Source organism: Mchenga conophoros, linkage group LG3 (genome assembly GCF_057382185.1).
Source record: "Mchenga conophoros isolate Kocher_MC1m ecotype Shallow Benthic linkage group LG3, M_conophoros_male_GT1.1, whole genome shotgun sequence".
Taxonomy (NCBI): domain Eukaryota; kingdom Metazoa; phylum Chordata; class Actinopteri; order Cichliformes; family Cichlidae; genus Mchenga; species Mchenga conophoros.
Window position 1 is genome coordinate 32,868,538 of NC_140528.1, and position 115,005 is coordinate 32,983,542.

General features: G+C 42.7%; 7 protein-coding genes and 1 pseudogene across 7 annotated transcripts; 7 read left to right on the plus strand and 1 right to left on the minus strand.

The window, feature by feature from the left end:
* The window catches only part of LOC146578231 (E3 ubiquitin-protein ligase TRIM21-like), a 1,680-nt pseudogene extending 1,650 nt beyond the window's left edge, over nt 1-30 (plus strand).
* A 1,244-nt stretch (nt 31-1,274) lies between these two features.
* On the minus strand, nt 1,275-8,700 carry LOC146578232 (CST complex subunit CTC1-like). Its single transcript, XM_085267783.1, has 6 exons — nt 8,567-8,700; nt 8,331-8,493; nt 8,073-8,128; nt 7,810-7,966; nt 6,917-7,103; nt 1,275-1,516 (listed from the first exon to the last, which is right to left on the minus strand). The coding sequence occupies exons 1-6, from the start codon at nt 8,698-8,700 to the stop codon at nt 1,275-1,277; spliced, it is 939 nt and encodes a 312-aa protein (XP_085123909.1).
* A 22,851-nt stretch (nt 8,701-31,551) lies between these two features.
* LOC146578233 (E3 ubiquitin-protein ligase TRIM21-like) lies at nt 31,552-36,037 on the plus strand. The gene is made up of 2 exons (XM_085268593.1): nt 31,552-31,634; nt 34,184-36,037. The coding sequence occupies exon 2, from the start codon at nt 34,193-34,195 to the stop codon at nt 35,888-35,890; it is 1,698 nt and encodes a 565-aa protein (XP_085124719.1). The 5' UTR covers nt 31,552-31,634; nt 34,184-34,192; the 3' UTR covers nt 35,891-36,037.
* Nucleotides 36,038-53,505: 17,468 nt separating this feature from the next.
* Nucleotides 53,506-58,365, plus strand: LOC146578234 (uncharacterized). The gene is made up of 7 exons (XM_085267784.1): nt 53,506-53,536; nt 54,597-54,638; nt 54,718-54,984; nt 55,065-55,322; nt 55,388-55,564; nt 56,139-56,264; nt 58,112-58,365. Exons 1-7 carry the CDS (start codon nt 53,506-53,508, stop codon nt 58,363-58,365), a joined length of 1,155 nt encoding a protein of 384 aa, XP_085123910.1.
* Nucleotides 58,366-63,544: 5,179 nt separating this feature from the next.
* On the plus strand, nt 63,545-65,685 carry LOC146578235 (uncharacterized). The gene is made up of 5 exons (XM_085267785.1): nt 63,545-63,575; nt 64,734-64,775; nt 64,855-65,121; nt 65,202-65,441; nt 65,531-65,685. The coding sequence occupies exons 1-5, from the start codon at nt 63,545-63,547 to the stop codon at nt 65,683-65,685; spliced, it is 735 nt and encodes a 244-aa protein (XP_085123911.1).
* Nucleotides 65,686-70,867: 5,182 nt separating this feature from the next.
* On the plus strand, nt 70,868-72,553 carry LOC146578236 (E3 ubiquitin-protein ligase TRIM21-like). The gene has a single exon (XM_085268558.1). It carries the CDS (start codon nt 70,868-70,870, stop codon nt 72,536-72,538), a length of 1,671 nt encoding a protein of 556 aa, XP_085124684.1. The 3' UTR covers nt 72,539-72,553.
* A 14,429-nt stretch (nt 72,554-86,982) lies between these two features.
* LOC146578237 (uncharacterized) lies at nt 86,983-90,302 on the plus strand. The gene is made up of 7 exons (XM_085268615.1): nt 86,983-87,013; nt 88,084-88,125; nt 88,205-88,471; nt 88,552-88,809; nt 88,875-89,051; nt 89,626-89,751; nt 90,017-90,302. The coding sequence occupies exons 1-7, from the start codon at nt 86,983-86,985 to the stop codon at nt 90,019-90,021; spliced, it is 906 nt and encodes a 301-aa protein (XP_085124741.1). The 3' UTR covers nt 90,022-90,302.
* A 15,430-nt stretch (nt 90,303-105,732) lies between these two features.
* On the plus strand, nt 105,733-107,416 carry LOC146578238 (E3 ubiquitin-protein ligase TRIM21-like). The gene has a single exon (XM_085268577.1). The coding sequence runs from the start codon at nt 105,733-105,735 to the stop codon at nt 107,380-107,382; it is 1,650 nt and encodes a 549-aa protein (XP_085124703.1). The 3' UTR covers nt 107,383-107,416.
* The last annotated feature ends 7,589 nt before the right edge of the window (nt 107,417-115,005 follow it).

Below are 115,005 nucleotides of genomic sequence, written 5' to 3' on the forward strand. Positions count from 1 at the left end.
GATCAACGACTGATTTAATTGGATGAATGATTGATTTTTCTTGAAGGGAACAAATGAACATATTGAGTGTAAATCCTCTACAGTCTCCATGTTTCTATAGAATCTGATCATCAGGACTCTGATTCACACTTTGATTCTCATGGAGTTTGATTTGAACAGAAGAAAAGTTGAATCAGGAAATGTTCCCACTGATGGAGACTCGAGCTGAAGAGCAAATATCAGAGAACAAATGTCCAAAAGCTTCATTTCCAATAAAGTTTGTTCAATGCTTTGAGTGAATCCAGACTCATGTGTGGCTGTTATACGGAGCATCAGAGTCCAGCTGAGTTATGTTGGATACAAACTGCTTATTTTGGCTCTGTGAGGAGTTTTGTTCACTGAAAACTGATGAGACGGATAATATTCAAAGAACTCTGTAGAGATTCATGCATCCATGTTCTCCACCTGCAGGTGTGGAGGAGAAAGGTGGAGCACAGACTGCTGCATCCTTCCAGTCACATCATTTTGATGATTATATTTGCATGTTGTGATGATTTGGGTTAAAGACAAACAGAGTTGAACGGCTGCAGTCACAGCATGAAGACGATGCTGAAGCTGAGCTGTCAGTGAACATGTTTCACTGTGATTTGATTTGAAGAATAGAAAGTGTGTGTGGCTGCTGACAGCTGCAGTCTCTGCTAGTCTGCATAACACACACACAACTTTCCCCCTGAGGCAACGATGCAGCAACAACACAAAGAACAGCTGCAGACACACACACACACACACACACACTGTTAAAGAACACTTTACTGTTTAAGGCAGAATTCCTCAGTAACAATGATTTGAGGTCTCTACAAGTGTCTACTGTGGTTTTAGCTCAACATGTGTCCTTCATGTCACAAACAAGATGGCTGCTAGGGTGCAGACACACAGCTTGGCAGGTCCTGTGCGTTTGCCTAAAAAACCATCTAAAAACCCCTGGATCTTGACATCAACTTGTCTTTTTGTTTTTATGCATTTTTATCTTCTGTGGAGTTCGACATGTCCAAGAAAGCTGGATAATTATACCACTTTCCCAGCCAAATGGAGCCAACATCTTTTGTTCACAAGATTCTTGGATTTTGGTCATGCTAGACCACCCCCAGGTAAACATGAACAATCAAATATACCACGTCTGTCGCTGGAGATTCTGAAACTTGTTCTGATGCTACTTTTGGCTGGTGATATAGAACTAAATCCTGGACCAAATTCAAACATCAGTGATTTGGACTGGCTACAACTAATTAGCCTAGTTAGCCTAGGCCTGCCTCGGCCTCCATTTCAGCAGCCTGGGCCTCCACCTCAGCTGCCTGGGCCTCCACCTCAGCTGCCTGGGCCTCCATTTCAGCTGCCCGGGCCTCCATTGCAGCTAGCTGGGCTTTCACCTCAGTTGCTCGGGCCTCCACCTCGGCTGCCTGGGCCTCCACCTCAGCTAGCTGGGCTTCCACCTCGGCTGCCTGGGCCTCCACCTTGGCTGCCTGGGCTTCCACCTCAGCTGCTCGGACCTCGACCTAGGCTGTCTGGGCCTCCACCTCGGCTGTCAGGGCCTCCACCTCGGCTGCCTGGGCCCCCAACGGAGCTGCCTGGGCCCCCAACAGAGCTGCCTGGGCCCCCAACGGAGCTGCCTGGGCCCCCACCTGCTGTACCCAAACTACAGTCTCCGGTAAAGGGTTTCTCATCATTAAATGCTCATAGTATTGTCAACAAAAGGACAAGAAATCCTGCTATTAAAATTTACAGAGGAACAAAGATCTGCAAGACATTTAATCAGGCTAAAGTAATCTGGGACACTAAAAATAAACCAAAGGGGCTTCTATGTGGACACATTAACATTCGCAGTATGTTACCAAAGCATGAGCAACTGGAACATATTCTAAGCAATTCCAATATTTCTATTTTGGGTATCTCTGAATCTTGGCTCACAAGTTCTTCTCCGGAGTCTGCGGTTGTCTTTCCAGAGTACACAGTATTCAGAAGGGATAGAATTGGAACAAGAGGAGGAGGAATACTTGTGTATGTAAAAAAACACCTGGATTGCTCTTTACTTAGTTCACCAATAGATGTCGAAATAGAACATATTTCTGTTAAAATCACTCTTTCCCCAGAAATGTCATTTACGTTGATCTGTTTATATCGCCCTCCTTCAGCAAAGAATATTTTTTATGAACAACTACAGGTATTACTTAAATATCATGCTATAAATAATAAGTCTAATGAAATAATTGTAATGGGAGATTTTAATGTCAACTGGGACTGTGAAAAGGGCAGAAAAACACTCAAGGACATAATGGAGACTTTGAACTTTACTCAACACATTGAACAACCCACAAGAATAACAAGACACTCTAAAACTAAAATAGATCTGGTTTTCTTTTTTTTTTTTTTTCTTTTTTTTAAATGACATCAGAAACAGCAGTATGCGACATTACGTGATGGCAGAGCTTCAGTTCATCCTTTGTCATTCAAAAAAATAGATCTGGTTTTCAGTAATAAGCCCGAGCGAATTATTAAATCTTATAATTTTATCACTGGTATTTCAGACCACAATTTTATATTATTTTCTAGAAAACTTATAAAATAATGGGTTAAGAATGACTTTCAAAGTTCATCTAATAGGAGATCCTTTTATGAATTCATACCAAGAAGTCAGCGACAAAATGTAGCAGAAGCATTAGCATCAGTTAACTGGGAGCCTTTATTGTGTAGTGATGATCCACAATTCTGCAGCAGTCACTTCACTGACATTGTCAAGGATGTTATATCAACATACTCCATTAGAGGTCGACAAAAAATAAAGACAACATCTAATTTGCCCTGGTTAAACAAAGAGTGCAAGAATTTAATGAAAACAAGAGATCAATTACTAAAGCAGTTCCTGAAAACAGGTCTACCTCTGGATAGACAGAGATTTACTTCAATGCGGAATAAAGTAACAAGAAGTTTGAGACAGGCCAAAGCAAAAATTTTTATAAATATAATTGAAAGAGCCAAAGGTAATGGTAAAATTATCTGGCAACACTTAAATAAATTACTTGGCCCTCATTCAAACAAAAGTAAAAACACAATTGAACTTTATGTAAATAACTCTATTGTTAGAGAGCCTCTATCTATTGCCAGTAACTTAAACACTTTCTTTATTTCATCTGTTAAGGAGATCAGTCAGAGCTTTGACTCAGTCGTATGCTCTGATAATGTGAATGATGTTGGTCAAAATTTGTTCACCATCACTCATATTTCAGACACTGAAGTTGCTAAACCAATTACAGGTTTAAAACAATCAAAAGCACTTGATGTATATGGTATTAACACAAACTTCCTAAAGGAACATATGGATTTGCTTGTACGTCCAACAACTCATGTTTTGAATATGTCTTTCAAACACTCCATTGTTCCAACAGATTGGAAAATTGCTGTAGTTACACCAATTTTCAAAGCAGGTGTGAAGACTGACATGGCTAATTATCGCCCCATAAGCATACTTCCGGTCGTATCTAAAATAGCTGAGAAGTGGATGGTTAAACTCCTCACTGCTCACCTAGAAAACACCCAACCCTCATTACATCCATTGCAGTTTGGCTTTCGGGCACATCACTCCACAGATACTGCCCTGTGTATGTTAGTGGAGAACTTGAAGAGCTTGCTGGACAAGAGTCCCTGTGTTGGAGCTGTATTTTTAGATCTGTGGAAGGCTTTTGACTCTGTAAACCATCAGATATTGTTGTCCAGATTGACTCGGTTTAATATCTCCAGTCAGGCTCTTCAGTGGTTTGCCTCATATCTCTCACACAGGAAACAGTGTGTGGTGTTGGATGGGGTTAAATCTCCATATTTAGACTGTGATACAGGGGTTCCTCAAGGATCTGTTCTTGGGCCCTTATTGTTCTCTCTTTTTATCAATAACTTACCCGAAGTCTGTCCAAATATATTTACTCAAATGTATGCAGATGATGCAGTTATATATACGCAAGCAAATAGTGTCCAGCAGGTGGCAAAAGATCTTACAGCTGCTTTAGCATTAATGCATAGCTGGCTGGAGGACTCATGCCTAATGTTGAACACCTCAAAAACTGTTGGTATGTATTTTTCAAAACGCCCCTTAAACTTGAAGCAGTCAAACATATTCCTGGATGGAGTAGAGCTTGAATTAGCTCCAGAATTTAAATATCTTGGGGTCATTCTAGACCCAACATTATCCTTCAAGAGTCACATAAATAAAGTGTCCCAGGTACTTAAATTTAATAATCGAAATTTTAATCATATACGTAATAATTTAAATATGAATGTTGCAAAAACTTATTTTTACTCAATGATCATCTCTCATATGGACTATTGTTTGACGTCCTGGTCACTTGCTTGTCCAACAACACTTATAACTATTGAAAACATTTATAAAAGAAGTTTAAAACTACTTGATAAAAAACCGACTTCCCACCACCACTGTCATGTGTTAAAAAAACATAAATTACTGAACTTCAATAATTTAGTGAAACTTAAAAGAGTGTGTTTAATATATAAAGTCTTACACTCCCTTGCTCCACCACCACTAAAGCAGTTCATTAGGCATAAAGAAAGCTCAGACAGGACCACTCGAGCTACAATCCGAGGAGACTTGTTTATACCCCACAGACGGACAGCATTTGGGCAGAACGTCCTCTCTGTCCAGGGAGGCCATCTGTGGAACAGTCTTCCTCAACCCATAAGAGAATGCTCGACATTCAACTTGTTTAAGGCAAAGGTTAAAAACTGGTTATGGACAAATCAAGTGTGTGATCATGTATGAGTTGTATAGTTTTAATGTTTTATTTGGGAACAGAATGGTGTGTATGTGTAAGTTTGGTGATGGAGTTTTTATTATGAATGAATGATGAATTATTATGTCTATTTTTATGCTTAAGGACAACAGATGGAAATTAGCCCTTGGCTATAATCTGGTATGTTTACATTCATGTAATTTTTTCTTTACATTTATGTTCATTAACATGCACTGTCCTAAATAAATAGAAAAAAAAAAAAAAACCCATACTGAAACATGTTTTTCTTTCTGCCGTACAAACTATTTGATCACAACATCTTTGCTTTTTTCCTCCAATCGTTTATTCTGATTATTTTATTTAGTTTAACTTTGAAAAGCTTAAAATTGAACTCTTAACCTGATTTAAACGTTTAATTTCTCATTAACTCAGACTTTTAATTTATTTCCTTGTTTAATGTATTATTTCTTTATCCTTGTTTAAGTTTTGCCGATCCTTTCTGTGTAACCTGTTTAATCTGACCTTTGACCCTTTAATTTTAACTTAACAGTACTCTTGTTTTGACCTTTGACCTCTTTATTCCTTATAACCAAAGAAACCCTTTTATCTGATATTTTCACCTTATTGATTGATTATATATATCTATTATATTTTCTCACCTTACCTTATTTTGACCTTTGACCTATGTCCTTGTTAGCCTTGATCTTCCTTCATCAAACGTGAAATTTCTTTCACCTTTGAACTTAAAGCTTAAATCAAACCTTTGTTAAAAAGCTTCTTACCAACTTGTAATTCCAACTTTCTGCATTAAACACGTATCTTATCATATAAACACTGGATCACTGAGAGAACTTTAGGCAGAACCAAATGAAGCAGCTGACCTCGTCAAACTCACAGCGACAGTAACTGACAGTGAATTATTTTAATCTTCTTCATTGTATTTGTTAGAAACATTTATTTTCCTTTAATTGGACTTTGGTTAAGTTCAATCCGATGTATTAACCGACCTTTGAGGTGAAGTGCAGCTGCGAAGAACGCTACGGCAGGCAATGAGGTGCGTTTAATGTCGCTCTGTTAATTTGAGCGTCCATAAATTGAATGTCTTATTTTTCTTACTTTATTATTGCTCATTTATTGGAGAATTTGGCCATTTAATTAAGGTAGATTTTATGTTGTTGGTGGTAAAGATCTGGATGGATATTTTACTTTATTCTGTGTTTCTATTTTTCAGTTTTACTTTTCAAGACTTGGTGAATTGCCTTTTTCTACTTTTTGTTTAGTTTTGTTAAAATTAGCAGCAGTGAGAAGTGTTGTTGTCGGTCTTGAATATATTTGATGTAGCCCATACTGTTAAGGTAAGTGTCATGTTTTTAGTTGTTAGTCTGATGAAGAATCTTTTATTTTTCTCCAAAAGTTGATTGTGTTTATCTGGACATAGTGTTTTTCAGGTCCAGCTGAATGCAGGTTTCCCCAGTCTTATACGTGTCAGGAGCATCAGCACAGCTGAAATGCATTTTTCCTAAGCACCGCGTCTCTGTGGCTTTTAAACCCCAAAACACGCTAAAACAAAAATGGCTCCACCCCAAGGATGGGGTCCCCCGGTGTAGTTTCCACTGTGACAGACTGTAGGCTTCCTCAGAGTGAGGCTGAGAGCGGCAGGCCCAGCTGGAGTCTGACCCGTGTCACACAGTGGAGGTCAAACCTTCTGTGCCACAAACACCAGATTAACCAGTTTCACTCATCATCCTTCTACTGTCAGATTTTACTGGTGCAGGTTTGATGAATCACCATCTGAGAACGTCTCTGATGTGGGCGCCACCCACAGGGATCACTTCCTGTAGAAGGGTCACATGACCTGTTATAGGCCCCTTTGTGATGATGACAGCGACGCCCCTTTCGTGTGAGGTTAAACCCAGAGAGCTTCGTGTGACCTCTGACCCTGATCACCAGCGTTAGGGTCAGTGAAGGTGAGATACCATGTGACAGGAGGAACAATAAAGTTTTATTTGTACGAACACGTAGAACAGATGAAGTCAGAACGAAGCAGGTGGAGCTCAGTCAGGGTGGAGGTGCAGACAGGTGAGCTGAAGGGGAGGAGCCAGTCTGGTCAGGAACTGTCTGTCTCCTCGAGTGAACCTCCTCACCTCTGAAACACACACGACTCTGAAGGTTGCAGTCAGGGTTGGTCAGGGTGGTGAGGGTGGGGTTACCTTCTGGTCTCTGGTTGGTGTGTTTCCTGCAGGTGAGGCTGAGCGGCCGAATCATGACATCGCTGCTGCACAGACACAACAGGAAGTGGAGGAGGAAGTCGTCAGCGTCCCCGTCACACACCTGAGACAGACACAGAGGTTATGTCTCTGCAGACTCACGGCTCGGCCCTGTGGAAACGTCCTGCAGGATGCCTGTTTCTCTCTGTGGTGGCCCCCCCACAGTGTCCCCACCGTGCTTCACTGTGTGGACGCTGTTCTTTGGGTTGTAGCTGCATCTTCTTCTCGTTTCACCTCCTCTGACCACAGGACGTTTCAGTCTGCAGGTCTTCGTCCTCAGCAGTGTGGCTGAAGGTGTCTGCAGACGTGGAGCTCTGTGAGCTCACAGTGCGTCCCTGTGCAGCCTGTAGAGTCTTTGAAGTCTTTGCTCTGACAGGCTTGTTCTGTGCTGGGCGGCTCTTTGACTTTCTTCAGGTTTCCCTTCCTGGCACTCTGATAACCTCAGATATCCACAACGTGAATCCTCACAAACATCTTTTTTTCTCTCTTTTCACTCAAACCTTCTGACGTTTTCACACCGACTGTAAATATGAAGAAAACCCTCAGTTTGACGCCACGCCCCCAAACCAGTTCAGCAGTAAAGTGTGAGCAGACGGAGCTGTTACCAGGATGTAAACAGGATGTGCCCTTTCACAGTTAAAGCCTCAGGAATAAAAACATGACCCGATCTTAAATTTTTAAAGATAAAATAAAGTTTAAAGACGACGATGAGCATGTGACTCACCTGTGACTCACCTGTGACAGGTAAATATATACACCTGGCTACTGACCTGGCTCTGCCCACGAGGGAAGACTCTGATGTGACCTCTGACCCTGAGTGCTCTCTGAAGCCCCTCCCACTGAGCATCAGCCAATCCCAGCAGAGCAGGAACCAGAGCAGCTGAGAACCAGATGTCAGCCTCACCTGTCCCGTCATCGATCACCAGCCTGATCGAAGAGCAGAGCCACATGGTTTGATCATGTGACTGTCACCTGACTCATCCAGGTGATTAACACGTATCAGCAGGTGAGCTCAACAGGAAGCTGCTCTTACTTTGCTTTGGACTGAAACACTGACGAGGTCGAGTGACACTGAGAGCTGCTGCAGCCCTGAGAGAGAGAGAGCAACAGGTAAACACACACACCTGAAATCGTGAGCAGTTTCCTCCAAAACGACACTTTACTTACTGCACCAACACTAACACACCACCAACACGCTAACAACACATGAAGCACTCTGAGTACTTTCACTGCACCCGAGAAACTGCAACTGAGCACATCCTGTACACACTGTGTGTATTTTATGCAGTACCTGTGTGTACACGCTGCCACACAGCGAGCAGCTCCACTGCAGTTGCAGGAACAGGAAACACACCACGTGACCTTTGACCTGTCCCACAGCGCACCTCTGCTTGCTGCTCAGAGCCCACTCACCCAGGTGCATGATGGGAGCAGGAGGAGGAGGCTGGGCCGAGCTGATAGAAACCAAACAAACAAATAAACAACAGCACGACAAACACGTGAACCAGACTTTACCTGTAAACTTACCTGGTGTCTCCCAGGGAGACCACAGTTATGGAGCTGACAGGTAAGTACGTGCAGTACACACTTCCTGTCCTGAAACACACACACAGGTAAACCGCACAGGTACGTAACCATCGGCGTGACTTTGTATTGAACATTGGGGGGTCAAGATCTCTGTCTAAATAAATAAATCTGGGTACATTTCCAGATGATTAAACAACTATTTTGCTGGTAACACCTGAAACCAGTAAAGAAAACCAGCAGCCTATTGATGCAAGATAATCCATAACTTTATTGGGGCTGACATTGTTGGAAATGAGTCCAAATAAAGAGTCCAAACATTTATAAGCCTGTCTATGTGTGTCTCACCTGGACAGCCTCCTCTGGACACCAGACAACAGCAGAGTGTTACCCGGCAACAGGCCAGGTGGGTAGGGGGTGTGGCTTAAGTCCAGGTACACCTGCAGACTCCTCCCAGCTTGGTCACAAAGAGTGAGACGCACACCTGCACACACACATTCAGCTAACAGTCAGACCAGGGGTCCGTTCTTCGTACCTCGCTACGTAAATTAGCTGGATTAGATTGTTGACGATTTCACGTGATCCTGGATCGTTCGGTTCTCCGAAGCTCATCCGGGACTTGCTGTCATAGCAACAGATCCATAAGCGTAAACCTGCTCGGGAGCAGGCTTACTTTATGTAAACAAGATCACAGCCACTCAGGTATGTCCGCTTCATGTATACGAAAGCAACTGTGCAATATACTCACTCAAATGAGCAATCCTATTTATCCATATTGTATATTCTGTATCTATATATGTGTATATGTGGTGTATTTATGCTTATATCCTTACTCTCATTCCCCTTAATGTATCTGTAACATGCAACTTCCTTCGGTGCTTTGCTACTGGAAACTGAATTTCCTGGAGGAACCCACCCGAGGGATTAATAAAGTTTCATCTAATCTAATCTAATCTAATCGGGTTTTCTTCCTGCAGCCCTCATGTTTACTCAAGGTTTAGTTCTGTCTTCATGCTGATTTTCTTGTTCAGTCGTGTCTCATGTTGCAGTTTGTCAATCCTGTCCCTGTGCTCTGTGTTCCCTCTGTTCAGTATCAAGTCTGTGCCTCATGTGTTTCCTGTTTTATTTTGATAGTCCCTGTCCTGTGTGCAGTGTGCTTGGTTTTGCTTCCCTTCTGTCATTAGGCCTGATTTGTCCCAGATGTGTTACCACCTATTCCCCATCTTCTCGTAGTTCTGCTTGTGTATTTAAGCCCTGTGTTTCTCTGTTAGTTGTTGTGTTGTACCCTCACTGTACTGTGTTTTGTTTTCTATGTGCTTCTGGTAATGTTCTGGTTCACTCTTTCCTGGTTTGATTTTCTAGTTTCCCGGGTTTCTAGTTTGGGCTTAAGTTTTGAGTTTCTAGTTTTGTTTTCTTCTATTTCTATTTGAATGTTCTCCAGCAATAAAGCTGCCACTTTAGTTAATCATTCTGTCTCTGGGTCCTGCGTTTGGGTCCTACATCCTGCCTGCCACCTCAACACCTTTAATTTTACAGCTTCTTAGTTATTATAAAGTGCTGCAACTCATAATGTTTTCTAAGATAGTAAAACCAGATTTAAACCGACTACTTCTACAAAGATGGAGCTAAAGTGATGATATACATTTATAGTTTGGACTTGGACACATACAGTCTGTTTTTCCTTATAACTACATGTGAGTTCAATTAACATTTTGTAGGAAAAGGGAATTTGTTTTTTAAAAGGATTATAGATTCGGAGCTGAATTACCCAACGGAACATCTCATTCACTGACGTTTGCTGGAGAAGCTGCTCTGCCTCTTTGTGATGGAGCAGCAGCGTGACATACTGAAGACTGTTAACGGGGAAGTGCTGAAGCTGAAGGCGTCTCTCTGCTGCTCAGACTGACGTTCAGTCGTCATCCAGACAACATGAAGACTGCACCGGTCTCTCTGCTCCTCGGTGAGTCAAACACTAAAATCACCGATTTATTTATCACAGCTCCAACAAACAATATGGCAGGAAAACAACCTTTCAGCAGTTACAAGCTTGCAGCTACTGACTTTAAAGTTCATGTAAAAATTCTGAAAAGTTTCGTCAAGGCGAGAGGAACAGTTCATTCTCCTTCTTATGTCTTTCTGGTTTCATTTGATTGGTGGCTGTGAAGTTGGGCAGGAACCAAGAAGTGATGTTAATGTTGAATAATGGAGCTCACAGTTCTAACTGAAATGTATGAAGAGTGATAGAAAATGGTTTCAAACATGCATGATGAAAGTTTTTCGGTTTAAATCGATCTCATCATCACTGCAAACATCTCAGAGGTTCAGACTCTCAGCAGTTTAACCTGGAGTCCTGCAGGAAAGTCACCATATAGTCTGGACTAAGTCAGCGATTAAACTTTCTGCCCAGCTAAGTGTCAGTAACATGAAGACCAAAAGAACAAAAGAGACTTGACCTCTTTTCATCAAACATCTCTTCAGTCAGGAAACCACAGCCTCTGACTGCATGAAGCACAGGGTCCTCTGACTGCGTCCCCTCTTTTATCTAGTCTTCACTTCCTCTATTCACAGCCAATTTTCCATTAAGAGGACTGAGTGTATTCAAACAACCACAGACGGTTTTGACTGTTAAAGTTCCCATTCCCATTGACATGATGACCTTTAAACAGCAGCAGTGTGGGAGTGAAACAGGCCGCAAATCTGAAAATAAAAACTGTGCTTTTGAAGGGTGGCTTCTTAGTCCCACACTTTCTTCTCTGCACATGAATGAAAGCTCATCCATGCACAGTTCCTTCTCCATTGTTTACAATGCTGTGCACTGTGATGTTTACCGTTGATTGCCATCTGATCAAAAAATGTATAGAAAACAGGAAAAGACAGGCTAACCTGCGTTGCTGTCTCGGTGGTATTTTATAACTTCCTGTTCCTGTTACAGTGCACGGTGGTGTTTGTGTAGTTTAATCTGCGTGGCTCACAGATCTGGCAAAAATACAGACCTTCCATAATTAAGTAGAAGAACAAATACTACTGTTCAAAAATACTCCAGTAAAAGATGAAGTACTGATTCAACTTATTAACTCAAGTTAAAGTAAAAAAAAAAGTACAGACTATGAAATGTACTCAAAGTAAGAAAGTACAAAGTAGTAGCAGTAAAACCCTGGCTGATTGTGACCCACACCCATTACCACACCTTGGCTCATGTGATTAGGTAGAGGATCATCAGGGGGTCCATTGTCCCTCTCAGTGGGAAACTCCCACAGAGCTTAAATGTGGGTCTCTTCACCGTTTGATCCTAGAACTGAAGAAGCTTCTCAGATGAGAGGTGAAACGTCTTCAAGCAACTTAAAGAAGTCCAGACGCTTTTCTTTCCAAGCTCCTTAGGTTGTGGCAGATACTTCAGGAGATTAAAAAGTTTCCTGAGAGAAAAAAAAAACTGTGCAGCCTCAGTCTTTCTTTAAATGACCTCTGACCTCCTGTTTCAGGTGTGTGTGTGCTGCTGCTGTCTGCACTGACTGTTTGTGCAGGTGAGTAGATGAAGTGCTCCATGGTCCAGGACAAACACTGAGTGTAAACACTGATATAAACTGTCCGTCTGTCCTCCAGTCTCTCTGAGCGTCAGTCCAAACCTCAGACTAACAGCAGACTGTTATACCACCTCTACATCACTCTGTGGGTCTTTTCCTCAGATAAAGAAGTGATTTTGGAGATCCCTGCACTGCACCACTTCCCCTGCCGGTGGCGGACTCCCTCAGGTGTCGGTGCGTTGGTGTTTCTTTGTATCTGGGGGTGGGCGTCCGGGTACACACCGGCTCACTCCTTGGCGGCCGCTTATTGGGGCTCGCTCGGGCCATTTCGGAGGTGGGGTGCCCCCGGCCTCTCAGCCTGGGGCTCGGTCACTCAGGCACAGCTGGCTGCCGGCGGAGCTCACGGGCGCGTCACTGCAACTCCCCCTGGCTTCTGCTCCGCGGCTGCTGAGTGAGCCCTCATCTGGGACTCTCCTTAGCTCTTACTGGGACAGTGGCGCAGCTGCCCCTCTGTGGGTCTTCCTTGGTCTCTTGTGTTCTGGGGGCCTCTGGATGTCTGGAGTTTTGATCTCCTCCATACCTGCTTGATACCATAAAGGACAGGGCTGTGGCTCCCCACACTCCCTAGCAGATCATTACATGGAGAAACCTTTGGAATACAAGCATGCTGATCCACACAGGTATGCACACAGGTGTACGCATGGGTATTCACAGATGCGGACTACAGCTTTCTTGGCTGCTGCCTCAAAGCACATTGTGCGCTGTCTATCTTGCGTGCTGCACAATATCGTTTATTATTTAGTAACTATTGATATCTACTGCTAGCTAGTTTATTGTGATGGTGCTTTTTTTTTTTCTTATTATGTTGCTCTTTGTTGTTTGCTGTCTCCTCTGTTTTTTTTTCTCCATACAGGTGACCCAGGAGTTTTGTTTTTTTTGTTTGTTTGTTTTTTTTTTCTCTCTTCCCCCCCTTCTCACCGTCTCTTCTCCCCTTTGGTTTTCTTTCTTTCTCTCCCTCTCTTTCTTTCATTCTTTCCCCCTGTCCTATCCCACAGTCATGTCTGTCCCGTTTACAACTGAAAATCAGTCAGTGTTCTACTGATGAGTTTGGATCATCTCCTCAGAGCTTTCTGAGGGTCAGAGGTCAGAACACTGACATCACTTCCTGTTTAAAGCAAACCTGCTGAGCTTATAATAAATTCAATGACCCAGTTTTATCATCTCTCCTGCAGATGTCTATGACACCACCACCATTTCACCAAGTGCCACCAAACCACCACCAACAACAATTACCAATCTCAATTCCCCTCCTTCTACATCGTCCTCCTCCATCATCTCACCTGTAGCTGCTCTGGGTTCTCTGGGTCTTCTAGATCTTATTCTGGTTGCAGCTTTGCTGTTTTGGAACAAAAAAATAGGTATAAAGTGTGTCAAACCCCCCAGAGCTCATTAGATTAAACATTTTACATGGAAAAATAAATTTTCCTTAATAATTATGTGATTATATACTATAATTCAATTATAAATGGTCCCCATTCACATTGTTTAGCAGAGAACTTATCTTACATGAAAAATATAGAGACACTTTTATTGATAAAGTATAAGACCCGATCCTTGGGGTGGAACAATTTTTGGCGCAGCGTGTTTTGGGGTTTAAATTCCACAGAGACCCAGTGTTTAGAAAAAATGCATCTCAGCTCCTCCGATACTCCTGTCACAACAGTATCACTACAGGTTTTGACAAAAGTCCAGCTGGAATTAGTGATGGGATTTCCGGCTCTTTTTAGAGAACCGGCTCTTCGGGCTCCCAAGCGGCTCTTCAGGTTGTTTTGTTGCTTTAATTAAAAACGGTCCGGGGCTCCAGGGTCCGGGGGGAAGCAGGGATTAATCCCATACATGCTCTCAGTGGGTTCCAAACACACACACACTCTCTCGGGTCCAGGGCAGATCTATATACACACAGAGAGAGACGTCCAGGTTAGGGATAGTCTCAAACTCACAGATACAGGTTCAGGTCCGCCGTCATAAATAGTGCTCCAAATCAGCTGGGATCGGCTGCAGGTGTGACGGTGAGCACAGGTGCGTGGGCCAGGGGCGGGGCCCGTAATGAGCACTAACCCCAGCAGAGGAGAGAGAGCGCAAAGGAAACAAAACAAACAAAACATGTTGCCAAAACCAGAGTGAGCCAGCGAGGCACGAGGACCACGACACAAAGCACGTGCAAACTCCAAAACACATTTCTAGCTTTAACTGAACTTCAAAGCAGAGCAGATCACTTAAATTACACAATTGAAAGCATGAAAGCATGTGTGTATTGTTTGTGTATTTATACACAAGCACTCATATATATTAAAAAATAAGTTCATTTACCTGTTACTACCACACACCAAATCCGGTTGTTGGTACTTGCTGGATTGTGTAGCCTCTAGGTAACAAAAGCTCAACACTGCCCCCTAGCATCCTGGAGCACTTCTGTTGTGTTTCGTACGTGCTTTGTCTGTAGGGACCACCGTAAATATACTTTTATTTATTCACTCCACATAAAATGTAATAAATAAATCATATAATACAAAAACCAACTAATCACATTTCAACTTTTAACTATTTAAATTTTCAGCTTTTTCCTTTTACAAATTTAAAGTGAAACAACACAAAACACTGCAAACCATAACACAATTAAATATAAATTATAATATGAAAACAAAAAGAAGATGCATATTCTCTGTCATATGGACCTGCATGAATAAACTTTCTGAATCCTTTTTCATCTGCAACTGAAAATAGTTGTGGATGATTACTATACCTTTCTAATGTGACGTTGTTGCCCCTGGCTCTCTCTCTCTCCCTCCCGCTCTGTTCCTGTGCTACTGAGTGTCACTACCGCCCCTCCCCCCTCTGCTCAGTGAAGCGGAAAAAAGTGCGAGAGAGAGAGTGAGAGAGAGAAAAAAAACCCACGGCTCGCGATAAGGAGCCGGCTCGTGTCGTTCACGTCAAAGAGTCGGCTCTGAGAGTTTCCTTCGCGACCCACACATCACTAGCTGGGATAACCACATTTACTCAGGGCCTTCTTGATGTGATGTTCCTCCTGGCCGCTGTGTCTGTGGGGATGGTGTTCGCTCTGTGTTGTAGCGTCCTGATGACTCCCAGTTTGTGCTCCATGCTGGCAGACGTCTTCGGTTTAGAATCTTTTATTATTTGTCTCTTGTTTAAATCCTCGTCTTTCTCATTCCTGCAGAAAGGACGCTGTCATCAAGTCTGAGTCAAGTCACCTATCAGGATATGAACTTCAGACAATCAGCCAATAAAATTACAGATACACACTCACATGTTGTTTTCTCCAGTCCGAGGACACTGCAGGTACACATTCAGCTGTTATCCAACAAGTTATTGCTTCACAAAATATGATTATGACCCTTTGTCCACTGTGGGTCCTTGTGATAATTTCTCTGCTCCTCTATTCGTCTTGTCTTTCCATCTCCTGGATTCTCTTTTAACCATCTACTCATTCTCGTTCTCTTGTGCATCAGGGCTGAGTTATTGATGGAGTTTCCCAGATCAAATTTAAAGGAGGATGGGAAGAAGAGGATTTTCTCTCTGCCAGTCCCGTCAGCTCCCTGCTAAGATTTAGAGCTTGTCCTGTTTTTCAGTATGAAGGCCCTGCTCATCTGTTTTTCTTGCCATTGCTTAAAAAGTGTACATTCTGCATCCAAATGTCCAGCTGCCTTCAACTTTGATGTTTGTCTTGGCCAAAAATAAGCCTTCAGTTTATTCCTTTGTTTAAATAAAAATCTCTTGCTGATAAACTGAACCCTGGCTGTGGCGTCAGAGTAGCGCTATATAAGTGCTACATAAGAACCAGTCCTTCTACCATTTACTAAAAGCAGGCTTTTGCCAGGGCTGCAAAGGGATTTGTAAAGAATGAGTTTTTAGTGTACTATGCTTCAGGCAGTTGTTGCATGGAAGTGGCTGTTACTGAAAGTCCAGCACAGACCTGTAGTGACAGCCAGTGACTGGCATTTTGAAATGATAATAATAGCATAATGATTTAAAATTCCAGGTTCCTAATGAAGGTCTTGCAGATAAACAGTAACACATTCTATAATTTATTATTAATAAATAATAAACAGGTGGAGCCGGTAGCTCAGCATGTTTGATTTGGCAGTTTTGCACTAGATGAGCTTCCTGAGGCAACTCAAACGGGATCTGTGTTTGCAGGTGGAACTGAACAACAACCTCTCCATTGGAGCCAATAATAAAAACATGAATAACAATAAGCTTTATTTGGGGCTCTGATCTGAGGATGTAACATCATTTGTAATGTGGGTCTCAACAAGCTCAAGGAACGCTTTAAAAGTAGCCATTAATATGGTAAAATCACAGGTAGCCAGTGTAGCGCTGTTTTTTAAATATGCTGAAAGTGTGGCAGCAGAGTTTTGAACGAGCTGGACTCTTGACTGAGTAAAGTCTGCACTACGTGAGGAGACTGGAGGAGATGAAAGCATGGAAAACTGTGAGATCAACAGATTCATCTTTTTCTGGTGAAATGTCTGGAAGTTTCTTTGGTTTGTGTACAAGAAAGTGAAACAATTTTCTTGAATTCTTAAACATTTTTACATGATATTAGTAGGCGGCTCCTTTACTAAACAGCTCCAACTGTTTGATTTGTTTGAATTTTACAGGACAGCTTTTCCCGTGTTACTCATTCATTATGGAGCTACTGTAGTTAACATGTAATGCTTCTCTAAAACCCTGTGACACAATCTTCTTTAACATTAGTGCGCATTAACCCCACATCTTCCCTGTTTTATTGCTGATGTTGGCCTGACAGTATTGGGGTAACAATGTCTCCTCTGTTTAGGAGAGGGCAGCTGGGTCACATCCTCACTGACATCACCTGTATTTGCACTACAGTCATTCCCTTCACTGACCTTTGCTCTCCTTCTCTTTTCCATCAGGTTGTGTAAAACTGAAACAGGCATTAAATGTTTACTACAAATGATGCTTTACACAGAAATGCATTGTTAGCTGTTTTTACACACCAGCCTGTGTGAAGCTTTAGTCTGAGCATGGGGTCAAAGGTCAGGACAGAAATGCAGCACTGTAACACATATACATATGTAGAACATCAGACATTTGACTGATTTGTGTTGTGACAGCTAGTTTTTTCTTTATACAAATAAATCATCATCACACACAGAAGAAATGTACAGACCGTACATTTATTAGCTAATATCAGTGGATACAAGAAAAATGGTATGAAGACAAACACTAGCAGCCTTAGCGTTTCTGTTCTGAATCTCTAATCTCTCACAGACATTCATCAAACCCTGTCCTCTATCAGCTTTCAACATAAGAAAAGTATTAGGCCTCATTGAAAAACAGTCTGTTTGCAGATGAAGTACTTTAAAAACTATACTTAAAAACATTTCATACACAAATCTGTCATTTATCCAGATTTTCTTGACTGAGTTTACAATTTACTAGAACTGCCAAAAACACATGAATAGAAACAAATGATGAAGGATCCACTTCAAGGAAAGTGGAAAAGCCTCTGTTAGCTGCTGTTTGCAGCTAGCAGAGGCTAACAGAGTCTAATACCAACGCTAACCAACAGTTTAGCATATCGTCGACAGCTCACCTCAGCATGGCTGTCCTCGGTCAGCAGTGAGCTTTATTAACTTGCACAAAGTTTTACACCCTGTTTGAGAGTAAATAAAAGTGGACATTTCTCAGCTCCAGCATTGACAGCTGAGGTAAACGGTGGACCGACAGCTTATCCACAAAATGGGAAAAACTCCGGTCCAGAATCCGGTCCAGTCCTCGTGGCAGTAAAAACTGTAATCATGCATACATGCTTTTGTCACACCTGACCATTTCGTACAATATAATTGAAGTTTTGGATTTAAAAATTTAGCAGACGTGAACGGCAACATTCCTGATGAGGCTGGTCAACGCTGTTCAACTAGAAGCCTACGTGGATGATATCACAGCCTACACATCCCCCTGAACTGTACTGCCTCAGTGAAATACTTGCTCACTCACACCAAACTTCATTAAATGTGAATGTGTTACTTTGCTGGTTCCCAGTTGCAGCTTAAGTGCATCCAATATTAGATTTCCCAGCTTTTCGAACACACCATGAGCTGTGCCATTTTCTGGGCACAGCAGGTTAAAACCATATAAAGATTTCCTGATGTTGTATCTCCAATAACAGGTCACGGCATTTCGCTCTCGAGGCAGCCAGTGCCCTCCCTGCAGGCCCAAAAGGTTGATTCGGTTCATCTTGACGCACACCTGTGTGCACTTGTATTCAAAAGGTTTTTCCGTGTAACAATCTTATAGTGGGTGTGGGGAGCCATAGATTCAGCACCCCCCAGGACCACCCGATGGGCAGATGCTCCACCCTCCTTGAAAGAGCTGAAGAGATGCCTATATGGGATGTCACCGAGCAGCCACAGTGCAGAAGTCAGAGAGGGCCGGCAGCCAGCTGCACCAGAGCAGACCGAGGCCCGAGGTTTGAGGGCCCTCCACCCCCCAAAGTAGCCTGACGGAGTCATGGATGCCAGGCCCTGCCAAGCAGCCGCCGGGAGTGAGCCAGTATGTGAGACCTGACTTGACACATAGACATAGACAAACATGCACACACAGACACAAACATACACCACCCTCATACACACATATACAAATATTCAGCACTCACCCAGTGTGGAGACAAGATGAACCCACACTCCCCAAACACACTCTGAACCCCAAGTCCATTTCTTTTAGGGGAGAAATGTTTGATTTTGGGGTGGGGGTAAATTTCATGATACATGATCACATGGTCAAATATTTTTAGATGTTTGGCTCCTCCCACGGGATGGTGTGCATCTTTCTCTGCTTTCTCTGAGATGTGAGTATGGATATGTGTGTGTTGACTGTTGAGGCAGGTGGATGCTGCTGATTGCTGGTTTGAAAGAGTTCCTAAGTGTTGATTGGATGATTGGATGTACAGCAGCTTCTTAAACCCCAGCTCACAGCCACCTCCGCCCTCTACTTCCCTCCTCTGTACCAAATAAGGAGCCAGCTTTGATCCAAATCAGCTAACTGCGCATCACCAGCTCTTCCTCGTCCTCGCTGTCCAGAAGCAGCAGCGTGATGATCTTGACAGGGAAGTGGTGAAGCTGAAGGTGTCACTCTGCTGCCAGTCGTCATCCCGACAACATGAAGACTTCATCTGTGTCTCTGCTCCTCGGTGAGTCAAACGCTGAAATCCTTCACTCACTCATAGCGTTCATTTATCTTATAACACAGTAACAGAGTGTGTGCTGGATGCTCTCACTGACTGACTCTAAAATGAAATCTCTTCAGGTCTGTCCAAAGTCTGAAGTTACGTTTATGCGAGAAGAAGAGTTCACTCTTCTTCTTTAGTGTTTTTGTTGTTTTAAAGTTCAGATCCATCGTGTGTTCTGGACTCAGAGAGTTGGACCTTCATATCCAGTTTGTTGTCTTTAACATGTTGACTTGTAGAGAAGTCAGGCAACCTCTTTTTTTTATCGAAGATCAATTTTCATTCAGGAAACCACAGCTGCTAGCTGCAGGTACCACATGCTCCTCTGGTCTGTTATGTAGTCTTCACTTCCACTATAGAGAGCAAACTTTCCTTTATGTGGACTCTAATGAAAGGACTGGAGACTGTTTTTTGTCATTTACCTTACTTTTGTGCATTTTGTTATTTTTCTCATGATGAGCTTCAAACAGAAGCAAACTGGGACTCAAACCTGTGAATAAAGATCAATGAAGCAGCTTCTCCAGGTTTTTATTCAGCAGCTGATGCTGAATAAACAACTAACCCTTATCCCATGGCTTTGGTTTATAAGTTCTGACTGTTTAATCCTGAGAATGCTTTTCTTGCCTGCTGTACCCCTTACTCTTTTATTCCCTATTGCCCATCCACCCCAAACTGCTGAGTCTTCATGAAGCCTGAGTGTGGAGCAGTTTCTCTTCTGCTGCCAATAATCAACAATTCCCCAAAATCTGCTTAGTTTGGGAAATATTTAGGTGCAGGGTGTTGGATTGTCAAAACAGATATGACGCCCACCTCATTCAGACCAAGTGTACCAACATAGTTTCGTCAGCATGTGTTAAAACTGAGCTGGCGCTTTGTGTGATGTTTATAAGTCTAAATGTACTTTTAAAACCTAAACAGAACCTTCAAAGTGAATTAAAGGTCTCCCCCCTTTAATGTGATGTTTTTGGAACAAGACCAGATTGAAACAGGTTCCTGCCCTCTGACCTTCAGTGACCTCTGACCTCCTGTTGCAGGTGTGTGTGTGCTGCTGCTGTCTGCACTGACTGTTTGTGCAGGTGAGTAGATGAAGTGCACCATGGTCCAGGACAAACACTGAGTGTAAACACTGATAGAAACTGTCCGTCTGTCCTCCAGTCTCTCTGAGCGTCAGTCCAAACCTTCAGCAGTTCTTCACAGCAGCCTCAGTGTCTCTGACATGTGACGGTCAGCTGGGCTCTGATGGATGGACGGTGAAGAGGGACACAGGAAGTGGGACTGAGTCATGTGGAGCAGGGGGGCGGGGCTTCAGGAGGTTCAATGGTCCATCCTGTGTTTTTGATGAGTTCAGCCCAGTCAGTGGAGTTTACTGGTGTGAAGGTGAAGCTGGAGAGAAGAGTGAAGAAGTCAACATCACTGTATCAGGTAATGAAGTCTTTCATTTCATCAGACTAACAGCACACTGTTATACCACCTCTAACTCACTCTGTGGGTCTTTTCCTCAGATAAACATGTGATCCTGGAGATCCCTGCACTTCCTGTGAGGACAGGAAGTGATGTCACTCTATGCTGTAAAAACAAAATTGGTGGCACAGCTGCAGCTTATTTCTACTTTAATGGACGTCCTGTTGGACCTAAATCAGAGAAAAACATCACCATTAACGTGCAGCAGTCTGATGAAGGTCTCTACTGGTGTTCTACTGATGAGTTTGGATCATCTCCTCAGAGCTTTCTGAGGGTCAGAGGTCAGAACACTGTTTCCTCTTAAAGCTTAAACCTGTTGAGCTGATAACAAACTGAATGACCCAGCTTCATATCTTTCCTGCAGATCCTACTACACCAACACCACCAACAACAAAAACATCAGCAAACATCCATATCTCCTGTTCTCCTCCTCCTCTTCCTAATCCCTCCTTCATCATCCCAGTCATAGTTACTGTAGGTTCTCTGGTCCTTGTGGTTCTGGTTTTGGTTCTAGTTCAGCTTCTTTGGAAGAAACACACAGGTATGATATCCGTCTGACCCACCTGGGCTCTTTTGGTTCAAGCAGCAAATTAAAATATTTTGAAATTTCACTTGAGAAAATCTGAGGGACTTTCCTGTCTGCACTTATTTTGTAGAGCACTGGGTCCCAACATCTTTAGACTGATGCGTTCCCATGGCCCAATTGAAAAGTTTTAAAAGTTCTGGAAGTGGGTCCATAAAAATGAAAAGTATTACTGATATAAACTTGGCTTATCTCTCATTCAAAGTCAGGTCCAGACAGCTTCCATCAGGGTTTCAATTTTAGGATCGCTCCCTAGAAATTAGATTCAGACTAAAACCCCACAGACACAAACACCAGTTTGGGTTGTTTTTCCCGATTGGCTGTCACTTGTTAAGGTGGTATGATACGGGAACAGTTTTCTGTGGTCTCATCACTCTGATGCTGCCATCATGGCTCTGCTTAATCCATAATCAACGAGTCTTTGCTCCTGAATCCTGTACCTGTAACATCAGACTGTCTATGAAGGTCTTCTAAACATCCTACAGCAGTGAAGTGATCACCAACGTTCATTCACATCACATCATTTCTGCAGGGAGACACCAGCCAGCCTCTACAAATGATGTCACATATGCCGAGGTCACCATTAGAGAGTCAGCCAATAAGATGTCAGTCATCCAACCAGAAGGGATTTACTCCAGCCTGAGCATAAACACTACAGGTACACATTCTAGCAGGTGACATAAATGAGCGATAAAAGCAAGAGAAATTGAGAGTTGAAGAAGATGAGACTTTTTTTCTCCTCTTCATGCTGCCATGTGTATTTGACCTCTGTCTCTAAATTAATCTGAAAGTTTCTTGTTCTGGACAAATTTAAATGTAAACCCATTTTCTAAAAATTTTAAATTTAAAAAATGTGTAAATAAACAAAGAATACAAAGATTTGTAAATCTTATATTTTATTAACAACACAATACCAAAACCAGGTTAAAAGAAGAGAAAACCAAGTGGTACCAAAGACCAACAGCTGGAGGAGGAACACTTCCAGAAATGACTGTCAATGAACACAGTTCACCACACCACCTATTCCAGGAGCGCAGCTTCATAGTAGGAGAGTCAGGTGCTGAACTGGCCTGCCTGCAGTCCTGATCTTTCATCAATGAAAACATCTGGAGCATCATGAAACCAGAAGCAGGACAAAGAAGAGCCAGGACTGCTGGGCGGCTAAAACCCTCCATCAGACACGGATGGAGCAACATCCCACTCCCAAAAAGTCCAAAAGCTGCTGTCCTCAGTTCACAGACATTTCCAGAATGATGTTAAAAGGCGAGGCTGTACAGGAGCATTACAAAATTACACTTCTGACATGTGTTTGGTTTTCTGTCTTTGAGAGAATATGAGACTTGAAAATCATTGGATTCTGTTTTTATTTGTTTTAAACAGCATCACTACTTTGAGGTCGTAACATGTGGTCATGGAAAAAATATTTTTACCTCAAATATATCAAAAGTTTTGAAAGTGGGACAGGAACGCAGGATCCACAGCAGGTCTGCAGCTCTGTCGCTAGTTTCCTGTTTTACAGTTAACGTTGTCACTGGTTTCCACTAAACCTTTACTGTGGTCTCTGTGGTCGAGTCACTGTTTGAAAAATGGGACAGTGACAGTGTCAGACAGCCGTGGCACTGATCCTGCAGCTTCAACAGATCGCTGCACTGGAAGAATGTGATTGGTACATAGTGTGAGGCAGTTCAGGTTAGTATGAACGTCTGCCCTTTTCCAAAATAAATGTGGGAAATTTTCTTTATCCATGTGTGTTTGGTGAAAAATAAAGTTGACAAGTCGCTCAGAGAGAGATCAAAGATGAGGTTAGGCCACCTTTTGGATTCCACACGAGGAGCTGATGAAGATGCAGAGTCACCAAAGTGACGGGAGAAAGTTCTCCTGTGTGAGATGCAGCAGTCACATCAAAAGCAGATAAATGGTGAAGTCACCTGAGTCAGTAGCTGTTTTTCCCCAGAGTCGAGTGTTCATTCACCCACATCAAAACAGGTGCTGCTCGTGTGGTTAACTGATGAGAGAAGCTGAAGTCTCTGCGTGACAGGGCTTCCTTGTTGACACCAGTGGGAAATGATCAAAGGTAAAACAACCGGTGTGATAAACCACGAAGTGTTTTATGTGTTTAAGTTCAGTTTAACTGCTGTTCGAACGTTGTGGACTGTTTCCCGCCATGAAGAAAGAAAAGATAAACAGTGTCTGACAGAACATGAGAGTGTGCTGAACTGGATCAAATTATTACTGAGAATGAAATACCATGACCTCATGAACTACAGTAAACTAAGAATGATGATGAGTAGAAGGAAGAAGACGACCCACAAACTCCCTCCTCAAATGCCTGTCTCCTCAAGGTCAGCTTTGTTTCACTCAGCAGTTCCACCTCAACAACGCCGTGTGGTTCAGTCGAATTTTCCCGTATCAGTTATAGTTTCCCTGCTTTCTTTCTTTCCGGTTGTTTCTGCCCTCCCGTGACCATCCTAGAGCCTGTCTCTCTGCCTGTTCCTGCTCACAGAGAGGCTTGTACCCTGCCTTCCCCTGCACCCTTTCCAGTTCCCTGAATGGTGGTCGCTGTGGTCCAGTCAGTCCCAGTTGCCTAGAGCAGCTAGGGCTCCGCTTGTCCCTGCAACCATATCAGTTCCTCAGGTAGCAACAGCTAGTGTCCAGCTGTCACCTGCTCCCAGCGTGAGGACATCCAAGGCCCAGTCCACCTTTGCACCCTGGCTGGTGTCCAACTACTTCCCATGCCTGTCCCTACTCGTAGGGTGACAGTGGCCAAGACACAACCTATCCTTGCACTCGTACCCATTCCTTGGATTGGGACAGCTGTTCAGCCAATCCCTTCAGCAGTACCTGTTCTAAGCGCTCAACGAATCTTAATACACCATGGAAGCACAAGCAACAGGGGCGGGGGTAAGCCGGTGTAGACAGCACATCTGGTCCTGTAGCATGCGCTGGGCCCAGATCTGCCCCCTGACCTCGGCCTTGGAGATAAGCATGCAGAGGTGTTTGGGGTGCAAAGGATGGGAACGAAGATTCTAAACACAGTCTGTTATCATGGAGAAAGGTCTTGTTGTCCAGCTCCAGCCTTGAGGCCACAGCTGGCGCCAATGTGGTAGGCGCATGAGATGGTAGTGATTTTCCTTTAGTGCAAAAACTGCATGCCAATTTTACAGTTGCTCTAGATGTCCGTCACTGGTCTCTCAATCTCCAAGATGTTATTACTATTATTATTATCTCGTTATTACTATTACTAAGCTCTTTTTAGCGGCTATTTGACCACAAACAGCTGGTGCAGCTTTGCTAGATTAACCCAATGATTTAAAATCATGGTTGACATTAAATATTTTGCATGTAAATGATCAAAGAACATAGATTTTACGATTTGAGTCCCGTTATTATCTTTAGGGTGACCTTAGCCCTTTGGAAAACTCCAGAACTTCCTGATTAAAAAATTTGCAAGTGATTTCTTTCATGGCAGTTTTTCATTTGTGAAACAAATCAATTCCGTTGTAAAAGCCAACTTCTTCCAGCTCAGGGCAAAAAATAAGAACATTTTGTAATCTGCTGACTTTAGAAAGTTATTCATGCATTTATTTAATCCAGGCTTGATTACTGTGATAGTCTTTATTTTGGTATCAGCCAGGCTCTGCTCTCTCATCTTCAGCTTGTTCAGAATGCTGAATCCCAGTGGGATAAGGTAGAGATTTCCTGTCCTCTGTTGATTTCCCCTCCACGATATTCATTTGATCTTAATGCGCCTTGCTGCTACATTTATGGTGGCCCATGAAGGACAAACACTGAGTGTAAACACTGAAGTGCTTCACTCATCTGTCACAGATAGACACACTAACAGAGTGTGAGCTCTCACTGACTGACTCTCAAATCAAATCTGTTCAGGTCTGTCCACAGTTTCATGTGTTGTTTAGGCGACAGGAAGAGTTCACTCATCTTCTTTTGTGTTTTGGTTTTATTTGATATTTGTTTGTCATGTTGTGAAGAGGAAATCAAGTAGAGATGTTTTCAGTTTCTGTAACATGATGGTTTGTATAGATATCAGCCAACAATCATCAGATATCAGCTTTCACTCAGGAAACCACAGCTGCTAGCTGCATGTACTAAATGTTTGTCTGACCGGCCTTTGTTGTATAGTCTTCACTTCCTCTTCTGTTTACTAATTTTCCATCATGTCAACTGAGTCAAATTTAATTTCTCTCAGAGTTTGTATGCTTTGTTACTTTCTGATGATGAGCTTCAAATATGAGCAAAGTGAGACTCAAACAGGACGTAAACCTGCAAATAGAATCCATGAAACAGCTTTTTCACACTGTTCATCCCACAGCTGAGGTGGAATAAACATCTAACCTTCAAGAATGTGCTTTTTTATTTTGCAAGACCTGCCTGCAGTACCTTTACTGTCCACTTACCCAAAGCTGCTGAGAGCCTGAGTGGGGAGCATCAACTCAAACAAACAACAAATCAGTGGAGTTTACTGGTGTGTCATTCCGTTACAATCGAGGTGAGTGGCTGCAAATTTCCACCAGGTTCTTGAACCTCTTTCATATCCGCCCCAAGCAGGCCCATAATCTCTTCATCTGCTCCACTCACCTGGAGCTGATTTTTGGCAATCAGGCTGGAGATATTTAAGCCTCACACTGACGTTCCTTCTCCACCAGTTAGTCAGCTACTCCATGTTGGAGCTGGCTTTTATGTCCCTTGTTCTCGTGTGCCTTAGTTTTCCACGTCTCTTACTCTACCTTAAGCTCATCCCTTGGACCTCGAACAACTTACCTTCACTCTGGAAATCTCTCCGTGCCTAACCCTTCTAAGAAGAAGATCAAATGGAAAATGAATGATGGAAACGGAGGTCAGAGCTGCAGACTTGCTGGTGAGGAGAGGTAATGATCTTCAGGCAAGGCAAGCGCTGTTCAGTCCTCTCCTCATCTTCCTCGTGCTCCTTTGTATATTCCATGTAGCATTAAAGGCACGAATGAGTTTAAACAGGTAAAGTCAGGTAAATGGATCCTGGTTATTGATTCAAAGTGACTAAAGACAGTAAAGAATAAATGTTTAGGCTTTATTGTGTCAGTCAGACAAACATTAACAGTAACCTGTCTCTCCTATCAGACACAGAGATGAGTGATGACATCAGAAATAAACCTGAGTGCAAACAAAGGGAAATGTTTCTTCTGTGAGCTGTGTGACGTTAGCACTGACCAGCAGAGGGCGTCGGAGTCACATGATTGAAAATAAAGGCATAAATTGTCCAAAATTAACTTTCTTTATTTCTGTTCCCTTTATGTGTCTCCTTTCATCTTGCCTCCTTGTCTCCTCCCTCCTTCCACCATGTCTTCCCCACTCTCACATTCTTACTTCTCCAGTCTCATTGTTCCTTCCTCCTCTATGTATGTCTCCTTCATCGCTTCTTTACTCTTTTTACCCTTCTCTTCTTTCACTTTATCTCCTGCCTCCTCCTATGTTGCCTCTATCTTCTTGTCTCAAAGTTTCCTTCATCCTTCACTCCTCCTTCGTTTCCTACTCTCTCCTTGTCTCATTTATTTCACTCTTCTTTATTTTCTTCTTTTCAGTTTCCTCCTTGTCTCTCATTGGTTCCTGCCTCCCTGTCTCCTCCTCCCTTGACTGTGAGGATTCGTGAAGGTGAAACATGTTCAACACAAACTGATTCTCCACACACATCTATGGGCTCAAATTGTGGTCATAAATATTTTGTACTTGTAAATCTGACCGACTAGTTGTGAACTGAGTTTTGTAACCTTGTAAACCAAAATATCTAAAACATGTATGTTTGTGCATCTATAGATGCAAATTGGTGTGTGTGCAAAAAAGATTTGGGTTTTTTGTTTGTTTGTTTTTAAAGAAAGAAAAGAAAACTAATAATAACAATAATTATTATTGTTACCAGTCTAATAATAATTAGGCTGAAGAACCAACAATTTTAGCCCATAAGAACCATAAGAATGAACTACCTCCAGGACCTGAAGCTCAGTAAAGCACCCCTCCAACAGCCAAACCTATCTGTTCTCTCATTGGATTGTTAAATTTGTGATTGACATGACGTTAACCAATCAGCTGAAAGGAAGAAAAATTCGGTCAAAATTTGTACTTTGAGGTTGTGTGATCCCCTTACAGTCTGAGCACACCCTTCACTCCCCAATATTTAAATACGGGGACCACTACCCGAGTCTGAGAGTCAAGGGCCCCAGATATGCAACGTTGCAAAGGCCTGTCAACCAAGTGAGCCCTACAACATCGAGAGCCTTCAGGAACTCAGAGTGAATCCCATCCACACTACAGGCTCTGCCACCAACCAGGTGTTTAATTGCCTCATTGATTCCAGACTCACTTCCCTTACAGAAGATCATCTGTGGGATTAGGACGGCTTGAAAAAGTCTTCATACCCCTTGAAAATTTACACATTTTTTCACCTTAAAACCACAAACTTAAATGTTTTTATTTATGTTTTTAGTAATAGGCAGAGGCTAGCCTGTTTGGCACCCTGGGCAAACACTCCATTAAAAAAAGATGATCTGATGTCTTCTCTGCTTAATAAGGTAATTAAAGAAGCACTGACACATTTTTCTGTATGTTTTTACATAATTCCACCATTTCTGGTTATAGATGCAGAAACTTCATGAAATGAAAAATCTTCCTGATCACAACCTCGGTCTTTTTCTAAATGACTTCTGCATACTATTGTGAATAAAAAATGAAATCTGAGATTTGTGAAACAGTTCTTTCTGTTGTTATTTACATTTTACGAAGGCCCCCAGATCTTGTGTAACTGGGTTTGTAAAGGCAGTTGTTCAAGCTCAGCAGCCTTGCAGTGACAGTCGGTCACGGGACTTTCATAGCGATCTGAAACTGCAGCTTCCCAGTGAGAAGCTTACAGGTAAAGTCACAGGGGTCATAATTTAATAAAAAGATTTACTCAATCTAGCCTTCCCTAGTTATTGTCTGTATCCTGTAAATGTTCTTTTATGTATTTTTAATTATTTTATTTTATTGTTAAATAATCTCCTAGTCGAGTTGTGTTTGTATTTTCTTTTACATATTTTCACTGCACTGCAGCTAATTAGTGCGCTCCACCTGTTGGTGTATTTATTGGCTTTTAATGTTTCCCTCCTATAAATGATCGTATTACTGTAAAACACTTTGGGGTACTGCTGGTTTTAAATGTGCTATATAAATAAAGTTGTATTCTCTTTGTTATTTCCTGTTCTCAGAAGGAGCATTGAGCTGTTCATAGACTGCATAAACTGCAGTATTAGCAAACTGCACATATAATTTATGTCCACTCAGGACTGTATGCTTGTCTTTCCACGTTCATATGTATATTTATATTTAGTCCCATGTCTCTGTATTAATCTGTGTATCTTAATAGTTTTGTTATCATATCTCTGTTTCTACACTCATTTTATATGTTGTTTCTTGTATATTTGCTGCTATGATAACTCAGTTTCCCTCTGAGATCAATAAAGTTTCTCTGATTCTGATGAAGACGAGTGTATTAGAAACAGCTCGTCCTTGTGGAGAAGCAGCAGCGTGACGAGCTGATGATGTTAACAGGGAAGTGGTGAAGCTGAAGGTATCACTCTGCTGTCGGTCTCCAACATGACAACATGCGGACTTCATCTGTCGCTCTGCTCCTCGGTGAGTCAAACCCTCCCTTCTTCAATTCTTTATCACAGCTCCAACACACACTAAAGGTCAAAGGTAAAGAGCCTATTTTCAGCAGCTGGAAGCTCTCGCTGATAGTTTCTCTCACATGAAATCTGTTCAGATCTGTTGGTTTTGTTTCCTTAGTGAGAAGAAGTGATCACTACTTCTTTTGTTTATCTAAGGCTGGTTGTATCTGATATTTGTTTGTGTGTTTGGACACAAATCAAGTAGTGTATTTCCTGTAAGCACCTCATATTTAACTCGAGTGTATGAAGATACAGCAAATGACAGAAAACTGTTTCAACTGCATAAACTCTTTAAAATTTAGAAGTTTAACTCTGCGTTTCTCTGTCCTGTAATCTGGACTGACTCACAGAGCTGAAGCTTCATGTCGTGTCTGTAAGAGAGGAAAGTGACCTGTTTTCATCAAACATTAACCTTTACTCAGGAAACCACGGCTCCTAGCTGCATGTACCACATGTTCTCCTTATCTGCCTGTTGTAATCATCACTTCCTCTGTTCAGACCAGATTGACTGAGTCTAACTAAATGACTGAAGATAGTTGGTTTTTCAGAATTAACGTCGGCTTTTCCTCATTTTCTGTATGCTTTGTTAATTTTCTGATGGCGATTTAGACGAGCGGGACTCAAACGACTGTAATGTTTACTAAACAGATTTTTCAGGTCGCTCACTCAGCAGCTGATATTGCCAAAGTCGCCTAACTTTAATCCAGTGATCTCGGTGGTTTGATGGTTCACTAACTCTGATTGCTTTTTAAATGTCTCTGTTTTACTTAGCCAGTAAGAGCTGATTGGGCCTAACCTACCTTTGCCAGCACTGGCTATGGGAACCTGCTAATGTTGGGTTTAATGTTGTGATTAGTAGAATCTGTAGTTTTTTACTTACTGAACAATTACTTAGAAACCTGCAGACGTATCAATACAAAAGAATTAGGGCCTGCAAAACAAGCAGGTCAACCCCAGCAGTTTTAACTGGTCCTGATATAAAACTGCTAGGACAGGTTACTCTCTCCTGGGAAGTTGGCTGCAGACATGCGGATTTCTGAATGGAAGAGATCCATGTACATGCCGATTTTTTAATCATCCAATGCATTAAAAAACAATAGTCATAAATAAAGTGTTTTGGCTTGTGATTCCTAAATAAACACACTAACACTAGCTACACATTTTTAAAGGGTGCAAATCCAAGTCTCCTATTCAGTGACTCTGGTCTCCAGAGCTGAAAATAGGTTTGAGGTTCTTTTGAGAATTCTGAAGTTGGTTTAGTCTAAAATGCCCGAGTTGAGAGCAGGTTCATGTAATTTCAGAATTTCTACCTAAAAAGAAATGAAAAGGAAAAATAGACCATTTTCCATCCCCAATATTTGAATCCATAACAATGGGAATATAACAGTTAATACTAAATATTAAACATTATTGTGCAGCACATAAGATCAACAGAACACAGTGTGCTTTGAGGTAGGAGCCAAAAAGGGTGTAGTTTGTGGGTGCGATCACCCGTGTGTACACCTGTGAGCATGGACGCGCTTGTTTTTAAAAGGTTCCTTCATGTAATGATCTGCTAGAGGGTGTGGGGGGGCCACAGCCCCGTCCTCCAGGGCATGAAGCAGGTATGGAGGAGATCAAAACTCCAGACATCCAGAGGCCCCCAGAACACAAGAGACCAAGGAAGACCAACAGAGGGGCAGCCGCGCCACTGTCCCAGTAAGAGCTGAGGAGAGTCCCAGATGAGGGCTCACTCAGCAGCCGCGGAGCAGAAGCCAGGGGGGGTTGCAGTGACGCGCCCGTGAGCTCCGCCGGCAGCCAGCTGCGCCTGAGTGACCGAGCCCCAGGGCGAGAGGCCGGGGGCACCCCACCTCCGAAGTGGCCCGAGCGAGCCCCAGGCCCCGATAAGCAGCCACCAAGGAGTGAGCCGGTGTGTACCTGGACGCCCATCCCCGGACACAAAGAACCACCAACGCACTGATGTCTGAGGGCGTCTGCCACCGGATATGAACTTTTTTCAAGACAGTGAATCTTGAAACCAGAGAAAAAATAGTGAGTTTTAACTTGTTCCATTGGCAGATTTTTTTCACTTATTTCAAGCTAAAATATTTATTAGAATTCAAATTTAGACAGAAACAAAGTGAATAATATTATTTTATTATCACGTTGATGCAGCACATGGTTCAGTTAGCTTTTTATAAACACGTGTTAGAAATGTTCTTCAATCAGCTCTTTTTACTCTCATTTCACAGCCAGTACTTTTTACTTTTACTTGAGTAAAGAAGTTGAAACAGTACTTGGAGTATTTTTAACAGTAGTACTTCTACTTCAGTACACACTGTATGTACCTCCCACCCGCTGCACACAGTCACTGAGTACAGACCGGCTGATTCCTGTAAAGAGAGAGGCAGGAAGAGGCGGAGCAACAGCTGAAAAACAAGAAGCTCAACGTCATTTTGCAGAAGTGAAAGTGTGAGAGAGCAGCAGCAGAGCTGCAGTCGAGTCCTGTTTGTCTCTAAAAGAAGATTCACTGGAGTCCATCAGGTTTGTCTCAGCAACAGTGGTGAGTGCAGCTGACCACACTTCCTGCTTCTACACAAATCTTCACTCTGTTCACTTTATCAGGGCTCTAGAGCGCCACCTCATTTCTCCATGGTGCCACTTAGGCTACGTCCACACTCGCCCGGATAGATTTGAAAACAGCGCTCCGCGTCCACACTAGTGTTTTCAGTCGTTTTCACAGAGTTGTGCGTCCACATTAAGACGGCTGAAAACGCTTACGTTCCAGTCCTGCGCATGCGTGAAACGCAAGATGATTCGACCGGTCTCATTTCTGTCTGCCGCTTATTCACTTTCCAGCTGTTTGAAACGTCGCAGCAGAGGTGGAGGAAAAGTACCGAGTTTTAAAATGGACTAACAATGAGGTGGAGTTGTTGCTGCGAGTAACACAAAAGTACAAAGTTGCAAAAGCGAGAGAGAAATAAAGAATTTGAAGAAAAGCTCTGTAGAGCATGTGCAGACTGATATTCATCTTTAATAGGACTGTCAAAACTGCTGCTGTATAATGCTCTCCACTATCTTTGTTTAATTGGTCACATGCCTGCATCACATGACTAACATGCATCATCGTTTTAGAAAGTCTCTGTTTTCACTCTTCACTGTGACACAAACGCACCGTCTCCAAATTATTTACTTTCCGGCTGTTTGAATCGTCGCAGCAGAGGTGAGCAGCGTGATAGGAGTGGATGTAGCTGTGGGTAATGAGAAAAGATGAAAAGAACGATTGATAACTTTTTCGTTAAGGCCGGTGCTCTGACACGGAGCCATCAACCTCTCAGTGTCTAACACTGGTCTGCAGACGGCATCAGATAATGAGCCACATTAGATGGACTCTGAGCCCACTGACAGTAAAAGGGTGAAGTGTAGACATTTGGAAGAGAGCGGCCTGACCAGTTTCTCTGACTATGATACTGTAAAGCTGACAACATGATGCATTTACTGTGGTGAGTGTGCAAAGACCATGGCAGGTGTTGTGCCAAGGTAGGGATCCCCAACAGGATCTGTTTCCCTGCGTCAGGAACATCGGCTGGGCAGGGAAAGCGGACCCAACGCACTCCGCCTCCATCACGACCAACTAGACGTGGAAGGAGTGATGTTTTAGTGACAACATGAAAGATGAGTGTGACCGTTCAGTTTGTGGGTTACAACAGAAAATTATACATTTATTGTTCTCGTGTGTTATCGGACGGGATCATTTTAACAAACCGAGGACATTTTCCTGATAATTATCTGTATCCTCCTGTAACTTTACTGTTTAAAGAGCTAAAACCTCCAACATTTCAGGATCAATAAGTCCTTATAAGACGTGTTTGTGAGCTAAAAATCAAGAATGTGGGATACTGTTTGTCTGTGTCAGCCAAACAACTTCACATCTTTGTAACGACTGTTAAAAAGATGTTCATCCTGTTGATCCTGTTCATCTGGACGCTGCACTGTACAGCAGACACGACGTTGTTCAGTTTGTGTTTCAGATGAACCAGTTTGTGTCTGAGTGTGTTGCTGGGTCTCCACCAGTTACTCTGACAACTGAAGGTTCAAGATTTTTATTTTGACATTTGCACACAGGACCAACAGTCCATGCACAGTGGAATACTTGTGCAGAGCTTTCCAAGTCAAATCACACTTTAACAATATAAAGACAGAAAAAGCAGGAGGATAGAAATGAAGTCCGGAGTAGGGTAGTCGTACTATTTTCTATATACAAAGAAAAAGAAGAAAATGTACAGAGAGTGTGTAGTTCTCTACCTCTTATCGCACTCACAGTGTTGCACATTTGTTCCACAGATCTGTTTCACAAGTCTGTTGTGAGTGTATTGCCCGATGGTCAGTGAACCGATGATACATTCAAAGTGAGGTTAAGTAGTGCTGTGTTATTTTAAGTGTTCAGTGTGTTTTTGTTTGCCGTCAGTCTGACAGTTGTGGGGAAGAAGCTGTTGAAGAATCGTGTTCTGTGTGTGATGCTGCTGTCCGCTCTGTTGTGTCTGAGATTGTATGTGCAGCTTTGTATGTGCAGGTCCATGGATGCAAGTGTTGTTCCCATAATCCTCTCTGCAGACTTTCTGACTCTGCAGAGCCTTCCTCTCTGTCTGTGTAGTGTTTCCATACCAGACAGTGATGCCTGCGGTGAGGATGCTGTCTATCAGTCCTCTGCAGGCCTGGGTGAGAGGGTGGTGGTTCATGCCAGCTTTCCTGAGCAGCCGAATGAAATAAAGCCTTTGCTGGGCTTTTTTCACAGTTGCTGTAGTGTTGAGAGTCCAGCTCAGGTCTGATGTAACCTGCAGTCCCAGGAATCTGTGGCTGTTTGCCCTCTCCACCTCCGTCCCTTTGACGATAAGAGGCTGCAGGGGAGGGAGTTCTTCCAAAAGTGCAGTATTCATTCCTTGGTCCGTGTTGAGGATGAGGTGAAGAAGCTTCTGTGATGAGTAGAAACTTAAAGAAGTCCAGACGCTTTTCTCTCAAAGCTCCTCAGACTACTGACGCTTGTTTCTCTCTTTGTAAAAATGAAATTTAAAGTGAATTTTGAATCAAATGTTTCTCTTCTTTCTCCCTCAGAGTGCAGACATGTCTGCTGCCAGCAATCTGCGATCTGAAGATCAGTTTCTGTGCTCCATCTGTCTGGATGTGTTCACTGATCCAGTCACTACATCATGTGGACACAACTTCTGCAAAACCTGCATCAGTCAGCACTGGGACATGAGTCAGAGCTGTCAGTGTCCCATGTGTAAAGAGACTTTCTACACTCGACCTCAGCTGAAGATCAACACCTTCATCTCTGAGATGGTTGCTCAGTTCAGACGTGAAGCTCAGCAGAAAGCCAGCAGCAGCAGCTCAGAGCAACAAGCTGCCAAACCAGGAGAAGTTCCCTGTGACGTCTGCACTGGAACCAGACTGAAGGCCCTGAAGTCCTGCCTGGTGTGTCAGACCTCCTACTGTCAGACTCACCTGGAGCCTCATCTGACACTGAAAGGTCTGAAAAGACATCAGCTGGTTGATGCTGTGGAGAACCTGGAAGGCAGGATGTGCACGAAGCACGATAACCTTCTGCAGCTGTTCTGTAAGACCGACCAGACATGTGTCTGCATGCTCTGCTCTGTTTTAGACCACAAGAACCACGAGTTTGTTCCTCTGAGAGAAGAATATGAAGGAAAGAAGGCAGAGCTGGAGAAGACAGAGGCTGAGATTCAGCAGATGATCCAGAAGAGACGACTGAAGATTCAGGAGATCACAGAGTCGGTGAAGATGAGTAAAGATGCTGCAGACAGACAGAAAGCAGAAGGTGTTCAGGTCCTCACGGCTCTGATGGAGTCTGTTGAGAGATGCCTGAAGGAGCTCATGAAGGAGATCGAAGACAAACAGGAAGCTACAGAGAAACAGGCTGAAGGTCTCATCAAAGATCTGGAACAGGAAATCTCTGAGCTGATGGAGAGAAGCTCTGAGGTGGAGCAGCTCTCACGCTGTGAAGACCACCTCCACCTCCTCCAAAGCTTCTCCTCCCTGAAAGCTGCTCCACCCAGCAAGGACTGGACAGAGGTCAGAGTTCATCCACCATCATATGAGGGGACTGTGGGGAGAGCTGTGGCTCAGCTGGAGGAGACAGTCTGGAAACCCATGAAGAAGAAGCTGTTAGAGGCTGAGCTGCAGAGGGTGCAGCAGCATGAGGTGGATGTGACTCTGGATCCTGATACAGCTCATCCTAAACTCATCCTGTCTGATGATGGAAAACAAGTTTATCATAGTGATGTGAGGAAGAAACTTCCAGACAACCCAGAGAGATTTTCTAAGTATGTTTGTGTTTTAGGAGAGCAGAGTTTCTCTTCAGGCAGATTTTACTTTGAGGTTCAGGTTAAAGGAAAGACTGCGTGGACTTTAGGAGTGGCCACAGAGTCGATCAACAGGAAGGGAAAAATCACAGTGAGACCTCAGGATGGTTTCTGGACTGTGATGCTGAGAAATGGAAATTTGTACAAAGCTAATGCTTCCCCTTCAGTCCCCCTCTGTCTTCATCCTGGTCCTGAGAAGGTGGGGGTGTTTGTGGATTATGAGGAGGGTCTGGTCTCCTTTTATGATGTAGGTGCTGCAGCTCTGATCTACTCCTTTACTGGCTGCTCCTTCACTCACAAACTCCACCCATTCTTCTGTCCCAGTCCTAATTATGGAGGTAAAAACTCTGCACCTCTGATCATCTGTCCTGTCAATAACATTAATCTACCCCTGATTTCATTTGTAGATCCGCTTGATTTCTATTCTGATTCTGATTGAAGGGAACAAATGAACATATTGAGTGTAAATCCTCTACAGTCTCCATGTTTCTATAGAATCTGATCATCAGGACTCTGATTCACACTTTGATTCTCATGGAGTTTGATTTGAACAGAAGAAAAGTTGAATCAGGAAATGTTCCCACTGATGGAGACTCGAGCTGAAGAGCAAATATCAGAGAACAAATGTCCAAAAGCTTCATTTCCAATAAAGTTTGTTCAATGCTTTGAGTGAATCCAGACTCATGTGTGGCTGTTATACGGAGCATCAGAGTCCAGCTGAGTTATGTTGGATACAAACTGCTTATTTTGGCTCTGTGAGGAGTTTTGTTCACTGAAAACTGATGAGACGGATAATATTCAAAGAACTCTGTAGAGATTCATGCATCCATGTTCTCCACCTGCAGGTGTGGAGGAGAAAGGTGGAGCACAGACTGCTGCATCCTTCCAGTCACATCATTTTGATGATTATATTTGCATGTTGTGATGATTTGGGTTAAAGACAAACAGAGTTGAACGGCTGCAGTCACAGCATGAAGACGATGCTGAAGCTGAGCTGTCAGTGAACATGTTTCACTGTGATTTGATTTGAAGAATAGAAAGTGTGTGTGGCTGCTGACAGCTGCAGTCTCTGCTAGTCTGCATAACACACACACAACTTTCCCCCTGAGGCAACGATGCAGCAACAACACAACAGCTGCAGACACACACACACACTGTTAAAGAACACTTTACTGTTTAAGGCAGAATTCCTCAGTAACAATGATTTGAGTCTACTGTGTCTACTGTGGTTTCCAACATACAATCTACTGAAACATGTTTTTCTTTCTGCCGTACAAACTATTTGATCACAACATCTTTGCTTTTTTCCTCCAATCGTTTATTCTGATTATTTTATTTAGTTTAACTAAGAAAAGCTTAAAATTTAACTCTTAACCTGATTTAAACGTTTAATTTCTCATTAACTCAGACTTTTAATTTATTTCCTTGTTTAATGTATTATTTCTTTATCCTTGTTTAAGTTTGGCCGATCCTTTCTGTGTAACCTGTTTAATCTGACCTTTGACCCTTTAATTTTAACTTAACAGTACTCTTGTTTTGACCTTTGACCTCTTTATTCCTTATAACCAAAAAAACCCTTTTATCTGATATTTTCACCTTATTGATTGATTATATATATCTATTATATTTTCTCACCTTACCTTTCATTTCATTCATTCATTTCATTTATTTTTTCATTTTCAGGCACAACAAATACGTATATTGAACATAAAATACACAAAACAAAAAACAAAAATTGCCTGAAAAAGGAGTGGGACAAAGAAAACTTATTAAATCCCACCCCTATACTCACTCATCAACAAAAAAAAATATAAACTTCCCGCAGCTACGCCCATCATTGCATACAGACCCATCAACAGCCCCGGCACATACAAGCTTCTAAACGGCAGCTCGCAAACAACAATTAGAGCCTTCATAACTGAATACAGAATATATAAATTATAAATTACATTACCACAGGTAACAGGCAGTAATAACTACAAGTAACAAACACACATACATATACATACATATATATCTACACACGCAAGTACATATATGTACATACATATTTTGGAATTTTTTTGCATTGTTTCAATTGTAAACTCAGACTGTTCCAGATTTTCACACCACATACAGACACACAAAAGCCTTTACGGGTTGTTCGAGTTCTGGGTAATTTGAATTCTCCAAAGCCTCTCACATTATAAACCTTTTCTCGAATTTCAAATCTAGTTTGTAAATTTGCCGGTAAAAGTTTAGTAAAAGCTTTATACAAAATTATGGATGTATTGTAATTAACCAGATCCTGGAATTTAAGTAACTTTGCCTGAAGAAAGAGTTTATGAGTATGATCTAGATACAGTAACCAGCCTTGTGAATAATACGCAGTGCTCGTTTCTGTACTGTGACTAATGGAGTAGTTGTATTTTTATATGTATTTCCCCACACTTCCACACAATATGTAAGATATGGAAGAACCAGGGTACAGTACAGAGTACGAAGTGCATCTTTATCAAGGAATTGTTTCACTTTGTTCAAAACTGCGAGGCTTCTGGAAATTTTGGTTTTTATGTATCTGACGTGGGGTTTCCATGAAATTTTATTATCAATCACGACTCCCAAAAATTTGTTTTCACTCACATTATCAATTGGTACGCCTTCAATGATAATTGGTAATCCTATATTATATTTTAAATTACGAAAAAACATTGCTTTAGTTTTATTTATATTTAATGATAATTTATTTATGTCCATCCATTTTTTTATTAATTGTAGCTCCCTGTTTACGGTCATTACAAGATCAGTATAATCATCGCTACTGAAAAATATGTTGGTGTCATCTGCAAACAGTATGAGTTTAAGTACTTGAGAAACATCAAAAATATCATTTATGTATACATTGAAAAGTTTTGGTCCCAAGACTGACCCTTGGGGAACACCACATGTAATACCAAGTTTCTCTGAATGGTAATGCCCTATGCTAACATATTGTTCCCGACCCGTTAGGTAACTTTTTAACCAGTTACCAGCTTTCCCTCGAATACCATATCTTTCCAATTTATCCAATAAAATTGAGTGATTGATTGTGTCGAAGGCCTTTTTGAGGTCAACAAAAATACCAACTGCATATTTATTTTTATCCAGTGTATCAGTAATTTCTTCTACTGCCTCAATTATCGCCACTGAAGTGGTTCTTTGCGTTCTGAAACCATACTGACCAACATTTATTATTTGACGTTTTTCAAGGAATTTTTCTAATCTTGAATTAAAAAGTTTTTCTAGAATTTTTGAGAATTGAGGCAGTAGAGAAATAGGCCTATAATTGGTAAAACTGTGTTTGTCATTACTTTTATATAGTGGTATTACTTTCGCAATTTTCATTTTTTTTGGAAAACAACCGGACTGAAATGATAAATTACAGATATATGTTAAGGGACTAGCAATATTCAGAATAACCTGTTTAACTACAGACATATTTATGTCATGATAATCCATTGAAGACTTACTTTTACATTTTAATGTGATATTTATTACTTCTTGCTCATTTGTAGCTGAGAGGAACAGTGAAAAGGGATTTGATTTTATATTACTGATATTTTCATTTTTATGACACGGGATGTCCGCTGCTAGTTCAGGGCCAACATTTATGAAGAATTTATTGAACCCATCGACAATATTACTCATGTTGTGATTTTCACCATTTGCATCAGTAAAATATTCAGGATATGATGTTCCAGAAGATCCTTGTTTAATTACGTTGTTTAACACATCCCAAGTTCCTTTTATATTGTTTTTATTTTCATATAATCTTCTTCTATAATAAAGTTGTTTGCTCGTTCTTATAATATCAGTCAATTTATTTCTATATGCTTTATATCTTTGTTCCACTTCTTTTGTTTTTACTTTGATAAACTGTTTATACAGATTGTTTTTCTTTTTGCAAGCATTAATAATTCCTTTTGTGAGCCAAGGACTTTTTATCTTTTTTTTTCTTTGTCATGTGTTCGTTTACAGGACAATGTTTATTGTACCACATAGTAAAAATATCTAGAAAATTATCATAAGCCTTGTCCACATCTGACTCTTCATACACCGAACTCCAATCTTGTTGTGCTAAATCGAAATTGAAGGCATGAATTGCTTCTTCATTTATTGTTCGCTTTGCTATCATGATCTTGGTATCTATTTTTTTTAAATCACAGTCACACAAAGTAAAAACTGGTAAGTGGTCAGTTATATCACAGACAAGCAGACCACTATTAATTTGGAAATCCATGACATTAGTAAAAATGTTGTCAATAATAGTGGCGCTATGTGATGTTATTCTGCTTGGCTTTGTTATTGTTGGATATAGTGATAAGCTGTACATCGTGTCAGTAAAGTCATCAATGGCTTTTAACCTTGTTGGATTTAGCAAATCAATGTTAAAATCACCACAGATAAATAGTAATTTTTGGTTCACCGAAGCAAACGTTTTTTCTATCCATTCATTAAAAGTGTCAATACTTGAACTGGGTGTCCGATATATACAACTTATTATAACATTTCTCTTTTTTTCATTCATAATCTCAATAGTCAAACATTCCAAAATTCCATCAATAGCCATAGACATAGTTGTTACAACATTATATTTTATAGAGTTATGAACATATATAGCAACCCCGCCGCCCGCCTTATTTAATCTATTCATGTATTTTAAATCATATCCATTCAAACAAAAATCTATTCCTTTATCGACATTGAACCAAGTTTCAGTGATGGCTATAACACTAAAGGGGCGAGAAAATTGTTGCAAATAGTCCTTAATGAAATCAAAATTAGAGTACATACTTCTGCTGTTAAAGTGAATTAATGAGAGCTTCCCGTCTAGGTTAATTTCTTTTTCATATTGTTCCTGAGTGAAATAATTACAATTTTTAACAAAAGAAGAGAGAAAGTTACTTTCAGAATCTATTTCTGGATCTATTATATTATGCTCCTTATATTCACAATCTAGATCAATTACTTTCTGTTGAAGAATTAATTTCAACGTGTCCATGTCATTTCCTGGTGTAATTGATACATTGGTGTCAGTTATACTTGTCCAGATCCTCCATGTTCCTCACTATCAGTACTTTTGCCTCTTCTGGTGTCCCGTTTAGCTTAATGAAAATCTTACAGTTTGTTACCCATGTATATGTTGTATTTTACCGTTCTTCTTCAGTTGCCTTGCCTTCCTCACGATGTCTGCGTTTTTTCGTGTCAGATGCTCATTAATGAAAACGTCCGTGCCTTTCAGTTTGCGTCCTTGTTTCAGCAGTGCGACCTTGTTCTTCCGATTGACAAATCTCATAACGACGGCCGGCAGTCTGTCACTCCTCCTGGGCAGTGAGTGACATGCTTCTATGTGCTCCAGGTCCATCTCTATCCCCTTGCTTTGGAGGAAGGACGCCACCTGTTGCTCCACCGAGCGGGTCTCCTCGACGTTCCCGGCCACCGCGCGCGCGTACGAGCGTGGCTTGATTTTAATACCGCTGATGACCACGTCGTTCGTACGGGTGTACTGCTCCAGGTCATCCACCCGCCGCTCGAGATCCATGATCCGTCTGTCCTTCTCGGCATTTTGGAGGCGTAGCTGTTTTACCTCCTCCAGAAGCCCCAGAAGCAGCTCCTGCTGCGCCCTGACTGCGGCCACGTCTCCGCACAGCGCTCCGAGGGAGGTTTTAATGTCTTCAACCTCCTCTGGTGTTGGGCCTTTCTTGGGTGGCATACTGAAGCGAGAGCACGAGGCGGCCACCACGAGGGACCTGGAAGCGGAATTTCTGATGATGGCGCCTGGCTAGGCCTGCTGGCTGATGGTGGAGCCTGGCTGTGGCCTGCTGGCTGATGGAGGAGCGTGGCTGGGCCTGCTGGCTGATGGAGGAGCGTGGCTGGGCCTGCTGGCTGATGATGGCGCCTGGCTAGGCCTGCTGGCTGATGGTGGAGCCTGGCTGTGGCCTGCTGGCTGATGGAGGAGCGTGGCTGGGCCTGCTGGTTGATGGTGGAGCCTGGCTGTGGCCTGCTGGCTGATGGAGGAGCGTGGCTGGGCCTGCTGGCTGATGGAGGAGCCTGGCTGTGGCCTGCTGGCTGATGGAGGAGCCTGGCTGTGGCCTGCTGGCTGATGGAGGAGCGTGGCTGGGCCTGCTGGCTGATGGAGGAGCGTGGCTGGGCCTGCTGGTTGATGGTGGAGCCTGGCTGTGGCCTGCTGGCTGATGGAGGAGCGTGGCTGGGCCTGCTGGCTGATGGAGGAGCCTGGCTGTGGCCTGCTGGCTGATGGAGGAGCCTGGCTGTGGCCTGCTGGTTGATGGAGGAGCGTGGCTGGGCCTGCTGGCTGATGGAGGAGCCTGGCTGTGGCCTGCTGGCTGATGGAGGAGCCTGGCTGTGGCCTGCTGGCTGATGGAGGAGCCTGGCTGTGGCCTGCTGGTTGATGGTGGAGCCTGGCTGTGGCCTGCTGGCTGATGGAGGAGCGTGGCTGGGCCTGCTGGCTGATGGAGGAGCGTGGCTGGGCTTGCTGGCTGATGGTGGAGCCTGGCTGTGGCCTGCTGGTTGATGGTGGAGCGTGGCTGGGCTTGCTGGCTGATGGTGGAGCCTGGCTGTGGCCTGCTGGCTGAGATTTCAGGTGAGCAGGTTTTGAAAATCGGATGCTGCGCTGCTGAGGAGCCCGTCTTTCCTGTGACTCCTAACACTCCCGTTATTTTCCTTTAATTGGACTTTGGTTAAGTTCAATCCGATGTATTAACCGACCTTTGAGGTGAAGTGCAGCTGCGAAGAACGCTACGGCAGGCAATGAGGTGCGTTTAATGTCGCTCTTTTAATTTGAGCGTCCATGAATTGAATGTCTTATTTTTTCTTACTTTATTATTGCTAATTTATTGGAGAATTTGGCCATTTAATTAAGATAGATTTTATGTTGTTGGTGGTAAAGATCTGGATGGATGTTTTATTTTATTCTGTGTTTCTATTTTTCAGTTTTACTTTTCAAGACTTGGTGAATTGCCTTTTTCTACTTTTTGTTTAGTTTTGTTAAAATTAGCAGCAGTGAGAAGTGTTGTTGTCGGTCTTGAATATATTTGATGTAGCCCATACTGTTAAGGTAAGTGTGATGTTTTTAGTTGTTAGTCTGATGAAGAATCTTTTATTTTTCTCCAAAAGTTGATTGTGTTTATCTGGACATAGTGTTTTTCAGGTCCAGCTGAATGCAGGTTTCCCCAGTCTTATACGTGTCAGGAGCATCAGCACAGCTGAAATGCATTTTTCCTAAGCACCGCGTCTCTGTGGCTTTTAAACCCCAAAACACGCTAAAACAAAAATGGGTCCACCCCAAGGATGGGGTCCCCCGGTGTAGTTTCCACTGTGACAGACTGTAGGCTTCCTCAGAGTGAGGCTGAGAGCGGCAGGCCCAGCTGGAGTCTGACCCGTGTCACACAGTGGAGGTCAAACCTTCTGTGCCACAAACACCAGATTAACCAGTTTCACTCATCATCCTTCTACTGTCAGATTTTACTGGTGCAGGTTTGATGAATCACCATCTGAGAACATCTCTGATGTGGGCGCCACTCACAGGGATCACTTCCTGTAGAAGGGTCACATGACCTGTTATAGGCCCCTTTGTGATGATGACAGCGACGCCCCTTTCATGTGAGGTTAAACCCAGAGAGCTTCGTGTGACCTCTGACCCTGATCACCAGCGTTAGGGTCAGTGAAGGTGAGATACCATGTGACAGGTTCATCCTGTTTGCTTGATAAGCAAAGCGAGCCAATCAGTGGAGTTTACTGGTGTGAAGGTGAAGCTGGAGAGAAGAGTGAAGAAGTCAACATCACTGTATCAGGTAATGAAGTCGTTCATTTCATCAGACTAACAGCAGACTGTTATACCACCTCTACATCACTCTGTGGGTCTTTTCCTCAGATAAAGAAGTGATTTTTGAGATCCCTGCACTGCACCACTTCCCCTGCCGGTGGCGGACTCCCTCAGGTGTCGGTGCGTTGGTGGTTCTTTGTGTCTGGGGGTGGGCGTCCGGGTACACACCGGCTCACTCCTTGGCGGCCGCTTATTGGGGCTCGCTCGGGCCATTTCGGAGGTGGGGTGCCCCCGGCCTCTCGGCCTGGGGCTCGGTCACTCAGGCACAGCTGGCTGGCGGCGGAGCTCACGGGCGCGTCACTGCAACTCCCCCTGGCTTCTGCTCCGCGGCTGCTGAGTGAGCTCTCATCTGGGACTCTCCTCAGCTCTTACTGGGACAGTGGCGCGGCTGCCCCTCTGTGGGTCTTCCTTGGTCTCTTGTGTTCTGGGGGCCTCTGGATGTCTGGAGTTTTGATCTCCTCCATACCTGCTTGATACCATAAAGGACAGGGCTGTGGCCCCCCACACTCCCTAGCAGATCATTACATGGAGAAACCTTTGGAATGCAAGCATGCTGATCCACACAGGTATGCACACAGGTGTACACATGGGTATTCACAGACGCGGACTACAGCTTTCTTGGCTGCTGCCTCAAAGCACACTGTGCGCTGTCTATCTTGCGTGTTGCACAATATCGTTTATTATTTAGTAACTATTGATATCTATGGCTAGCTAGTTTATTGTGATGGTGCATTTTTTTTTTCTTATTATGTTGCTCTTTGTTGTTTGCTGTCTCCTCTGTTTTTTTTCTCCATACAGGTGACCCAGGAGTTTTTTTTGTTGTTTGTTTGTTTTTTTTTCTCTCTTCCCCCCCTTCTCACCGTCTCTTCTCCCCTTTGGTTTTCTTTCTTTCTCTCCCTCTCTTTCTTTCATTCTTTCCCCCTGTCCTATCCCACAGTCATGTCTGTCCCGTTTACAACTGAAAATCAGTCAGTGTTCTACTGATGAGTTTGGATCATCTCCTCAGAGCTTTCTGAGGGTCAGAGGTCAGAACACTGACATCACTTCCTGTTTAAAGCAAACCTGCTGAGCTTATAATAAATTCAATGACCCAGTTTTATCATCTCTCCTGCAGATGTCTATGACACCACCACCATTTCACCAAGTGCCACCAAACCACCACCAACAACAATTACCAATCTCAATTCCCCTCCTTCTACATCGTCCTCCTCCATCATCTCACCTGTAGCTGCTCTGGGTTCTCTGGGTCTTCTAGATCTTATTCTGGTTGCAGCTTTGCTGTTTTGGAACAAAAAACAAGGTATAAAGTGTGTCAAACCCCCCAGAGCTCATTAGATTAAACATTTTACATGGAAAAATAAATTTTCCTTAATAATTATGTAATTATATACTATAATTCAATTATAAACTGTCCCCATTCACATTGTTTAGCAGAGAACTTATCTTACATGAAAAATATAGAGACACTTTTATTGATAAAGTATAAGACCCGATCCTTGGGGTGGAACAATTTTTGGCGCAGCGTGTTTTGGGGTTTAAATTCCACAGAGACCCAGTGTTTAGAAAAAATGCATCTCAACTGCTCCGATACTCCTGTCACAACAGTATCACTACAGGTTTTGACAAAAGTCCAGCTGGAATTAGTGATGGGATTTCCGGCTCTTTTTAGAGAACCGGCTCTTCCGGCTCCCAAGCGGCTCTTCAGGTTGTTTTGTTGCTTTAATTAAAAACGGTCCGGGGCTCCAGGGTCCGGGGGAAGCAGGCATTAATCCCATACATGCTCTCAGTGGGTTGCAAACACACACACACTCTCTCGGGTCCAGGGCAGATCTATATACACACAGAGAGAGACGTCCAGGTTAGGGATAGTCTCAAACTCACAGATACAGGTTCAGGTCCGCCGTCATAAATAGTGCTCCAAATCAGCTGGGATCGGCTGCAGGTGTGACGGTGAGCACAGGTGCGTGGGCCAGGGGCGGGAGCCCATAATGAGCACCGCCCCAGCAGAGGAGAGAGAGCGCAAAGGAAACAAAACACACAAAACATGTTGCCAAACACAGAGTGAGCCAGCGAGGCACGAGGACCACGACACAAAGCACGTGCAAACTCCAAAACACATTTCTAGCTTTAACTGAACTTCCAAACAGAGCAGATCACTTAAATTACACAATTGAAAGCATGAAAGCATGTGTGTATTGTTTGTGTATTTATACACAAGCACTCATATATATTAAAAAATATGTTCATTTACCTGTTACTACCACACACCAAATCCGGTTGTTGGTACTTGCTGGATTGTGTAGCCTCTAGGTAACAAAAGCTCAACACTGCCCCCTAGCATCCTGGAGCACTTCTGTTGTCTTCTGTACATGCCTCGGAGTTTGTACGTGCTTTGTCTGTAGGGGCCACCGTAAATATACTTTTATTTATTCACTCCACATAAAATGTAATAAATAAATCATATAATACAAAAACCAACTAATCACATTTCAACTTTTAACTATTTAAATTTTCAGCTTTTTCCTTTTAAACAAATTTAAAGTGAAACAACACAAAACACTGCAAACCACAACACAATTAAATATAAATTATAATATGAAAACAAAAAGAACATGCATATTCTCTGTCATATGGACCTGCATGAATAAACTTTCTGAATCCTTTATCATCTGCAACTGAAAATAGTTGTGGATGATTACTACAACTTTTTATAACCGTAGTTTACATTCACCCGAAGGCTCACCCCGCCTCCACTTGCAGCATCATTTCAGACGTAGTGCAGAAGCTGCAGGCGCTTTCTCCTGATGCACCAAACTTTATAATGGGGGACTTTAACCATGTCTCCCTTAAATCAACTTTGGGCAATCTGTATCAATATGTATCCTGTCCTACCAGACGGGATAAAATGTTGGACCTCTGTTACGGATCGGTGAAGAATGCTTATAAATCCCTCCCGCTTCCTCCTCTGGGATCTTCTGACCATAACTGTGTGCATCTTCTGCCCATCTATAAAACTGTCTTAAAACGAGAGAAGACAAAGACTAAGGATGTTGACATATGGTCAGAAGAATCTGTGCTTACCTTGCAGGAATGTTTTAAGTGTACAGATTGGGAAGTTTTTATTCAGTCTTGTGGAGATGATCTCGACGCTTTGGTGGATGTTACTAGCTCTTATGCAGTATTTTGTAAAGACATGATTATACCCCGTAAGCGCGTTAAAATTTACGCTAACAATAAGCCATGGGTCACTAAAAGTGTCAAATCCTGTTTAAGGAAAAAGAGACAGGCCTTTAAAGAGGGGGCTGTTACCGATTTTCAGACAGCCACCAAGGAAATGAAAATCGAGATCTTGAAAGCAAAACAGAGCTACAAAAACCTTCTTGAAAGCAAATTTGCTGCAAAAAATTTGGGGTCTGCCTGGACTTGTATGAAAACCATAGCAGGGTTTCAAAATCCCCAGAGCAGCAGTCAGGTCATTTTAGATGGTTTTAATTCAGACAGAGATTTTCAAATGCTTTAAACATGTTTTATGCTCGTTTTAGTTCTTCTGATTTTAGCGAGGATATTTTGGAACTGAAACAGAAACTGAGAGATACTCAGCACTTTATCATTGAACTCAGCGATGTTAAAAAGGCCTTTCATACAGTCAATGTGAATAAGAGCCAGGGTCCTGATAATATTAGTGGCCGCCTAATTAAATCTTGTGCTGATGAACTCAGTCCTATATTTCAGGTTATTTTTAACAAATCCTTGCAAACACAACATGTGCCCTCTCTTTGGAAAGAAGCAGTCGTGGTTCCTGTCCCTAAATCTAGTCGTCCAAAAATTCTAAATGACTTCAGGCCTGTTGCCCTCACTTCAGTTGTCATGAAAGTCTTTGAAAAAATCATCAGAAATGTGATTATGAAAGCGACTGAACATCAGCTGGATCCAATGCAGTTTGCATACAGGCCCAACAGAGGAGTGGAGGACGCACTTTTGACTTTACTAAATCTAATTCTTAAACATGTAGAGAGTAAAGGGACTTTTGCAAGACTTCTTTTCATTGATTTTTCTTCGGCTTTTAATACAACACAGCCCCATATTTTAATTAAAAGACTTTTAGAACAGTTTGAAATCAGGAAAAACCTGGTGGGCTGGATTTTAGATTTTCTAACTGACAGGTCACAAAGAGTGAGAATAAATGGGGTTCTGTCTGACCCAGTGTTCTCCTCCACAGGTTCTCCTCAAGGGTGCGTCCTATCGCCCTTATTATTCACTCTCTATACAAATATGTGTCAGAGCAGACATGAAAACAGGGCCATCATTAAATATGCAGATGACTCTGTTATTGTCAGCTTACTGAAAGAGGGTGAAATTAACCACGGTCCAGTCATTGATGACTTTGTTCAGTGGTGTGAGGAGTCTTATCTCCAGCTGAACATATCTAAAACAAAAGACATGGTTGTTGATTTTAGGAAACAACAAAATGGGCAAGCAGTCACTTTAATTAAAGGTCAGAAAATAGAGCAAGTACAATCATATAAATATCTTGGGACCATAATAAATGAAAAACTGAACTTTGATCAAAATTGCAAATCAGTTTGTAAAAAGGGTCACCAGCACCTTCATTGCTTTAGGAAACTTGTTCATTTCCACATTGACCAAAAAATTTTAACTTTGTTTTATCGTTCTTTTATTGAGTCTGTTTTATCCTTTTGTTTGGTGGCATGGTTCGGTCAGACCTCTGTCACAGAGAAAAACTCTCTAAATCAGATAGTGAGATGGTCCAATCGTCTGATAGGTGAGCCACAGTCTTGTTTAGCCTCCCTGTACTCTAAGCAGGTACAGAGGATGGCTTTATCAATCCTTAATAATGGTTCCCATCCTCTAAGGGGTGAATTTCAGCTTCTTCCCTCAGGACGGAGGTTTCTATTTCCAAGATGCAGGACAAAGCGTTATAAAAATAGCTTTGTCCCCGTTGCTGTCACTGAATTAAATAAGAACTGTTTTTGATTCGAAATATTAAAGTATGTGTCACAGTGAGTTTTATATATTTACTAGGTATGTGTGTTTTTAAAGGGATGTCAAATGCTGTCATTTTTCTGTAAAGCAAATTTACCTTGCCTTTAGGTATAAATAAAGTTACCTTACCTTACCTTACTATACCTTTCTAATGTCACGTTGTCCCTGCTCTCTCTCTCTCTGTCCCGCTCTGTTCCTGTGCTACTGAGTGTAACTACCGCCCCTCCCCCCTCTGCTCAGTGAAGCGGAAAAAAGTGAGAGAGAGAGGGTGAGAGAGAGAAAAAAAACCCACGGCTCGCGATAAGGAGCCGGCTCGTGTCGTTCACGTCAAAGAGTCGGCTCTGAGAGTTTCCTTCGCGACCCACACATCACTAGCTGGGATAACCACATTTACTCAGGGCCTTCTTGATGTGATGTTCCTCCTGGCCGCTGTGTCTGTGGGGATGGTGTTCGCTCTGTGTTGTAGCGTCCTGATGACTCCCAGTTTGTGCTCCATGCTGGCAGACGTCTTCGGTTTAGAATCTTTTATTATTTGTCTCGTGTTTAAATCCTCGTCTTTCTCATTCCTGCAGAAAGGACGCTGTCATCAAGTCTGAGTCAAGTCACCTATCAGGATATGAACTTCAGACAATCAGCCAATAAAATTACAGATACACACTCACATGTTGTTTTCTCCAGTCCGAGGACACTGCAGGTACACATTCAGCTGTTATCCAACAAGTTATTGCTTCACAAAATATGATTATGACCCTTTGTCCACTGTGGGTCCTTGTGATAATTTCTTTGCTCCTCTATTCGTCTTGTCTTTCCATCTCCTGGATTCTCTTTTAACCATCTACTCATTCTCGTTCTCTTGTGCATCAGGGCTGAGTTATTGATGGAGTTTCCCAGATCAAATTTAAAGGAGGATGGGAAGAAGAGGATTTTCTCTCTGCCAGTCCCGTCAGCTCCCTGCTAAGATTTAGAGCTTGTCCTTGAAGGAAAAAATGTCCATCCCGGTTTTCCCTCCAAGGCACGAGCGATAAGCAGAGTTCTGTCCTTTCCTTCTAAGATTCCTAATTATTTAAAGTAACACTCAGGTATGCCATTCAGCTGGGTTAGTTACGACGTCGGGAGCAGCTTGGGAGAACAAGGAAACACAGACTGCTTCAGGTTGTCTTCCCAAATCGACTCAAAGGTTTATTTAGTACAAAACAGCTTATATAGAGGAAAAAAAAAGGTTCGTGTGTCAGCAAGTTCTCAGTTCAAACCGGTACAGACCAAATAAGGAAACGTCTTCCTGCCTTGTGAGCAAAGAAGTATCCTGTGTGTAGTTTATCAGTTCAGCTACAATTTATGATCATCCCAGCAAAATACACTCCTAGACATAAAATACAGAGTTCTTTCATTAGTGAATTCTGAAACAAACCACCTAGCCTTTAACGAGCCTTTTCCAGGAGATAAAGAAAAAGGGAGGATGGGAGTAAGGAAGTGGTCTCATCTCTGTGGTGTTTTCGACCTTGGGGGACCAGCTTGTGAGTCTTACACATTAATTCTTGGGTCACAGAGAAAGAGAAAAACAACTAGTAGATGGGCCTTATTGAGTAACAGTTTTCCTGTATAAAACAATATCCTGTAAATGCTAACCGTGGTATCAAAATATCACAACAGTCCTGTTTTTCAGTATGAAGGCCCTGCTCATCTGTTTTTCTTGCCATGGCTTAAAAAGTGTACATTCTGCATCCAAATGTCCAGCTGCCTTCAACTTTGATGTTTGTCTTGGCCAAAAATAAGCCTTCAGTTTATTCCTTTGTTTAAATAAAAGTCTCTTGCTGATAAACTGAACCCTGGCTGTGGCGTCAGAGTAGCGCTATATAAGTGCTACATAAGAACCAGTCCTTCTACCATTTACTAAAAGCAGGCTTTTGCCAGGGCTGCAAAGGGATTTGCAAAGAATGAGTTTTTAGTGTACTATGCTTCAGGCAGTTGTTGCATGGAAGTGGCTGTTACTGAAAGTCCAGCACAGACCTGTAGTGACAGCCAGTGACTGGCATTTTGAAATGATAATAATAGCATAATGATTAAAAATTCCAGGTTCCTAATGAAGGTCTTGCAGATAAACAGTAACACATTCTATAATTTATTATTAATAAATAATAAACAGGTGGAGCCGGTAGCTCAGCATGTTTGATTTGGCAGTTTTGCACTAGATGAGCTTCCTGAGGCAACTCAAACGGGATCTGTGTTTCCAGGTGGAACTGAACAACAACCTCTCCATTGGAGCCAATAATAAAAACATGAATAACAATAAGCTTTATTTGGGGCTCTGATCTGAGGATGTAACATCATTTGTAATGTGGGTCTCAACAAGCTCAAGGAACGCTTTAAAAGTAGCCATTAATATGGTAAAATCACAGGTAGCCAGTGTAGCGCTGTTTTTTAAATATGCTGAAAGTGTGGCAGCAGAGTTTTGAACGAGCTGGACTCTTGACTGAGTAAAGTCTGCACTACGTGAGGAGACTGGAGGAGATGAAAGCATGGAAAACTGTGAGATCAACAGATTCATCTTTTTCTGGTGAAATGTCTGGAAGTTTCTTTGGTTTGTGTACAAGAAAGTGAAACAATTTTCTTGAATTCTTAAACATTTTTACATGATATTAGTAGGCGGCTCCTTTACTAAACAGCTCCAACTGTTTGATTTGTTTGAATTTTACAGGACAGCTTTTCCCCGTGTTACTCATTCATTATGGAGCTACTGTAGTTAACATGTAATGCTTCTCTAAAACCCTGTGACACAATCTTCTTTAACATTAGTGCGCATTAACCCCACATCTTCCCTGTTTTATTGCTGATGTTGGCCTGACAGTATTGGGGTAACAATGTCTCCTCTGTTTAGGAGAGGGCAGCAGGGTCACATCCTCACTGACATCACCTGTATTTGCACTACAGTCGTTCCCTTCACTGACCTTTGCTCTCCTTCTCTTTTCCATCAGGTTGTGTAAAACTGAAACAGGCATTAAATGTTTACTACAAATGATGCTTTACACAGAAATGCATTGTTAGCTGTTTTTACACACCAGCCTGTGTGAACCTTTAGTCTGAGCATGGGGTCAAAGGTCAGGACAGAAATGCAGCACTGTAACACATATACATATGTAGAACATCAGACATTTGACTGATTTGTGTTGTGACATTTTCGTTTATACAAATAAATCATCATCACACACAGAAGAAATGTGCAGACCGTACATTTATTAGCTAATATCAGTGGATACAAGAAAAATGGTATAAAGACAAACACTAGCAGCCTTAGCGTTTCTGTTCTGAATCTCTAATCTCTCACAGACATTCATCAAACCCTGTCCTCTATCAGCTTTCAACATAAGAAAAGTATTAGGCCTCATTGAAAAACAGTCTGTGTGCAGATGAAGTACTTTAAAAATATCTGTGATTTATCTAGATTTTCTTGACTGAGTTTACAATTTACTAGAACTGCCAAAAAACATGAATACAAACAAATGATGAAGGATCCACTTCAAGGAAAGTGGAAAAGCCTCTGTTAGCTGCTGTTTGCAGCTAACAGAGGCTAACAGAGGCTAATACCAACGCTAACCAACAGTTTAGCATATCGTCGACAGCTCACCTCAGCATGGCTGTCCTCGGTCAGCAGTGAGCTTTATTAACTTGCACACAGTTTTACACCCTGTTTGAGAGTAAATAAAAGTGGACATTTCTCAGCTCCAGCATTGACAGCTGAGGTAAACGGTGGACCGACAGCTTATCCACAAAATGGGAAAAACTCCGGTCCAGAATCCGGTCCAGTCCTCGTGGCAGTAAAAACTGTAATCATGCATACATGCTTTTGTCACACCTGACCATTTCGTACAATATAATTGAAGTTTTGGATTTAAAAATTTAGCAGACGTGAACGGCAACATTCCTGATGAGGCTGGTCAACGCTGTTCAACTAGAAGCCTACGTGGATGATATCCCAGCCTACACATCCCCCTGAACTGAACTGCCTCAGTGAAATACTTGCTCACTCACACCAAACTTCATTAAATGTGAATGTGTTACTTTGCTGGTTCCCAGTTGCAGCTTAAGTGCATCCAATATTAGATTTCCCAGCTTTTCAAACACACCATGAGCTGTGCCATTTTCTGGGCACAGCAGGTTAACACCATATAAAGATTTCCTGATGTTGTATCTCCAATAACAGGTCACGGCATTTCGCTCTCGAGGCAGCCAGTGCGCTTCCCTGCAGTCCCAAAAGGTTGATTCGGTTCATCTTGACGCACACCTGTGTGAACTTATATTCAAAAGGTTTGTCCGTGTAAAGATCTGATAGTGGGTGTGGGGAGTCATAGATTCAGCCCCCCCCCCCCCCCCCCCCCCCCGAGGACCACCGGATGGGCAGATGCTCCACCCTCCTTGAAAGAGCTGAAGAGATGCCTATATGGGACGTCACCCAGTAGCCACAGTGCAGAAGTCAGAGAGGGCCGGCAGCCAGCTGCACCAGAGCGGCCCGAGGTTTGAGGGTCCTCCACCCCCCAAAGTAGCCTGACGGAGTCACGGATGCCAAGCAGCCGCCGGGAGTGAGCCAGTATGTGAGACCTGACTTGACACATAGACATAGACAAACATGCACACACAGACCACAAACATACACCACCCTCATACACACATATACAAATATTCAGCACTCACCCAGTGTGGAGACAAGATGAACCCACACTCCCCAAACACACTCTGAACCCCAAGTCCATTTCTTTTAGGGGAGAAATGTTTGATTTTGGGGTGGGGGTAAATTTCATGATACATGATCACATGGTCAAATATTTTTAGACGTTTGGCTCCTCCCACGGGATGGTGTGCATCTTTCTCTGCTTTCTCTGAGATGTGAGTATGGATATGTGTGTGTTGACTGTTGAGGCAGGTGGATGCTGCTGATTGCTGGTTTGAAAGAGTTCCTAAGTGTTGATTGGATGATTGGATGTACAGCAGCTTCTTAAACCCCAGCTCACAGCCACCTCCGCCCTCTACTTCCCTCCTCTGTACCAAATAAGGAGCTAGCTTTGATCCAAATCAGCTAACTGCGCATCACCAGCTCTTCCTCGTCCTCGCTGTCCAGAAGCAGCAGCGTGATGATCTTGACAGGGAAGTGGTGAAGCTGAAGGTGTCACTCTGCTGCCAGTCGTCGTCCCGACAACATGAAGACTTCATCTGTGTCTCTGCTCCTCGGTGAGTCAAACGCTGAAATCCTTCACTCACTCATAGCGTTCATTTATCTTATAACACAGTAACAGAGTGTGTGCTGGATGCTCTCACTGACTGACTCTAAAATGAAATCTCTTCAGGTCTGTCCAAAGTCTGAAGTTACATTTATGCGAGTGAACTCTTCTTCTTTAGTGTTTTTGTTGTTTTAAAGTTCAGATCCATCGTGTGTTCTGGACTCAGAGAGTTGGACCTTCATATCCAGTTTGTTGTCTTTAACATGTTGACTTGTAGAGAAGTCAGGCAACCTCTTTTTTTTTTTATCGAAGATCAATTTTCATTCAGGAAACCACAGCTGCTAGCTGCAGGTACCACATGCTCCTCTGGTCTGTTATGTAGTCTTCACTTCCACTATAGAGAGCAAACTTTCCTTTATGTGGACTCTAATGAAAGGACTGGAGACTGTTTTTTGTCATTTACCTTACTTTTGTGTATTTTGTTTTCTCATGATGAGCTTCAAACAGAAGCAAACTGGGACTCAAACCTGTGAATAAAAATCAATGAAGCAGCTTCTCCAGGTTTTTATTCAGCAGCTGATGCTGAATAAACAACTAACCCTTATCCCATGGCTTTGGTTTATAAGTTCTGACTGTTTAATCCTGAGAATGCTTTTCTTGCCTGCTGTACCCCTTACTCCTTTATTCCCCATTGCCCATCCATCCAAACTGCTGAGCCTTCATGAATCCTGAGTGGGGAGCAGTTTCTCTTCTGCTTCCAATAATCAACAATTCCCCAAAATCTGCTTAGTTTGGGAAATGTTTAGGTGCAGGGTGTTGGATTGTCAAAACAGATATGACGCCCACCTCATTCAGACCAAGTGTACCAACATAGTTTCGTCAGCATGTGTTAAAACTGAGCTGGCGCTTTGTGTGATGTTTATAAGTCTAAATGTACTTTTAAAACCTAAACAGAACCTTAAAAGTGAATTAAAGGTCTCCCCCCTTTAATGTGTTGTTTTTGGAACAAGACCAGATTGAAACAGGTTCCTGCCCTCTGACCTTCAGTGACCTCTGACCTCCTGTTGCAGGTGTGTGTGTGCTGCTGCTGTCTTCACTGACTGTTTGTGCAGGTGAGTAGATGAAGTGCACCATGGTCCAGGACAAACACTGAGTGTAAACACTGATAGAAACTGTCCGTCTGTCCTCCAGTCTCTCTGAGCGTCAGTCCAAACCTTCAGCAGTTCTTCACAGCAGCCTCAGTGTCTCTGACATGTGACGGTCAGCTGGGCTCTGGTGGATGGACGGTGAAGAGGGACACAGGAAGTGGGACTGAGTCATGTGGAGCAGGTGGGCGGGGCTTCGGGAGGTTCAATGGTTCATCCTGTTTGTTTGATGAGTTCGAGCCAGTCAGTGGAGTTTACTGGTGTGAAGGTGAAGCTGGAGAGAAGAGTGAAGAAGTCAACATCACTGTATCAGGTAATGAAGTCTTTCATTTCATCAGACTAACAGCAGACTGTTATACCACCTCTACATCACTCTGTGGGTCTTTTCCTCAGATAAAGAAGTGATCCTGGAGATCCCTGCACTTCCTGTGAGGACAGGAAGTGATGTCACTCTACGCTGTAAAAACAAAATTGGTGGCACAGCTGCAGCTTATTTCTACTTTAATGGACGTCCTGTTGGACCTAAATCAGAGAAACTCATCACCATTAACGTGCAGCAGTCTGATGAAGGTCTCTACTGGTGTTCTACTGATGAGTTTGGATCATCTCCTCAGAGCTTTCTGAGGGTCAGAGGTCAGATCACTGTTTCCTGTTAAAGCTTAAACCTGTTGAGCTGATAACAAACTGAATGACCCAGCTTCATATCTTTCCTGCAGATCCTACTACACCAACACCACCAACAACAAAAACATCAGCAAACATCCATATCTCCTGTTCTCCTCCTCCTCTTCCTAATCCCTCCTTCATCATCCCAATCATTGTTACTGTAGGTTCTCTGGTCCTTGTGGTTCTGGTTTTGGTTCTAGTTCAGCTTCTTTGGAAGAAACGCACAGGTATGATATCTCTCTGACCCACCTGGGCTCTTTTGGTTCAAGCAGCAAATTAAAATATTTTGAAATTTCACTTGAGAAAATCTGAGGGACTTTCCTGTCTGCATTTATTTTGTAGAGCACTGGGTCCCAACATCTTTAGACTGATGCGTTCCCATGGCCCAATTGAAAAGTTTTAAAAGTTCTGGAAGTGGGTCCATAAAAATGAAAAGTATTACTGATATAAACTGGGCTTATCTCTCATTCAAAGTCAGGTCCAGACAGCTTCCATCAGGGTTTCAATTTTAGGATCGCTCCCTAGAAATGAGATTCAGACTAAAACCCCACAGACACAAACACCAGTTTGGGTTGTTTTTCCTGATTGGCTGTCACTTGTTAAGGTGGTATGATACGGGAACAGTGTTCTGTGGTCTCATCACTCTGATGCTGCCATCATGGCTCTGCTTAATCCATAATCAACCAGTCTTTGCTCCTGAATCCTGTACCTGTAACATCAGACTGTCTATGAAGGTCTTCTAAACATCCTACAGCAGTGAAGTGATCACCAACGTTCATTCACATCACATCATTTCTGCAGGGAGACACCAGCCAGCCTCTACAAATGATGTCACATATGCCGAGGTCACCATTAGAGAGTCAGCCAATAAGATGTCAGTCATCCAACCAGAAGTGATTTACTCCAGCCTGAACATAAACACTACAGGTACACATTCTAGCAGGTGACATAAATGAGCGATAAAAGCAAGAGAAATTGAGAGTTGAAGAAGATGAGACTTTTTTTCTCCTCTTCATGCTGCCATGTGTATTTGACCTCTGTCTCTAAATTAATCTGAAAGCTTCTTGTTCTGGACAAATTTAAATGTAAACCCATTTTCTAAAAATTTTAAATTTAAAAAATGTGTAAATAAACAAAGAATACAAAGATTTGTAAATCTTATATTTTATTAACAACACAATACCAAAACCAGGTTAAAAGAAGAGAAAACCAAGTGGTACCAAAGACCAACAGCTGGAGGAGGAACACTTCCAGAAATGACTGTCAATGAACACAGTTCACCACACCACCTATTCCAGGAGCGCAGCTTCATAGTAGGAGAGTCAGGTGCTGAACTGGCCTGCCTGCAGTCCTGATCTTTCATCAATGAAAACATCTGGAGCATCATGAAACCAGAAGCAGGACAAAGAAGAACCAGGACTGCTGGGCGGCTAAAACCCTCCATCAGACACGGATGGAGCAACATCCCACTCCCAAAAAGTCCAAAAGCTGCTGTCCTCAGTTCACAGACATTTCCAGAATGATGTTAAAAGGCGAGGCTGTACAGGAGCATTACAAAATTACACTTCTGACATGTGTTTGGTTTTCTGTCTTTGAGAGAATATGAGACTTGAAAATCATTAGATTCTGTTTTTATTTGTTTTAAACAGCATCACTACTTTGAGGTCGTAACATGTGGTCATGGAAAAAATATTTTTACCTCAAATATATCAAAAGTTTTGAAAGTGGGACAGGAACGCAGGATCCACAGCAGGTCTGCAGCTCTGTCGCTAGTTTCCTGTTTTACAGTTAACGTTGTCACTGGTTTCCACTAAACCTTTACTGTGGTCTCTGTGGTCGAGTCACTGTTTGAAAAATGGGACAGTGACAGTGTCAGACAGCCGTGGCACTGATCCTGCAGCTTCAACAGATCGCTGCACTGGAAGAATGTGATTGGTACATAGTGTGAGTCAGTTCAGGTTAGTATGAACGTCTGCCCTTTTCCAAAATAAATGTGGGAAATTTTCTTTATCCATGTGTGTTTGGTGAAAAATAAAGTTGACAAGTCGCTCAGAGAGAGATCAAAGATGAGGTTAGGCCACCTTTTGGATTCCACACGAGGAGCTGATGAAGATGCAGAGTCACCAAAGTGACGGGAGAAAGTTCTCCTGTGTGAGACGCAGCAGTCACATCAAAAGCAGATAAATGGTGAAGTCACCTGAGTCAGTAGCTGTTTTTCCCAGAGTCGAGTGTTCATTCACCCACATCAAAACAGGTGCTGCTCGTGTGGTTAACTGATGAGAGAAGCTGAAGTCTCTGCGTGACAGGGCTTCCTTGTTGACACCAGTGGGAAATGATCAAAAGTAAAACAACCGGTGTGATAAACCACGAAGTGTTTTATGTGTTTAAGTTCAGTTTAACTGCTGTTCAAACGTTGTGGACTGTTTCCCGCCATGAAGAAAGAAAAGATAAACAGTGTCTGACAGAACATGAGAGTGTGCTGAACTGGATCAAATTATTACTGAGAATGAAATACCATGACCTCATGAACTACAGTAAACTAAGAATGATGATGATGAGTAGAAGGAAGAAGACGACCCACAAACTCCCTCCTCAAATGCCTGTCTCCTCAAGGTCAGCTTTGTTTCACTCAGCAGTTCCACCTCAACAACGCCGTGTGGTTCAGTCGAATTTTCCCGTATCAGTTATAGTTTCCCTGCTTTCTTTCTTTCTGGTTGTTTCTGCCCTCCCGTGACCATCCTAGAGCCAGTCTCTCTGCCTGTTCCTGCTCACAGAGAGGCTTGTACCCTGCCTTCCCCTGCACCCTTTCCAGTTCCCTGAATGGTGGTCGCTGTGGTCCAGTCAGTCCCAGTTGCCTAGAGCAGCTAGGGCTCCGCTTGTCCCTGCAACCATATCAGTTCCTCAGGTAGCAACAGCTAGTGTCCAGCTGTCACCTGCTCCCAGCGTGAGGACATCCAAGGCCCAGTCCACCTTTGCACCCTGGCTGGTGTCCAACTACTTCCCATGCCTGTCCCTACTCCTAGGGTGACAGTGGCCAAGACACAACCTATCCTTGCACTCGCACCCATTCCTTGGATTGGGACAGCTGTTCAGCCAATCCCTTCACAGTACCTGTTCTAAGCGCTCAACGAATCTTAGTACACCATGGAAGCACAAGCAACAGGGGTGGGAGTAAGCCGGTGTAGACAGCACATCTGGTCCTGTAGCATGCGCTGGGCCCAGATCTGCCCCCTGACCTCGGCCTTGGAGATAAGCATGCAGAGGTGTTTGGGGTGCAAAGGATGGGAACGAATATTCTAAACACAGTCTGTTATCATGGAGAAAGGTCTTGTTGTCCAGCTCCAGCCTTGAGGCCACAGCTGGCGCCAATGTGGTAGGCGCATGAGATGGTAGTGATTTTCCTTTAGTGCAAAAACTGCATGCCAATTTTACAGTTGCTCTAGATGTCCGTCACTGGTCTCTCAATCTCCAAGATGTTATTACTATTATTATTATCATGTTATTACTATTACTAAGCTCTTTTTAGCGGCTGTTTGACCACAAACAGCTGGTGCAGTTTTGCTAGATTAACCCAATGATTTAAAATCATGGTTGACATTAAATATTTTCCATGTAAATGATCAAAGAACGTAGATTTTACGATTTGAGCCCCGTCATTATCTTTAGGGTGACCTTAGCCATTTGGAAAACTCCAGAACTTCCTGATTAAAAAATTTGCAAGTGATTTCTTTCATGGCAGTTTTTCATTTGTGAAACAAATCAATTCCGTTGTAAAAGCCAACTTCTTCCAGCTCAGGGCAAAAAATAAGAACATTTTGTAATCTGCTGACTTTAGAAAGTTATTCATGCATTTATTTAATCCAGGCTTGATTACTGTGATAGTCTTTATTTTGGTATCAGCCAGGCTCTGCTCTCTCATCTTCAGCTTGTTCAGAATGCTGAATCCCAGTGGGATAAGGTAGAGATTTCCTGTCCTCTGTTGATTTCCCCTCCACGATATTCATTTGATCTTAATGCTCCTTGCTGCTGCATTTATGGTGGCCCATGAAGGATTCGCGAGAACCATCCTTCAAATCTGGGGAGACAGAGGACGCATTTGTGGGCCACATTTGGAGGAGCCTTCAAATATGAACAACCTTCATCGCCTCACTGTGACGTATTCGGCCTACAAATGCGGCCTCTGAATTTGGCAACAGCCAAAGACTATGTGACTGTAACATTAAATTAACAGTGTCTTTAAATGACCTTTGACCTTTAGTGACCTCTGACCTTCAGTGACCTCTGACCTCCTGTTGCAGGTGTGTGTGTGCTGCTGCTGTCTGCACTGCAGGTGAGTTGATGAAGTGAACCATGGTCCAGGACAAACACTGAGTGTAAACACTGAAGTGCTTCACTCATCTGTCACAGATAGACACACTAACAGAGTGTGAGCTCTCACTGACTGACTCTCAAATCAAATCTGTTCAGGTCTGTCCACAGTTTCATGTGTTGTTTAGGCGACAGGAAGAGTTCACTCATCTTCTTTTGTGTTTTGGTTTTATTTGATATTTGTTTGTCATGTTGTGAAGAGGAAATCAAGTAGAGATGTTTTCAGTTTCTGTAACATGATGGTTTGTATAGATATCAGCCAACAATCATCAGATATCAGCTTTCACTCAGGAAACCACAGCTGCTAGCTGCATGTACTAAATGTTTGTCTGACCGGCCTTTGTTGTATAGTCTTCACTTCCTCTTCTGTTTACAAATTTTCCATCATGTCAACTGAGTCAAATTTAATTTCTCTCAGAGTTTGTATGCTTTGTTACTTTCTGATGATGAGCTTCAAATATGAGCAAAGTGAGACTCAAACAGGACGTAAACCTGCAAATAGAATCCATGAAACAGCTTTTTCACACTGTTCATCCCACAGCTGAGGTGGAATAAACATCTAACCTTCAAGAATGTGCTTTTTTATTTTGCAAGACCTGCCTGCAGTACCTTTACTGTCCACTTACCCAAAGCTGCTGAGAGCCTGAGTGGGGAGCATCAACTCAAACAAACAACAAATCAGTGGAGTTTACTGGTGTGTCATTCCGTTACAATCGAGGTGAGTGGCTGCAAATTTCCACCAGGTTCTTGAACCTCTTTCATATCCGCCCCAAGCAGGCCCATAATCTCTTCATCTGCTCCACTCACCTGGAGCTGATTTTTGGCAATCAGGCTGGAGATATTTAAGCCTCACACTGACGTTCCTTCTCCAACAGTTAGTCAGCTACTCCATGTTGGAGCTGGCTTTTATGTCCCTTGTTCTCGTGTGCCTTAGTTTTCCACGTCTCTTACTCTACCTTAAGCTCATCCCTTGGACCTCGAACAACTTACCTTCACTCTGGAAATCTCTCCGTGCCTCACCCTTCTAAGAAGAAGATCAAATGGAAAATGAATGATGGAAACTGAGGTCAGAGCTGCAGACTTGCTGGTGAGGAGAGGTAATGATCTTCAGGCAAGGCAAGCGCTGTTCAGTCCTCTCCTCATCTTCCTCGTGCTCCTTTGTATATTCCATGTAGCATTGAAGGCACAAATGAGTTTAAACAGGTAAAGTCAGGTAAATGGATCCTGGTTATTGATTCAAAGTGACTAAAGTCAGTAAAGATAAATGTTTAGGCTTTATTGTGTCAGTCAGACAAACATTAACAGTAACCTGTCTCTTCTATCAGACACAGAGATGAGTGATGACATCAGAAATAAACCTGAGTGCAAACAAAGGGAAATGTTTCTTCTGTGAGCTGTGTGATGTTAGCACTGACCAGCAGAGGGCGTCGGAGTCACATGATTGAAAATAAAGGCATAAATTGTCCAAAATTAACTTTCTTTATTTCTGTTCCCTTTATGTGTCTCCTTTCATCTTGCCTCCTTGTCTCCTCCCTCCTTCCACCATGTCTTCCCCACTCTCACATTCTTACTTCTCCAGTCTCATTGTTCCTTCCTCCTCTATGTATGTCTCCTTCATCGCTTCTTTACTCTTTTTACCCTTCTCTTCTTTCACTTTATCTCCTGCCTCCTCCTATGTTGCCTCTATCTTCTTGTCTCAAAGTTTCCTTCATCCTTCACTCCTCCTTCGTTGCCTACTCTCTCCTTGTCTCATTTATTTCACTCTTCTTTATTTTCTTCTTTTCAGTTTCCTCCTTGTCTCTCATTGGTTCCTGCCTCCCTGTCTCCTCCTCCCTTGACTGTGAGGATTCGTGAAGATGAAACATGTTCAACACAAACTGATTCTCCACACACATCTATGGGCTCAAATTGTGGTCATAAATATTTTGTACTTGTAAATCTGACCGACTAGTTGTGAACTGAGTTTTGTAACCTTGTAAACCAAAATATCTAAAACATTTATGTTTGTGCATCTATAGATGCAAATTGGTGTGTGTGCAAAAAAGATTTGGGTTTTTTTGTTTGTTTGTTTTTAAAGAAAGAAAAGAAAACTAATAATAACAATAATTATTATTGTTACCAGCCTAATAATAATTAGGCTGAAGAACCAACAATTTTAGCCCATAAGAACCATAAGAATGAACTACCTCCAGGACCTGAAGCTCAGTAAAGCACCCCTCCAACAGCCAAACCCATCTGTTCTCTCATTGGATTGTTAAATTTGTGATTGACATGACGTTAACCAATCAGCTGAAAGGAAGAAAAATTCGGTCAAAATTTGTACTTTGAGGTTGTGTGATCCCCTTACAGTCTGAGCACACCCTTCACTCCCCAATATTTAAATATGGGGACCACTACCCGAGTCTGAGAGTCAAGGGCCCCAGATATGCAACGTTGCAAAGGCCTGTCAACCAAGTGAGCCCTACAACATCGAGAGCCTTCAGGAACTCAGAGTGAATCCCATCCACACTACAGGCTCTGCCACCAACCAGGTGTTTAATTGCCTCATTGATTCCAGACTCACTTCCCTTACAGAAGATCATCTGTGGGATTAGGACGGCTTGAAAAAGTCTTCATACCCCTTGAAAATTTACACATTTTTTCACCTTAAAACCACAAACTTAAATGTTTTTATTTATGTTTTTAGTAATAGGCAGAGGCTAGCCTGTTTGGCACCCTGGGCGAACACTCCATTAAAAAAAGATGATCTGATGTCTTCTCTGCTTAATAAGGTAATTAAAGAAGCACTGACACATTTTTCTGTATGTTTTTACATAATTCCACCATTTCTGGTTATAGATGCAGAAACTTCATGAAATGAAAAATCTTCCTGATCACAACCTCAGTCTTTTTCTAAATGACTTCTGCATACTATTGTGAATAAAAAATGAAATCTGAGATTTGCGAAACAGTTCTTTCTGTTGTTATTTACATTTTACGAAGGCCCCCAGATCTTGTGTAACTGGGTTTGTAAAGGCAGTTGTTCAAGCTCAGCAGCCTTGCAGTGACAGTCGGTCACGGGACTTTCATAGCGATCTGAAACTGCAGCTTCCCAGTGAGAAGCTTACAGGTAAAGTCACAGGGGTCATAATTTAATAAAAAGATTTACTCAATCTAGCCTTCCCTAGTTATTGTCTGTATCCTGTAAATGTTCTTTTATGTAGTTTTAATTATTTAATTTTATTGTTAAATAATCTCCTAGTCGAGTTGTGTTTGTATTTTCTTTTACATATTTTCACTGCACTGCAGCAAATTAGTGCGCTCCACCTGTTGGTGTATTTATTGGCTTTTAATGTTTCCCTCCTATAAATGATCGTATTACTGTAAAACACTTTGGGGTACTGCTGGTTTTAAATGTGCTATATAAATAAAGTTGTATTCTCTTTGTTATTTCCTGTTCTCAGAAGGAGCATTGAGCTGTTCATAGACTGCATGAACTGCAGTATTAGCAAACTGCACATATAATTTATGTCCACTCAGGACTGTATGTTTGTCTTTTCACGTTCATATGTATATTTATATTTAGTCCCATGTCTTTGTGTTCATCTGTTTATCTTAATAGTTTTGTTATCATATCTCTGTTTCTACACTGATTTTATATGTTGTTTCTTGTATATTTGCTGCTATGATAACTCAGTTTCCCTCTGAGATCAATAAAGTTTCTCTGATTCTGATGAAGACGAGTGTATTAGAAACAGCTCGTCCTTGTGGAGAAGCAGCAGCGTGACGAGCTGATGATGTTAACAGGGAAGTGGTGAAGCTGAAGGTATCACTCTGCTGTCGGTCTCCAACATGACAACATGCGGACTTCATCTGTCGCTCTGCTCCTCGGTGAGTCAAACCCTCCCTTCTTCAATTCTTTATCACAGCTCCAACACACACTAAAGGTCAAAGGTAAAGAGCCTATTTTCAGCAGCTGGAAGCTCTCGCTGATAGTTTCTCTCACATGAAATCTGTTCAGATCTGTTGGTTTTGTTTTCCTTAGTGAGAAGAAGTGATCACTACTTCTTTTGTTTATCTAAGGCTGGTTGTATCTGATATTTGTTTGTGTGTTTGGACACAAATCAAGTGGTGTATTTCCTGTAAGCACCTCATATTTAACTCGAGTGTATGAAGATACAGCAAATGACAGAAAACTGTTTCAACTGCATAAACTCTTTAAAATTTAGAAGTTTAACTCTGCGTTTCTCTGTAATCTGGACTGACTCACAGAGCTGAAGCTTCATGTCGTGTCTGTAAGAGAGGAAAGTGACCTGTTTTCATCAAACATTAACCTTTACTCAGGAAACCACCGCTCCTAGCTGCATGTACCACATGTTCTCCTTATCTGCCTGTTGTAATCATCACTTCCTCTGTTCAGACCAGATTGACTGAGTCTAACTAAATGACTGAAGATAGTTGGTTTTTCAGAATTAACGTCGGATTTTCCTCATTTTCTGTATGCTTTGTTAATTTTCTGATGGCGATTTAGACGAGCGGGACTCAAACGACTGTAATGTTTACTAAACAGATTTTTCAGGTTGCTCACTCAGCAGCTGATATTGCCAAAGTCGCCTAACTTTAATCCAGTGATCTCGGTGGTTTGATGGTTCATTAACTCTGATTGCTTTTTTAAATGTCTCTGTTTTACTTAGCCAGTAAGAGCTGATTGGGCCTAACCTACCTTCGCCAGCACTGGCTATGGGAACCTGCTAATGTTGGGTTTAATGTTGTGATTAGTAGAATCCGTAGTTTTTTACTTACTGAACAACTACTTAGAAACCTGCAGACGTATCGATATAAAAGAATTAGGGCCTGCAAAACAAGCAGGTCAAATTTCAGAATTTCTACCTAAAAAGAAATTAAAAGGAAAAATAGTCCATTTGAATTCAGCTCGAGCATTTTACACCAAATCTGCTTGATCAGGTTTGAATGATGTTTCCAGAACCACACAGGAACAGATTACAATTTCCTGCCCTCTGACCTTCAGTGACCTCTGATCTGTTGCAGGTGTGTGTGTGCTGCTGCTGTCTGCACTGACTGTTTGTGCAGGTGAGTAGATGAAGTGCACCATGGTCCAGGACAAACACTGAGTGTAAACACTGATAGAAACTGTCCGTCTGTCCTCCAGTCTCTCTGAGCGTCAGTCCAAACCTTCAGCAGTTCTTCACAGCAGCCTCAGTGTCTCTGACATGTGACGGTCAGCTGGGCTCTGATGGATGGACGGTGAAGAGGGACACAGGAAGTGGGACTGAGTCATGTGGAGCAGGGGGGCGGGGCTTCGGGAGGTTCAATGGTTCATCCTGTTTGTTTGCTGAGTTCGAGCCAATCAGTGGAGTTTACTGGTGTGAAGGTGAAGCTGGAGAGAAGAGTGAAGAAGTCAACATCACTGTATCAGGTAATAAAGTCTTTCATTTCATCAGACTAACAGCAGACTGTTATACCACCTCTACATCACTCTGTGGGTCTTTTCCTCAGATAAACATGTGATCCTGCAGATCCCTGCACTTCCTGTGAGGACAGGAAGTGATGTCACTCTACGCTGTAAGAAGAAAACTGGTGGCACAGCTGCAGCTTATTTCTACTGTAATGGACGTCCTGTTGGACCTAAATCAGAGCACATAATCACCATTAAAGTGCAGCAGTCTGATGAAGGTCTCTACTGGTGTTCTACTGATGAGTTTGGATCATCTCCTCAGAGCTTTCTGAGGGTCAGAGGTCAGAACACTGACATCACTTCCTGTTTAAAGCCAATCTGCTAAGCTGATGATAAACTGACTGAACCAGCTTCCTCATCTCTCCTGCAGGTTCTGTGACACCAATCTCTGTTGCAACAACAGAAAGAGCAACAACAACAACAACAACAACCACCACCATCACCACTCATATCTCCCATCCTCCTCCTTCCTCCTCCTCCTCCTCCTCGCGTTCAGCAGGAGGCGTAGATGATGAGCGGCGATAAACTTGCGAGAAGCAAGTTATGCTCAACTCCACCGGTGGAATCTGACAGCGTGGAAAAGTGTGAAAACATCCATGATCACCAACGGATTTCGAAGGGCTGGACTGCTGCATGATGGAGAGGAGGACACCGCCACGGCCCTTCAGAGGGTGTTCAACTCTGACACTGACAACGAGGATTTCTTTGGTTTTGAAAGTGACAACGAAGGAAAGAAGCGGAGAGTGGATGACGAAGCCATCCTGAGCCTGTTCGTATCCGACACTGGAGAAGAGGACTTTGGTGGTTTTAGTGCGCAGGAAGAAGAGAAAGATGGTGAATGACTGACTTTTCTTCTTGTTAAAGCCGTGTCGCTGCACCTGAGCCTAAAAGGTAGTTGTTATATTTCCACTGTAGTGTCAATACACTATTAGAGCTTATGCCGAGTCAGACTGCACACACAATAGTTTGTTTACAAGTTGACTTCTTCTTTATTGGGATAACACAGAAGTAACACACACACATAACTGGGCGTGGTGCCCCCTACTGGCGATGGCTTGCATAGCACACAATAATTCTTGCTTCATACATAATAGTAGTCCGAAGCTATTTTTCTGGTGTGCTGTAGGTTATTGTTATATACTACATTTGGTACCCATTTATGAAGCACAGTACATGTTTTGTACTTGTAAACTTGTAATTACCGCTACTTGTACATATACCTAAAAAGTTTTGCAAATATGTACCCATAACTTGTTTTTCAAAATATTAATAAAAGGGGTGTGTCTCCAAACAGCCATCTCTTTCCTGACAATTCACTTTGTGCATATTCTCTTACATATGATAAGTCAACATTGAAACACCTGCGGCTTTTAGTCACGTGCGGTAATGTATGTACAAAACAGGATTTTCCCCTGATTTTAGCTTGTGCGGCTAATATTCAGGTGCGCTTTGTAGTCCAGGAAATACGGTAATTTTCTTGAATTCTTAAACATTTTACATGATATTAGTCGGCGGCTCCTTTACTAAACAGCTCCAACTGTTTGATTTGTTTGAATTTTACAGGACAGCTTTTTCCCGTGTTACTCATTCATTATGGAGCTACTGTAGTTAACATGTAATGCTTCTCTAAAACCCTGTGACACAATCTTCTTTAACATTAGTGCGCATTAACCCCACATCTTCCCTGTTTTATTGCTGATGTTGGCCTGACAGTATTGGGGTAACAATGTCTCCTCTGTTTAGGAGAGGGCAGCAGGGTCACATCCTCACTGACATCACCTGTATTTGCACTACAGTCATTCCCTTCACTGACCTTTGCTCTCCTTCTCTTTTCCATCAGGTTGTGTAAAACTGAAACAGGCATTAAATGTTTACTACAAATGATGCTTTACACAGAAATGCATTGTTAGCTGCTTTTACACACCAGCCTGTGTGAACCTTTAGTCTGAGCATGGGGTCAAAGGTCAGGACAGAAATGCAGCACTGTAACACATATACATATGTAGAACATCAGACATTTGACTGATTTGTTTTGTGACAGCTAGTTTTTTCGTTTATACAAATAAATCATCATCACACACAGAAGAAATGTACAGACCGTACATTTATTAGCTAATATCAGTGGATACAAGAAAAATGGTATAAAGACAAACACTAGCAGCCTTAGCGTTTCTGTTCTGAATCTCTAATCTCTCACAGACATTCATCAAACCCTGTCCTCTATCAGCTTTCAACATAAGAAAAGTATTAGGCCTCATTGAAAAACAGTCTGTTTGCAGATGAAGTACTTTAAAAACTATACTTAAAAACATTTCATACACAAATCTGTCATTTATCCAGATTTTCTTGACTGAGTTTACAATTTACTAGAACTGCCAAAAACACATGAATACAAACAAATGATGAAGGATCCACTTCAAGGAAAGTGGAAAAGCCTCTGTTAGCTGCTGTTTGCAGCTGGCACAGTCTAACAGAGGCTAATACCAACGCTAACCAACAGTTTAGCATATCGTCGACAGCTCACCTCAGCATGGCTGTCCTCGGTCAGCAGTGAGCTTTATTAACTTGCACAAAGTTTTACACCCTGTTTGAGAGTAAATAAAAGTGGACATTTCTCAGCTCCAGCATTGACAGCTGAGGTAAACGGAGGACCGACAGCTTATCCACAAAATGGGAAAAACTCCGGTCCAGAATCCGGTCCAGTCCTCGTGGCAGTAAAAACTGTAATCATGCATACATGCTTTTGTCACACCTGACCATTTCGTACAATATAATTGAAGTTTTGGATTTAAAAATTTAGGAGACGTGAACGAGCAACATTCCTGATGAGGCTGGTCAACGCTGTTCAACTAGAAGCCTACGTGGATGATATCCCAGCCTACACATCCCCCTGAACTGAATTGCCTCAGTGAAATACTTGCTCACTCACACCAAACTTCATTAAATGTGAATGTGTTACTTTGCTGGTTCCCAGTTGCAGCTTAAGTGCATCCAATATTAGATTTCCCAGCTTTTCAAACACACCATGAGCTGTGCCATTTTCTGGGCACATGGTTCAGTTAGCTTTGTATAAACACGTGTTAGAAATGTTCTTCAATCAGCTCTTTTTACTCTCATTTCACAGCCACTACTTTTTACTTTTACTTGAGTAAAGAAGTTGAATTAGTACTTGGAGTATTTTTAACAGTAGTACTTCTACTTCAGTACAGACTGTGTGTACTTTTACCACCTGTGTCTGAGACCTCCTTCAGGGTCCACCTGAAGCTCTCAGTCTGCTGTGGAAAAAGGAAATCCAGGTGAGTTTCTCCTGATCACCTGAGGCCGTCATTACTGTGCGAACCCACACACCACTCCTCACTCCTCCCACCCGCTGCACACAGTCACTGAGTACAGACCGGCTGATTCCTGTAAAGGGAGAGGCAAGAAGAGGCGGAGCAACACCTGAAAAACAAGAAGCTCAACGTCATTTTGCAGAAGTGAAAGTGTGAGAGAGCAGCAGCAGAGCTGCAGTCGAGTCCTGTTTGTCTCTAAAAGAAGATTCACTGGAGTCCATCAGGTTCCTCTCAGCAACAGTGGTGAGTGCAGCTGATCACACTTCCTGCTTCTACACAAATCTTCACTCTGTTCACTTCATCAGGGTCTAGAGCGCCACCTCATTTCTCCATGGTGCCACTTAGGCTACGTCCACACTCGCCCAGATAGATTTGAAAACAGCGCTCCGCGTCCACACTAGTGTTTTCAGTCGTTTTCACAGAGTTGTGCGTCCACATTAAGACGGCTGAAAACGCTTACGTTCCAGTCCTGCGCATGCGTGAAACGCAAGATGATTCGACCGGTCTCATTTCTGTGTGCTGCTTATTCACTTTCCAGCTGTTTGAAACGTCGCGGCAAAAGGTGGAGGAAAAGCACCGAGTTTTAAAATGGACTAACAATGAGGTGGAGTTGTTGCTGCGAGTAACACAAAAGTACAAAGTTGCAAAAGCGAGAGAGAAATAAAAAATTTGAAGAAAAGCTCTGTGGAGAGAGAGCGGCCTGACCAGTTTCTCTGACTATGATACTGTAAAGCTGACAACATGATGCATTTACTGTGGTGAGTGTGCAAAGACCATGGCAGGTGTTGTGCCAAGGTAGGGATCCCCAACAGGATCTGTTTCCCTGCGTCAGGAACATCGGCTGGGCAGGGAAAGCGGACCCAACGCACTCCGCCTCCATCACGACCAACTAGACGTGGAAGGAGTGATGTTTTAGTGACAACATGAAAGATGAGTGTGACCGTTCAGTTTGTGGGTTACAACAGAAAATGATACATTTATTGTTCTCGTGTGTTATCGGACGGGATCATTTTAACAAACCGAGGACATTTTCCTGATAATTATCTGTATCCTCCTGTAACTTTACTGTTTAAAGAGCTAAAACCTCCAACATTTCAGGATCAATAAGTCCTTATAAGACGTGTTTGTGAGCTAAAAATCAAGAATGTGGGATACTGTTTGTCTGTGTCAGCCAAACAACTTCACATCTTTGTAACGACTGTTAAAAAGATGTTCATCCTGTTGATCCTGTTCATCTGGACGCTGCACTGTACAGCAGACACGACGTTGTTCAGTTTGTGTTTCAGATGAACCAGTTTGTGTCTGAGTGTGTTGCTGGGTCTCCACCAGTTACTCTGACAACTGAAGGTTCAAGATTTTTATTTTGACATTTGCACACAGGACCAACAGTCCATGCACAGTGGAATACTTGTGCAGAGCTTTCCAAGTCAAATCACACTTTAACAATATAAAGACAGAAAAAGCAGGAGGATAGAAATGAAGTCCGGAGTAGGGTAGTCGTACTATTTTCTATATACAAAGAAAAAGAAGAAAATGTACAGAGAGTGTGTAGTTCTCTACCTCTTATCGCACTCACAGTATTGCACATTTGTTCCACAGATCTGTTTCACAAGTCTGTTGTGAGTGTATTGCCCGATGGTCAGTGAACCGATGATACATTCAAAGTGAGGTTAAGTAGTGCTGTGTTATTTTAAGTGTTCAGTGTGTTTTTGTTTGCCGTCAGTCTGACAGTTGTGGGGAAGAAGCTGTTGAAGAATCGTGTTCTGTGTGTGATGCTGCTGTCCGCTCTGTTGTGTCTGAGATTGTATGTGCAGCTTTGTATGTGCAGGTCCATGGATGCAAGTGTTGTTCCCATAATCCTCTCTGCAGACTTTCTGACTCTGCAGAGCCTTCCTCTCTGTCTGTGTAGTGTTTCCATACCAGACAGTGATGCCTGCGGTGAGGATGCTGTCTATCAGTCCTCTGCAGGCCTGGGTGAGAGGGTGGTGGTTCATGCCAGCTTTCCTGAGCAGCCGAATGAAATAAAGTCTTTGCTGGGCTTTTTTCACAGTTGCTGTAGTGTTGAGAGTCCAGCTCAGGTCTGATGTAACCTGCAGTCGCAGGAATCTGTGGCTGTTTGCCCTCTCCACCTCCGTCCCTTTGACGATAAGAGGCTGCAGGGGAGGGAGTTCTTCCAAAAGTGCAGTATTCATTCCTTGGTCCGTGTTGAGGATGAGGTGAAGAAGCTTCTGTGATGAAAAGAAAGTGAAAGAAGTCCAGACGCTTTTCTCTCCAAGCTCCTCAGACTACTGACGCTTGTTTCTCTCTTTGTAAAATGAAATTTAAAGTGAACTTTGAATCAAATGTTTCTCTTCTTTCTCCCTCAGAGTGCAGACATGTCTGCTGCCAGCAATCTGCGATCTGAAGATCAGTTTCTGTGCTCCATCTGTCTGGATGTGTTCACTGATCCAGTCTCTACATCATGTGGACACAACTTCTGCAAAACCTGCATCAGTCAGCACTGGGACATGAATGTCATCTGTCAGTGTCCCATGTGTAAAGAGACTTTCTACACTCGACCTCAGCTGAAGATCAACACCTTCATCTCTGAGATGGTTGCTCAGTTCAGACGTGAAGCTCAGCAGAAAGCCAGCAGCAGCAGCTCAGAGCAACAAGCTGCCAAACCAGGAGAAGTTCCCTGTGACGTCTGCACTGGAACCAGACTGAAGGCCCTGAAGTCCTGCCTGGTGTGTCAGACCTCCTACTGTCAGACTCACCTGGAGCCTCATCTGACACTGAAAGGCCTGAAAAGACATCAGCTGGTTGATGCTGTGGAGAACCTGGAAGGCAGGATGTGCACGAAGCACGATAAACTCCTGGAGCTGTTCTGTAAGACCGACCAGACATGTGTCTGCGTGCTCTGCCCTGTTTTAGACCACAAGAACCACGAGTTTGTTCCTCTGAGAGAAGAATATGAAGGAAAGAAGGCAGAGCTGGAGAAGACAGAGGCTGAGATTCAGCAGATGATCCAGAAGAGACGACTGAAGATTCAGGAGATCACAGAGTCGGTGAAGATGAGTAAAGATGCTGCAGACAGACAGAAAGCAGAAGGTGTTCAGGTCCTCACGGCTCTGATGGAGTCTGTTGAGAGACGCCTGAAGGAGCTCATGAAGGAGATCGAAGACAAACAGGAAGCTACAGAGAAACAGGCTGAAGGTCTCATCAAAGATCTGGAACAGGAAATCTCTGAGCTGATGGAGAGAAGCTCTGAGGTGGAGCAGCTCTCACGCTCTGAAGACCACCTCCACCTCCTCCAAAGCTTCTCCTCCCTGAAAGCTGCTCCACCCAGCAAGGACTGGACAGAGGTCAGAGTTCATCCACCATCATATGAGGGGACTGTGGGGAGAGCTGTGGCTCAGCTGGAGGAGACAATCAGGAAACTCATGAAGAAGAAGCTGTTTGAGGCTGAGCTGCAGAGGGTGCAGCAGGATGAGGTGGATGTGACTCTGGATCCTGATACAGCAAATCCTGATCTCATCCTGTCTGATGATGGAAAACAAGTTTATCATAGTGATGTGAGGAATAATCTTCCAGACAACCCAGAGAGATTTTCTCAGTGTGCTTGTGTTTTAGGAGAGCAGAGTTTCTCTTCAGGCAGATTTTACTTTGAGGTTCAGGTTAAAGGAAAGACTGAGTGGGATTTAGGAGTGGCCACAGAGTCGATCAACAGGAAGGGACAAATCACAGTGAGACCTCAGTATGGTTTCTGGACTGTAGTGCTGAGAAATGGAAATGAGTACATAGCTGCTGCTGACCCTTTAGTCCCCCTCTGTCTCCATCCTGGTCCTGAGAAGGTGGGGGTGTTTGTGGATTATGAGGAGGGTCTGGTCTCCTTTTATGATGTAGGTGCTGCAGCTCTGATCTACTCCTTTACTGGCTGCTCCTTCACTCACAAACTCCACCCATTCTTCAGTCCCAGTCCTAATTATGGAGGTAAAAACTCTGCACCTCTGATCATCTGTCCTGTCAATCAAACTGATCAACGACTGATTTTATTGGATGAATGATTGATTTTTCTTGAAGGGAACAAATGAACATATTGAGTGTAAATCCTCTACAGTCTCCATGTTTCTATAGAATCTGATCATCAGGACTCTGATTCACACTTTGATTCTCATGGAGTTTGATTTGAACAGAAGAAAAGTTGAATCAGGAAATGTTCCCACTGATGGAGACTCGAGCTGAAGAGCAAATATCAGAGAACAAATGTCCAAAAGCTTCATTTCCAATAAAGTTTGTTCAATGCTTTGAGTGAATCCAGACTCATGTGTGGCTGTTATACGGAGCATCAGAGTCCAGCTGAGTTATGTTGGATACAAACTGCTTATTTTGGCTCTGTGAGGAGTTTTGTTCACTGAAAACTGATGAGACGGATAATATTCAAAGAACTCTGTAGAGATTCATGCATCCATGTTCTCCACCTGCAGGTGTGGAGGAGAAAGGTGGAGCACAGACTGCTGCATCCTTCCAGTCACATCATTTTGATGATTATATTTGCATGTTGTGATGATTTGGGTTAAAGACAAACAGAGTTGAACGGCTGCAGTCACAGCATGAAGACGATGCTGAAGCTGAGCTGTCAGTGAACATGTTTCACTGTGATTTGATTTGAAGAATAGAAAGTGTGTGTGGCTGCTGACAGCTGCAGTCTCTGCTAGTCTGCATAACACACACACAACTTTCCCCCTGAGGCAACGATGCAGCAACAACACAACAGCTGCAGACACACACACACACTGTTAAAGAACACTTTACTGTTTAAGGCAGAATTCCTCATTAACAATGATTTGAGTCTACTGTGTCTACTGTGGTTTCCAACATACAATCTACTGAAACATGTTTTTCTTTCTGCCGTACAAACTATTTGATCACAACATCTTTGCTTTTTTCCTCCAATCGTTTATTCTGATTATTTTATTTAGTTTAACTAAGAAAAGCTTAAAATTTAACTCTTAACCTGATTTAAACGTTTAATTTCTCATTAACTCAGACTTTTAATTTATTTCCTTGTTTAATGTATTATTTCTTTATCCTTGTTTAAGTTTTGCCGATCCTTTCTGTGTAACCTGTTTAATCTGACCTTTGACCTTTTAATTTTAACTTAACAGTACTCTTGTTTTGACCTTTGACCTCTTTATTCCTTATAACCAAAAAAACCCTTTTATCTGATATTTTCACCTTATTGATTGATTATATATATCTATTATATTTTCTCACCTTACCTTATTTTGACCTTTGACCTATGTCCTTGTTAGCCTTGATCTTCCTTCATCAAACGTGAAATTTCTTTCACCTTTGAACTTAAAGCTTAAATCAAACCTTTGTTAAAAAGCTTCTTACCAACTTGTAATTCCAACTCTCTGCATTAAACACGTATCTTATCATATAAACACTGGATCACTGAGAGAACTTTAGGCAGAACCAAATGAAGCAGCTGACCTCGTCAAACTCACAGCGACAGTAACTGACAGTGAATTATTTTAATCTTCTTCATTGTATTTGTTAGAAACATTTATTTTCCTTTAATTGGACTTTGGTTAAGTTCAATCCGATGTATTAACCGACCTTTGAGGTGAAGTGCAGCTGCGAAGAACGCTACGGCAGGCAATGAGGTGTGTTTAATGTCGCTCTGTTAATTTGAGCGTCCATAAATTGAATGTCTTATTTTTTCTTACTTTATTATTGCTCATTTATTGGAGAATTTGGCCATTTAATTAAGATAGATTTTATGTTGTTGGTGGTAAAGATCTGGATGGATGTTTTATTTTATTCTGTGTTTCTATTTTTCAGTTTTACTTTTCAAGACTTGGTGAATTGCCTTTTTCTACTTTTTGTTTAGTTTTGTTAAAATTAGCAGCAGTGAGAAGTGTTGTTGTCGGTCTTGAATATATTTGATGTAGCCCACACTGTTAAGGTAAGTGTCATGTTTTTAGTTGTTAGTCTGATGAAGAATCTTTTATTTTTCTCCAAAAGTTGATTGTGTTTATCTGGACATAGTGTTTTTCAGGTCCAGCTGAATGCAGGTTTCCCCAGTCTTATACGTGTCAGGAGCATCAGCACAGCTGAAATGCATTTTTCCTAAGCACCGCGTCTCTGTGGCTTTTAAACCCCAAAACACGCTAAAACAAAAATGGGTCCACCCCAAGGATGGGGTCCCCCGGTGTAGTTTCCACTGTGACAGACTGTAGGCTTCCTCAGAGTGAGGCTGAGAGCGGCAGGCCCAGCTGGAGTCTGACCCGTGTCACACAGTGGAGGTCAAACCTTCTGTGCCACAAACACCAGATTAACCAGTTTCACTCATCATCCTTCTACTGTCAGATTTTACTGGTGCAGGTTTGATGAATCACCATCTGAGAACGTCTCTGATGTGGGCGCCACTCACAGGGATCACTTCCTGTAGAAGGGTCACATGACCTGTTATAGGCCCATTTGTGATGATGACAGCGACGCCCCTTTCGTGTGAGGTTAAACCCAGAGAGCTTCGTGTGACCTCTGACCCTGATCACCAGCGTTAGGGTCAGTGAAGGTGAGATACCATGTGACAGGAGGAGGAACAATAAAGTTTTATTTGTACGAACACGTAGAACAGATGAAGTCAGAACGAAGCAGGTGGAGCTCAGTCAGGGTGGAGGTGCAGACAGGTGAGCTGAAGGGGAGGAGCCAGTCTGGTCAGGAACTCTCTGTCTCCTCGAGTGAACCTCCTCACCTCTGAAACACACACACACGACTCTGAAGGTTGCAGTCAGGGTTGGTCAGGGTGGTGAGGGTGGGGTTACCTTCTGGTCTCTGGTTGGTGTGTTTCCTGCAGGTGAGGCTGAGCGGCCGAATCATGACATCGCTGCTGCACAGACACAACAGGAAGTGGAGGAGGAAGTCGTCAGCGTCCCCGTCACACACCTGAGACAGACACAGAGGTTATGTCTCTGCAGACTCACGGCTCGGCCCTGTGGAAACGTCCTGCAGGACGCCTGTTTCTCTCTGTGGTGGCCCCCCCACAGCGTCCCCACCGTGCTTCACTGTGTGGACGCTGTTCTTTGGGTTGTAGCTGCATCTTCTTCTCGTTTCACCTCCTCTGACCACAGGACGTTTCAGTCTGCAGGTCTTCGTCCTCAGCAGTGTGGCTGAAGGTGTCTGCAGACGTGGAGCTCTGTGAGCTCACAGTGCGTCCCTGTGCAGCCTGTAGAGTCTTTGAAGTCTTTGCTCTGACAGGCTTGTTCTGTGCTGGGCGGCTCTTTGACTTTCTTCAGGTTTCCCTTCCTGACACTCTGATAACCTCAGATATCCACAACGTGAATCCTCACAAACATCTGTTTCTCTCTTTTCACTCAAACCTTCTGACGTTTTCACACCGACTGTAAATATGAAGAAAACCCTCAGTTTGACGCCACGCCCCCAAACCAGTTCAGCAGTAAAGTCTGAGCAGACGGAGCTGTTACCAGGATGTAAACAGGATGTGCCCTTTCACAGTTAAAGCCTCAGGAATAAAAACATGACCCGATCTTAAATTTTTAAAGATAAAATAAAGTTTAAAGACGACGATGAGCACGTGACTCACTGCTCAGAGCCCACTCACCCAGGTGCATGATGGGAGCAGGAGGAGGAGGCTGGGCCGAGCGTATAGAAACCAAACAAACAAATAAACAACAGCACGACAAACACGTGAACCAGACTTTACCTGTAAACTTACCTGGTGTCTCCCAGGGAGACCACAGTTATGGAGCTGACAGGTAAGTACGTGCAGTACACACTTCCTGTCCTGAAACACACACACAGGTAAACCGCACAGGTACATAACTGAAGGAAATTGCCGTCCCGGGTTTCCTCCGTGGCGTGAGCGATAAGCAGAGTTCTGTCCTTTCCTTCTAAGATTCCTAATTATTTAAAGTAACACTCAGGTATGCCATTCAGCGTGTTAGTACGAGCTCGGGAGCAGCTTGGGAGAACAAGAAAACAGAGACTGCTTTAGGTTGCCTTCCCAATCGACTCAAAGGTTTATTTGATACACAGCAGTTTATATAGATGAAAAAAAAGGTTCGTGTGTCAGCTTTCCCAGTTCAAACCGGTACAGACCAAATAAGGAAACGTCTTCCTGCCTTGTGAACAAAGAAGTATCCTGTGTGTAGTTTATCAGCTCAGCTACAATTTATGATCATCCCAGCAAAATACACTCCTAGACATAAAATACAGAGTTCTTTCATTAGTGAATTCTGAAACAAACCACCTAGCCTTTAACGAGCCTTTTCCAGGAGATAAAGAAAAAGGGAGGATGGGAGTCAGGAAGTGGTCTCATCTCTGTGGTGTTTTCGACCTTGGGGTACCAGCTTGTGAGTCCTACACATTAATTCTTGGGTCACAGAGAAAGAGAAAAACAACTAGTAGTTGGGCCTTATTGAGTAACAGTTTTCCTGTATAAAACAATATCCTGTAAATGCTACTATGGTATCAAAATACCTAACAATAACCATCGGTGTGACTTTGTATTGAACATTGGGGGGTCAAGATCTCTGTCTAAATAAATAAATCTGGGTACATTTCCAGATGATTAAACAACTATTTTGCTGGTAACACCTGAAACGAGTAAAGAAAACCAGCAGCCTATTGATGCAAGATAATCCATAACTTTATTGGGGCTGACATTGTTGGAAATGAGTCCAAATAAAGAGTCCAAACATTTATAAGCCTGTCTATGTGTGTCTCACCTGGACAGCCTCCTCTGGACACCAGACAACAGCAGAGTGTTACCCGGCAACAGGCCAGGTGGGTAGGGGGTAAGTAAGTTAGCTGGATTTGATTGTTGACGATTTCGCGTGATCTTGGATCGTTCGGTTCTCCGAAGCTCATCCGGGACTTGCTGTCATAGCAACAGATCCGTAAGCGTAAACCTGCTCGGGAGCAGGCTTACTTTATGTAAACAGGATTAGATCACAGCCACTCAGGTATGTCCGCTTCATGTATACGAAAGCAACGGTGAAATATACTCACTCAAATGAGCAATCCTATTTATCCATATTGTATATTCTGTATCTATATATGTGTATATATGGTGTATTTATGCTTATATCCTTACTCTCATTCCCCTTAATGTATCTGTAACATGCAACTTCTTTCGGTGCTTTGCTACTGGAAACTGAATTTCCTGGAGGAACCCACCCGAGGGATTAATAAAGTTTCATCTAATCTAATCTAATCTAATCTACTTGGGTTTTCTTCCTGCAGCCCTCATGTTTACTCAAGGTTTAGTTCTGTCTTCATGCTGATTTTCTTGTTCAGTCGTGTCTCATGTTGCAGTTTGTCAATCCTGTCCCTGTGCTCTGTGTTCCCTCTGTTCAGTATCAAGTCTGTGCCTCATGTGTTTCCTGTTTTATTTTGATAGTCCCTGTCCTGTGTGCAGTGTGCTTGGTTTTGCTTCCCTTCTGTCATTAGGCCTGATTTGTCCCAGATGTGTTACCACCTATTCCCCATCTTCTCGTAGTCCTGCTTGTGTATTTAAGCCCTGTGTTTCTCTGTTAGTTGTTGTGTTGTACCCTCACTGTACTGTGTTTTGTTTTCTATGTGCTTCTGGTAATGTTCTGGTTCACTCTTTCCTGGTTTGATTTTCTAGTTTCCCGGGTTTCTAGTTTGGGCTTAAGTTTTGAGTTTCTAGTTTTGTTTTCTTCTATTTCTATTTGAATGTTCTCCAGCAATAAAGCTGCCACTTTAGTTAATCATTCTGTCTCTGAGTCCTGCGTTTGGGTCCTACATCCTGCCTGCCACCTCAACACCTTTAATTTTACAGCTTCTTAGTTATTATAAACTGCTGCAACTCATAATGTTTTCTAAGATAGTAAAACCAGATTTAAACCGACTACTTCTACAAAGATGGAGCTGAAGTGATGATATACATTTAGTGTTTGGACTTGGACACATACAGTCTGTTTTTCCTTATAACTACATGTGAGTTCAATTAACATTTTGTAGGAAAAGGGAATTTGTTTTTTAAAAGGATTATAGATTCGGAGCTGAATTACCCAACGGAACATCTCATTCACTGACGTTTGCTGGAGAAGCTGCTCTGCCTCTTTGTGATGGAGCAGCAGCGTGACGTACTGAAGACTGTTAACGGGGAAGTGCTGAAGCTGAAGGCGTCTCTCTGCTGCTCAGACTGACGTTCAGTCGTCATCCAGACAACATGAAGACTGCACCGGTCTCTCTGCTCCTCGGTGAGTCAAACACTAAAATCATCGATTTATTTATCACAGCTCCAACAAGCAATATGGCAGGAAAACAACCTTTCAGCAGTTACAAGCTCGCAGCTACTGACTTTAAAGTTCATGTAAAAATTCTGAAAAGTTTCGTCAAGGCGAGAGGAACAGTTCATTCTCCTTCTTATGTCTTTCTGGTTTCATTTGATTGGTGGCTGTGAAGTTGGGCAGGAACCAAGAAGTGATGTTAATGTTGAATAATGGAGCTCACAGTTTTAACTGAAATGTATGAAGAGTGATAGAAAATGGTTTCAAACATGCATGATGAAAGTTTTTCGGTTTAAATCGATCTCATCATCACTGCAAACCTCTCAGAGGTTCAGACTCTCAGCAGTTTAACCTGGAGTCCTGCAGGAAAGTCACCATATAGTCTGGACTAAGTCAGCGATTAAACTTTCTGCCCAGCTAAGTGTCAGTAACATGAAGACCAAAAGAACAAAAGAGACTTGACCTCTTTTCATCAAACATCTCTTCAGTCAGGAAACCACAGCCTCTGACTGCATGAAGCACAGGGTCCTCTGACTGCGTCCCTTCTTTTATCTAGTCTTCACTTCCTCTATTCACAGCCAATTTTCCATTAAGAGGACTGAGTGTATTCAAACAACCACAGACGGTTTTGACTGTTAAAGTTCCCATTCCCATTGACATGATGACCTTTAAACAGCAGCAGTGTGGGACTGAAACAGGCCGCAAATCTGAAAATGAAAACTGTGCTTTTGAAGGGTGGCTTCTTAGTCCCACACTTTCTTCTCTGCACATGAATGAAAGCTCATCCATGCACAGTTCCTTCTCCATTGTTTACAATGCTGTGCACTGTGATGTTTACCGTTGATTGCCATCTGATCAAAAAATGTATAGAAAACAGGAAAAGACAGGCTAACCTGCGTTGCTGTCTCGGTGGTATTTTATAACTTCCTGTTCCTGTTACAGTGCACGGTGGTGTTTGTGTAGTTTAACCTGCGTGGCTCACAGATCTGGCAAAAATACAGACCTTCCATAATTAAGTAGAAGTACAAATACTACTGTTCAAAAATACTCCAGTAAAAGATGAAGTACTGATTCAACTTATTAACTCAAGTAAAAGTAAAAAAAAGTACAGACTAGGAAGTACTCAAAGTAAGAAAGTACAAAGTAGTAGCAGTAAAACCCTGGCTGATTGTGACCCACACCCATTATCACACCTTGGCTCATGTGATTAGGTAGAGGATCATCAGGGGGTCCATTGTCCCTCTCAGTGGGAAACTCCCACTGAGCTTAAATGTGGGTCTCTTCACCGTTTGATCCTAGAACTGAAGAAGCTTCTCAGATGAGAGGTGAAACGTCTTCAAGCAACTTAAAGAAGTCCAGACGCTTTTCTTTCCAAGCTCCTTAGATTGTGGCAGATACTTCAGGAGATTAAAAAGTTTCCTGAGAGAAAAAAAACAACAACAAAAAAAAAACTGTGCAGCCTCAGTCTTTCTTTAAATGATCTCTGACCTCCTGTTGCAGGTGTGCGTGTGCTGCTGCTGTCTGCACTGACTGTTTGTGCAGGTGAGTAGATGAAGTGCACCATGGTCCAGGACAAACACTGAGTGTAAACACTGATAGAAACTGTCCGTCTGTCCTCCAGTCTCTCTGAGCGTCAGTCCAAACCTTCAGCAGTTCTTCACAGCAGCCTCAGTGTCTCTGACATGTGACAGTCAGCTGGGCTCTGATGGATGGACGGTGAAGAGGGACACAGGAAGTGGGACTGACTCATGTGGAGCAGGTGGGCGGGGCTTCGGGAGGTTAACTGGTTCATCCTGTTTGCTTGATAAGCAAAGCGAGCCAATCAGTGGAGTTTACTGGTGTGAAGGTGAAGCTGGAGAGAAGAGTGAAGAAGTCAACATCACTGTATCAGGTAATGAAGTCGTTCATTTCATCAGACTAACAGCAGACTGTTATACCACCTCTACATCACTCTGTGGGTCTTTTCCTCAGATAAAGAAGTGATTTTGGAGATCCCTGCACTGCACCACTTCCCCTGCCGGTGGCGGACTCCCTCAGGTGTCGGTGCGTTGGTGGTTCTTTGTATCTGGGGGTGGGCGTCCGGGTACACACCGGCTCACTCCTTGGCGGCCGCTTATTGGGGCTCGCTCGGGCCATTTCGGAGGTGGGGTGCCCACTCAGGCACAGCTGGCTGCCGGCGGAGCTCACGGGCGCGTCACTGCAACTCCCCCTGGCTTCTGCTCCGCGGCTGCTGAGTGAGCCCTCATCTGGGACTCTCCTTAGCTCTTACTGGAACAGTGGCGCGGCTGCCCCTCTGTGGGTCTTCCTTGGTCTCTTGTGTTCTGGGGGCCTCTGGATGTCTGGAGTTTTGATCTCCTCCATACCTGCTTGATACCATAAAGGACAGGGCTGTGGCTCCCCACACTCCCTAGCAGATCATTACATGGAGAAACCTTTGGAATGCAAGCATGCTGATCCACACAGGTATGCACACAGGTATGCACACTGGGTATTCACAGACGCGGACTACAGCTTTCTTGGCTGCTGCCTCAAAGCACACTGTGCGCTGTCTATCTTGCGTGTTGCACAATATCGTTTATTATTTAGTAACTATTGATATCTATGGCTAGCTAGTTTATTGTGATGGTGCTTTTTTTTTTTTCTTATTATGTTGCTCTTTGTTGTTTGCTGTCTCCTCTGTTTTTTTTTCTCCATACAGGTGACCCAGGAGTTTTGTTTTTTTTGTTTGTTTGTTTTTTTTTTCTCTCTTCCCCCCCTTCTCACCGTCTCTTCTCCCCTTTGGTTTTCTTTCTTTCTCTCCCTCTCTTTCTTTCATTCTTTCCCCCTGTCCTATCCCACAGTCATGTCTGTCCCGTTTGCAACTGAAAATCAGTCAGTGTTCTACTGATGAGTTTGGATCATCTCCTCAGAGCTTTCTGAGGGTCAGAGGTCAGAACACTGACATCACTTCCTGTTTAAAGCAAACCTGCTGAGCTTATAATAAATTCAATGACCCAGTTTTATCATCTCTCCTGCAGATGTCTATGACACCACCACCATTTCACCAAGTGCCACCAAACCACCACCAACAACAACTACCAATCTCAATTCCCCTCCTTCTACATCGTCCTCCTCCATCATCTCACCTGTAGCTGCTCTGGGTTCTCTGGGTCTTCTAGATCTTATTCTGGTTGCAGCTTTGCTGTTTTGGAACAAAAAAATAGGTATAAAGTGTGTCAAACCCCCCAGAGCTCATTAGATTAAACATTTTACATGGAAAAATAAATTTTCCTTAATAATTATGTGATTATATACTATAATTCAATTATAAACTGTCCCCATTCACATTGTTTAGCAGAGAACTTATCTTACATGAAAAATATAGAGACACTTTTATTGATAAAGTATAAGACCCGATCCTTGGGGTGGAACAATTTTTGGCGCAGCGTGTTTTGGGGTTTAAATTCCACAGAGACCCAGTGTTTAGAAAAAATGCATCTCAACTGCTCCGATACTCCTGTCACAACAGTATCACTACAGGTTTTGACAAAAGTCCAGCTGGAATTAGTGATGGGATTTCCGGCTCTTTTTAGAGAACCGGCTCTTCCGGCTCCCAAGCGGCTCTTCAGGTTGTTTTGTTGCTTTAATTAAAAACGGTCCGGGGCTCCAGGGTCCGGGGGGAAGCAGGGATTAATCCCATACATGCTCTCAGTGGGTTCCAAACACACACACACTCTCTCGGGTCCAGGGCAGATCTATATACACACAGAGAGAGACGTCCAGGTTAGGGATAGTCTCAAACTCACAGATACAGGTTCAGGTCCGCCGTCATAAATAGTGCTCCAAATCAGCTGGGATCGGCTGCAGGTGTGACGGTGAGCACAGGTGCGTGGGCCAGGGGCGGGGCCCGTAATGAGCACCGCCCCAGCAGAGGAGAGAGAGCGCAAAGGAAACAAAACAAACAAAACATGTTGCCAAACACAGAGTGAGCCAGCGAGGCACGAGGACCACGACACAAAGCACGTGCAAACTCCAAAACACATTTCTAGCTTTAACTGAACTTCAAAGCAGAGCAGATCACTTAAATTACACAATTGAAAGCATGAAAGCATGTGTGTATTGTTTGTGTATTTATACACAAGCACTCATATATATTCAAATAATTTAAACAAATGTTCATTTACCTGTTACCAGAGATGGGCAGTAATGCGTTACTGATTACTTTTTTCAAGTAACGAGTAAAGTAAGGGATTACTATTGCAAAAACGGTGATTAGATTACCGTTACTTTCCCGCAGGAACGCTGCGTTACTGCGTTACTAAAACCGTGATTTTTTGCCAGAATGTCTCATGACAGTGACTTAAGCGAGTGTGCCGTTCGTGACAACAGCTGTCTGCAGAACAACAGTGGATCACATATCGAGTGCGGGAGAGAGTATGAGCGTGCAGCGTTTAAAGCGTGGAAGTACTGACCTTACTTTGAGTTTGATTCCATAAAAAGTGACAAAAACATTAGTGTCCGCTGTGCGTGGGAAGAAAACTTCTTTTTACAGCGAAAAAAACCCCTAAACTTCCAAGCAAGCACCGAGTGCGCAACGACGTAATGGGAAACTCACAGAGAAACTCGCGGATTCTTCCACTGACCGCGGCACACCTGCACCAGGGTAAACCTCCGCCTACCCCACTCCTGCTTTACAGGTGAAAATAGAGCAACAGGACCGCTGAGTCTTTAACTTTATTTATTTTCTGCTGTGTTTTACTTGCATCTATTTGAAAGACTGAGTGTAAACACAAAAAATATTTTATTTTATGAGCTGGAATGTGCAGAAAATAGGTTTAAATGTTAAACTAATTTATTCAAGTCAGAGAATGTTGCATATAATTAAATGTTTTGCTTGATGCATAAAGTTAAAAGATTAAAACTGATAAAACAAGTTAAAAAAAGAGACTTTTCCATTTGATTACATTTTGTATGATGGATTATGTAGAAAAAGTAGAATTGGGCTGAAAGATCTATCGCTTTATCACCTCTTCAGGTTGTAAATCGTGTTTTTAAAAAGTAACTAAGTAACTAAGTAATTAATTACTTTTGAAAATAAGTAATCAGTAAAGTAACGGGATTGCTTTTTTGGGGAAGTAATCAGTAATTAGTTACTGATTACTTTTTTCAAGTAACTTGACCAACACTGCCTGTTACTACCACACACCAAATCCGGTTGTTGGTACTTGCTGGCTTGTGTAGCCTCTAGGTAACAAAAGCTCAACACTGCCCCCTAGCATCCTGGAGCACTTCTGTTGTCTTCTGTATGTGCTTCGGAGTTTGTACGTGCTTTGTCTGTAGGGGCCACCGTAAATATACTTTTTTATTCACTCCACATAAAATGTAAAAAATAAATCATATAATACAAAAACCAACTAATTACATTTCAACTTTTAACTATTTAAATTTTCAGCTTTTTCCTTTTACAAATTTAAAGTGAAACAACACAAAACACTGCAAACCACAACACAATTAAATATAAATTATAATATGAAAACAAACAGAAGATGCACATTCTCTGTCATATGGACCTGCATGAATAAACTTTCTGAATCCTTTATCATCTGCAACTGAAAATAGTTGTGGATGATTACTATACCTTTCTAATGTGACCTTGTTGTCCCTGCTCTCTTTCTCTCTCCCTCCCGCTCTGTTCCTGTGCTACTGAGTGTCACTACCGCCCCTCCCCCCTCTGCTCAGTGAAGCGGAAAAAAGTGCGAGAGAGAGGGTGAGAGAGAGAAAAAAAACCCACGGCTCGCGATAAGGAGCCGGCTCGTGTCGTTCACGTCAAAGAGTCGGCTCTGAGAGTTTCCTTCGCGACCGACACATCACTAGCTGGGATAACCACATTTACTCAGGGCTTTCTTGATGTGATGTTCCTCCTGGCTGCTGTGTCTGTGGGGATGGTGTTCGCTCTGTGTTGTAGCGTCCTGATGACACCCAGTTTGTGCTCCATGCTGGCAGACGTCTTCGGTTTAGAATCTTTTATTATTTGTCTCATGTTTAAATCCTCGTCTTTCTCATTCCTGCAGAAAGGACGCTGTCATCAAGTCTGAGTCAAGTCACCTATCAGGATATGAACTTCAGACAATCAGCCAATAAAATTACAGATACACACTCACATGTTGTTTTCTCCAGTCCGAGGACACTGCAGGTACACATTCAGCTGTTATCCAACAAGTTATTGCTTCACAAAATATGATTATGACCCTTTGTCCACTGTGGGTCCTTGTGATAATTTCTTTGCTCCTCTATTCTTCTTGTCTTTCCATCTTCTGGATTCTCTTTTAACCATCTACTCGTTCTCGTTCTCTTGTGCATCAGGGCTGAGTTATTGATGGAGTTTCCCAGATCAAATTTAAAGGAGGATGGGAAGAAGAGGATTTTCTCTCTGCCAGTCCCGTCAGCTCCCTGCTAAGATTTAGAGCTTGTCCTGTTTTTCAGTATGAAGGCCCTGCTCATCTGTTTTTCTTGCCATTGCTTAAAAAGTGTACATTCTGCATCCAAATGTCCAGCTGCCTTCAACTTTGATGTTTGTCTTGGCCAAAAATAAGCCTTGAGTTTATTCCTTTGTTTAAATAAAAATCTCTTGCTGATAAACTGAACCCTGGCTGTGGCGTCAGAGTAGCGCTATATAAGTGCTACATAAGAACCAGTCCTTCTACCATTTACTAAAAGCAGGCTTTTGCCAGAGCTGCAAAGGGATTTGTAAAGAATGAGTTTTTAGTGTACTATGCTTCAGGCAGTTGTTGCATGGAAGTGGCTGTTACTGAAAGTCCAGCACAGACCTGTAGTGACAGCCAGTGACTGGCATTTTGAAATGATAATAATAGCATAATGATTTAAAATTCCAGGTTCCTAATGAAGGTCTTGCAGATAAACAGTAACACATTCTATAATTTATTATTAATAAATAATAAACAGGTGGAGCCGGTAGCTCAGCATGTTTGATTTGGCAGTTTTGCACTAGATGAGCTTCCTGAGGCAACTCAAACGGGATCTGTGTTTGCAGGTGGAACTGAACAACAACCTCTCCATTGGAGCCAATAATAAAAACATGAATAACAATAAGCTTTATTTGGGGCTCTGATCTGAGGATGTAACATCATTTGTAATGTGGGTCTCAACAAGCTCAAGGAACGCTTTAAAAGTAGCCATTAATATGGTAAAATCACAGGTAGCCAGATTTCCTGATGTTGTATCTCCAATAACAGGTCACGGCATTTCGCTCTCGAGGCAGCCAGTGCCCTCCCTGCAGTCCCAAAAGGTTGATTCGGTTCATCTTGACGCACACCTGTGTGCACTTGTATTCAAAAGGTTTTTCCGTGTAAAGATCTGATAGTGGGTGTGGGGAGCCATAGATTCTACCCCCCCAAGGACCACCGGATGGGCGGATGCTCCACCCTCTTTGAAAGAGCTGAGGAGATGCCTATATGGGATGTCACCCAGCAGCCACAGTGCAGAAGTCAGAGAGGGCCGGCAGCCAGCTGCACCAGAGCAGACCGAGGCCCGAGGTTTGAGGGCCCTCCACCCCCCAAAGTAGCCTGACGGAGTCACGGATGCCAGGCCCTGCCAAGCAGCCGCCGGGAGTGAGCCAGTATGTGAGACCTGACTTGACACATAGACATAGACAAACATGCACACACAGACCACAAACATACACCACCCTCATACACACATATACAAATATTCAGCACTCACCCAGTGTGGAGACAAGATGAACCCACACTCCCCAAACACACTCTGAACCCCAAGTCCATTTCTTTTAGGGGAGAAATGTTTGATTTTGGGGTGGGGGTAAATTTCATGATACATGATCACATGGTCAAATATTTTTAGATGTTTGGCTCCTCCCACGGGATGGTGTGCATCTTTCTCTGCTTTCTCTGAGATGTGAGTATGGATATGCGTGTGTTGACTGTTGAGGCAGGTGGATGCTGCTGATTGCTGGTTTGAAAGAGTTCCTAAGTGTTGATTGGATGATTGGATGTACAGCAGCTTCTTAAACCCCAGCTCACAGCCACCTCCGCCCTCTACTTCCCTCCTCTGTACCAAATAAGGAGCCAGCTTTGATCCAAATCAGCTAACTGCGCATCACCAGCTCTTCCTCGTCCTCGCTGTCCAGAAGCAGCAGCGTGATGATCTTGACAGGGAAGTGGTGAAGCTGAAGGTGTCACTCTGCTGCCAGTCGTCGTCCCGACAACATGAAGACTTCATCTGTGTCTCTGCTCCTCGGTGAGTCAAACGCTGAAATCCTTCACTCACTCATAGCGTTCATTTATCTTATAACACAGTAACAGAGTGTGTGCTGGATGCTCTCACTGACTGACTCTAAAATGAAATCTCTTCAGGTCTGTCCAAAGTCTGAAGTTACGTTTATGCGAGAAGAAGAGTTCACTCTTCTTCTTTAGTGTTTTTGTTGTTTTAAAGTTCAGATCCATCGTGTGTTCTGGACTCAGAGAGTTGGACCTTCATATCCAGTTTGTTGTCTTTAACATGTTGACTTGTAGAGAAGTCAGGCAACCTCTTTTTTTTAATCGAAGATCAACTTTCATTCAGGAAACCACAGCTGCTAGCTGCAGGTACCACATGCTCCTCTGGTCTGCCTCTGTTATGTAGTCTTCACTTCCACTATAGAGAGCAAACTTTCCTTCATGTGGACTCTAATGAAAGGACTGGAGACTGTTTTTGTCATTTACCTTACTTTTGTGTATTTTGTTTTCTCATGATGAGCTTCAAACAGAAGCAAACTGGGACTCAAACCTGTGAATAAAAATCAATGAAGCAGCTTCTCCAGGTTTTTATTCAGCAGCTGATGCTGAATAAACAACTAACCCTTATCCCATGGCTTTGGTTTATAAGTTCTGACTGTTTAATCCTGAGAATGCTTTTCTTGCCTGCTGTACCCCTTACTCCTTTATTCCCCATTGCCCATCCATCCAAACTGCTGAGTCTTCATGAAGCCTGAGTGGGGAGCAGTTTCTCTTCTGCTTCCAATAATCAACAATTCCCCAAAATCTGCTTAGTTTGGGAAATGTTTAGGTGCAGGGTGTTAGATTGTCAAAACAGATATGACGCCCACCTCATTCAGACCAAGTGTACCAACATAGTTTCGTCAGCATGTGTTAAAACTGAGCTGGCGCTTTGTGTGATGTTTATAAGTCTAAATGTACTTTTAAGCCCAAACAGAACCTTAAAAGTGAATTAAAGGTCTCCCCCCTTTAATGTGATGTTTTTGGAACAAGACCAGATTGAAACAGGTTCCTGCCCTCTGACCTTCAGTGACCTCTGACCTCCTGTTGCAGGTGTGTGTGTGCTGCTGCTGTCTGCACTGACTGTTTGTGCAGGTGAGTAGATGAAGTGCACCATGGTCCAGGACAAACACTGAGTGTAAACACTGATAGAAACTGTCCGTCTGTCCTCCAGTCTCTCTGAGCGTCAGTCCAAACCTTCAGCAGTTCTTCACAGCAGCCTCAGTGTCTCTGACATGTGACGGTCAGCTGGGCTCTGATGGATGGACGGTGAAGAGGGACACAGGAAGTGGGACTGAGTCATGTGGAGCAGGGGGGCGGGGCTTTGGGAAGATAAATGGTCCATCCTGTGTTTTTGATGAGTTCAGCCCAGTCAGTGGAGTTTACTGGTGTGAAGGTGAAGCTGGAGAGAAGAGTGAAGAAGTCAACATCACTGTATCAGGTAATGAAGTCATTCATTTCATCAGACTAACAGCAGACTGTTATACCACCTCTACATCACTCTGTGGGTCTTTTCCTGAGATAAAGAAGTGATCCTGGAGATCCCTGCACTTCCTGTGAGGACAGGAAGTGATGTCACTCTACGCTGTAAAAACAAAATTGGTGGCACAGCCGCAGCTTATTTCTACTTTAATGGACGTCCTGTTGGACCTAAATCAGAGCACATAATCACCATTAACGTGCAGCAGTCTGATGAAGGTCTCTACTGGTGTTCTACTGATGAGTTTGGATCATCTCCTCAGAGCTTTCTGAGGGTCAGAGGTCAGATCACTGTTTCCTGTTAAAGCTTAAACCTGTTGAGCTGATAACAAACTGAATGACCCAGCTTCATATCTTTCCTGCAGATCCTACTACACCAACACCACCAACAACAAAAACATCAGCAAACATCCATATCTCCTGTTCTCCTCCTCCTCTTCCTAATCCCTCCTTCATCATCCCAGTCATAGTTACTGTAGGTTCTCTGGTCCTTGTGGTTCTGGTTTTGGTTCTAGTTCAGCTTCTTTGGAAGAAACACACAGGTATGATATCTGTCTGACCCACCTGGGCTCTTTTGGTTCAAGCAGCAAATTAAAATATTTTGAAATTTCACTTGAGAAAATCTGAGGGACTTTCCTGTCTGCACTTATTTTGTAGAGCACTGGGTCCCAACATCTTTAGACTGATGCGTTCCCATGGCCCAATTGAAAAGTTTTAAAAGTTCTGGAAGTGGGTCCATAAAAATGAAAAGTATTACTGATATAAACTTGGCTTATCTCTCATTCAAAGTCACGTCCAGACAGCTTCCATCAGGGTTTCAATTTTAGGATCGCTCCCTAGGAATTAGATTCAGACTAAAACCCCACAGACACAAACACCAGTTTGGGTTGTTTTTCCTGATTGGCTGTCACTTGTTAAGGTGGTATGATACAGGAACAGTGTTCTGTGGTCTCATCACTCTGATGCTGCCATCATGGCTCTGCTTAATCCATAATCAACGAGTCTTTGCTCCTGAATCCTATACCTGTAACATCAGACTGTCTATGAAAGTCTTCTAAACATCCTACAGCAGTGAAGTGATCACCAACGTTCATTCACATCACATCATTTCTGCAGGGAGACACCAGCCAGCCTCTACAAATGATGTCACATATGCCGAGGTCACCATTAGAGAGTCAGCCAATAAGATGTCAGTCATCCAACCAGAAGTGATTTACTCCAGCCTGAGCATAAACACTACAGGTACACATTCTAGCAGGTGACATAAATGAGCGATAAAAGCAAGAGAAATTGAGAGTTGAAGAAGATGAGACTTTTTTTCTCCTCTTCATGCTGCCATGAGTATTTGACCTCTGTCTCTAAATTAATCTGAAAGTTTCTTGTTCTGGACAAATTTAAATGTAAACCCATTTTCTAAAAATTTTAAATTTAAAAAATGTGTAAATAAACAAAGAATACAAAGATTTGTAAATCTTATATTTTATTAACAATACAATACCAAAACCAGGTTAAAAGAAGAGAAAACCAAGTGGTACCAAAGACCAACAGCTGGAGGAGGAACACTTCCAGAAATGACTGTCAATGAACACAGTTCACCACACCACCTATTCCAGGAGCGCAGCTTCATAGTAGGAGAGTCAGGTGCTGAACTGGCCTGCCTGCAGTCCTGATCTTTCATCAATGAAAACATCTGGAGCATCATGAAACCAGAAGCAGGACAAAGAAGAGCCAGGACTGCTGGGCGGCTAAAACCCTCCATCAGACACGGATGGAGCAACATCCCACTCCCAAAAAGTCCAAAAGCTGCTGTCCTCAGTTCACAGACATTTCCAGAATGATGTTAAAAGGCGAGGCTGTACAGGAGCATTGCAAAATTACACTTCTGACATGTGTTTGGTTTTCTGTCTTTGAGAGAATATGAGACTTGAAAATCATTGGATTCTGTTTTTATTTGTTTTAAACAGCATCACTACTTTGAGGTCGTAACATGTGGTCATGGAAAAAATATTTTTACCTCAAATATATCAAAAGTTTTGAAAGTGGGACAGGAACGCAGGATCCACAGCAGGTCTGCAGCTCTCTCGCTAGTTTCCTGTTTTACAGTTAACATTGTCACTGGTTTCCACTAAACCTTTACTGTGGTCTCTGTGGTCGAGTCACTGTTTGAAAAATGGGACAGTGACAGTGTCAGACAGCCGTGGCACTGATCCTGCAGCTTCAACAGATCGCTGCACTGGAAGAATGTGATTGGTACATAGTGTGAGTCAGTTCAGGTTAGTATGAACGTCTGCCCTTTTCCAAAATAAATTTGGGAAATTTTCTTTATCCATGTGTGTTTGGTGAAAAATAAAGTTGACAAGTCGCTCAGAGAGAGATCAAAGATGAGGTTAGGCCACCTTTTGGATTCCACACGAGGAGCTGATGAAGATGCAGAGTCACCAAAGTGACGGGAGAAAGTTCTCCTGTGTGAGACGCAGCAGTCACATCAAAAGCAGATAAATGGTGAAGTCACCTGAGTCAGTAGCTGTTTTTCCCCAGAGTCGAGTGTTCATTCACCCACATCAAAACAGGTGCTGCTCGTGTGGTTAACTGATGAGAGAAGCTGAAGTCTCTGCGTGACAGGGCTTCCTTGTTGACACCAGTGGGAAATGATCAAAGGTAAAACAACCGGTGTGATAAACCACGAAGTGTTTTATGTGTTTAAGTTCAGTTTAACTGCTGTTCGAACGTTGTGGACTGTTTCCCGCCATGAAGAAAGAAAAGATAAACAGTGTCTGACAGAACATGAGAGTGTGCTGAACTGGATCAAATTATTACTGAGAATGAAATACCATGACCTCATGAACTACAGTAAACTAAGAATGATGATGATGAGTAGAAGGAAGAAGACGACCCACAACCTCCCTCCTTAAATGCCTGTCTCCTCAAGGTCAGCTTTGTTTCACTCAGCAGTTCCACCTCAACAACACCGTGTGGTTCAGTCAAATTTTCCCGTATCAGTTATAGTTTCCCTGCTTTCTTTCTTTCCGGTTGTTTCTGCCGTCCCGTGACCATCCTAGAGCCTGTCTCTCTGCCTGTTCCTGCTCACAGAGAGGCTTGTACCCTGCCTTCCCCTGCACCCTTTCCAGTTCCCTGAATGGTGGTCGCTGTGGTCCAGTCAGTCCCAGTTGCCTAGAGCAGCTAGGGCTCCGCTTGTCCCTGCAACCATATCAGTTCCTCAGGTAGCAACAGCTAGTGTCCAGCTGTCACCTGCTCCCAGTGTGAGGACATCCAAGGCCCAGTCCACCTTTGCACCCTGGCTGGTGTCCAACTACTTCCCATGCCTGTCCCTACTCCTAGGGTGACAGTGGCCAAGACACAACCTATCCTTGCACTCGCACCCATTCCTTGGATTGGGACAGCTGTTCAGCCAATCCCTTCAGCAGTACCTGTTCTAAGCGCTCAACGAATCTTAGTACACCATGGAAGCACAAGCAACAGGGGTGGGGGTAAGCCGGTGTAGACAGCACATCTGGTCCTGTAGCATGCGCTGGGCCCAGATCTGCCCCCTGACCTCGGCCTTGGAGATAAGCATGCAGAGGTGTTTGGGGTGCAAAGGATGGGAACGAAGATTCTAAACACAGTCTGTTATCATGGAGAAAGGTCTTGTTGTCCAGCTCCAGCCTTGAGGCCACAGCTGGCGCCAATGTGGTAGGCGCATGAGATGGTAGTGATTTTCCTTTAGTGCAAAAACTGCATGCCAATTTTACAGTTGCTCTAAATGTCCGTCACTGGTCTCTCAATCTCCAAGATGTTATTACTATTATTATTATCTCGTTATTACTATTACTAAGCTCTTTTTAGCGGCTATTTGACCACAAACAGCTGGTGCAGTTTTGCTAGATTAACCCAATGATTTAAAATCATGGTTGACATTAAATATTTTCCATGTAAATGATCAAAGAACGTAGATTTTACGATTTGAGTCCCGTTATTATCTTTAGGGTGTCCTTAGCCATTTGGAAAACTCCAGAACTTCCTGATTAAAAAATTTGCAAGTGATTTCTTTCATGGCAGTTTTTCATTTGTGAAACAAATCAATTCCGTTGTAAAAGCCAACTTCTTCCAGCTCAGGGCAAAAAATAAGAACATTTTGTAATCGGCTGACTTTAGAAAGTTATTCATGCATTTATTTAATCCAGGCTTGATTACTGTGATAGTCTTTATTTTGGTATCAGCCAGGCTCTGCTCTCTCATCTTCATCTTGTTCAGAATGCTGAATCCCAGTGGGATAAGGTAGAGATTTCCTGTCCTCTGTTGATTTCCCCTCCACGATATTCATTTGATCTTAATGCTCCTTGCTGCTGCATTTATGGCTGTCCATGAAGGATTCGCGAGAACCATCCTTCAAATCTGGGGAGACAGAGGACGCATTTGTGGGCCACATTTGGAGGAGCCTTCAAATATGAACAACCTTCATCGCCTCACTGTGACGTATTCGGCCTACAAATACGGCCTCTGAATTTGGCAACAGCCAAAGACTATGTGACTGTAACATTAAATTAACAGTGTCTTTAAATGACCTTTGACCTTCAGTGACCTCTGACCTTCAGTGACCTCTGACCTCCTGTTGCAGGTGTGTGTGTGCTGCTGCTGTCTGCACTGCAGGTGAGTTGATGAAGTGAACCATGGTCCAGGACAAACACTGAGTGTAAACACTGAAGTGCTTCACTCATCTGTCACAGATAGACACACTAACAGAGTGTGAGCTCTCACTGACTGACTCTCAAATCAAATCTGTTCAGGTCTGTCCACAGTTTCATGTGTTGTTTAGGCGACAGGAAGAGTTCACTCATCTTCTTTTGTGTTTTGGTTTTATTTGATATTTGTTTGTCATGTTGTGAAGAGGAAATCAAGTAGAGATGTTTTCAGTTTCTGTAACATGATGGTTTGTATAGATATCAGCCAACAATCATCAGATATCAGCTTTCACTCAGGAAACCACAGCTGCTAGCTGCATGTACTAAATGTTTGTCTGACTGGCCTTTGTTGTATAGTCTTCACTTCCTCTTCTGTTTACAAATTTTCCATCATGTCAACTGAGTCTAACTTGATTTCTCTCAGAGTTTGTATGCTTTGTTACTTTCTGATGATGAGCTTCAAATATGAGCAAAGTGAGACTCAAACAGGACGTAAACCTGCAAATAGAATCCATGAAACAGCTTTTTCACACTGTTCATCCCACAGCTGAGGTGGAATAAACATCTAACCTTCAAGAATGTGCTTTTTTATTTTGCAAGACCTGCCTGCAGTACCTTTGCTGTCCACTTACCCAAAGCTGCTGAGAGCCTGAGTGGGGAGCATCAACTCAAACAAACAACAAATCAGTGGAGTTTACTGGTGTGTCATTCCGTTACAATCGAGGTGAGTGGCTGCAAATTTCCACCAGGTTCTTGAACCTCTTTCATATCTGCCCCAAGCAGGCCCATAATCTCTTCATCTGCTCCACTCACCTGGAGCTGATTTTTGGCAATCAGGCTGGAGATATTTAAGCCTCACACTGACGTTCCTTCTCCACCAGTTAGTCAGCTACTCCATGTTGGAGCTGGCTTTTATGTCCCTTGTTCTCGTGTGCCTTAGTTTTCCACGTCTCTTACTCTACCTTAAGCTCATCCCTTGGACCTCGAACAACTTACCTTCACTCTGGAAATCTCTCCGTGCCTCACCGGCCTGCCATCCCGCTCCATCCAAACCTGTGGAACGTAGATCAGCCAGCTCACACCATCCAACTCACCTGGACTCACACTGCCCCTCCCTCAAAGCGTTTTTCACTCCACCTCCCAATGAGCTATAAATACAGCTAAACTTACCCTCTCCAGTGTTTCCCCTTCTTCTAACTCCGTTCTCCTGACAGCTAGACCTAAGCTGTCACGCTCCAGTTACCCTTCCAGCCCAATTTCCGCTTTTGGTCCACAACCACGTTACCAGGTTTCTCATGCCAAGTCACTGTTACATTCTGTGTGGCTGTTTTCTGCTACTGCCAAGTGTTAACCTGTGCTAGACCAATAAATGTTGTTAAACCCTGCTTCTCCTCCAGGGTTCTGCTCAGTTCTGGCCCTCATGACACGTTCATTTAATCATCAGAATAACAGCACGCTGTTTTAATTTTTATATAAAGAAAGGATCCTGACATCCTGACACTTCCTGAAAAGACAGGAAGTGATGTCACTCTACGCTGCAAAGACAAAACTGGTGGCATAGTCACTGCTTATTTCTACTTTAATGGACAACTAACCAAAACAGAGCATCATGATTAATGTGCAGCAGTCTGATGAAGGTCTCTGCAAAGAGGTCATTAAGAGTAACTGTGTCTGTTTCTACATTGAAACTGTGACACTAACCTCTGTCCTGAAGGTCATTGACTGAATATTGATCATGTGAGTCATCACACGAGCAGAGGTGTGAATACAGGCGTAGGTCATTACAGGTGAACAGGTGAAGCCTCCATGAGACATTGATCTCAAGACTACTGAAAAACGTGATCTTCTTCACAGTGCTGCTTCAGCTCACTGACGTTTATGTACGTTATGCACAGCTCTCTGAAATCCCACCAACACATTTCATTCAATGTTAGGGTCTCGGCTTTGGACTATCGCAGCACCTCAATTTCAAAAATGGACAAATGAACAAAAGCATTTTGTTCTCAGACATTCAGACTGTCTCTAAACATTCTCAGTAAAAAAAAAAATTATAAATAATCTGAGTTCAGTTCAACAGACAGAAACTCAAACTCAGTCCTTCACTCACTCATACACAACAACACTGACGTCGCCACACAGGTGAGAACGAAGGTAGGCTGGGCGTACCTGTATGTGGACTAACCACAGAGGTCCAGAGAAGCATGAACAAATGAATTCATCTTTAGAAAGTGAACAAATCCTGACTGTGGTTTGTATTTATGCACCAAACAACAGTTGAGAGCAGCCAGTCTGTTGGGGGTAACTGGGTGGGGTACTCAAGGGTTCTTCATCCAGTGAATCTTTGGAGACTTTAGAGCTCATGTGGACAATGACAGTGAGACCTGGGTGGCGTGACTGGGCACATCATGCGGAGGCCCAGGTCTTTGGGGCCTACAGACACCACAAAAGAAGAAGATCAAATGGAAAATGAATGATGGAAACTGAGGTCAGAGCTGCAGACTTGCTGGTGAGGAGAGGTAATGATCTTCAGGCAAGGCAAGCGCTGTTCAGTCCTCTCCTCATCTTCCTCATGCTCCTTTGTATATTCCATGTAGCATTAAAGGCACAAATGAGTTTAAACAGGTAAAGTCAGGTAAATGGATCCTGGTTATTGATTCAAAGTGACAAAAGTCAGTAAAGAATAAATGTTTAGGCTTTATTGTGTCAGTCAGACAAACATTAACAGTAACCTGTCTCTTCTATCGGACACAGAGATGAGTGATGACATCAGAAATAAACCTGAGTGCAAACAAAGGGAAATGTTTCTTCTGTGAGCTGTGTGACGTTAGCACTGACCAGCAGAGGGCGTCGGAGTCACATGATTGAAAATAAATAAAAGAAATCTTGCCTCCTTGTCTCCTCCCTCCTTCCACCATGTCTTCCCCACTCTCACATTCTTACTTCTCCAGTCTCATTGTTCCTTCCTCCTCTATGTATGTCTCCTTCATCGCTTCTTTACTCTTTTTACCCTTCTCTTCTTTCACTTTATCTCCTGCCTCCTCCTATGTTGCCTCTATCTTCTTGTCTCAAAGTTTCCTTCATCCTTCACTCCTCCTTCGTTGCCTACTCTCTCCTTGTCTCATTTATTTCACTCTTCTTTATTTTCTTCTTTTCAGTTTCCTCCTTGTCTCTCATTGGTTCCTGCCTCCTCCCCCCTTGACTGTGAGGATTCGTGAAGGTGAAACATGTTCAACACAAACTGATTCTCCACACACATCTATGGGCTCAAATTGTGGTCATAAATATTTTGTACTTGTAAATCTGACCGACTAGTTGTGAACTGAGTTTTGTAACCTTGTAAACCAAAATATCTAAAACATTTATGTTTGTGCATCTATAGATGCAAATTGGTGTGTGTGCAAGAAAGATTTGGGTTTTTTTGTTTGTTTGTTTTTAAAAGAAAGAAAAGAAAAATAATAATAACAATAATTATTATTGTTACCAGCCTAATAATAATTAGGCTGAAGAACCAACAATTTTAGCCCATAAGAACCATAAGAATGAACTACCTCCAGGACCTGAAGCTCAGTAAAGCACCCCTCCAACAGCCAAACCTATCTGTTCTCTCATTGGATTGTTAAATTTGTGATTGACATGACGTTAACCAATCAGCTTAAAGGAAGAAAAATTCGGTCAAAATTTGTACTTTGAGGTTGTGTGATCCCCTTACAGTCTGAGCACACCCTTCACTCCCCAATATTTAAATATGGGGACCACTACCCGAGTCTGAGAGTCAAGGGCCCCAGATATGCAACGTTGCAAAGGCCTGTCAACCAAGTGAGCCCTACAACATCGAGAGCCTTCAGGAACTCAAAGTGAATCCCATCCACACTACAGGCTCTGCCACCAACCAGGTGTTTAATTGTGTGGATATTGAGTTCCTGTTTCTCTTTAATCTTTATACTTTATTATTCTAGTTGCTTCCGTACACTTTTTGGCACTTAACTACTTCCACAATTTTCAGCCGATTTTCACGGTTTAAATTTTAAACTATTCTGCTATTTTTTGCTAATGCCGGCTATATCTTTTGGTGCTCATAACTTCTATACTTTTTGAGATATTGAATTTTTTTTTGCAATATTTTTGCCCATTGAAATGAATGGAACACATTATCAATGTGGTCACTTATTTCTGCTCGCCGGGCTGAGCTGTGTTTTAGCTCAGTGAGATGAGCATCCGTTCTCAGACTGGGAGGCCCGGGTTCAAATCCCGCTTGTGGCAACATTTCTTTCAGTTAACAGTTAAACTTTTTTAACTCTTTTCAACACAAATTTCAGCTTTTTCATCCCTTTTCAGCAGAATTTTCAGTTTTTTCACCACTTTTCAGCACAAATCCCAGCTTTTTCAGCTGTTTTCAGCAAAAACCTCTTTTCACCTCAATTCTCTGCAGCTTCTGCTCATTTCAGCAGAATTGTCAGTCCCTCCACCTCTTCTTTGTGAGAAAGAGTTTGGCGCAGTGAGATGAGTAGCTTCTTTGAGACTAGAACGGCCAGGTTCGAATCCTGCTCAGGGCAGCATTTTTTTTTTTTTTCAACTTTTTCAGCTTTTTTCAGCAGACAGCTTCAGCTTTAAAGCATCCACACTGCATTTTCGCAGGAAATGCAAATTTTTCTAGTTGCCTCATTGATTCCAGACTCACTTCCCTTACAGAAGATCATCTGTGGGATTAGGACGGCTTGAAAAAGTCTTCATACCCCTTGAAAATTGACACATTTTTTCACCTTAAAACCACAAACTTAAATGTTTTTATTTATGTTTTTAGTAATAGGCAGAGGCTAGCCTGTTTGGCACCCTGGGTGAACACTCCATTAAAAAAAGATGATCTGATGTCTTCTCTGCTTAATAAGGTAATTAAAGAAGCTCTGACACATTTTTCTGTATGTTTTTACATAATTCCACCATTTCTGGTTATAGATGCAGAAACTTCATGAAATGAAAAATCTTCCTGATCACAACCTCACTCTTTTTCTAAATGACTTCTGCATACTATTGTGAATAAAAAAATGAAATCTGAGATTTGCGAAACAGTTCTTTCTGTTGTTATTTATAATTTACGAAACCCCCAGATCTTGTGTAACTGGGTTTGTAAAGGCAGTTGTTCAAGCTCAGCAGCCTTGCAGTGACAGTCGGTCACGGGACTTTCATAGCGATCTGAAACTGCAGCTTCCCAGTGAGAAGCTTACAGGTAGTCACAGGGGTCATAATTTAATAAAAAGATTTACTCAATCTAGCCTTCCTTAGTTATTGTCTGTATCCTGTAAATGTTCTTTTATGTAGTTTTAATTATTTTATTTTATTGTTAAATAATCTCCTAGTCGAGTTGTGTTTGTATTTTCTTTTACATATTTTCACTGCACTGCAGCAAATTAGTGCGCTCCACCTGTTGGTGTATTTATTGGCTTTTAATGTTTCCTTCCTAGCAAACTGCACATATAATTTATGTCCACTCAGGACTGTATGCTTGTCTTTCCACGTTCATATGTATATTTATATTTAGTCCCATGTCTCTGTATTCATCTGTTTATCTTAATAGTTTTGTTATCATATCTCTGTTTCTACACTCATTTTATATGTTGTTTCTTGTATATTTGCTGCTATGATAACTCAGTTTCCCTCTGAGATCAATAAAGTTTCTCTGATTCTGATGAAGACGAGTGTATTAGAAACAGCTCGTCCTTGTGGAGAAGCAGCAGCGTGACGAGCTGATGATGTTAACAGGGAAGTGGTGAAGCTGAAGGTATCACTCTGCTGTCGGTCTCCAACATGACAACATGCCGACTTCATCTGTCGCTCTGCTCCTCGGTGAGTCAAACCCTCCCTTCTTCAATTCTTTATCACAGCTCCAACACACAGGTCAAAGGTAAAGAGCCTATTTCCAGCAGCTGGAAGCTCTCGCTGATAGTTTCTCTCACATGAAATCTGTTCAGATCTGTTGGTTTTGTTTCCTTGGTGAGAAGAAGTGATCACTACTTCTTTTGTTTATCTAAGGCTGGTTGTATCTGATATTTGTTTGTGTGTTTGGACACAAATCAAGTGGTGTATTTCCTGTAAGCACCTCATATTTAACTCGAGTGTATGAAGATACAGCAAATGACAGAAAACTGTTTCAATTGCATAAACTCTTTAAAATTTAGAAGTTTAACTCTGCGTTTCTCTGTCCTGTAATCTGGACTGACTCACAGAGCTGAAGCTTCATGTCGTGTCTGTAAGAGAGGAAAGTGACCTGTTTTCATCAAACATTAACCTTTACTCAGGAAACCACGGCTCCTAGCTGCATGTACCACATGTTCTCCTTATCTGCCTGTTGTAATCATCACTTCCTCTGTTCAGACCAGATTGACTGAGTCTAACTAAATGACTGAAGATAGTTGGTTTTCCAGAATTAACGTCGGATTTTCCTCATTTTCTGTATGCTTTGTTAATTTTCTGATGGCGATTTAGACGAGCGGGACTCAAACGACTGTAATGTTTACTAAACAGATTTTTCAGGTCGCTCACTCAGCAGCTGATATTGCCAAAGTCGCCTAACTTTAATCCAGTGATCTCGGTGGTTTGATGGTTCATTAACTCTGATTGCTTTTTAAATGTCTCTGTTTTACTTAGCCAGTAAGAGCTAAATGGGCCTAACCTTCCTTCGCCAGCACTGGCTATGGGAACCTGCTAATGTTGGGTTTAATGTTGTGATTAGTAGAATCTGTAGTTTTTTACTTACTGAACAACTACTTAGAAACCTGCAGACGTATCGATATAAAAGAATTAGGGCCTGCAAAACAAGCAGGTCAACCCCAGCAGTTTTAACTGGTCCTGATATAAAACTGCTAGGACAGGTTACTCTCTCCTGGGAAGTTGGCTGCAGCCATGTGGATTTCTGAATGGAAGAGATCCATGTACATGCCGATTTTTTAATCATCCAATGCATTAAAAAACAATAGTCATAAATAAAGTGTTTTGGCTTGTGATTCCTAAATAAACGCACTAACACTAGCTACACGTTTTTAAAGGGTGCAAATCCAAGTCTCCTATTCAGTGACTCTGGTCTCCAGAGCTGAAAATAGGTTTGAGGTTCTTTTGAGAATTCTGAAGTTGGTTTAGTCTAAAGTGCCTGAGTTGAGAGCAGGTTCGTGTAATTTCAGATTTCTACCTAAAAAGAAATTAAAAGGAAAAATAGACCATTTTCCATCCCCAATATTTGAATCCATAACAATGGGAATATAACAGTTAATACTAAATATTAAACATTATTGTGCAGCACATAAGATCAACAGAACACAGTGTGCTTTGAGGTAGGAGCCAAAAAGGGTGTAGTTTGTGTGTGTGATCACCCGTGTGTACACCTGTGAGCATGGACGCGCTTGTTTTTAAAAGGTTCCTTCATGTAATGATCTGCTAGAGGGTGTGGGGGGGCCACAGCCCCGTCCTCCAAGGCATGAAGCAGGTATGGAGGAGATCAAAACTCCAGACATCCAGAGGCCCCCAGAGCACAAGAGACCAAGGAAGACCAACAGAGTGGCAGCCGCGCCACTGTCCCAGAAAGAGCTGAGGAGAGTCCCAGATGAGGGCTCACTCAGCAGCCGCGGAGCAGAAGCCAGGGGGGGTTGCAGTGACGCGCCCGTGAGCTCCGCCGGCAGCCAGCTGCGCCTGAGTGACCGAGCCCCAGGCTGAGAGGCCGGGGGCACCCCACCCCCGAAGTGGCCCAAGCGAGCCCCAGGCTCCAGGCCCCGACAAGCGGCCGCCAAGGAGTGAGCCGGTGTGTACCTGGACGCCCATCCCCAGACACAAAGAACCACCAACGCACTGATGTCTGAGGGCGTCTGCCACCGGATATGAACTTTTTTCAAGACAGTGAATCTTGAAACCAGAGAAAAAATAGAGAGTTTTAACTTGTTCCATTGGCAGATTTTTTTCACTTATTTCAAGCTAAAATATTTATTAGAATTCAAATTTAGACAGAAACAAAGTGAATAATATTATTTTATTATCACGTTGATGCAGCACATGGTTCAGTTAGCTTTGTATAAACACGTGTTAGAAATGTTCTTCAATCAGCTCTTTTTACTCTCATTTCACAGCCAGTACTTTTTACTTTTACTTGAGTAAAGAAGTTGAAACAGTACTTGGAGTATTTTTAACAGTAGTACTTCTACTTCAGTACAGACTGTATGTACCTCCCACCCGCTGCACACAGTCACTGAGTACAGACCGGCTGATTCCTGTAAAGGGAGAGGCAGGAAGAGGCGGAGCAACAGCTGAAAAACAAGAAGCTCAATGTCATTTTGCAGAAGTGAAAGTGTGAGAGAGCAGCAGCAGAGCTGCAGTCGAGTCCTGTTTGTCTCTAAAAGAAGATTCACTGGAGTCCATCAGGTTCCTCTCAGCAACAGTGGTGAGTGCAGCTGATCACACTTCCTGCTTCTACACAAATCTTCACTCTGTTCACTTCATCAGGGCTCTAGAGCGCCACCTCATTTCTCCATGGTGCCACTTAGGCTACGTCCACTAGTGATGTGCGGATCGATCCTGAAATATCGATTCCTCCGATACCAGTCATATATGTTCTAGAATCGATTCTCACATTAAAATATCGATATTTTAGTAATTTAGGGTAAATTTGTAGTTTATCATTAACAGCAACACAGTGGAAAGAAACTATAACATTCGGATTGTCTACATTCAAAGGAACTACTTCCTCTTCTGCCTTTCATAGTCATGTGCGAAATATGGCTGTATAAATGTCTCGCAGCCCCTTGGCGCGCGCACAACAATGGCTGAGCGTAATTGTGTGGACGTATTTTACCTCCACAAACAGCTGAGACGTGGTTTGCGATACATGTGGCAAAAAAGTGCTCCAAGAGTGAGGTGTTGTAGCCACACTTGTCAACCTTGAGACCTCAGAATTAGGAAGACATTCAAAAGGGCTGTTGGGGGGGTGATAAATACATTTTACAGTGTTTATTTATCGGATAAAATACGTTAAATGTCACCGTTATTATTGGCTGGGCCAAAAACAGCGGGGCTGTCCAAATTCAGAGGCTGCTTCCACCTGAGGACCAGGCCTTCGTGGTCTAAAGAAAGCCGTCACGTATACGTCACGAGCTCCCTCGGTGGAGTGAAACTTGCCGTCTGCTCCTTGCTATCTAAAATATAACCGGGCGCTGGCGTAAAATCTCGACCGCCTCACACTTTGTTTAATTAGTTTTCTGTTTAACGTTTATTCAGCTGTGTGAAAACCCCGCAGGAACCCTCCTGAGGGATTAATAAAGTTAAATTTAATCTAATATAATAACTTTAATCTCAGCCAAACCGATTTACTCACGAACAAATAAAACACTGAAAAAGCCAAACAATAACATTTTTAGGTTATCAAAGTGACTTATATATCATGTTTAACCCGAGTAGCGAAAGACCGCGGGGGTTTGAAGACGATGTGTCGGTCGGCTCAGATATTTAAAGTTTACACAGCTACATTCTGAAAACCTGAAAATATGTTAAAAGTTTTTTTGCGACCCAGAAAGAGAAATAAGAGTGATATTAAAACTAAGTCGCTGCCGCCATTGTTGGAAACTGGAATTGGCTGGGCCGCGCTATGAATTCTGCGATATGGTTTTTCAATTTTGTTGCCTGGGTGGAAAATTGGGAGAAATTCAGGATTCTGTCGGAAAAATCAGGAGGGTTGGCATGTATGGTTGTGGCAACATCATTAACCTTGTCAAACACCTCAGAGTAAATCATATCACAGAATATGACGAGCGTATGTTGAGGTGAACTGAAGAGGAGGACAGGGACAGGTGACGTCTCTCACGGAGTCCTTTAGTGCTGCAGGCAGGCAGGTGTTCAAATAGTGTACAAACTTCAGTTTTTTTATTTCTATATGATGAACTCTGCATTATTAAGTGATAAGAACAAGAAATCTGATGTCCTGTAATCATTATGACGCTATAATTTGAGATACAATAAATAAAATGAGTTTGTGTACAAAGTATCGGTATCGGATCAGTATCGCCAATACCATCCTGAATATTACTTGGTATCGGATCGGAAAGGAAATCAGTGGTATCGCACATCACTAACGCCCGGATAGATTTGAAAACAGCGCTCCGCGTCCACACTGGTGTTTTCAGTCGTTTTCACAGAGTTGTGCGTCCACATTAAGACGGCTGAAAACGCTTACGTTCCAGTCCTGCGCATGCGTGAAACGCAAGACGATTCGACCGGTCTCATTTCTGTCTGCCGCTTATTCACTTTCCGGCTGTTTGAAACGTCGCAGCAGAGGTGGAGGAAAAGCACCGAGTTTTAAAATGGACTAACAATGAGGTGGAGTTGTTGCTGCGAGTAACACAAAAGTACAAAGTTGCAAAAGCGAGAGAGAATTAAAGAACTTGAAGAAAAGCTCTGTGGAGCATGTGCAGACTGATATTCATCTTTAATAGGACTGTCAAAACTGCTGCTGTATAATGCTCTCCACTATCTTTGTTTAATTGGTCACATGCCTGCATCACATGACTAACATGCATCATTGTTTTAGAAAGTCTCTGTTTTCACTGTTCACTGTGACACAAACGCACCGTCTCCAAATTATTTACTTTCCAGCTGTTTGAATCGTCGCAGCAGAGGTGAGCAGCGTGATAGGAGTGGATGTAGCTGTGGGTAATGAGAAAAGATGAAAAGAACGATTGATAACTTTTTCGTTAAGGCCGGTGCTCTGACACGGAGCCATCAACCTCTCAGTGTCTAACACTGGTCTGCAGACAGCATCAGATAATGAGCCACATTAGATGGACTCTGAGCCCACTGACAGTAAAAGGGTGAAGTGTAGACATTTGGAAGAGAGCGGCCTGACCAGTTTCTCTGACTATGATACTGTAAAGCTGACAACATGATGCATTTACTGTGGTGAGTGTGCAAAGACCATGGCAGGTGTTGTGCCAAGGTAGGGATCCCCAACAGGATCTGTTTCCCTGCGTCAGGAACATCGGCTGGGCAGGGAAAGCGGACCCAACGCACTCCGCCTCCATCACGACCAACTAGACGTGGAAGGAGTGATGTTTTAGTGACAACATGAAAGATGAGTGTGACCGTTCAGTTTGTGGGTTACAACAGAAAATGATACATTTATTGTTCTCGTGTGTTATCGGACGGGATCGTTTTAACAAACCGAGGACATTTTCCTGATAATTATCTGTATCCTCCTGTAACTTTACTGTTTAAAGAGCTAAAACCTCCAACATTTCAGGATCAATAAGTCCTTATAAGACGTGTTTGTGAGCTAAAAATCAAGAATGTGGGATACTGTTTGTCTGTGTCAGCCAAACAACTTCACATCTTTGTAACGACTGTTAAAAAGATGTTCATCCTGTTGATCCTGTTCATCTGGACGCTGCACTGTACAGCAGACACGACGTTGTTCAGTTTGTGTTTCAGATGAACCAGTTTGTGTCTGAGTGTGTTGCTGGGTCTCCACCAGTTACTCTGACAACTGAAGGTTCAAGATTTTTATTTTGACATTTGCACACAGGACCAACAGTCCATGCACAGTGGAATACTTGTGCAGAGCTTTCCAAGTCAAATCACACTTTAACAATATAAAGACAAAAAAGCAGAAGGATAGAAATGAAGTCCGGAGTAGGGTAGTCGTACTATTTTCTATATACAAAGAAAAAGAAGAAAATGTACAGAGAGTGTGTAGTTCTCTACCTCTTATCGCACTCACAGTGTTGCACATTTGTTCCACAGATCTGTTTCACAAGTCTGTTGTGAGTGTATTGCCCGATGGTCAGTGAACCGATGATACATTCAAAGTGAGGTTAAGTAGTGCTGTGTTATTTTAAGTGTTCAGTGTGTTTTTGTTTGCCGTCAGTCTGACAGTTGTGGGGAAGAAGCTGTTGAAGAATCGTGTTCTGTGTGTGATGCTGCTGTCCGCTCTGTTGTGTCTGAGATTGTATGTGCAGCTTTGTATGTGCAGGTCCATGGATGCAAGTGTTGTTCCCATAATCCTCTCTGCAGACTTTCTGACTCTTTGCAGAGCCTTCCTCTCTGTCTGTGTAGTGTTTCCATACCAGACAGTGATGCCTGCGGTGAGGATGCTGTCTATCAGTCCTCTGCAGGCCTGGGTGAGAGGGTGGTGGTTCATGCCAGCTTTCCTGAGCAGCCGAATGAAATAAAGCCTTTGCTGGGCTTTTTTCACAGTTGCTGTAGTGTTGAGAGTCCAGCTCAGGTCTGATGTAACCTGCAGTCCCAGGAATCTGTGGCTGTTTGCCCTCTCCACCTCCGTCCCTTTGACGATAAGAGGCTGCAGGGGAGGGAGTTCTTCCAAAAGTGCAGTATTCATTCCTTGGTCCGTGTTGAGGATGACGTGAAGAAGCTTCTGTGATGAAAAGAAACTTAAAGAAGTCCAGACGCTTTTCTCTCCAAGCTCCTCAGACTACTGACACTTGTTTCTCTCTTTGTAAAATGAAATTTAAAGTGAATTTTGAATCAAATGTTTCTCTTCTTTCTCCCTCAGAGTGCAGACATGTCTGCTGCCAGCAATCTGCGATCTGAAGATCAGTTTCTGTGCTCCATCTGTCTGGATGTGTTCACTGATCCAGTCTCTACACCATGTGGACACAACTTCTGCAAAACCTGCATCAGTCAGCACTGGGACATGAATCAGAGCTGTCAGTGTCCCATGTGTAAAGAGACTTTCTACACTCGACCTCAGCTGAAGATCAACACTTTGTTCTCTGAGATGGTTGCTCAGTTCAGACGTGAAGCTCAGCAGAAAGCCAGCAGCAGCAGCTCAGAGCAACAAGCTGCCAAACCAGGAGAAGTTCCCTGTGACGTCTGCACTGGAACCAGACTGAAGGCCCTGAAGTCCTGCCTGGTGTGTCAGACCTCCTACTGTCAGACTCACCTGGAGCCTCATCTGACACTGAAAGGTCTGAAAAGACATCAGCTGGTTGATGCTGTGGAGAACCTGGAAGGCAGGATGTGCACGAAGCACGATAAACTCCTGGAGCTGTTCTGTAAGACCGACCAGACATGTGTCTGCATGCTCTGCCCTGTTTTAGACCACAAGAACCACGAGTTTGTTCCTCTGAGAGAAGAATATGAAGGAAAGAAGGCAGAGCTGGAGAAGACAGAGGCTGAGATTCAGCAGATGATCCAGAAGAGACGACTGAAGATTCAGGAGATCACAGAGTCGGTGAAGATGAGTAAAGATGCTGCAGACAGACAGAAAGCAGAAGGTGTTCAGGTCCTCACGGCTCTGATGGAGTCTGTTGAGAGACGCCTGAAGGAGCTCATGAAGGAGATCGAAGACAAACAGGAAGCTACAGAGAAACAGGCTGAAGGTCTCATCAAAGATCTGGAACAGGAAATCTCTGAGCTGATGGAGAGAAGCTCTGAGGTGGAGCAGCTCTCACGCTCTGAAGACCACCTCCACCTCCTCCAAAGCTTCTCCTCCCTGAAAGCTGCTCCACCCAACAAGGACTGGACAGAGGTCAGCGTTCATCCACCATCATATGAGGAGACTGTGGGGAGAGCTGTGGCTCAGCTGGAGGAGACAGTCTGGAAACCCATGAAGAAGAAGCTGTTTGAGGCTGAGCTGCAGAGGGTGCAGCAGCATGAGGTGGATGTGACTCTGGATCCTGATACAGCTCATCCTAATCTCATCCTGTCTGATGATGGAAAACAAGTGTACTGTGGTGATGTGAGGAAGAAACTTCCAGACAACCCAGAGAGATTTTCTTACTATGGTATGGTTTTAGGAGAGCAGAGTTTCTCTTCAGGCAGATTTTACTTTGAGGTTCAGGTTAAAGGAAAGACTGAGTGGGATTTAGGAGTGGCCACAGAGTCGATCAACAGGAAGGGAAACATCACAGCGAGTCCTCAGGATGGTCTTTGGACTGTGATGCTGAGAAATGGAAATAAGTACAGTGCTTGTGCTTCCCCTCTCGTCCCCCTCTGTCTTCATCCTGGTCCTGAGAAGGTGGGGGTGTTTGTGGATTATGAGGAGGGTCTGGTCTCCTTTTATGATGTAGGTGCTGCAGCTCTGATCTACTCCTTTACTGGCTGCTCCTTCACTCACAAACTCCACCCATACTTCGGTCCCTGTTTGAATGATGGAGGTAAAAACTCTGCACCTCTGATCATCTGTCCTGTCAATCAAACTGATCAATGACTGATTTAATTGGATGAATGATTGATTTTTCTTGAAGGGAACAAATGAACATATTGAGTGTAAATCCTCTACAGTCTCCATGTTTCTATAGAATCTGATCATCAGGACTCTGATTCACACTTTGATTCTCATGGAGTTTGATTTGAACAGAAGAAAAGTTGAATCAGGAAATGTTCCCACTGATGGAGACTCGAGCTGAAGAGCAAATATCAGAGAACAAATGTCCAAAAGCTTCATTTCCAATAAAGTTTGTTCAATGCTTTGAGTGAATCCAGACTCATGTGTGGCTGTTATACGGAGCATCAGAGTCCAGCTGAGTTATGTTGGATACAAACTGCTTATTTTGGCTCTGTGAGGAGTTTTGTTCACTGAAAACTGATGAGACGGATAATATTCAAAGAACTCTGTAGAGATTCATGCATCCATGTTCTCCACCTGCAGGTGTGGAGGAGAAAGGTGGAGCACAGACTGCTGCATCCTTCCAGTCACATCATTTTGATGATTATATTTGCATGTTGTGATGATTTGGGTTAAAGACAAACAGAGTTGAACGGCTGCAGTCACAGCATGAAGACGATGCTGAAGCTGAGCTGTCAGTGAACATGTTTCACTGTGATTTGATTTGAAGAATAGAAAGTGTGTGTGGCTGCTGACAGCTGCAGTCTCTGCTAGTCTGCATAACACACACACAACTTTCCCCCTGAGGCAACGATGCAGCAACAACACAACAGCTGCAGACACACACACACTGTTAAAGAACACTTTACTGTTTAAGGCAGAATTCCTCAGTAACAATGATTTGAGTCTACTGTGTCTACTGTGGTTTCCAACATACAATCTACTGAAACATGTTTTTCTTTGTGCCGTACAAACTATTTGATCACAACATCTTTGCTTTTTTCCTCCAATCGTTTATTCTGATTATTTTATTTAGTTTAACTAAGAAAAGCTTAAAATTTAACTCTTAACCTGATTTAAACGTTTAATTTCTCATTAACTCAGACTTTTAATTTATTTCCTTGTTTAATGTATTATTTCTTTATCCTTGTTTAAGTTTTGCCGATCCTTTCTGTGTAACCTGTTTAATCTGACCTTTGACCCTTTAATTTTAACTTAACAGTACTCTTGTTTTGACCTTTGACCTCTTTATTCCTTATAACCAAAAAAACCCTTTTATCTGATATTTTCACCTTATTGATTGATTATATATATCTATTATATTTTCTCACCTTACCTTTCATTTCATTCATTCATTTCATTTATTTATTCATTTTCAGGCACAACAAATACGTATATTGAACATAAAATACACAAAACAAAAAACAAAAATTGCCTGAAAAAGGAGTGGGACAAAGAAAACTTATTAAATCCCACCCCTATACTCACTCATCAACAAAAAAAACAATAAACTTCCCGCAGCTACGCCCATCATTGCATACAGACCCATCAACAGCCCCGGGCACATACAAGCTTCTAAACGGCAGCTCGCAAACAACAATTAGAGCCTTCATAACTGAATACAGAATATATAAATTATAAATTACATTACCACAGGTAACAGGCAGTAATAACTACAAGTAACAAACACACATACATATACATACATATATATCTACACACACAAGTACATATATGTACATACATATTTTGGAATTTTTGCATTGTTTCAATTGTAAACTCAGACTGTTCCAGATTTTCACACCACATACAGACACACAAAAACCTTTACGGGTTGTTCGAGTTCTGGGTAATTTGAATTCTCCAAAGCCTCTCACATTATAAACCTTTTCTCGAATTTCAAATCTAGTTTGTAAATTTGCCGGTAAAAGTTTAGTAAAAGCTTTATACAAAATTATGGATGTATTGTAATTAACCAGATCCTGGAATTTAAGTAACTTTGCCTGAAGAAAGAGTTTATGAGTATGATCTACGTACAGTAACCAGCCTTGTGAATAATACGCAGTGCTCGTTTCTGTACTGTGACTAATGGATTAGTTGTATTTTTATATGTATTTCCCCACACTTCCACACAATATGTAAGATATGGAAGAACCAGGGTACAGTACAGAGTACGAAGTGCATCTTTATCAAGGAATTGTTTCACTTTGTTCAAAACTGCGAGGCTTCTGGAAATTTTGGTTTTTATGTGTCTGACGTGGGGTTTCCATGAAATTTTGTTATCAATTATAACTCCCAAAAATTTGTTTTCACTCACATTATCAATTGGTACGCCTTCAATGATAATTGGTAATTCTATATTATATTTTAAATTACCAAAAAACATTGCTTTAGTTTTATTTATATTTAATGATAATTTATTTATGTCCATCCATTTTTTAATTAATTTTAGCTCCCTGTTTACAGTCATTACAAGATCAGTATAATCATCGCTACTGAAAAATATGTTGGTGTCATCTACAAACAGTATGAGTTTAAGTACTTGAGAAACATCAAAAATATCATTTATGTATACATTGAAAAGTTTTGGTCCCAACACTGACCCTTGGGGAACACCACATGTAATACCAAGTTTCTCTGAATGGTAATGCCCTATGCTAACATATTGTTCCCGACCTGTTAGGTAACTTTTTAACCAGTTACCAGCTTTCCCTCGAATACCATATCTTTCCAATTTATCCAGTAAAATTGAGTGATTGATTGTGTTGAAGGCCTTTTTGAGATCAACAAAAATACCAACTGCATATTTATTTTTATCCAGTGTATCAGTAATTTCTTCTACTGCCTCAATTACCGCCATTGAAGTGGTTCTTTGCGTTCTGAAACCATACTGACCAACATTTATTATTTGACGTTTTTCAAGGAATTTTTCTAATCTTGAATTAAAAAGTTTTTCTAGAATTTTTGAGAATTGAGGCAGTAGAGAAATAGGCCTATAATTGGTAAAACTGTGTTTGTCATTACTTTTATATAGTGGTATTACTTTCGCAGTTTTCATTTTTTTTGGAAAACAACCGGACTGAAATGATAAATTACAGATATATGTTAAGGGACTAGCAATATTCAGAATAACCTGTTTAACTACAGACATATTTATGTCATGATAATCAATTTAAGACTTACTTTTACATTTTAATGTGATATTTATTACTTCTTGCTCATTTGTAGCTGAGAGGAACAGTGAAAAGGGATTTGATTTTATATTACTGATATTTTCATTTTTATGACACGGGATGTCCGCTGCTAGTTCAGGGCCAACATTTATGAAGAATTTATTGAACCCATCGACAATATTACTCATGTTGTGATTTTCACCATTTGCATCAGTAAAATATTCAGGATATGATGTTCCAGAAGATCCTTGTTTAATTAAGTTGTTTAACACATCCCAAGTTCCTTTTATATTGTTTTTATTTTCATATAATCTTCTTCTATAATAAAGTTGTTTGCTCGTTCTTATAATATCAGTCAATTTATTTCTATATGCTTTATATCTTTGTTCCACTTCTTTTGTTTTTACTTTGATAAACTGTTTATACAGATTGTTTTTCTTTTTGCAAGCATTAATAATTCCTTTTGTGAGCCAAGGACTTTTTATCTTTTTTTTCTTTGTCATGTGTTCGTTTACAGGACAATGTTTATTGTACCACATAGTAAAAATATCTAGAAAATTATCATAAGCCTTGTCCACATCTGACTCTTCATACACCGAACTCCAATCTTGTTGTGCTAAATCGAAATTGAAGGCATGAATTGCTTCTTCATTTATTGTTCGCTTTGCTATCATGATCTTGGTATCTATTTTTTTTAAATCACAGTCACACAAAGTAAAAACTGGTAAGTGGTCAGTTATATCACAGACAAGCAGACCACTATTAATTTGGAAATCCATGACATTAGTAAAAATGTTGTCAATAATAGTGGCGCTATGTGATGTTATTCTGCTTGGCTTTGTTATTGTTGGATATAGTGATAAGCTGTACATCGTGTCAGTAAAGTCATCAATGGCTTTTAACCTTGTTGGATTTAGCAAATCAATGTTAAAATCACCACAGATAAATAGTAATTTTTGGTTCACCGAAGCAAACGTTTTTTCTATCCATTCATTAAAAGTGTCAATACTTGAACTGGGTGTCCGATATATGCAACTTATTATAACATTTCTCTTTTTTTTTTTCATTCATGATCTCAATAGTCAAACATTCCAAAATTCCATCAATAGCCATAGACATAGTTGTTACAACATTATATTTTATAGAGTTATGAACATATATAGCAACCCCGCCGCCCGCCTTATTTAATCTATTCATGTATTTTAAATCATATCCATTCAAACAAAAATCTATTCCTTTATCGACATTGAACCAAGTTTCAGTGATGGCTATAACACTAAAGGGGCGAGAAAATTGTTGCAAATAGTCCTTAATGAAATCAAAATTAGAGTACATACTTCTGCTGTTAAAGTGAATTAATGAGAGCTTCCCGTCTAGGTTAATTTCTTTTTCATATTGTTCCTGAGTGAAATAATTAAAATTTTTAACAAAAGTAGAGAGAAAGTTACTTTCAGAATCTATTTCTGGATCTATTATATTATGCTCCTTATATTCACAATCTAGATCAATTACTTTCTGTTGAAGAATTAATTTCAACGTGTCCATGTCATTTCCTGGTGTAATTGATACATTGGTGTCAGTTATACTTGTCCAGATCCTCCATGTTCCTCACTATCAGTACTTTTGCCTCTTCTGGTGTCCCCTGATGTCTGCGTTTTTTCGTGTCAGATGCTCATTAATGAAAACGCCTTTCAGTTTGCGTCCTTGTTTCAGCAGTGCGACCTTGTTCTTCCGATTGACAAATCTCATAACGACGGCCGGCAGTCTGTCACTCCTCCTGGGCAGTGAGTGACATGCTTCTATGTGCTCCAGGTCCATCTCTATCCCCTTGCTTTGGAGGAAGGACGCCACCTGTTGCTCCACCGAGCGGGTCTCCTCGTCGCTGGGCTCCCCGACGTTCCCGGCCACCGCGCGCGCGTACGAGCGTGGCTTGATTTTAATACCGCTGATGACCACGTCGTTCGTACGGGTGTACTGCTCCAGCTCATCCACCCGCCGCTCGAGATCCATGATCCGTCTGTCCTTCTCGGCATTTTGGAGGCGTAGCTGTTTTACCTCCTCCAGAAGCCCCAGAAGCAGCTCCTGCTGCGCCCTGACTGCGGCCACGTCTCCGCACAGCGCTCCGAGGGAGGTTTTAATGTCTTCAACCTCCTCTGGTGTTGGGCCTTTCTTGGGTGGCATACTGAAGCGAGAGCACGAGGCGGCCACCACGAGGGACTCGGAAGCGGAATTTCTGATGATGGCGCCTGGCTAGGCCTGCTGGCTGATGGTGGAGCCTGGCTGTGGCCTGCTGGCTGATGGAGGAGCGTGGCTGGGCCTGCTGGCTGATGGAGGAGCGTGGCTGGGCCTGCTGGATGATGATGGCGCCTGGCTAGGCCTGCTGGCTGATAGTGGAGCCTGGCTGTGGCCTGCTGGCTGATGGAGGAGCGTGGCTGGGCCTGCTGGCTGATGGAGGAGCGTGGCTGGGCCTGCTGGTTGATGGTGGAGCCTGGCTGTGGCCTGCTGGCTGATGGAGGAGCGTGGCTGGGCCTGCTGGCTGATGGAAGAGCCTGGCTGTGGCCTGCTGGCTGATGGAGGAGCCTGGCTGTGGCCTGCTGGTTGATGGTGGAGCCTGGCTGTGGCCTGCTGGCTGATGGAGGAGCGTGGCTGGGCCTGCTGGCTGATGGAGGAGCCTGGCTGGGCTTGCTGGCTGATGGTGGAGCCTGGCTGTGGCCTGCTGGTTGATGGTGGAGCCTGGCTGTGGCCTGCTGGCTGATGGAGGAGCCTGGCTGTGGCCTGCTGGTTGATGGTGGAGCCTGGCTGTGGCCTGCTGGCTGAGATTTCAGGTGAGCAGGTTTTGAAAATCGGATGCTGCGCTGCTGAGGAGCCCGTCTTTCCTGTGACTCCTAACCCTCCCGTTATTTTCCTTTAATTGGACTTTGGTTAAGTTCAATCCGATGTATTAACCGACCTTTGAGGTGAAGTGCAGCTGCGAAGAACGCTACGGCAGGCAATGAGGTGCGTTTAATGTCGCTCTGTTAATTTGAGCGTCCATAAATTGAATGTCTTATTTTTTCTTACTTTATTATTGCTAATTTATTGGAGAATTTGGCCATTTAATTAAGATAGATTTTATGTTGTTGGTGGTAAAGATCTGGATGGATGTTTTATTTTATTCTGTGTTTCTATTTTTCAGTTTTACTTTTCAAGACTTGGTGAATTGCCTTTTTCTACTTTTTGTTTAGTTTTGTTAAAATTAGCAGCAGTGAGAAGTGTTGTTGTCGGTCTTGAATATATTTGATGTAGCCCACACTGTTAAGGTAAGTGTCATGTTTTTAGTTGTTAGTCTGATGAAGAATCTTTTACTTTTCTCCAAAAGTTGATTGTGTTTATCTGGACATAGTGTTTTTCAGGTCCAGCTGAATGCAGGTTTCCCCAGTCTTATACGTGTCAGGAGCATCAGCACAGCTGAAATGCATTTTTCCTAAGCACCGCGTCTCTGTGGCTTTTAAACCCCAAAACACGCTAAAACAAAAATGGGTCCACCCCAAGGATGGGGTCCCCCGGTGTAGTTTCCACTGTGACAGACTGTGGGCTTCCTCAGAGTGAGGCTGAGAGCGGCAGGCCCAGCTGGAGTCTGACCCGTGTCACACAGTGGAGGTCAAACCTTCTGTGCCACAAACACCAGATTAACCAGTTTCACTCATCATCCTTCTACTGTCAGATTTTACTGGTGCAGGTTTGATGAATCACCATCTGAGAACGTCTCTGATGTGGGCGCCACCCACAGGGATCACTTCCTGTAGAAGGGTCACATGACCTGTTATAGGCCTCTTTGTGATGATGACAGCGACGCCCCTTTCGTGTGAGGTTAAACCCAGAGAGCTTCGTGTGACCTCTGACCCTGATCACCAGCGTTAGGGTCAGTGAAGGTGAGATACCGTGTGACAGGAGGAACAATAAAGTTTTATTTGTACGAACACGTAGAACAGATGAAGTCAGAACGAAGCAGGTGGAGCTCAGTCAGGGTGGAGGTGCAGACAGGTGAGCTGAAGGGGAGGAGCCAGTCTGGTCAGGAACTCTGTTTCCTCGAGTGAACCTCCTCACCTCTGAAACACACACACACGACTCTGAAGGTTGCAGTCAGGGTTGGTCAGGGTGGTGAGGGTGGGGTTATCTTCTGGTCTCTGGTTGGTGTGTTTCCTGCAGGTGAGGCTGAGCAGCCGAATCATGACATCGCTGCTGCACAGACACAACAGGAAGTGGAGGAGGAAGTCGTCAGCGTCCCCGTCACACACCTGAGACAGACACAGAGGTTATGTCTCTGCAGACTCACGGCTCGGCCCTGTGGAAACGTCCTGCAGGACGCCTGTTTCTCTCTGTGGTGGCCCCCCCACAGCGTCCCCATCGTGCTTCACTGTGTGGACGCTGTTCTTTGGGTTGTAGCTGCATCTTCTTCTCGTTTCACCTCCTCTGACCACAGGACGTTTCAGTCTGCAGGTCTTCGTCCTCAGCAGTGTGGCTGAAGGTGTCTGCAGACGTGGAGCTCTGTGAGCTCACAGTGCGTCCCTGT

Excerpts from the sequence above, each read along its gene's own strand:
- LOC146578232 (XM_085267783.1), bottom strand. The coding sequence starts at position 8,700 with ATGTTCAATACAAAGTCACGCCGATGGTTACGTACCTGTGCGGTTTAC. Across the intron at positions 7,967-8,072 it reads GTGTTTCAGTCCAAAGCAAA|GCTGGTGATCGATGACGGGA; the intron begins GTAAGAGCAGCT and ends CTCTTCGATCAG. Across the intron at positions 7,104-7,809 it reads TCCCTCGTGGGCAGAGCCAG|GTGTGTGACGGGGACGCTGA; the intron begins GTCAGTAGCCAG and ends TGTCTGTCTCAG.
- LOC146578233 (XM_085268593.1), top strand. The coding sequence starts at position 34,193 with ATGTCTGCTGCCAGCAATCTGCGATCTGAAGATCAGTTTCTGTGCTCC.
- LOC146578234 (XM_085267784.1), top strand. The coding sequence starts at position 53,506 with ATGAAGACTTCATCTGTGTCTCTGCTCCTCG. Across the intron at positions 55,323-55,387 it reads AGGTCAGATCACTGTTTCCT|ATCCTACTACACCAACACCA; the intron begins GTTAAAGCTTAA and ends TCTTTCCTGCAG. Across the intron at positions 55,565-56,138 it reads TCTTTGGAAGAAACGCACAG|GGAGACACCAGCCAGCCTCT; the intron begins GTATGATATCTC and ends TCATTTCTGCAG.
- LOC146578235 (XM_085267785.1), top strand. The coding sequence starts at position 63,545 with ATGCGGACTTCATCTGTCGCTCTGCTCCTCG. Across the intron at positions 63,576-64,733 it reads ATCTGTCGCTCTGCTCCTCG|GTGTGTGTGTGCTGCTGCTG; the intron begins GTGAGTCAAACC and ends GATCTGTTGCAG. Across the intron at positions 65,442-65,530 it reads GAGCTTTCTGAGGGTCAGAG|GTTCTGTGACACCAATCTCT; the intron begins GTCAGAACACTG and ends TCTCTCCTGCAG.
- LOC146578236 (XM_085268558.1), top strand. The coding sequence starts at position 70,868 with ATGTCTGCTGCCAGCAATCTGCGATCTGAAGATCAGTTTCTGTGCTCC.
- LOC146578237 (XM_085268615.1), top strand. The coding sequence starts at position 86,983 with ATGAAGACTTCATCTGTGTCTCTGCTCCTCG. Across the intron at positions 88,126-88,204 it reads TGCACTGACTGTTTGTGCAG|TCTCTCTGAGCGTCAGTCCA; the intron begins GTGAGTAGATGA and ends TCTGTCCTCCAG. Across the intron at positions 88,810-88,874 it reads AGGTCAGATCACTGTTTCCT|ATCCTACTACACCAACACCA; the intron begins GTTAAAGCTTAA and ends TCTTTCCTGCAG.
- LOC146578238 (XM_085268577.1), top strand. The coding sequence starts at position 105,733 with ATGTCTGCTGCCAGCAATCTGCGATCTGAAGATCAGTTTCTGTGCTCC.